The 116,641-nt window shown below is 43.5% G+C and overlaps 9 protein-coding genes across 23 annotated transcripts; 5 read left to right on the forward strand and 4 right to left on the reverse strand.

The window, feature by feature from the left end:
* Positions 1–1,778: 1,778 nt before the first annotated feature.
* Positions 1,779–8,299, reverse strand: LOC124010576 (EGF-containing fibulin-like extracellular matrix protein 2). Its single transcript, XM_046323182.1, has 10 exons — positions 8,163–8,299; positions 7,797–7,845; positions 7,456–7,668; positions 6,246–6,368; positions 5,341–5,457; positions 5,101–5,220; positions 4,695–4,814; positions 4,369–4,495; positions 3,019–3,214; positions 1,779–2,764 (listed from the first exon to the last, which is right to left on the reverse strand). Exons 1-10 carry the CDS (start codon positions 8,250–8,252, stop codon positions 2,603–2,605), a joined length of 1,317 nt encoding a protein of 438 aa, XP_046179138.1. The 5' UTR covers positions 8,253–8,299; the 3' UTR covers positions 1,779–2,602.
* Positions 8,261–30,914, reverse strand: LOC124010577 (acidic fibroblast growth factor intracellular-binding protein B-like). 5 transcript variants are annotated; one of them, XR_006834471.1, is made up of 12 exons: positions 30,597–30,913; positions 23,676–23,760; positions 23,354–23,552; positions 23,007–23,133; positions 20,688–20,788; positions 20,452–20,585; positions 20,194–20,302; positions 19,948–20,011; positions 19,578–19,664; positions 19,312–19,409; positions 14,808–14,979; positions 8,261–8,400 (listed from the first exon to the last, which is right to left on the reverse strand). XR_006834471.1 is itself a non-coding variant. In XM_046323184.1 (11 exons), exons 2-11 carry the CDS (start codon positions 23,758–23,760, stop codon positions 8,346–8,348), a joined length of 1,059 nt encoding a protein of 352 aa, XP_046179140.1. In that variant the 5' UTR covers positions 30,597–30,914; the 3' UTR covers positions 8,266–8,345. The 5 variants fall into 5 exon arrangements, 3 of the variants coding, with proteins under 3 accessions (XP_046179140.1, XP_046179139.1, XP_046179141.1); XR_006834472.1 differs by lacking the exon at positions 30,597–30,913 and adding an exon at positions 24,046–24,750; XM_046323184.1 differs by lacking the exon at positions 14,808–14,979 and having other exon boundaries at positions 8,266–8,400; positions 30,597–30,914.
* A 2,023-nt stretch (positions 30,915–32,937) lies between these two features.
* Positions 32,938–36,059, forward strand: LOC124010953 (coiled-coil domain-containing protein 85B-like). The gene has a single exon (XM_046323787.1). It carries the CDS (start codon positions 34,168–34,170, stop codon positions 34,768–34,770), a length of 603 nt encoding a protein of 200 aa, XP_046179743.1. The 5' UTR covers positions 32,938–34,167; the 3' UTR covers positions 34,771–36,059.
* Positions 36,060–36,935: 876 nt separating this feature from the next.
* Positions 36,936–41,160, reverse strand: LOC124011381 (fos-related antigen 1-like). Of its 2 annotated transcripts, none has more exons than XM_046324698.1 (4): positions 40,719–41,160; positions 39,969–40,223; positions 38,623–38,730; positions 36,936–38,510 (listed from the first exon to the last, which is right to left on the reverse strand). In XM_046324698.1, exons 1-4 carry the CDS (start codon positions 40,830–40,832, stop codon positions 37,944–37,946), a joined length of 1,044 nt encoding a protein of 347 aa, XP_046180654.1. In that variant the 5' UTR covers positions 40,833–41,160; the 3' UTR covers positions 36,936–37,943. The 2 variants fall into 2 exon arrangements, with proteins under 2 accessions (XP_046180654.1, XP_046180653.1); XM_046324697.1 differs by having other exon boundaries at positions 39,969–40,226.
* Positions 41,161–44,706: 3,546 nt separating this feature from the next.
* LOC124011259 (protein YIF1A-like) lies at positions 44,707–52,254 on the forward strand. Of its 4 annotated transcripts, none has more exons than XM_046324455.1 (9): positions 44,707–44,836; positions 45,263–45,305; positions 47,778–48,022; positions 49,115–49,219; positions 49,710–49,788; positions 49,886–49,943; positions 50,119–50,274; positions 51,212–51,305; positions 51,456–52,254. In XM_046324455.1, the coding sequence occupies exons 2-9, from the start codon at positions 45,272–45,274 to the stop codon at positions 51,612–51,614; spliced, it is 930 nt and encodes a 309-aa protein (XP_046180411.1). In that variant the 5' UTR covers positions 44,707–44,836; positions 45,263–45,271; the 3' UTR covers positions 51,615–52,254. The 4 variants fall into 4 exon arrangements, with proteins under 4 accessions (XP_046180411.1, XP_046180408.1, XP_046180409.1 ...); XM_046324452.1 differs by having other exon boundaries at positions 44,832–44,883; XM_046324453.1 differs by having other exon boundaries at positions 44,832–44,879.
* Positions 52,255–52,462: 208 nt separating this feature from the next.
* Positions 52,463–55,970, forward strand: LOC124011199 (forkhead box protein N3-like). 4 transcript variants are annotated; one of them, XM_046324314.1, is made up of 5 exons: positions 52,463–52,602; positions 53,205–53,883; positions 53,994–54,115; positions 54,323–54,378; positions 54,967–55,970. In XM_046324314.1, the coding sequence occupies exons 2-5, from the start codon at positions 53,248–53,250 to the stop codon at positions 55,314–55,316; spliced, it is 1,164 nt and encodes a 387-aa protein (XP_046180270.1). In that variant the 5' UTR covers positions 52,463–52,602; positions 53,205–53,247; the 3' UTR covers positions 55,317–55,970. The 4 variants fall into 4 exon arrangements, with proteins under 4 accessions (XP_046180270.1, XP_046180271.1, XP_046180273.1 ...); XM_046324315.1 differs by having other exon boundaries at positions 55,012–55,970; XM_046324317.1 differs by having other exon boundaries at positions 53,468–53,883.
* A 2,123-nt stretch (positions 55,971–58,093) lies between these two features.
* Positions 58,094–70,416, forward strand: LOC124011216 (atlastin-3-like). Of its 3 annotated transcripts, XM_046324351.1 has the most exons (15): positions 58,118–58,230; positions 59,539–59,613; positions 63,969–64,178; positions 64,984–65,121; positions 65,279–65,383; positions 65,469–65,519; positions 66,807–66,863; positions 67,051–67,143; positions 67,275–67,413; positions 67,495–67,622; positions 67,707–67,763; positions 67,927–67,998; positions 68,116–68,307; positions 68,454–68,693; positions 68,900–70,416. In XM_046324351.1, the coding sequence occupies exons 3-15, from the start codon at positions 63,975–63,977 to the stop codon at positions 68,957–68,959; spliced, it is 1,536 nt and encodes a 511-aa protein (XP_046180307.1). In that variant the 5' UTR covers positions 58,118–58,230; positions 59,539–59,613; positions 63,969–63,974; the 3' UTR covers positions 68,960–70,416. The 3 variants fall into 3 exon arrangements, with proteins under 3 accessions (XP_046180306.1, XP_046180308.1, XP_046180307.1); XM_046324350.1 differs by lacking the exon at positions 59,539–59,613 and having other exon boundaries at positions 58,094–58,230; XM_046324352.1 differs by lacking the exon at positions 59,539–59,613 and having other exon boundaries at positions 58,094–58,230; positions 64,987–65,121.
* Positions 70,417–71,355: 939 nt separating this feature from the next.
* Positions 71,356–78,457, forward strand: LOC124011260 (cofilin-2-like). Its single transcript, XM_046324457.1, has 4 exons — positions 71,356–71,511; positions 75,308–75,618; positions 75,753–75,829; positions 77,541–78,457. The coding sequence occupies exons 1-4, from the start codon at positions 71,509–71,511 to the stop codon at positions 77,651–77,653; spliced, it is 504 nt and encodes a 167-aa protein (XP_046180413.1). The 5' UTR covers positions 71,356–71,508; the 3' UTR covers positions 77,654–78,457.
* Positions 78,458–80,303: 1,846 nt separating this feature from the next.
* LOC124010931 (serine protease 23-like) lies at positions 80,304–86,418 on the reverse strand. Of its 2 annotated transcripts, none has more exons than XM_046323755.1 (2): positions 85,556–86,418; positions 80,304–82,781 (listed from the first exon to the last, which is right to left on the reverse strand). In XM_046323755.1, exon 2 carries the CDS (start codon positions 82,762–82,764, stop codon positions 81,592–81,594), a length of 1,173 nt encoding a protein of 390 aa, XP_046179711.1. In that variant the 5' UTR covers positions 82,765–82,781; positions 85,556–86,418; the 3' UTR covers positions 80,304–81,591. The 2 variants fall into 2 exon arrangements, with proteins under 2 accessions (XP_046179711.1, XP_046179710.1); XM_046323754.1 differs by having other exon boundaries at positions 80,306–82,781; positions 85,583–86,276.
* Between the last annotated feature and the right edge of the window lie 30,223 nt (positions 86,419–116,641).

A 116,641-nucleotide genomic window follows, 5' to 3' on the forward strand; every position in this document is an offset into this window, starting at 1 on the left:
CCTTGCTGATGACAAACATACACATGACATGATGTTACCCAGTGATGTGTTGGATTTTCCCCAAACATAACACTTTGTATTCAGGACAAAAAGTAAATTCCTTTGCCACATTTTTTTTGTTGCAGTATTACTTTAATTCCTTGTTGCAAACATGATGCATGTTTAGGAAAATGATGTATTCGCTAAGGTCTTCTTTCCTTTGCTCAATCCTCAGTTCTCTCTTATTACAACCATTAAACTCTGTAACTGTGCACCATTGGCCTTACGGTGAAATCCCTGAGGGGTTTTCTTTCCTCTTAGGCAAATGAGTTAGGAAGGACACCTGTCTTTGTAGTGACGAGGTGTATTGATACACCATTCAAACCCTAATTAATAACTTCCCCATGCTCAAAGGGATATTCAGTGTCAGATGTGATCTTTTTTTTTTTTTGCCAATCTGTGCCCTTCTTTGTGAGATATTAGAAAACCTCGCTGGACTTTGTGGTCGAGTCTGTGCTTGAAATTCACTAGTCGACTGAGGGACCTGACAGATAATTGTACGTGTGGGGTACAGAGATGGGGTGAAGTCATTCAAAAATCATGTTAACCACTATTATTGCACACAGAGTGAGTCCATGCAACTTATTATGTGATTTGTTAACCACGTTTCTACTCCATTCGATAACAAAGAGGTTGAATATTTTTTAACTCAACGTTTCCTCTTATAATTTTTCATTAATTTGTAAAAATGTCTAAAAACACAATTCCACTTTGACATTATGGGATATTATGTGTAGATCAGTGGCACAAACTCTCAAATGAATCGATTTTATATTCAGGCGGTCACACGACAAAATGTGGAAAAAGTCAAGGGGTGTGAGTACTTCAGGCGCTGCATGTTACACTCCAGCTGTGGTTATTATTTGTTGTACGTGTTAGTTTGTGTATCCATAGTGCCTCTGCATCGCTCAAGTCTATGAGTTCATTGATAGGGAGAGGGAAGGCAGGTTCAGTAGTCAGGAAGAGAAAAAACCCAGCAGATTCCATCACCTCGGGTTGATGCTATTCCTGTCTCAGCCTGGGAGAAAGATCTGTGTGTCACAACGCCACCTTGTGGCTGTACTGGCTACAGACTCCACTCTGGGCTGATTGCGTAAGACTGCGCGGCGTATGAGTCATCACCCTTGAGTGAGGATAGATTGAAGGTGTGTGTGTGTGCGTGCGCAGTGTGTGGTGTGCATGCATTGTAAGAAGGAGGCTGCCTGGGCGGAGCTAGCAGCAGCGGATGAGATACACAATGAAATTAGGGCTTTCCCCTGTTTTTTTGTGGGACTGTAGAGGAATCACTACACAAGGAATATGGCTTTAGTCATCCAGGGGAGAGGGAGAACACAGTGGCTGTGTTAGATCAGTATGCCACTGGTTGTCTTATGCCTCACATATTAAGGCTAATGAGTCTTAAGTGCTGATATATCTAGCGATACCTTCTGCCCTCTCTCTTTGTTCAAGTGATTTTTCCATTCTCTCAGTGGTTGTCACACGAGAAGCCCAGGCATCTGTTCTGCAGCTGTGGAAAGACACAGAGCGCCACTGGCACTGGAGCATACTGGACCTGGGGGGGGTATTTCCATTCGGAAAGGTCAACTAGCTATGACCATACCACACTGGGAAATGAGGAAATACTGTTTGGAGGAAAAGGAGAAACAGGAGTTGAAGAAGTAGGACAGAAATTGGACTATATTAAGAAAGAGGGTGACATGGCTAAACAATATGAACAAAAGGCAATGGTTAACACGTGATTAAAATGTATATCGTTTTATTTTGTATCAGCTTCCTGGACCAAAATTACAACAAAATCATTAATGTGACAAATCTACAAATGATGAGTGAGTGAGTGTGTGAGAGCTTCAGCACTAATACTAGCTATGATTTAGGCGAGAGATGGATGCAGGAGAGACAGGGTGGATGAGGAGGTTGGATCTGAGTGGTTATTGAGTCGTGTCCACGGACGATAAGGATAGAAAGGCTGAGGAATGAGAGTAGCATGAAAACACAGGCGTGAGAATGGGCCTGCTCAAAGCAAGAGAATGACAGAGACGGGATGAGAATGATGAAATAACGTGTTGTTGTTCTTTATCTTCAAATGCAGGGTGTTTCTGAAACGTGACAGGGGTTCGTACTAAAGGTTACTAGGGCAATTGTCCCCATTCGGCTCAAAGGACCAAGACAAACGAGCAGCGTGGAGCAGTCGGAAAATATACTTCAGGAGACTTCAGCTAAGAGGCAGGGAACAAAAATGGACGGTGTGTGGGCTGGGGGAAAATTCACGTCGTCGTATTGATGTTTATCAGTCACACGTTATCCATAAAGTATTCATTTTTCGAAATGTCTCTTTACCTCACTCTATCTCAGCTTCCCCAGAGGGTTGTGATTTGAGTTGTGTGTTTCCTTTGCAGGTCATGTAGTAGGAGAAGCTAACAAACGTCTGACATCATGTCACAATATCTGACTGTTCTGTTTATGACCCCTTTCAATTCTAGATTGTTCTGTGTGTCCTATTTCTCCTCTCTTGTATCTCGACTGTATGTCTCCCCCTCTCTGTCTCTGACTCTCTGTCCTCCCTCTAGAATGCATAAGGCCCTACGTAGATTGAAAGTCGCAGAGCCGAGCTGGTCTGGTAGCTCAGGAGGGGGTTGACTGACACCATCTCCAGGTCCAGTGTGTACTCCTGGGGCCCCGTCACGGCCCGGGCTAAAACCAGCATGGCGCTGATGTTGTTGATTTGCTGAGAGAGACACAGAGATGATGGTGAGGTTAGTCAGGGTCCGTTCGTACAATCCTAGTCTAAAAGTCGAGCAAACGTGTCTTACTAAGTCCTGTTATGATGCAATGTCTCAAAACTCAATGCAATATAATATGTTTCTTGGCCTCCTCTGTCATCCTAAATTCACAAGTCTATCGTCATGTATTGACAAGGTGGATGGGAGGGTGACCCAGGCTGGTGCTGTACAGGGGCTGTTACACTATGGCTGTGCTCACTCTGATGTAGAAGTCTCCGTCGTGGTCTCCAGAGCGGATACGGAACGTGTTGTAGGCTCCGGGGTAGACGCTGGTGGCCTGTATCTGGAAGATGTCTGACGGGACGGAGCGCTCCGACGTGATGCTCATGTAGCGCTGGACGATAGAGAAGGGTAGGTCTCGACAGGCCGGCTTGGTCACAGGACAAACACAGCGACTAGGGGGAAAATCGCAGGTTTCAGTCCTCTGGAGAGATATATGAGTTGTGCCATAGTGGCAGTCACGTTGCATAAATCATCATTTCCTGAAATTTGACCTCATAAACTAGATGACTTGATGTGGTACTTTTGATTCTGTTTCATTTGATATTAAAACATAATATTTGATATTCATCACTAAATATTAAATATAGATTACGTCCTGTGATATGATCATGCTTGTCTGCAACCTGGACCCATGGGTAGATGTAACATAGTAAACTAAAATGCGGGACGCTCAAATTAGTATATGTTACGTTTGGTATGTTATGTATTAATTTGTGGATGTCCATCATTCATTTCATATATGATACGAATTACAATTAGTATGATATGTTATGAATTACAATTAGTTGTGGCTAACGTTAGACTTGGTGTTAGGTTCAGGGTGTAGCTAACATGCTAAGTAGTTGCAAAGTAGCTAAAAAAGTAGTTAAGTAGTTGCAAAATGGATAATTAGCATAAAATGCTGAAGTAGTCCTTGATGAGATTCGAACACAGAACCTTTGGGTTGCTAGACATTCGCGTCCTTTAGTTTTTGCCTTAGGTAACCTTCTATGTTATGTAACCATACCATACCAAACATAATACTAATTTGAGTGTCCCCTATTTTTGTTTACTATGTTACGTCTAGTCTATGAGACCAGCCTGCATGTGTAGATAAAATATTAAAAAGTGTAGTTGATAAACTCAACCACTAGAGGGCTATATTGCAATATGAAGGAGCATGGTGAACTATCCTCAAACCAAGATGGATTACATTCAACTGTATTTGAACAGTGGCCATTTCCCCAAGAGATTTTCTGAAGCAGTTTTCATACAGCCAAAAAATGCTGGGGGAAATGAACTACTGTCCACACCTGTTATCAATGTAAGACTGGTTTCAATCTTCTAACAGCATTCTAATTGTACTGGAACATGTTCAACTGAAAAGATCACAGAATTGGACAGAAATATGGAAAAAGCAATTGGCGCAATCTTCAAAATAATGTAAGCTATGCTCCATACAGAAGTTGATGATATGTTGAGATTTGTGACCAGGGCATAGTTTGATAATGGGAAAAAGGTGTGTGTGTGTGTGTGTGTACCCAAGTTTTAATAAATGTTCACTCACTTGTCAGTTACTTGGACGTAAGGGCTCTGGCAACGGTTGGTGTCCACACACTGACTGGCACCGTGGATATTCACACATGTCTGTCCTTCAGTACATTGGTGCTCTCCGGTCTCACACTCGTTTATATCTGGGGAGGAGAGGGATCGAATGAGGGCCGGAGAAAGAGAGAATTGAAATGAATCGAATCAATTAGAATACTTTATCGTCCACTAACAACGAGGACAAAGAAAGAACACACAGGCACAGTTAGCTGACAGTGAAGTGAAGGATGGGGAAAGGTGTTCAGAAAAACATTGAGAAGGAGAACAGATGGAGAGGGTGCTTACCCTGGCATAGTCGAGTGCCCAGCAGCTGGTAGCCTTCTGGGCACTGACAGGAGAACTTCCCGGGCTCATTGACACACTGGAACTGACACAGGTAACTAGAGTAGCTGCACTCGTCTATGTCTGCAGAGCGATGGAGGGAGAGGGAGGGGAACAACGTTTAAGATCATAGCACAGCTGTTTTAACCAAGAAACAGAAGGGCAGCTTTTAATAAATGCAAGAAAGAAAGAGTAGCTTTTCTTTTCAGATCAAAGCACTGCTACCAGACAGACAGACAGACAGACAGACAGACAGACAGACAGACAGACAGACAGACAGACAGACAGACAGACAGACAGACAGACAGACAGACAGACAGACAGACAGACAGACAGACAGACAGACAGACAGACAGACAGACCCTCTCACCATTGCAGGCAAAGCCATCAGGCCCAAGTTCGTAGCCCTGGTCACAGCGACAGAGGAAGGTACCATAGGTGTTATAACACCGCTGCTGACAGGGGGCGCCCATGTCACACTCATTCACATCTGGAAGGAGGAGGAGAGGGAGAAGTCTATCCGTATATCAGTCAATATATTTTCTAACATCAGTCTGGATAGCCTGGGACTCTCTGTATGTAGGTGTGTGTATATCTGACCACGCATTACCAATACAGGAGCGGTTGTTGCCAGCCAGCTGGAAGCCTGGTTCACACTGACAGGAGAAGGAGCCGGGGACGTTGACACAGCGATGCTGACAGTACCTGTATCTGCACTCGTCAATGTCTGACAACCCAGATGGAAGGAGAGCATTCAGAAACAGTTCCAGAGAGAAGGTGGAGATTGAGTTGACCAACCAGGTCGTTATGGTGAAGGAGACTTTGACTCAAGTGGCTTTCCTGGTTAAATAGAGGTCAAATAACATGCTACAATGACTAAGGAGAAGTTGACCTATACGGTGTATGTGACAAAACATATTAACATATTAATTGTGAATAAACTAAATGACCTTCCTGGTTAAATAGAGGTCAAATAACATGCTACAATGGCTAAGCTTAACCAAAACCATGAGGTGAGACCGCAAACAGCGAGTTGGTGTGACTAAGGTCAGTGGTTAGGCTGGTTAATGGGTGTCCTATTGGTTGTCTCTCAGGCCAGTGGTTAGGCTGCTTAATGGGCGTCCTATTGGTTGTCTCTCAGGCCAGTGGTTAGGCTGGTTAATGGGCGTCCTATTGGTTGTCTCTCAGGCCAGTGGTTAGGCTGGTTAGTGGGCGTCCTATTGGTTGTCTCTCAGGCCAGTGGTTAGGCTGGTTAATGGGCGTCCTATTGGTTGTCTCTCAGGCCAGTGGTTAGGCTGGTTAGTGGGCGTCCTATTGGTTGTCTCTCAGGCCAGTGGTTAGGCTGGTTAGTGGGCGTCCTATTGGTTGTCTCTCAGGCCAGTGGTTAGGCTGGTTAATGGGCGTCCTATTGGTTGTCTCTCAGGCCAGTGGTTAGGCTGGTTAGTGGGCGTCCTATTGGTTGTCTCTCAGGCCAGTGGTTAGGCTGGTTAGTGGAAGTCCTATTGGCTGTCTTACCAATGCACTCGGTGCCAACCTTACGGTAACCCTCAGGACACTGGCAGGTAAAGGCTCCCGGCGTGTTGATGCACTGCTGGCTGGGCTGGCAGTCGTGTTCATCTCTCTCACACTCATTCACATCTGTGTGTGAGATATGGTAAAACAACACAATGTATTTAGTCATATGGATGTTAATACGGTTGAGGCACCAACAGCTGCCCCATTTTGTTCAATCATTATTCCTGCCTCATGCATTCCCCATCAACAACCCCTATCACCCCGACTCCAAGAACAACAGGACAAGCAGCTCTTTCAACCAGTGGTGGAAAAAGTACTCAATTGTCATACTTGAGTAAAAGTAAAGATACCTTAATAGAAAAGGACTCAAGTAAAAGTCAATCAATCAAATGTATTTATAAAGCCCTTTTTATAAAGTGAAAGTCACCCAGTAAAATACTACTTGAGTAAAATTCTAAAAGTATTTGGTTTTAAATATACTTAAGTATCAAAAGTAAATGGAATTGCTAAAATGTACTTAAGTATCAAAAGTAAAAGTATAAATAATTTCAAATTCCTTATATTAAGCAAACCAAACAGTACAATTTTCTTTCATGTTTTTTTATTGATGGATAGCCAGGGGCACACTACAAGACATAATTTACAAACGAAGCATTTGTGTTTAGTGAGTCCGCCAGGGCAGAGGCAGTAGGGATGACCAGGGATGTTCTCTTGATAAGTGTGTGAATTGAACCATTTTCCTGTCAAAATGTAACGAGTACTTTCGGGTGTCCGGGAAAATGTATGGAGTAAAAAGTACATAATTGTCTTTAGGAATGTAGTGAAGTAAAAGTTCCCAAAAATATAAATAATAAAGTAAAGTACAGATACCCCCAAAAAGTACTTTAGTAGTACTTCAAAGTATTTTGACTAAAGTACTTTACACCACTCCTCTCAACACTCTCCGTCCTATAAAACTAAGAGCAGCTGTCCTCATGTGAAATCTCCACATTCCAGTACCAGCTATCCACCCCCCACCGACAAATACTCACACACACCCACACAAACTCCACAAACTCCCCAAACACATGCTTGATACAACCACCTGTCCCACACTAGTCTGCACTCATTCAGACTACATGCTTATTGCCCAATCACAAACAAGGCACACACACCTTATCCAGTCCCTTGCAGCCACCTGTCTACCCCCCCTCCCTCCCTACTCTCTCACCCACACAGCTGTCTCCCTGGGGCTCATAGCCCAGAGGACAGGGGTTGAAGGGCTCTCTGGCGGTGCTCTCCAGGTTGGTCCCAGGCTGGCTGGGGGGGTCTGGAGCTGGGATGACTGAGGCAGAACGGGGGAGGCACAGGTAGCCCCCGTAGTGGTTGAAGCACTTCATCTCCCCCTTACAGGCCTCCGGAATGGTCTCACACTCGTTTATGTCTGTCGGGGGAGAAGGAAAAGGACTGGAAGACAGGACTGGTTGCAAGTTGTAATGCTCTCACTCGTTGCTTACAACTGATGGAGGGAAGAGAGGAGATGGGGACATGAGGATAATCGAGAGCCATTACCTTTGCAGTGCTGAGTCTGAGGATCCCATTGATAGCCATCTGTGCATTCCTACAGATGGCATGAGACAGAGAGCGAGAGAGTCACATGCACTGAACAATCCAAATGACCTTTCATTTGAAGCTATTAGGTACATTTTAGATAATGGCTGTGTCACATTAACAGGAGGGTACCTAGTCATAGGCACAGAGGGGGAAAGACACAGCGGGACTCCAGAGTACAGCGGAGGTCAACAGGAAAGAGAGGAGCAGCTGCAGTACAAAAGGGGTCAAATTATCAGTCTGGTGTATGGTGGGCGGGGAAGACAAGATAGAAGGAGAGGAGGGAGGGAGAGAGAGAAAAAGAGTCCTGGAATACCCCCTCCTTACCGTGTAGGTGTCACTTTCTGTAGGTGGCTGTGAAATAGCACTGCGGAGGAACACAGACACACACAGGATCGCCGCACACACGCCCTGCATGCTCACGGACTGACTGGCAGATAGGACCGGATCACACACGTAAACACACACCCTGGCACAGCCGGCGGGTCACACAGGTAGCGGTGCCTCCGGTCAGGACGAGAGAAGCTGCCGGCTTGTCGTGGTGCTCAGAGCAGCGCAGCGGTATCTGGGGGGAGAGGGAGGGGAGAGAGAAAGAGAGTTACTTAGGAGACTCATTAACCTGGGTTGAGAAGAGAGTTAATAAACAACCTAGGTTGGAACAGCTTTCAATTCATCCACTTAATTAGATAAACAGAACACCGTGGCTGTGTGTTGACATCTAACACTTTTCTGAAGCCAGGCTCAGAACAGAAGTCAACACACACAACTCCCTTATGACTCAGACGTCGGTCATTATTTGTTAATCGAACACATTCCCCCCAAATCCCCGCCAGTATGACGGAGAGGAAGCCCGTCTCCCCCTGCTGGCGAAAGGTCAATATAACGACACATTCCATCCATCAGCTGAAAATAATCAAGTCAACCGTGTGGAAATCCTTTCATGTTAGCTCTCCATAGACAGCCCTCTGTTTCCCCAGACAGGCCCACTGTAACTGCACACACACACGCTCACACAACAAACCTACAGTATACCAAAGTGAGCCATTAAACACAGCGCCTACATCTCAGGGTATTGTCTATCAATTTCAAGACATTACTTTCCGTTTCCCCAGACGCCGCAAGCTCCGACACAGATTTCTGCTCTGGTCATCCATCTAAATCACCGTCGCTGTCTAGTACCGCAGAATCCATTATTGTCTGCCTCTGAGTCTGACATCGTTCATCATCATGCCTAGTGTGTTATTCTTCGAAGTGCTGCATATGGTGTCGGAGAAGCATGCAGACAGGACCACGCTGCTTTTCTTGACCAACCATCCTCCATTTAATGTTCTTGGAGAGTGGAAGCACAACTGTTAAAGTAGACCCTGTACCTAGACAAATAAATCCTCTATTCCAGCTCCCTCAGACAACAAAAAAAACAAACCAAGAGAAAGCAATAAAACATCTCTTGAGTAACCGTTGTTCGTGCAAAAACCGTCAGTTAGAATTTGCTCCAGGCAAAATAATATATGAAGAGGAAAGTTATAATCATTGCTTTCCTTACACGCACGCACACACAATGGTGAGACTTTTGTATGCTGTAATACTCAACCACTTGTCGCGCCCCCACACACACACACACACACACACACACACACACACACACACACACACACACACACACACACACACACACACACACACACACACACACACACACACACACACACACACACACACACACACACACACACACTAACCTCAGGGAGGCCAAGCAAGAAGCCACAGAGCAACGTGTGTACCCAGACAAACATGCTAACTGTCTTACATCACACTTCAAATGTAGCCTACCCTTCCTTCTCAAGCACCAAAACAAATGTTCAACTGAGTTCCCAGGACAACTATATACACAGTCAGTGCACCTGTCACAATTTCACAATCTTTCAAACACAAAAGTGAGGTATTTTAGTGGACCTTGCATCATATCGTCTTCAATAGGTCTGCATCGTATGCATGAGTATACACACACTGTACCCCTGAACACACACTGTACCCCTGGACACACACTGTACTGCTGAACACACACTGTACTGCTGGACACACACTGTACCGCTGGACACACACTGTACCACTGGACACACACTGTACTGCTGAACACACACTGTACTGCTGAACACACACTGTACTGCTGAACACACACTGTACCCCTGGACACACACTGTACCCCTGAACACACACTGTACTGCTGGACACACACTGTACTGCTGGACACACACTGTACTGCTGGACACACACTGTACCCCCGGACACACACTGTACCCCCAGACACACACTGTACCCCCAGACACACACTATACCCCTGGAGACACACTGTCCCCCTGGACACACACTGTACCCCTGGACACACACTGTACCCCTGGACACACACTGTACCCCTGGACACACACTGTACCGCTGAACACACACTGTACCGCTGAACACACACTGTACCCCTGGACACACACTGTACCCCTGGACACACACTGTACCCCTGGACACACACTGTACCCCTGGACACACACTGTACCCCTGGACACACACTGTACCCCTGGACACACACTGTACCCCTGGACACACACTGTACCCCTGAACACACACTGTACCCCTGAACACACACTGTACTGCTGAAAACACACTGTACCCCCGAATATGAGGACACGTCAAAATCCGCTTTGGCACTGTGGTTCTCTTATAGCGCAGGATAAATCTGACCTAAAACCACCAAAGAAACAAACTGTCCGCCAGTTGAGAGTCCGGTAACTCAGTCACCCAGACTTGTGAGCAGCAGGCAGACGTGGGTAGGTGCTGCGCTTCCGCCGCTGACCAGTGAGCACCAAGTGGTGGACCTCTGGAATGCCCGTGGCAAGGATGTGGGCTGCAGTTCCCAGTAGGGATACCCTGCCATCACGGTGTTTCTCAGAGTATCAGGTTTTGGGAAAGCCCCCACATGGTTCATGTAGGACAGCTGCTGCCAATCCTACAGCCTCTGGTCTCTGAGTGAGAGGATGGTCCATCACTCTGACAGTCCTCCACACGCCAACCACTGGTCTTTCCATTGTTTGTGATTCTGGTTACAACAGGTGTTGGTGAACAACACTACACTTGACATTTACCAGTGTAGCATTGTCTACCATGTACAGCAGTACACATTGTTCACAGAAATACAGTAATTACATGGCCCTGTATTTACTTGGATTGAAGGGGAAATTCTGCAACTCTTGGAGGACAGAGGATGTTGATACAGATGCTGTCTTTACTTGGTCCAGGTGCATTCCTTATATTACTGGCATCCAGTGGAGGCTGCTGAGGGGAGGACTGCTCATAATAATGGCTGGAATGGAGCGAATGGAATGGCATCGAACACATGGAAACCATATTCCGTTCCAACCATTACAACGAGCCCGTCCTCCCCAATTAAGGTGCCACCAACCTCCTGTGCTGGCATCAGTAGTAGTAACTTGAATCCACACTGTCAGCAGAATGACCAGGCAAAATAACAGCAGGGTCATAAAGAAATGACTTCATGGGGACTAGACAGAACACACAGCGAGACCACACACACAGAGCAACATACACAAACACACATAGACTATACACACGCATCTACACACGATAGACGGTCGGGTCTTGTGATGTGTATATATAGCCGGCTTTGATCCGTTCTGCTCCGTTGTGCGTGGAGCTGCTCTCTCTCTAGCACGGTGGCCCGGTGGGCTCATGCTGTGCTCCGTTCCCCTCGCTGCACTGAACCTGCCACCTTGCGGGCCAGAACCTCTTATATGTTATACCAGTAAACTCCTGTGGTGTGAGATTTCTCTCATATTGCCGGACAGTAGAACTACAGAAGAAAACATCAAACATAACAGTTCCCAATGGGCACAGGGCTGTAGTCTGATGGAGAGGGAAGCTAGTGGGAGCCAGGCATGGAGAGCTGGCTGGGCCAAAGTGATACAGTGGGCATCATGGGTTTACCCCTCTTGGATTTTTTTCACATTGGTCTACACAAAAATACTCTGTAATGTCAAAGTGAAAGAAAAAGTCTATACAGCTTAGAAACACCTTTGGTTGTGATTACAGCTGTTAAGTCTCCTTAAGTAAGTCTCTAAGAGCTTTGCACACCTGGATTGTGCAATAGTTTTTATTTCACCTTTATTTAACCAGGTAGGCTAGTTGAGAACAAGTTCTCATTTGAAACTGCGACCTGGCCAAGATGAAGCATAGCAGTTTGATATATACAACAACACAGAGTTACACATGAAATAAACAAAACATACAGTCAATAATACAATAGGAAAAAAAGGGGGGAAAAGTCTATATACAGTGAGTGCAAATGAGGTAAGATAAGGGAGTAAATAGGCCATGGTGGCGAAGTAATTACAATAAAGCAATTAAACACTGGAATGGTAGATGTGCAGAAGATGAATGTGCAAGTAGAGATACTGGGGTGCAAAGGAGCAAGATAAATAAATACAGTATGGGGATGAGGTAGTTGGATGGGCTGTTTACAGATTGGCTATGTACAGGTGCAGTGATCTGTGAGCTGCTCTGACAGCTGGCGCTTAAAGCTAGTGAGGGAGATATGAGTCTCCAGCTTCAGTGATTTTTGCAGTTCGTTCCAGTCAATGGCAGCAGAGAACTGGAAGCAAAGGTGACCAAAGAATGAATTGGCGTTGGGGGTGACCAGTGAGATATACCTGCTGGAGCGCATGCTACGAGTGGGTGCTGCCCATTTGCCCATTAATGTTTTCAAAATGTGTCAAGATGTTGGGGATCGTGGCTAGACAGCAATTTTCAAGTCTTGCCATAGATGTTCATGCAAGTTGTAAGTTGGCCACTCAGGAACATTCATTGTCTTCTTGGTAAGCAATTTTGCCTTGTGTTTTAGGTTATTGTCCTGCTGGATGGTGAATTCATCTTCCAGCGTCTGGTGGAAAGCAGACTGAAGCAGGTTTTCCACTAGGATTTTGCCTGTGCTTAGCTCCATCCTGTTTCTTTTCATCGTGAAAAACTCCCCAGTCTTTGCCAATGTAAAGCATACCCATACCATGATGCAGCCACCACCAAGCTTGAAAATAAGGAGGCAGTTACTCAGTGATGTGTTGTGCTGGATGTACCCCAAACATAAGGCTTTGCATTTAGGCCAAAAAGTGTATTTCTTTTCCGTGTTTTTGTTGTTGTTGCAGTATTACTTTAGTGCCTTGTTCCATACAAGATGCATGTTTTGGAATATTTAGTATATTTGTACACTTCTTTTCACCTCTGTCATTTAGGTCATTATTGTGGAGTCTCTACAATGCTGTTGATCCATCCTCAGTTTCCTCCCATCACAGCCATTGAACTCTGTAGCTGTTTTAAAATCCCCAATGGCCTCATGGTAACATCCCTGAGCAGTTTCATTCCTGTACTGCAGCTCAGTTCAGAAGGACGACTGTATCTTTGAGGTGTCTGGGTGGTTTAATACATCATCCACAGCATAATTATTAACCACATCATGCTTAAAGAGATATTCAATGTCTGATTTGTTATTGTGGTCCTTCTGTAGCTCAGTTGGTAGAGCATCTACCAATCACTGCACACATGACTGTAAGTCTTAAAAAGCGATAAATGGCATATATATAAATGGCATATATATTATTATATATATATTGTTACCCATCTACCAATCACTGGATCTTTGTACTTGAATCTGTGCTCGAAATTCAATACTTGACTGAGGGACCTTAAAGATGTTGTATGTATGGGGGGCAGAGGCATGCTTAATCATTTAAAAATCATGTCAACCCCTATTATTGCACACAGAGTGAGTCCATGTAACTTATGTGATTTGTTACTCCAAATTTTACTGAATACTTTTTCAACAACTACATTTTAGTTATTCCTTTTTTCTTTTACATTTGTAGTTTTCTTTTCACTTTGACATTATGGAGTATTTTGTGTAGATGGGAAAAAAATCCCAACTAAATCCATTTCAATCCCACTTTGTCACACAACAAAATGTGGAAAAATCCAAGGGATGTGAATACTGATGATATGCTGTAGTAACTAGATGAGATGACGTGTGCCAAGGGGGAGTTTGGTATTTTAATAGTTGACCCTCCTCGCCGTGCCTCTGTGCTCTCTCCTGAATCACTCTAGTCAGACCAGCCTTACTACTAATTTTGGCCTATGAACGCAGAATTCTTTCTGTCAAATGTTAGTAATTAAGAGTACATAAACACAGTGATAAAATGGCGCCCTGCTCTGCACAGAAGTGGTCTGTAAAGGAATAAGAAGGCCGTGTCCTGCCCTGTGATGTAATGTGTGTGTGTATGGGAGGGAGGGTGTGTACAGAGTGTTTAATGCCATTGGGTGGCACCTGTCTCTCTAGTTTGTGGTTGTCCCTTGGTGTGTCCATATGGTAACGTAGGCCTGTCTGCTCCTCCTCACACTAAAATAAGTCTTTCCAGCAAACAAATCCTGTACTTAGGATTTCATCCAAGCTGACCATGTCTGGCAGGCATTTCATGAATCAAGTTCGCAGGAGATATTAGTAGACTTTGCGATTGTGACATTACATAGTTGTGAAATAGTAGTTGGATCTGTACAAGAGTTTTGCAATACATTTCCATTTACAAATACAACTACTCTCTTACACATGCTCTCTGTCCCTTCCTCTCCCTCTCTCTCTCTCTCCCTCACACTCACGTACACACAGGGCCTTGCCACCTCAGCTCTTGTAAGGATCCAACTGTAGCCGTGGAGGTTGAGTGGAGAGCAATGGTGTAGCTGTGACGTGTCCTCCCCCTCCAGGAGCAGAGGGTAAGAGGCACGTTTTTCTTTGTGATGTAATACACTCACACGCACTTGGTTAATCTCTCTCCCACAATCACAAAGGCTCTCATAGACACACCCGCTCCCTCTCTCTCTTTCAAACCCGCACACACACAAAGTCATTGTGAAACATGGTGAACTCACAGGCAAGTCTTCTTCCTTTGTGTGAATTCGTCTTCTTCCTGTGATCTTCAGGTCCCTGGTTTGAGTCCGTGTAGTGCTGTTCTAGTCCCCTGGCGGTGGTGGTCCCTGATGTGGTGTGAGTGTGGAGAGCAGAAGTGGTCCCTCTATCTGTCCTGCTCCTGCCTCTATGGCCCTGAGAGAGTGAGTGGGCAGATCGACAGCTGGAGCAGCTGAATGCATGCAGGGGAGGGCGAGAAAGAGAGAGAAGGAAAGAGGCAGAGAGGAAAGAGGGACAGCCCATTCCTACCCCCCCTCTGGCCCCCTGCACTGCCATCCTCCACCCTCCCACTGACCCCCCTCCCTGACCCCCCAGGATGCAAATTCCTGGTCTGCGGCCCAAATTCCAAATCTGTCCAAATCGCAGGCGGAACAACAACTTGCATAGATTCACACACACACTCCCCCTCCCCCTGTGCCCCCACTCACAGGTCACACAACGCTCCTGGTTTCATTTAAAATCACCCCCCACAGCTCGCTCCCCCAATCTATCTATCCTTACTTCCCCCATCTTTTTCTCTTTCTGTACAGCCACTAAGTTTTCCCTCGCTCCGGTCCAATCTGACACAGGCAGATATTTATAGCTTGGGAGAGAAGTTGGTGGAATGTGGACAAAAACTAGAGCGAAGGAGAGAGACACAAGCCTTCTTGGAAAAGTAGTTAGCTTTTCTAACTACCAGTAAATATTTAAACTGGAGGTCTTCCAGACAGACATGTTTATATGTAGAAGCAAGAAAAGTTTGACCCTGAAGTAATCATCATCCATTTCTTCAAGAGGTTTTGTTATAACTATTGTACTACTAATACTTTTCCAACACATTTCCTTTGACAATTACATGAAAGCTGTGTACTCCGGGACAGCTCTACTACTGTATACAAACAGTGAAATATGTTCTTCCTTTTTACAATATTAATATCTTAGTGTCCATGTTAGTTATAATTTATAGATATTACATTTTTGCTGAAGTGCAAATCCATAATTGACATGGATATGAGCAGTACCATTATACCTACCTAATCAACGTTTCAAATCAAATCAAAATCAAATTTTATTCGTCACATGCACCGAATACAACAGGTGTCGACCTTACAGTGAAATGCTTACTTATGAACCCCTACCCAACAGTGCAGTTTCAAGAAATACAGATAACAATAAGAGATATTGATGTGTGTGGGGGGGTGTGACAGCTGCTCTTACCCAACCCCCAGTGGCCACACATAGACACACAGCTTACTACTGGCTTCTCATATTATAATCCACTCAGGTTTAATTTACTATGCAGATGTATTCCAAAATAGTCTGTCTTCACCCATATTCATCCATGCTGGGATGAGATTCTCGCCACTTTCTTGGCATGTTCAAGCTGTGAAATATCTAATAAATAAATAATAAAATAAATAAGGGCACAAATAAGGGCACTGCGTTCATCCACCTCTGGCCTGCTCGCCTCCCTACCACTGAGGAAGTACAGTTCCCGCTCAGCCCAGTCAAAACTGTTCGCTGCTCTGGCTCCCCAATGGTGGAACAAACTCCCTCACGACGCCAGGACAGCGGAGTCAATCACCACCTTCCGGAGACACCTGAAACCCCACCTCTTTAAGGAATACCTAGGATAGGATAAAGTAATCCTTCTCACCCCCCCCCTTAAAATATGTAGATGCACTATTGTAAAGTGGCTGTTCCACTGGATGTCATAAGGTGAATGCACCAATTTGTAAGTCGCTCTGGATAAGAGCGTCTGCTAAATGACTTAAATGTAATGTAAATGTAATCTAAGTGTTATATTGGACCAAACAGGTCTCTACCCCTACAGCTGCAGTCAGTTTTTAAAATCAGAGTAATTTGCATCTGACATTCTAACAAACAAGCACTCACAGCATACGCACAAACACACACCCTCAATATCTGCAATACAATCAGGGCCAAGAGACCGTCGGTATAAAATGAGTTGACTTTATTTATACCTAACAAAAATATAAATGCAACAATTTCAAAGATTTGACTAAGTATTAGTTTATAGAAGGAAATCAGTCAATTGAATTCAATTCATTAGGCCCCAATCTACGGATTTCACATGACTTTGCAGGGGCACAGCCATGAGTGGGCATAGGCCCACCCACTTGGGAGCTAGGTCCACCCACTCGGGAGCCAGGCCAAGCCAATCAGAATGAGTTTTCCCCCACAAAAGGGCTTTATTAAAGACAGAAATAATCCTCAGCACCACCCTACCCTTCCTCAGACGATGCCGCAGGTGAAGAAGCCGGATGTTGAGGTCCTGGGCTGGCGTGGTTACACGTGGTCTGCAGTTGTGAGGCCGGTTAGAGGCGGCTTATGGTAGAGAAATTAACATCTAATTCTCTGGGAATAGCTCTGTTGGACATTCCTACAGTCAGCATGCCAATTGCACACTCCCTCAAAACTTAACATCTGTGGCATTGTGTTGTGTGACAAATGGCACCTTTTATTGTCCCCAGCAAAAGGTGCACCTGTGTAATGATCATACCGTTTAATCAGCTTCTTGATTAATTATCTGGCAAAGGAGAAAAGCTCACTAACAGGGATGTAAACAAATTTGTGCACAAAATTTGAGACAAACACTTTACATGTTGCGTTTATATTGTTGTTCAGTACACAACACAGATGATATGATATGCAAGACGACATTGCAGAGTAGGGTGTCAGAACAGACCGAGGAGTGAGAGGGAAAAGAGGAAGGAAAGTAAACAAAGCAGCAGAAAGACAAAGAAATGAGAAATGTGGGCACTAGGATTGGAGGAAAACATCTGACAGAGGGAGCGGAGGATTTATATGACGACTTCAGAGGAGAAAAAAAAACAACATGACTCGGATATAAAGAGGACAGGAAGTTGAGCGAGGCAACATCTCAGTCATGGTACATTTTGAGGATGCAGCTTTTGATCACTCCCATGTACCTGTCCCACACTACCTGGTGTCTGAGAGAGAAAGAGAGAGAGAGAGAGAGAGAGAGAGAGAGAGAGAAAGAGAGATATGTGGAACGTGTAAAACTCAAGACAAATTCTCATTATGAGAGCTAGCCAAGTTCCATAATATGGAGCGATCTTTGCTTATTCAGTTTAATGAGAGGCCTATTATAATATAGTTGTCTGATAAATATGTATTTATTGAGTGTGTCGTGGTGCAGAGTTGTGTAAACTTAACCACATTCCAGAGTGGCTGTGCGAGAAACAAGGTAACTATAGTTTAAGACACATGGAGAGAGATGCAGTGACACCCACTGGTGACAACTGGGATATGAAATACATATAATATGCAAGCACACACTAAAAACAGTCAGGCCCTTAATGCATGCCAGGCAGCATAATACACTACATGACCAAAAGTCTGTGGACACCTGCTCGTCGAACATCTCATTCCAAAATCATGGGCTTTAATATGGAGTTGGTCCCACTTTTCTGCCACAACAGCCGCTACTTTTCTGGGAAGGCTTTCCACTAGATGTTGGAACATTGCTGCAGGGATTTGCCTCCATTCAGCCACAAGATCATTCGTGAGGTCGGGCACTGACGTCAGCGTTCCAATTTATCCCAAAGGTGATCGATGGAGTTAAGGTCATGGGTTCTCTGCAGGCCAGTCAAGTTCTTCCACACCGATCTCGAACCTATTTCTGTATGGACCACACTTTGTGCACGGGGGCATTGTCATGCTGAAACAGGAAAGGGCCTGCCCAAACCTGTTGCCACAAAGTTGGAAGCACAAAGTCGTCTAGAATGTCATTGTATGCTGTAGTGTCTAACGGGCTGCACCTGAACCATGAAAAACAGCACCAGACCATTATTCCTCCTCCTCTAAAATTTACAGCACTATGCATTCAGGCAGGTAGCGTTCTCCTGGCATCCGCAAAACCCAGATTCATCTGTCGGACTGCCAGATGGTGAAGCGTGATTCATCACTCCAGAGAACACATTTTCACTGCTCCAGAGTCCAATGGCAGCAAGCTTTACGCCACTCCAGCCGACGCTTGGCATTGCACATGGTGATCTTAGGGTTGTGTGCGGCTGCTCGGCCATGGAAATCCATTTAATTAAGCTCCAGATGAACAGTTCTTGTGCTGATGTTGCTTCCAGAGGCAGTTTGGAACTACTCGCTTCAGCACTCGGTGGCCCTGTTCTGTGAGCTTGTGTGGCCTACCACTTCGCGGCTGAGCCGTTGTTGCTCCTAGACGTTTCCACTTTACAATAACAGCACTTACAGTTGACCGGGGAAGCTCTCTAGCAGGGCATACAACTGACAAACTGACTTGGAGGCATTCTATGACAGTGCCACGTTGAAAGTCACTGAGCTCTTCAGAGACTGCATGGCTGTGTGCTCGATTTTATACACCTGTCAGCAACAGGTGTGGCTGAAAAAGCCGAATGCACTAATTTGAAGGGACGTCCACATACTGTTATACATACATTGCATATACAAAGGTAATATGTTACTCACTTGAATGTGTCAAGAATGTGTGCAGAGTTAGTGTAGTGAGTGAGGAAGAGCCTCATGTCTCCTGCTGTCCATTTGTCTGACCGACACGGCTCAATAAACTGTGTGAGAGTGAGAGAGAGAGAGAGAGAGAGAAAGAAAGAGAGGGATTACACCAGTCTCAGCACAAAAGTCTATAGACCTTATTGGCCTGATAAGCCAGAGCCAGAGTTGAATATTCCGACTAAAAACATTCACTAATGTATATTACTAATGATTTACTTACATACCTTTTCCACCAGATCAATAAAGAAGTCTCTGACATCTTTCGTGTTGGTTAATTTGGCAGCAATGTTGACAAGGCCTCTGGAGAGATTCTATGGATGAAGAGAGAGTAGAGTTTGTTTCAAATAATTATCAAATAATTTGAAAAGGTTTTTGATACGGCAGTTTAGAAATAATTCAACTCAAGTGAACTGTTTGAATTAGACAATTGATGTGCACATTTGACTCCATATAACCATGGTTACCACACTTTCTATGGGCTGATTTACAGATTTTTGTAGTAGGCGGGACTGGACATCACCTTCTATGAAACTGTGTGGTCTGTTGAAGCGTTAGCAGTCCTGTTGGTTAACACAAGCATGTGTTGTCCCTCACCTTGAAGTTGGCTTCCATCTCATTAAATGCTTTGGTCTTCCCCCGGAGAGCCGTGCACACCAAACTGAGTGGGGCGGAGGGAATGACAGAAACAGGAGCAAGGGCATGAGTGATACTACTGAATATTGTCATTCATAATATTAGAACGCAAGCAATATACACAAAAAAATACGGAGAGAAAAAAAAAGTGAATTATTGACAGGAAACTACATCAGGCAATCAATAACTAATGGACCACACTCATGCCTCTTGTGCTGGTCCAGCAGATCCTTGTCAGTAATTAAAATCTTCAGTTCCTTTAGATCTTGTAAGAACTCCTTCTCAAGATCCACATCCATGTCTTCCACCATGTTATCTGAGAAGACAAACTACTTCAGACATCTGATATTGCCGTATTAGGTAACAGTGCTGTGACAGTAAAAAAAAAAAAACATAACTCCAATTAATGCAGGCCTCAGGAATGATTGCAGTGCACAACTGCAGGTCAATTGATTAGGGACTCACCCAATGCTCCCACGGTCCAGTTGCTGATGAGCTGCCCTGCACAGAAGGCAAAGTCCTGGAATGTAAGATAATGCAGCTTCTTCTTCCCCGTCTCAAAGCGATTGTTGGCAAAGAAAACAATGGCAGCGTAATCCCTGAGAAGAGGAGATGCAGGGGAGTTTTTTTTTTAAAGAGGTCAAAGTGTACAAAATAAATGACAAAATTATATCAAATTGAATAGTAAATTCTACTTTTACCTGGCCAGCTTGTCAGAGAGAAGGAAGTGCTGACGAATGTTTTCCACCAGGGGTCCCTTCAGTTCCTCCACAACTTTGAATACACGCTTGAAGTTATCAAACTGGGAGAAAAGGGGATCATTCAGAAAAGGTTTAGTGTGCATGTGAAAAACAGTGACACTTGCATTTACATTTACATTTAAGTCATTTAGCAGACGCTCTTATCCAGAGCGACTTACAGGTCTTAGAACTACAGTGTCTCGTGCTCTGTAGCTCATATAATCTGTACAGGCAGGACGGTCTCACTAATGTTGAGCTGAGCTGTGTTAGCATATTCCCTTATTCTGTGAGTGGCGTACAGTACCAGTCAAAAGTTGACACCTACTCATTCAAGGGCTTTTCTTTATCATTAATATTTTCTACATTGTAGAATAATAGTGACAACATCAAAACTATGAAATAAACCTCCCCCCCCCACAAAAAAGACAAACAAAAAGTGTTAAACAAATCTAAATAGATTTTATTTTTGAGTTTCTTCAATGCAGCCACCCTTTGCCTTGAAGACAGCTTTGCACACTTTTGGCATTCTCTCAACCAGATTCATGAGGGAGTCACCAGAAATGCATTTCAATTAACAGGTGTGCCTTGTTAAAAGTTCATTTGTGGAATTGTTTTCCTTCTAAATGCATTTGAGCCAATCGTGTTGTGACAAGGTAGGGGTGGTATACAGAAGACAGGCCTATTTGGTTAAAGTCAATATTATGGCAAGAATAGCTGAAATAAGCAAAGACAAACGACAGTCCATCATTACATGAAGGTCAGTCAATTCGGAATAGGAAAGGAAGACCCAGAGATACCTCTGCTGCAGAGGATAAGTTCATTAGAGTTACCAGCCTCAGAAATTGCAGCCCAAATAAATGCTTCAGAGTGCAAAGAAACCCCTACTAAAGGAAACCAATAAGAAGAAGAGACTTGGGCCTCCCCAGTGGTCTATGGCTAGCTATGCCACTAGAGATTCTGAGTTAAAGTCCAGGGTCTGTCGCAGCCGGCCGCAACCAGAAGACCCACGGGGCGGCGCATAATTGGCCCAGTGTCGTACGGGTTAGGGGATGATTTGGCAGGGATGTCCTTGTCCCATCACGCACTAGTGACTCCTGTGACGGGGCGGGCACAGTACACGCTGACCCGGTCGCCAGGTGTATGGTATTTCCTCTGACACATTAGTGTGGCTGGCTTCCGAGTTAAGTGGGCATTGTGTCAAGAAGCAGTGCGGCTTGGTTGGGTTGTTTCGGAGGACGCACGGCTCCCGACCTTCGTTTCTCCCGAGTCCATAGGGAAGTTGCAGCAGTGAAACAAGACTGTAATGACCAATTGGACATCATGAAATTGGAGAGAGAAAAAAAAGAAGAAGAGACTTGTTTGGGCCAAGAAACACGAGCAATGGACATTAGACCTGTGTAAATCTGTCCTTTGGTCTGATGAGTCCAAATTTGAGATTTTTGGTTTCAACCGCCTTGTGAGACGCAGAGTAGGTTAACGGGTGATCTCTGCATGTGTAGTTCCCACTGTGAAGCATGGAGGAGGTCTGATGGTGTGGGTGTGCTTTGCTGGTGAAACTTCTGTGATTTATTTAGAATTCAAGGAACACTTAACCAGCATGGCTACCACAGCATTCTGCAGCAAAATACCATCCCATCTGGTTTGTGCTTAGTAGGACTATCATTTGTTTTTCAACAAGACAATGACCTAACACACCTCCAGGCTGTGTAAGGGATATTGACCAAGAAGGAGTGATGGAGTGCTGCATCAGATGACCTGGCCTCCACAATCACCAGAATTGAGATGGTTTAGGATGAGTTGGACCGCAGAGTGAAGGAAAAGCAGCCAACAAATGCTCAGCATATGTGGGAACTCCTTCAAGACTGTTGGAAAAGCATTTCAGTTGAAGTTGGTTGAGAGAATGCCAAGAGTGTGCAAAGCTGTCATCAAGGCAAAGGGTGGCTACTTTGAAGAATCTCAAATATATTTTGATTTGTTTAACACTGTTTTTGGTTACTACATTATTCCATATGTGCTATTTCAGTAGCACATACAGTTCTGATGTCTTCACTATTATTCCACAATGTAGAAAATAGTAAATATAAAGAAAAACCCTTGAATGAGTAGGTGTGTCCAAACTTTTGACTGGGACTGTATGTGGCTAAACAAGAAGTAATTGATGTACAGTGTATTTTGTATACAGCAGTACTGTGTGTCTAAGACAATTTCCCCCTTGGGACATGTTACAGGTCCGTGATGTAGTCATTATTAATGGAGATGTCTCGCTGAGGTTTCTGCTACCTGCCGCCTGCAGCTCTTCAGTGTGACACCAGTCTTTGCACTGACATCATCCAGGTCCTTCTTGGTCCCCTTTGAGAGTTTCTTCCCAAGGACCTCTCGTACAAACACGCCATCGAACGTATAGTACCTTTACAGAAAGATGGGCGAGAGGGAGGAGAGGGGCGAGAGGGAGGAGAGGGGCGAGAGGGAGGAGAGGGGCGAGAGGGAGGAGAGGGAGGAGAGGGGCGAGAGGGAGGAGAGGGGCGAGAGGGAGGAGAGGGGCAAGAGGGAGGAGAGAGAGACAGATTAGGTGACGTTTAAGGCAGAGGAAGATAAGACGTTAAAAAGTGTTTCAGGAGATGGAGCACCTCTCTATGAGCATGGTTTGGCGATGAGGTGGGATCTGGAACAGCAGCTGATTGGCCAGTTTGGCGGGGCTGTGCAGGAGGCGCTCACACATCTGGAAGGTTCTGTACTGGTCCATGGTGTCACTGCGCAAAACCTCAGCACTGGCCTCACACTCCTCCAATACCCCTCCCTCCATACGTACCTTCACTGCATCATTCACTGAGGATGGGGCAGAAAGGAAACAGAATTCAAGGTTTATGTTAGAGATATTGATTAAGTATTTTTTTATGGATGACTGTGTCTAGTATATGTGTGTGAGTTGGTGAATGTTGTGGCCAATACCTGTGTAACCATCCAGCCAGAACTGATAGACTTCCTCATCCATAATGGTGGTGTTACCCACAAACACATCGAGTTCCACTGACATCTAAGTGGAAACAAGACAAATATGGTTTTAATAAGCGTCAATGTTTTCATTTCACTTGTCACAATACCTGTGGTATATTATTCACCACTTAAGAGTGCATTCAGGAAAGTATATAGACTCTTAGACTTTTTCCACATTTTGTTACATTACAGCCTTTTCCAATCTAAACACAATATCCCATAATGACAAAGGGGAGAAAAAAAAACGTAGCAGCAACATTATGTACAAAATACCATCTCTTATGACTGAAAAGAGCTTCTGGACATAAGAACAGCGATTACTCACCTCGAATTGGATAAATAATTTTTATTTCATGAGTCGGATGGGAAGGATATACTCCAAACACCCGAACAGGCCCTCATCCTCATCATACGCTGGAGAAAGAAACTGAGATTTTTGCAGAAAGAGATCGGTGTGCCTTGTGAGGATCAGACAAAGAGTGGCTAATCTGCCTTTTGCCATCAGTACTGTTAGCTAACGTTCAATCACTGGAAAATAAATGCAATAAACTGAAAGCACATATCCTACCAACGGGACATTAAAAACTGTACTATCTTATGTTTCACCAAATCGTAGCTTAACGACGACATTAATAACATACAGCTGGCGGGTTATACACTCCATCGGCAGGATAGAACAGCAGCCTCTGGTAAGACACAAGGCGGGGGCCTATGCATATTTGTAAACAACAGCTGGTGCACGATATCTAAGGAAGTCTTGAAGTTTTGCTCGCATGAGGTAGATTATCTCATGATAAGCTGTAGACCACACTATCACCCTAGAGAGTTGTCATCTGTATTTTTGTAGCTGTCTACAAACCACCCCAGACCGATGACGGCACTAAAACCGCACTCAATGAGCTGTATACCGCCATAAGCAAACAGGAAAACGCTCATCCAGAGGCAGCACTCCTAGTGGCTGAGGACTTTGATGCAGGGAAACTAAATCAGTTTTACCAAATTTCTCTCAGCATGTTAAATATGTAACCAGGGAGGGGGGGGGGACCTTTACTCCACACACAGAGACACGTACAAAGCTCATCCTCCATTTGGCAAATCTAACCATAATTCTATCCTCCTGATACCTGTTTACAAGCAAAAATTAAAGCAGGAAGCACCAGTGACTGGGTCTGTAAAGTGGTCAGATGACACAGATGCTAAAGTACAGAACTGTTTTGCTAGCACAGACTGGTACATGTTCCAGGATTCTTCCGGTGGCATTGAGGAGTACATCACATTAGTCACTGGCTTCATCAATAAGTGCATCGATGTCATCGTCCCAACAGTGACTGTACATACATACCCCAACCAGAAACCATGGATTACAGGCAACATTCGCACTGAGCTAAAGGGTAGAGCTGCCGCTTTCAAGGAGTGGGACTAACCTGTAAGCTTATAAGATATCTCGCTATGCCCACCGACGAACCATCAAACAGGCAAAGCATCAAAACAGGACTAAAATCAAATTGTACTACACCGGCTCCGACGCTCGTCGGATGTGGCAGGGCTTGCAAACTATTACAGACTACAAAGAGAATCACAGCCAGGAGCTGCCCAGTGACACAACCCTACCAGATGAGCTAAATCACTTCTATGCTCGCTTGGAGGCAAATAACACTGAAACATGCATGAGAGTATCAGTTGTTCCGGACAACTGTGTGATTACGCTCTCCACAGCCGATGTGAGTAATACCTTTAAACAGGTCAACATTCACAAGGCCACAGGGTCAGACGGATTGCCAGGACGTGTACTCCGAGCATACACTGACCAACTGGCAAGTGTCTTCACTGACATCTTCAACCTCTCCCTGTCTGTAATACCAAGATGTTTCAAGCAGCCCACCATAGTCCCTGTGCCCAAGAACACGAAGGTAATCTGCCCAAATGACTACCGACCCATAGCACTCACGTCTATAGCCATGAAATGCTTTGAAAGGCTGGTCATGGCTCACATCAATACCATTATCCCAGAAAACCTAGACCCACCCAATTTGCATATTGCCCCAACCACCCCAACCGATCCACAGATGATGCAATCTCTATTGCAACCACAATGCCCCTTTCACACCTGGACAACAGGAACACCTATGTGAGAATGCACCATCGAGAACATCCTGACGGGTTGCATCACTGCCTGGTATGGCAACTGCTCCAACCACTTCCAACCGCAAGGCACTACAGAGGGTAGTGCGTACGGCCCAGTACTACACCAGGGACAAACCTCCTGCCATCCAGGACCTCTATACCAGGTGGTGTCAGAGGAAGGCCCTAAAACTTGTAAAAGACTCCAGCCACCCTAGTCATAAACTGTTATCTCTGCTACCGCACGGCAAGCAGTACCGGAGCACCAAGCCTAGGTCCAAAAGTCTTCTAAACTGCTTCTACCCCCAAGCCATAAGACTCCTGAACATCTAATCAAATGGCTACCCAGACTATGCCCCCGCCCCCCCACGCTGCTGCTACTACTCTGTTATTATGTATGCATAGTCACTTAAATAACTTTACCTACATGTAGATATTACCTCAATTACCTCAACACCGGTACCCGCACATTGACTCTGTACCAGTACCTCCTGTATATAGCCGTGCTATTGTTATTTACTTTTGCTCTTTAATTATTTGTTATTCTTATCTATTATCTATTATATCTACGATATTTTCTTAACTACATTGTTGGTTTAGGGCTTGTAAGTTAGCATTTCACTGTAAGGTGAATCTGTTGTATTCAGCACATGTGACAAATATAATTTGATTTGATTCATTTGAATTGACCACAGGTGGACTACAATCAAGTTGTAGCAATATCTCAAGGCTGATCAATGGAAACAGGATGCACCTGAGCTCAATTTCGAGTCTCATAGCAAAAGGTCTGAATACTATGTTTTTCATTTTCAATAATTTCACAAAAAAATCATAAAAACCTGTTTTCGCTTTATCTTCATGGGTTAGTGTGTAGATTTATGAAATATATACACTGGTCAAAAAAATAAAGGGAACACTTAAACAACAATGTAACTCCAAGTCAATCACACTTCTGTGAAATCAAACTGTCCACTTAGGAAGCAACATTTGACTGACAATAAATGTCACATGCTTTTGTGCAAATGGAATAGACAACAGGTGGAGATTTTAGGCAATTAGCAAGACACCCCCATTAAAGGAGTGGTTCTGCAGGTGGTGACCACAGACCACTTCTCAGTTCCTATGCTTCCTGGCTGATGTTTTGGTCACTTTTGAATGCTGGTGGTGCCTTCACTCTAGTGGTAGCATGAGACGGAGTCTTACAACCCACACAAGTGGCTCAGGTAGTGCAGCTCATCCAGGATGGAACATCAATGCGAGCTGTGGCAAGAGGGTTTGCTGTGTCTGTCAGTGTAGTGTCCAGAGCATGGAGACAGGCCAGTACAGGAGACAGGCCAGTACATCAGGAGACGTGGAGGAGGCCGTAGGAGGGCAACAACCCAGCAGCAGAACCGCTACCTCCGCCTTTGTGCAAGGAGGAGCACTGCCAGAGCCCTGCAAAATGACCTCCAGCAGGCCACAAATGTGCATGTTTCTGCTCAAACGGTCAGAAACAGTCTCCATGAGTGTGGTATGAGGGCCCGACATCCACAGGTGGGGGTTGTGCTTACAGCCCAACACCGTGCAGGATGTTTGGCTTTGCCAGAGAACACCAAGATTGGCAAATTCGCCACTGGCGCCCTGTGCTCTTCACAGATGAAAGCAGGTTCACACTGAGCACATGTGACAGACGTGACAGAGTCTGGAGACGCAGTGGAGAACGTTCTGCTGCCTGCAACATCCTCCAGCATGACCGGTTTGGCGGTGGGTCAGTCATGGTGTGGGGTGGCATTTCTTTGGGGGGCCATAAAGATCATCAAGGACATCAACCACCCGAACCACTGCGCACAGTCCTCCATGTGCTCGGCAGAGGTAGCCTGACTGCCATTAGGTACCGAGATGAGATCCTCAGACCCCTTGTGAGACCCATATGCTGGTGCGGTTGGCCCTGGGTTCCTCCTAATGCAAGACAATGCTAGACCTCATGTGGCTGGAGTGTGTCAGCAGTTCCTGCAAGAGGAAGGCATTGATGCTATGGACTGGCCCGCACGTTCCCCAGACCTGAATCCAATTGAGCACATCTGGGACATCATGTCTCGCTCCATCCACCAACGCCACGTTGCACCACAGACTGTCCAGGAGTTGGAGGATGCTTTAGTCCAGGTCTGGGAGGAGATCCCTCAGGAGACCATCCGCCACCTCATCAGGAGCATGCCCAGGTGTTGTAGGGAGGTCATACAGGCACGTGGAGGCCACACACACTACTGAGCCTCATTTTGACTTGTTTTAAGGACATGACATCAAAGTTGAATCAGCCTGTAGTGTGGTTTTCCACTTTAATTTTGAGTGAGACTCCAAATCCAGACCTCCATGGGTTGATAAATTTGATTTCCATTGATCATTTTTGTGTGATTTTGTTGTCAGCACATTCAACTATGTAAAGAAAAAAGTATTTAATAAGAATTCATTCATTCAGATCTAGGACGTGTTATTTTAGTGTTCCCTTTATTTAATCCATTTTAGAATAATGTTTTAAAGTAACAAAATGTGGGGTGAAAAAATCAAGGGGTCTGAATACTTTCCGAATGCACTGTACATAGCTACTCTGCAACTGAACCAAAATCTGGGTTTACAGGAGAGGTTGAATATGGAGATTCTCCTTTGGCCCAAGAAGCAGCCATTCAACTTGCCATTAAACAAGCTTTTCAAGCTTAATAAATGTCAAAATACAGACAACTATCGTCATTACTGCCATTCCGGTCGGTATGTACTCCCAAAAAACATCTAAATAGAAAAAGTTACATGCAACCAAGAAAAATGCCTTGTCTGGAAATAATCTAAATATTGTTTTTGAGCAAGTGGGCACCTCTCGCCTGATCCAGCAGTAGGAAAGGTCATTGATTTGATCACCTACAGCAGTATGAACGTTATATCAATCTGTTGTTTCACCCGCGCTACATGGATGCAATAATATTTAATGTAAGTAGATTAAGTAACAATATAGGGTACGTTTTTACAGTGATTGTATATTTCTAGATAGGCTTTATTTAGTGTATTTTAATTCCAATAATATTGCAACAGGTGCAGAATAGGTGGATTTGACGCAATTGCACTTACTCAAAAAAATAGATTTGTTCCAGACATGGCATGTTGTCGGTTGCATGCAACTTTTTATTTAGACCTTTTTGGGAGTACATACAGACCGGAACGGCACAATTGACGACAGTTTCTCAGCAAAACTCCATTCTTTGGTAAGTATTGAACGTATTTTGATATGATTAAGCTTGAAAAGCTGGTTAATGGCAAGTTGAATGGCTGCTTCTTGAATTTAAAGGAATATTGCCATATTCAACGACTTTGTAAGCCTAGATTTTGTCTGGAAACCCGACATTGATTTGCATTAAATTCAATGTCAGGTAGAAATGAGCATTTAAATCAGGAAAGTTCTCTCTCACAACCTCTACAAGCCAGAATGTTGAATAAAATTACATTTTAACGTTCTTTGGCATTTGCCCGTACCGGGTCGGGCCCCCTTTGCCTCCAGAACAGCCTGAATTCTTTGGAGCATGGATTCTACAAGGTATGGCATTCAAACAATGCTCAATTGGTATCAAGGGACCTAACGTGTGCCAGGAAAACATTTCCCACACCACCACGGTTGACACCAGGAAGGATGGAGCCATGGACTCACACTGCTTACGCCAAATCCTGACTGCCACCAGCATGGTGCAACAGGAACCAGGATTCATCGTTCCCACTCTAGCCGCTTCTTCTGTTTTTTTTAGCTGATAGGAGTGGAAACCGGTGTGGTCGTCTGCTGCAATAGCCCATCCGTGACAAGGACCAACGAGTTGTGCATTCCGAGATGTCGTTCTGCGCCGTTATTTGCCTGTTTGTGTTACGCCTGTTAGCTTGCACGATTCTTGCCATTCTCCTTCGACCTCTCTCATCAACAACCCGTTTCACCCACAGGACTGTTGCACCATTCTCAGTAAACCATAGACACTGTCATGCAAACAGCCCAGGAGGCTGGTCTGCCTGCTTTATATAGTGCTCTTGAGTGGCGCAGCGGTCTAAGGCACCTCATCTCAATGTCCCTACAGATCCTGGTTCGATCCCAGGCTGTATCACAGCTGGCTGTGATTGGGAGTCCCATAGGGCAGCGCACAAATTGGCCCTGCTTTTCCTAGTTAAATAAAAGGTTCAATATATATAGTGCCAGGTGACTCACTGTCTGTGGGAGATATTTTCATGAAGGGGGTGATGTACCCAATAAACTGGCCAATGAGTGTATATCCATGGGGAAAGTATAATCACAAACTTTCCAAAATCCTGCTAGTGCCTTCAGATTTCTATCACCTTGCCTTCAGATTTCTATCACCTGAAGCATGTGCACAAGATACAAATACATGCAGGTGACTCGTAAACACGAGCTCAGCAAGTATGCACATGGTTCTGCACATGCTTCAGGTGATAGAAATCGGAATGCAATAAATTACCAGCGCTTTGAAAAGTTTGTAATTATACATTCCTACACGCTAAAAAGACCAACCGTATGGACAACCGGTAAAGTACTTTTAAATATATTTTTATTCAACATTCTGGTTTGTAGAGGTTGTGAGGGGAAACTTTCCTGATTAAAATGCTAATTTCTCCACGACGTAGAATGCAACGTCAGGTTTCCTGCACTGTACTAAAAAGTCAATGTTTTACTAACGTTAGTTACTTGTAATTACATTAACTGTATAAATTATGACTAAACAAGATGATACTTACCTTTTTAAATTAAGGTTCCAATATTCTAGACTGTTATAATATAGCTACGCGTTTTAACTAGGATGAGTAATAATCCCGCCTGTCCAGAACTGGTATACTACCGTTAGCTAACGTTGCTAGCTAGATAATTCATTATTATCTAAAAACATAACGAATAATAAACTCCTATAAGCTATGGAGACATTGTCATCCGTTGTTAATTCTGTAACGAAACCTTTTTTCGAAAAAATAAACGGAAGAAAATACCTGTGAACAACACTTTATTGTGCCTTTACAGGAAGTATCTTTATATAGCCAGATAAGTATGTCTGGTATAGCCCATAGAGAATGATAGAAGCGTCTAGTAGCCCAAATGGCCCATTTCGCATGGGCAGCGCCATTGAGGGCTTCCACCATTTTAATTTAGTCAGCTGGGCGGGTCTTCCAACTTCATTGGCTGGGTCATCAGAAGGGACCGGCCAATCGTGAAGAAGAAAATTAACTACTTCAAAATGGAGATTGCCTCAATGGATCTGCTCATGCTGTCACAAATGATACAATGGCACACATACTAAGATGAGTCCTCTATCTATCTCTATGAGAATAACCAAAGATGGTTGGCTGTTTACCATAACATGTTTTTATCAGTTCCGGTCAATTTAACGGGGTGGGTCTACCATAGACACCAATGAGCTCGCTAGCTTTTAGTCCTAAAAAACGGAAATTAGTTACATCTGGTTCCTTCAGCCATTCCAGTGGGGAAAATAGGGTTTTGGGATAATTGCCGAAAATAAGGTCTGAGGTTAACACAGGCTAAGGATATCTAATAGCCTACGTTTTATTATATAAGATAATATCAATCAGTGAACATGACCTTTATACAACATGAAGCATTAATGTGCATTTTTTTTACATAAACGCTTCAAAATCCACAAAAAAAGTGACGTTAGCTGATGAAGATTATCTCATAGAACAAAACGTATAAGATCTCCTAAACCTGTGTTTACCACATACTTTATTTTCGGCGTTTATCCAAAAACGCCATTCATTTCCCAATAGGCTTTTTCCAGCGAACTATGGCAGAGTTAGTGCCTACAAAAAGACGCCATTACTATGTCTCTAAAGCAGCTAGGTCTGTTCTACTTAGTTCATTGGCTTTCATTCAATCAACAAACAACAAAAACAGTGAGTAGAGTGTCTCGCTTGCTCTTTCGTATCTGGTATAGCGGCCATATTTAAACCTTTTCAGTAGCACACTTTGAACTACTTATTTTCAACAACAAAAAATGTGGAATACTACAATCTATGAAAAATATGATGTAACCTACATGAGAACATGTTGCACAAGTTTATATAGTAAAATTATATTTTGATATACAAAACATACGCAATTATATTATGTAAAACAGAATATCAGAAGGGTTATTTTACCATAATAAACACAAATAAAATGTTAAAAAGTAGATAGCTACTATGATGAATTATGGTGTATGTGTGTTTTTGCGCATGCTTTCCCTGCAGAGATTTATCTGAATAAATCCCACCAAATCCCTCTCCTCGCCCCTCCCATCCTCCTGTTGCTGTATCTGTCTGTGCACTTCAAAATTACAAAAGAGAAAAAGTACACAGTCAACTGTCTTTTTGTTTTACACCTCACTGCAAACCAACCAACCAACCAACCCTCTCACAGTTCCAGCCCTTCTGTTAGCTAACCTCACCCTGATTCCATTCCCTGCTTCCCCCAGTCCCTGTATAACACCCTATATTGCTATGGCCTCACTGAAACAATAGAGCTGGAATGAAGGGAGGAAGGATGTGGACAAAATACCTCATGCTTAAACCTTTTGTCACACTTTCCATCTGTGTATTTGAAATTGTGTAGACTACACTGTAACTCTGATTCACTTATTGTTCTGTGTCAAAGTGTGTGTGTGTGTGTGTGTGTGTGTGTGTGTGTGTGTGTGTGTGTGTGTGTGTGTGTGTGTGTGTGTGTGTGTGTGTGTGTGTGTGTGTGTGTGTGTGGGGGCCTATGGTTGGAGGGGGTGGAGAATGGGGTCCTGTGGGGAGGTATTTAACAAATATATATGGAATAAAAATATACAATGGTATGTGATATGATTGCTATATATTCCGAATAAATTATTGTAGTTCTGCCCGTAGATTTGAACACAAATGTGATACAGCCTAAACAAAATTAATAGTATTAACACATGCATTCAAATTTTGATCGACGGGATACAATATGTAGTATTAGCTATTCCATCGAAAGAAATGACATCACATAAAATGAAATAAAAGTAGTGTAAGCTATTATTTTACCGTAAAGGAAGACCAAACGGAAAGAGAGAGGGGAGGGATTCAGAAGAGGGGCATTCCTACGGCCGCCTCCTTCACAACCACCATCCGACAACCATACTTGAATGCTCAAGAATGTAATCGTTTTTTTAATCATTTTGTAGGATAATATCAAGAAACGGTGTTTTTAAAACATCAGTGAATATTTTGACCTTCACTGTTAAACCGAGCATCTCTTCTACAAACGTGGTCTGTATCGATTTCGTCCTACATTTGTATTGCGTTTGTTCATTTCGTTTTTAAAAGACTACATGGATGATTACTACTCATTTCTATAGTTTTTTATGTGAAGGGAGAGGATAGAAGAAAATCCCATTCTTTTTAAATGGGCGTCATTTTCTGAAATTCACTGAGTGGAGACAAAAACCGAGTCTGAGAGGAGACATCCGCTTTATAATGACAGTGGAAGAAGGCCGACATTGTAATCCTCCACACACCAATGCAATAGGATGAGCAGGAATCTGGATGTATTTCTCTTTTTTGAAACTTCAAAGGCTTGTTTGTTTTCATCGGTGAATTTCAAATTACTGCCTCGTTCGGGGTTATAATCAAAAGGAATGTTTTGCCATGAACAAATTCTCCAAACAGAGGGAATACAACATTTACTCGGACAGAACGAAAGCATATGCTCTTCAGCACGTCACTTCTGATATGAAGATCTGAGTAAAATAACGTTATCGTACTTTATCCAAGGTTTTCCGATATTGGATGACGAGTCAACTGCACAATAAAAACGAAATAACGGATTGCAAAATCACGAAAACCCCTCACCCTGCTGAAGGTAACCAAGGAAAAGCAAAGGGAAAACTGGACAATTAATGCAAACTCTTTTTTTACAAAGCCTATAATCGTAGATTATCATCTGAGATATGAGAGTGATGGATTGACATTTTATATTGAAAATATATACATTCTTTGCTTTGTTTATTATATCAAGAGCGAATTTGTTCAGGGAATTTTATAGCTCATAGAAAAACGTTGATGTGAAGCATGCACTGTACCCCATTATCCATAGGTAAAACCAATCATAACTGTTGGCCTATATTTTGCTTCCATGGTTGGATAGAGTAAATTGATAGTCATACAATTCAGGGCTGCCTGCAAAAAGCTTACTGTAGCCTCCATGCACATTGCAGAGAATCCCAGGAATTGTAGACTAAAGTTAATTTGCCTCTACTGCCTGTAATTGGGAAAGGCTATTTCTCAGGTTATTGAATTACAGATCAGTCCAAAAAATATGGGGAGTGACAGTGAGCTCTACAACAGAGACTTGTCAAAGATGTCTGACGAGGATTTACTCTCCTGCTCTAAAGAAGAGCTGGTGAGTCGGCTGCGTAAAGAGGAGTCAGAGAAGATCTCTGCTCTTATCCAGCGTGGACGGCTGATAAAAGAAGTTAACAAACAATTACAGGGCCACCTGCTTGAGATCAGGGAGCTGAAAACCGTCAATCAGCGTCTCCAGGAAGAAAACACAGAATTGCGTGACTTGTGCTGTTTCCTTGATGATGACCGACTAAAGGTGAAGAAGCTGGCCCGGGAATGGCAGCTGTTCGGTCACCACGCAGCCAAAGTGATGCGTGAGGATCTGGGCGGCTACTTGAAAAAACTGGCCGACCTAGAGTGCATGCAGGATGGATTGGTAAAGGAGAATCTGGACCTCAAAGAACTCTGTCTGGTCCTGGAGGAGGAATGTGTCAGCAGGAATGACTCCAGTCCCGGTGGTTCCACTGAGCTCAACCTGCCGTGTATGGTGTCCCGAGACCTGGGAGATGGAAGTTCAAGCACTGGGAGTGTCGGTAGTCCGGACCAGCTCCACCTGGTGTGCTCACCTGATGACTGAGGATGGGACAGAACCGGATACTTTCACTGAGTAGTGAAAGAGCACGATAAAGAGAAATATGGGTTGAGGAAATATGTTTAGTTGTTTACAGCATTCATTGGTAGAACACAAACTTGATTGGGATACTTTTTAGAAGATGGCCTATAACACACAGTAACACAGCATCATCTCCAGAATAGCAGTCAATTCTGTTCCTTCTGCACATGCTGCTGTCCTAAAGAAGAGTTGAAAAAGGATCCTCAAGAGAAAAGAAAAAGGCTTTTTTCCTGGAAAGAGGGATGACAGGCCCACATAAACATTTGAGACTAAAGGTCAAGCTTTATCGAATGATAATTTCACAATTTTATGCTTTTTTTAAACAATATTTTGGGAGGTTTTCCTCTGTTCTGTGATTGAGACTATATATGGTTAACAGTAGCAGGTGTTGGAAGGAGGTTAGGTTAGGATGTTATCTCATGCACTGGACTGTACTGATAGTGGACTACTTCGTACTGCATTGCACTGGACAAAGCTATTATATGAGTCCTTGTAGACACATATCTCGATCCAGATTTGAGCCATACTAGTCTACTGTACATGACATCCAAAAGCACTGAAATATTTGAAGGATGAGTGATGATTTTTGTGAAAGACCTTTAAATAACATTTAAATCATGTAGATTATGCATTCAGTCCCTCAGGTCAGGATTGGAGTGCTGTGTGAATGAAATCACAAACTAACAATGAAATAGTATATTATGAACACTGTCTTGGCTGCCCATGGGTTTTACACTGAAAGACATAGCTAGTGTGCCACAGTAATTTAGGCTGTACAATGCACTAAAACTTGTGATGGCACCGCTGGTTTGTGTCTTGCACCTGCACCTATATGATGGTGTACTTAGACCTTCTTCAGAACTGAACGGCCCAGGCTGTTCTCAACCAGCCACTTTTGTGTCAAACTGGAAGCTCGAGACTGGATTTGACATGATGCTGGGAACTAGACAAGACACTTTTACTTTGTTCTTTACTACATTATTATTGTTATGATTATTATCATTATTACTACTGCTTCATATTTTCTGTCTAAATTGCCAATAGTCAGGATCCTAATATAATGTTTTGTGGTAATTCTCTCATTGTCATTAACTTGACATATCAGTTTTACATCATTAACAAATACATATTTCTGTTTTAAGCATATAGACCATGCTCATGGATTGGATAAGATTTGCTTTGTTGTTGGCTGTGATTGGTGGGCTGCTTGTAGTGCATTGAAGAGCTTTAAATACACTGGCTGAGACACTCAATCATGTTGTGACCTTTCTTTGTGTGTGTGACTCTGCAGAAAGACATTCATTTTACATGGTGCAACATGAGTGATTGATTGATCTCTCTACCTGTTTGTTATGACCCGTTTGTCCCAGACTGCAGGCGATTGATGTTCCTGTCCATGTCATACAGCCTGGCATTGTGGAAATGTATCAGTTTTATTTTTGGACCTGTTTGCGCAGTGGAAGGTAATGCTTTAACAGAGAGCTCATTTTACAGAGAGGAGCACACAGGCTCTCTCCTAAATCTCCTTTTTATTATCACTGCTATCATATGCACTCTGGGCCTCCTGTAAGTGAGTGAGTCACTTAATTTGCGAGAAGTACAGTAACATCAGAACTCTGTGTTCAGGAATCAGGGTCATGGACAATAGATCTCCATTTACCAGACTCTCATTTTGATCTATGTTTTGTCCTCTGCCAGGCCAAAAAAATTCTAAACATGACCTCCCATTCAATCAAAAACCCAGATGTCCCGCTGTGACCTCCTTTTCTTCTTGCTTATCTTTCTTATTCAGCCCATCTGAAACATTGTGTTATTTGTATCTGTTTGTATTGAAGTCAGTTATACAATTATTTCCAGAGAGGAAGCAGAGAGGTAATGGCCAGCTTTCCCCTCCCTTTCCTCCCCAGCATCCATTACCTCCTTACATAATGTTGCTATGCAGCAACATCAAGCAGGAAACAGGACGTATTCAAAATGGACTGACTAACGGGTTTAACACTAAGGATGCGTTTAATCTTCTTTTTACCCCTTTCATACTGATATTTTAAAATGTAGAATTTGATTGAACTTTTTGACATAGTTGCAAATACCATCGCATGAACATAATCAAACATACTTAACGTCACCAGATACACATAATGTTGTCTTTAAAAAAATGTATTTATTATACCGTTGTCTATGAACACATTTAAGTGAAGGCACTGCCCACTGCACTGACCCACACATCAGTCAAAAGAGACACATTATAAAAAAATATACTACACCCTCAATAAATACATGTCTATATATTCTATATTTACTATCACGGTCCTGCCTTAGTTGTCTTTCAAATTTTCCCCAAATAATGCAGTTTTTCATAAATTAAATACATTATATTGTACTAAACGTACAATATGAGAAGTAGATGTATGCATCTTTTATATAAAAGATAGCTAGCTCACATGAAAGTCTACCTGGCATGCACATATATTTACTCTCAAACAAACCCAGTGTTTATTACCATGCACTACCATGATGTGGTTCCTACATTACAAACTGGGTGGTTCGAGCCCTGTATGCTGAAAACCATGGTATATCAGACCATATACCACAGGTATGACAAACATTTATTTTTACTGCTCTAATTAAATTGATAACCAGTTTATAATAGAATTAAGGCACCTCAGGTATTTGTGGTATATTACCAATATGCCACAGCCCTTAGCTGTGGTATATTGGCCATATACCACACCCCCTCACCCTCTTAAATATATCACCATTATTGCCAAAGTCCACCGAGTTAATACATTTTTGTTTGCACATTTGCACAGTTCTACATCTTGTTTTGAGCATAACAAATATAGGTTGTCAAAAGTTATATGCATCGGTGAAAACAAAAAAAGTGTAACAATACAACCCTTTAAATATGAGTCATTCGCATCACCATAATGCTTTTTGTGAGAATCAGTATTTTAGCTTTTGTGTGCATTTAGTGTGTAGGGGCTATTTGGAAAGTGTAGGCAGAGGAAATGAAGTAGACCAGCTGCATTTAGCGTATAATTACTGTAGTTATTAAAGTCACCTATGTCATAATTTTCTTCATCTTCATAACCGTCAGTGTTGTCACTCAGTCTTTCCCACCAAGGAAGCCAGTTAAATCACAGTGTGATGATGGTAGGGGAGTTTAGGGAGTGATCTGATTGGTCCCCACTGCTGCTGCTACGGCGATGGGCAATACTACAGGGCTGGGGGTTTCGAGACTGCTGGGCCACACCATATTGAGAGGAAGATAGAGTCGGTAGAGCCTGGGATGAAATAGTGGAACTGGAGTCTAGAGAGCCAGAGGGATAACTGAAGACCAGACTAGCCGTGAAAGGAGTAAGAGATGGAGTAGAAATAAGAATTGGGGTGTGAAGAGCCTCAGATTCCATGGGGACAGCAGAGGCAGTCACAGGACGGACAGGGATAGTAATTTTTGGTTTGGGCTTCTCTATCCTTGATTGGCTCTTTGCTGAGCTCCCTGGTAGGTCAGGAAGCTCAGGCTCAATTTTGATACCTCCCAATGAGGGAAGCTCTGAACTCTGGTCAGAATCTGAGTCAGAGTCTTGGATTTTGCAAATGGGGCGGTGGGCCTCCAGAACCAACTCTAGCTTTTCTTTCTCCTTCTCTAGTTCAGCAATTTCTTTCTGCAGACAAGACTTTTTATCTTCCAACTCATCTGTCTCCTAAGAGAGGGGAAATTAAAGATAAACGGTTAGGGTTGTATTGTCAATCTATTATTTTTTTCAATTGGTCGAGAAATCCAGTAGTTGATGATTTACAAACTTTAAAACTTACGATTTGCAGCGTGTCTGTCAGCTCCCGTCGACGGTTACGACACTTGGCAGCTGCCTGTTTGTTTCGCTCCCTCCTTATTCTGCGTCTCTCCAAATCCTCTGAGGACAACTAAAGCAAGAGAAAGACATTTGATGAGGCAGAGTTATGACTGAAAAAAGTTATAATACGTTTTACAACTCAATTGAATAAAGGGGACTGGACTTAATAGCAGTAAAATGTGTTGTGGTGAAATACTACCACCTTGTGTATGAACTGAGTCACTATATTCAAACTTTCAAGATGGCCCTTAATTTCGTAACATCAGAGGCTTTTGTCATTTTATTACACCCTTTCTCCAATTTCACTTAACATTATTCATCCAATTTATCCCGCCTTGTATTGTGATGAGTCACTCAGACCCCAATTGTGACTCAGGTATGAGTCATATGACTTGCCCCAGTGAATCACGATAGCCCATTTCCTGTCTCATCAAATTTCAGCTCACTCAACCACACATTCTGAAAGTGTAACAAAGCCAACAGGTATGAAAATAATTACTCTCAAGGAAAACGAAACCTACTAGTAGTTTAACTACTTGATGTCTTGCCATCTTACATTTTGTGAACCTGCTCGTGTCAGATATATTTTGGTTCAAACAGGTTGATAAAAGCTCTCATCCTTTCTGGCACTTAGCCAACGCCACACTAACATCAAACGAGTGGCGTATCTTAAACAATGATGAAACAGGTCATTGTACATAGCTGTTCCAAAGTACATAGTTGTCAACCAAAACAAATGCTTGGTCAACCTCTGCATCATCTGAAATGTCCACATCGTCGCAGAAATCTATCCCGTTCAAAAGATAGCTCTCAGGAATATTTGTTTCTGTCATTTTGTTTTCAACCTATCAGACAAGAGGAGTGTGTGGTGAAGTCTCACTGCCATGTCAGACGTATAAAACAGTCACACACACTACAGGATATTACACATGACCGACGCACTGACTCAACAGTCTGTCTCCACACCTCTGTGAAGTCTCTAGTTGCCCTATTCCCTGGCCCTCTCAGTCCCACCCGAGGTCTCTAATTCTAAGCCTTGCAGTAGTATCTTTATACAGTGTAGCCCTATTAATAAGACAACAACTACATGGAAAAGGGACTACTAAAGACGGTTCCTCTTCAAAGACAACCACTTCTTCAAAATCAAAATGTAGGTCTATGTAGTGTTAAGTGACCTTACGTTTCATGTGCATTTTGGTCAGATATCCACCCACATTCTGGCACAATGCCTGTCTACATTTTGATTGATGCTGAAAGTCAATTATATAGTATTACACCCTGCTGGCTAAAGACCACACATATTCTTACATGTTCATCGTTCCTGCGTCTGGTTGTGCTCCCGGATCTTGCCACTGCCCTTATGACCCCTGGTCTGTAGAGGTGTGGTTGGGAAGGTGAAGGGTTGAAGGGCCTCATTCCTGCTGCAGGTGAGTAAAGAGGACGTGGAGGCCGCGAGGGGCCAGCTGGACCAATGAAGGAGGGCTGGACCAACCACTGGAGGTCTTGGTTGGAAGTGATGGCATTGAGACTGGGGACAAACTGGCTGCCACCTGCCACAGTGAACTTCTTAAGGGAAAGCGAGAGAGAGAAAGAGAGGAGGAGGTTAGAGTAAGGACATGATGGGTAAACTAACAAACAGAAAGTGATTTACAGCAATGTAATTATTTTGAACCAGATATGTGCCATGGGCAATGGACATGCCTAGTTAAATAAAATAAATAAAACATGCTATCCATGCTTTTGACATGGACATAGGTGTGCATCCGGATGTAAAGGCAACAATCTTGACAAAGACGGTGAGCATTGAAAATATAATTTAAAATCCATAATGTGTATCAATTCATCAGACAAGGGTAATCAAACTGCACAATGGCTATAATACAATTATGAGCCTACTACATTTATGTAAATATTATGCCATAAATAACCTATTATTACTACATTCTGCAATTAATATGATTAAGCAATATCATAATTATTGAGGGGAGAAACTTTACACAAATTATGATTTATTACTTTTACTAATGTTTATCAACATAGACCAATATGTGTGCCTACCTGATCTTGTTGAGTAGTTGAGGTGCTGGTGCCCTGGGATACAGCACTCGATCCGGTATTGGTGGACGCAGAGGCGCTGCCTCCTCGGCCCAAGTTCCCAAAGTTTCGGTACATCTTTGATTGTAAACTGCTATCCCGATTCACGATGAGTGCAAAGTAATCCTGAGGAGTTTTAGGAAGAACAAGCGATTAAATGTTCAGGGAAAGTGTCAGGTTCACTAATTCAAGCGTGGGGCAAACCCTCCTTATTGCGGGATGTTGGTAGGATCCAAAAAGAAAGGGAAATAAGAAAACTGCGAATTAAAATATTGTTCTTGTGTATGACTAAATTCTCCCAAATTCATTTGAATTACTTCTTACGTATTGATCATTCCAGTTGGACTGAACAGTATAGAGTGTTCGTGAAATTATAAACGCCCAAACCGATTCTATAGTTATTTAACGCCCCTCCCAATTTACTGGAAGTGGTGGTGTCTTGGTTTTTGACTTGTAACTGACCACGTGCGGATGACGTATATAACCATATATGGTGAGTTTCCTCCAGAGAGTGTTCCCGGGATTCCTCCATTGACAGGAGCGGAAAGCACGCTCTCTTTGAATTCTACAAGTTTATGTCCCATGCTCGCATTCACATTCATTTTTACCATACAACTTTTTATAGAATCTAGCCAATCGTGTTTTATGGAAATTAATCATGTCACAGAAACATAGCCTTCTGTCTATAAAAATGCAGTATTGTCATTCATTATGGTGTTCGTTGTATCCTATTATTTATTTAATAATATAATAATTGTAAGAAATGTGGCTATTTGATAAGCTAAGTACGCTATTTAAATAATTAGACTGTGTGTTAACAATTAGTGACATAACAGAACGTATTGAGGTTTGGCGCTTAGTTTGGGTACAGTTTCTTCTCTAGGCCACATCAATCAAGGGAACTCTGACTGTAGGACGTGAGTCAGCCGAATGACACTATGTTGCTGAATTATTTCACCATTTCAACTTTGCCAGTAGCCGGCGGTTTTTATGTAGTCTACCATCAAAAGCTTCAATAAAAATGCAAATATCCTAAATGTACCCCGGTTCCTACAGTAGTGGCTGAGATGCCGCTAAACAGCTGCAGTCCCTGCTCTCCCTTATGGATCTATTGGGCTTGAGTTCCCGACATGGTTGACTCATCTGTTGTGAATAAACGAATAGGCACCGTATACCAGATTGTCTCTTGGGATATAAAGTCAAATTTGATTTAATTGTGTTCAAAATAAGGCTAAAACTATTAGTAACATTAATTATGATAAATTAATACGTATTGAAGATAAAGTGAATCACGACTGTTGTCTCAGCATCTTTATCATTTGAAGCATTTTGCTCGTAGTGTTGTTTTATCACTCACCGCCACCATCATAATGAGATTATAGACATGAGTGAAATTGAAAGATGTTCCCTTCAGCATGGCATTTGTGATTTATGCGTCACAGTGACCGAATTACTACTGCCACCTGCTTCTTTAAAAGTGTACTTTGCCTGTATTATTTCTCTATTTCAATGGGGAGACATGTGCTCCTCTCTCTCTGTGGTGTAACCATAAGGATGTGACACCTTATCACGTGGTTGAGTGTTGAAGGAGAGTATAGGGGGAGGTGAAGATGACTTCATGCCTCTGGAATGCCGTTGATGACACACCCTTTCTGTCTCTCTATGACATGCCGCAACATGCTGGCAGGCCAGGCTGTATCTATTTTTTTTCACAACAATTGGCTCAGAGAGGCATCATTAATGCATCACAGGCGTAGACTACATGTACATGCAGGTACAGTACGCATAGTACAACCATGCACACCCACCACTTACCCACCCATTCTCATACTCTTTATATTTATTATATGACTTATTATCTAGGTTAAATCTATGCTCCCTTATCAATGTCACCTGTTAAATCCACTTCAATCTGGTTAAAGAAGGCTTTTTAAGCCTTAAGACAATTTATTTTATTTATCCGTTATTTTACCAGGTAAGTTGACTGAGAACAACCTGGGGAATAGTTACAAGGGAGAGGAGGGGGATGAATGAGCCAATTGTAAACTGGGGATTATTAGGTGACCGTAATGGTTTTTGAGGGCCAGATTGGGAATTTAGCCAGGACACCGGGGTTAACACCCCTACTCTTATGATAAGTGCCATGGGATCTTTAATGACCTCAGAGAGTCAGGACACCCGTTTAACGTCCCATCCAGACAGCACCCTACACAGGGCAGTGTCCCCAATCACTGTCCTGTCCAATCACTGTCCTGGGGTATTGGGATATTGTTTTAGACTAGAGGAAAGGGTGCCTCCTACTGGCCCTCCAACACCACTTCCAGCAGTATCTGGTCTTAGCTTCAGAAGCAAGCCAGCAGTGGTATGCAGGGTAGTATCCTGCTGGCACATGGATTGTGTATGTGCGCCATTCAAAGGGTGAACAGGCAAGACAAAATATTTAAGTGCCTTTGAATGGGGTATGGTAGTCGGTGTCAGGGACAGTGATTTGTTTCAGGAACTGCAATGTTGCTGGGTTTTTCACCACCACCCAATGGACATCCAGCCAACTTGACACAACTGTGGGAAGCATTTACAGTCAACATGGGCCAGCTTCGGGGGTACACATATTTTGAAGATGTTATTGCAGGTGCAGCGAAATGATTATGTTTGTAGCTCCAGCAGTGAAGTAATACCTAACAATATAAAACCATACACACAAATTCAAAAAATACAAATAAAGGAATTAAGAAATATCAGAAAGAGCAAAGTCAGAGTTTGGAATATAAATATATAACAGGAGACAGCTGAGAGGAGGACGGCTCATAGTATTGTCTGGAACTGAGTGAATGGAATGGCATTAAACACATGGAAACCACGTGTTTGATGTATTTGGTACCATTCCTCTAATTATGATCCTGCAATTACCACGAGCATGTCCTCCCCAATTAAGGTGTCACCAACCTCCTTTGACATATATAAATATATGTATATGGTGGTGTGTATGGACAGTATATGAATAGAAAAGTTGTGTACAGCAATAGCTATATAGGATGAGCCTTGACTAGAACATGAAGTGGGTAAAACCGTATTTAAACTTTATTAAAATGACCCGTGTTCAATGACCATGTACATAGGGCAGCAGTCTCTAAGCTGCAGGGTAGAGTACCAGGTGGTAGCAGGCTAGTAACAGTGACAAAGTTCAAGGCAGGGTACTGGGCGGAGGCTGGCTAGTGGTGGTGACAATTTAACAGTTTGATGGCCTGGAGATATAAGTTGTTTTTCAGTCTCTATGTCCCAGCTTTGATGCACCTGTACTGTCTCTGCCTTCTGGTAGCAGTGTGAACAGGCCATGGCTCCGATGGAGGCTTAAGAATTTTGTCTTGGCCTCTGAGGTTGAAGAAGACTGTTGCGCCTTCTTCACCACAGTGTTGGTATGGTGAGACTATTTCAGGTCCTCAGTGATGTCAGTCATCGTGAATCATGAAATGTTCATTACATATTCATCAGTTCCTTCAACCTAGGCTGAAAGTGTATTCATTACACTGAATCTGTTGATAAACGTTTTGTCTGTTGCAAAATCTGCTGCTAAAACGTTTTGCAACAGAAACCGTTTACTCCAAAGATAAATCTTTGCTGTTTTTTAAACAAGTTATAACTTTCTCTTTTGTCACTTTTTACATTTACAAGTTTACAATTAGTCACCATGAGTCACTGTTTCAGAAGACATCATGGCCTACCTTCTATAAAACTATAGCTAGCCATAACTCGATGCCAATCCATCTCTTTATCCAAAGAACAACAAGGATTTCCGTTTGAAGTAAACGGTTTCTGTTGCAAAACGTTTTTCAACAGATTTTGCAACAGACAGAACGTTTTGCAACAGAATCGGCGTAATGAATACACCCCATGCCTAGGTTGAAATAGCTGATGAATATGTTATTGAGTTTCCTACTGTGCTCTCTTTGGTTTAATGAATAGCGAAGACTGATATCCCGGAAAACCAATCCGTGCACAGGCTGAATCTTTATTTTGGACCAATAGAAGTATTTTGCTTATCCACGCTGCCACGCAGGCACAGAAGACGACCATTAATAGCTAAGGTAAAGTAAAAGAGGCGGGTTCTAAGGAAGCACCATAGGACACGTAGGTAGATGTAACGTTTTGCTTTTTAAATAGTGAATATTGTATTCCATGAGTATGTCAGTTATTGATATGTTTTTTTATAAACACTCTTGTACATTGAAATATGTTATTCTGCTTTAATTAACTGCCAATTGTGTTTACACAAATGGTGGCAAACCCTAACCAGCTTTTCAGTTAGCATTCGGTAGCTAGCCCCAGACGAGCAGCCAAGAGTAACGTTAACGACGAAAAAACTGCTAATTAACGTTAGCTGGCTACGTACTACTTGCCAACATTGAAACATAACTTGCAAACTAACTTCTGGATGCGAAGATCCTGCGACGTATAAAATTGCGTTGCAACACGTTAACAAACCCAAACATTGTGTTTCTATTTTTAAACAGGTGTTTACAATGGACCTTCCACATCATGGCTACCGAGCAAGTGGTAAGTAGCTAGCTACATGTTATCTATGTGATACAGCTAACTAATAATGTAGCTTGCTAGAGTTAGGTAACGCTTCGGGTACACCGGATGTACATTCATTTCCAATGGAACGCTGGGATTGCTTTGCAGTGCGTTGCATACGTTACATTTTTCGAACGTATGCGTCAAACTACATGCTTAGACTGCTTGACAGAAATGGTAGTAGAAGGTGAATGTTGAACTTTGTTGCATACATATCCAGATGGTGCTGTATACTATTTTGCGCAATAACTCTTAGATTACACCAAAAGAGTGATCGAAAGTATGAGTCAGGCTTTAAACTTTGACGGGTTGACATAAATTGTAGCAGAAAGGAAATGTTGAACTTTTGTTGCGCACATAACCAGATGATGTTGTTTAGTATTTTGTACATCAACACTGTCGGTGTGATCAAGGCATTGAGCTTTTGTTGGACACATATCCAGATTAGGACTCCCGAGTGGCACAGTTGTCTAAGACACTGCATCTCATTGCTAGAGGCGTCACTAAAGACCCAGGTTTGATCTGGGGCTGTATCACAACCAGCCATAATCTGGAGTCCCATAGGGCAGCGCGCAATTGACCCGGAGTCGTCTGGGTGAGGGGAGGGTTTGGCCGGTGTAGGCCATCATTGTAAAATAATAATTTGTTCTTAACGGACTAAATTAAGTTTAAATAAATATAATGCTGCATACTATTTTGCGCAATGAAGCTATCGATGTGATCAAAGCCTGAGGCTATCATTGCATCCCGCATGGGATGACTATTGTTTGTAGTTACAGGTTTGATACTCATTTTGTCACTCATAATTGCCTTAACTGTTATGTAATTGTCATACTTCACCCTAGCCCATTCATAGACTAACTGAACCAGAATCTGTGCTTTACATGCTGACTAGACTCGGCGCGCGCGCGCATGTTGATTTTGTCCATCCACAACAGATGTGACCAGGACACACAGGTTGAAATATCAAAAAGATCTCTGAACCAACTATATTAATTTGGGGACAGGTTGAAATGCATGAAACATTCGTGGCAATTTAGCTAGCTTACTTGTCGTTGCTAGCTAATTTGTCTTTGGATATAAACATTAGGTTGTTATTTTACCTGAAATGCACAAGGTCCTCTACTCTGACAATTAGTCCACAGATAAAAAGGTAAACCTAGATGGTTTCTAGTAATCTCTCCTCCTTCAGTCTTCTTCTTTGGACTTTATATGGCGGTTGACAAACAACTTTAAGATGCATTACCGCCACCGACTGGAGTGTGGACCTCAAGTTTATCTTTCAACCACCCACGTTGGTATATGATCCTAAAAATAACTGAGGAGATGGGGGAGGTGGGACTTGCAGCGCCTGGTTACGCAAACACTCACAAACAGTTTGGATGAAATGATTGAATAACATGTATGTGTACATTTATTTTGCAATGCTCGTGCATGTAATGCAAGCGGTGTCGTCAGCATGTTAGACCTCTAACGCACAGAAAGCTCAGACTCAAACTCTCAATTCTGCAAGCACTGTAATGTCAAAATGTCAAAATACTTGATAACCAAATGTGGAGTTTTGCTAAGTAACTTACTTCTGCTACGGTTGGTATGTATTTCCAAAAAAGTTCTAAATTATAATGTACATTATAACGCTTGCAGAGCTGGTGAATGGCAGTTTGAATCTGAACTTTCTCATTGTTCGAGAGGTCTTTAATGCACAAATACTGTTTTCTGTTAAGAGCCCCGATGCATGGTCCAAACACTAAAGCACATTGCTTGCGTTATGTTTTTGGAAACATATCTTTCATGTCAGCGCATAATAAAAAAGGTTAAATTACTACATTATTATATTTTTACCCCTTTTTTTCTCCTGAATTTCGTGCTATCCAATTGTTTTAGTAGCTACTATCTTATCTCATCGCTACAACTCCGGTACCGGCTCGGGAGAGACGGAAGGTTGAAAGTCATGCGTCCTCTGATACACAACCCAACCAAGCCGCACTGCTTCTTAACACAGCGCGCATCCAACCCGGAAGCCAGCCGCACCAATGTGTCGGAGGAAACACCATGCACCTGGCAACCTTGGTTAGCGCGCACTGCGCCCGGCCCGCCACAGGAGTCACGATGAGACAAGAACATCCCTACCGGCCAAGCCCTCGCTAACCCAGACGACGCTAGGCCAATTGTGCGTCGCCCCACGGACCTCCTGGTCGCGGCCCGTTACGACAGAGCCTGGGCGCGAACCCAGAGTCTCTGATGGCACAGCTGGCGCCGCAGTACAGCGTGTATAATTTGTTAAATTATTTTGATGCTTTATGTTTCTAGAACCGTACCTCAATTAAGAATCGATTCATGTTTAGATGGAGTATTTGGCTGTTTTGGCCAAATCTTACACACTACCCTACTCTCTCCCACTTCTGTATCTTACACACTACCCTATCCTCATTCCCATTTGTCCCTCTGTAGCAAAGCCAAGAGCCCGTGCAGCTCCCCCCGCTGGGGACCCTCTCCTCTTTGACGATACCAGTTCGGCAGCACCACCAATGAACAGTCAGGGTTTCTACACCCCTGGGTACAACATGGGAGGGGCTCCAGCTGGAGGGCCAGGAGGTGCTGGGGTCAACAACCTGTTTGCTGACCCAATGGCCAGTGCAGCCATGATATATGGCTCTTCCCTGGCCAACCAGGGAAAGGATATTGTCAACAAGGAGGTGAGAGAATCACACTACAGACTGGTCTCATTCTCATTAGGGTGATTGCCACGTTCCAGCAAATTAACAGTTAAATAGACTAGAGTTGCTGCTGGTGTGTTGCATTCACCTGTGGGTCCTTTCCGATCCACAGCTGAGGTTTTATTAATGGACTTCAGCCAGATAGGATGGTTAGGGTAAAGCTGTGCATGAGGTAGCCACATGAGCTATAGAGCTGGTCTGCGTCTATTACTTGACTCAGTTTGTGCCTGAGGGAGCCTACTGTTCACCTCTTCCATAATTACTTCCTTAGAAGCCTGGATGAGACTTAGACCATTTCCTAGACTACAGTCAAATCCTTGTCTAGCTTGGCTCCCGAGTGGTGCAGCGGTCTAAGGCACTGCATCTCAGTGCTAGAGGCATCACTACAGACCCTGGTTTGATTCCAGGCTGTATCACAACCGGCTGTGATTGGGAGTTCCATAGGGCCCACAATTGGCCCAAAGTCATCCGGTTTAGGGTTTGGCCGGGGTAGTTCCGTCATTGTAAATAAGAATATGTTCTTAACTGACTTGCCTAGTTAAATAATAAATAAATAGCTGTATAACATTTACCCACTTAATAAGGTATTTGCCGACTTGTGCTTATTTGTGACGCTTTTCCAATATCTGAGCCTTTATCCGTAATTGGTAGACTATTCTGATTAGGAAATCGTTGTTTGCATCGCTGAGCAGTGCCCAATAAATAATTAAATCTAATTGTTGAATGCTACCACCCCCTCCAAATCGCTTTGTGCGGACTACTGTCTGTTTCACACCTGTTTGCACTAGCTAATCAGCGTCACAGGCGAATTAGAATGGCGCATGTATGGGCAAACATTGGCATCCATGTTTTGATTTGGAAGTGGCTGGTGCATCTACCAATTGGATTTACATTTTCTACGCAAACAACGATTTCCCAATCAACCGTCTGCTGATTAAGGCTCCAATGTCGGAAAAGTATAGCCTCAAACAAGCATAGGCACTGGTCGGCAAATAATGAGACTGTGCCAACCATCTTTGATTCCACTTATCATGACAGTTAGAGAAATTAACCTGTGCAATCTCTCTTCAGATCAGCAGGTACGTGTCTGTGAACAAGCTGAAGTATTTCTTTGCCGTCGACAGCAAATATGTAATGAAGAAACTTCTGCTCCTCATGTTCCCATACACACACCAGGTAATCAAGTCATTTTATTACACCAAACGCACCATGTCACGTTCTTGCACATGATGTTCTACAGAGTATGATCCTCAACAGCATTGTAGCACACACTGGTGTGTCAAGGTCATGGAGACAGTCTTGGCATTCCTCCTTCGTCTCATGTTCTTGTACATATCAGATAGTTGGGCCTCCAAACAAGATAATCACTCTTTAATCACCCTGCTAGCAGTTTGTGTTGATGTGTGTGTGTTGGTGTGTATGTGTTGTGGTCACAGAAAATGAGAATTTTCTCTGTTGCAGGTGTAAAAAGGACCGACGCAATTGTGCTTCATCAATCTTTATATTAACAAGCATGATATGTTTGCACAAATTACCCTTCTCAGATTAGGAGACATTGTTAGACATTCTGTGCCCTGCTAAATGTTAGATCCAGTAAGAACTATATGTCTGTGCTTCTCTGTGATGTTGTGTAAATACATTTCACATTTTGTCGTAATGTCAATAGGACTGGGAAGTTCGTTACCACAGAGACACTCCTCTCACACCCAGGCATGACGTGAATGCACCCGACCTTTACATACCTTGTAAGTATGTTCTATTGATAGGGTATATCAGTAAGATGTTTAATATTGAAGTGACAGACTATGAATTGATTTGATTTATTACTGTATTATTTTTCAGCAATGGCTTTCATCACCTACATTTTGCTTGCTGGGATGGCCCTTGGCATTCAGAACAGGTTTCATCAGCTACTATTTCTTTTCAACTGTTCAAACATAGCCAAGCAAATGTATGGTTTCTGGAGTGTTAGATACAATGTATTAATTTAAGTGACACTTTGTCTCATTTTGTTTATGAATCAACCAACTAATGTTCTCCCCCCCTCATCATTATTTTCTCTTCTTCAATGGCAGGTTCAGTCCAGAAGTCCTTGGTTTGTGTGCCAGCACTGCTTTGGTGTGGGTCGTTATAGAGGTCTTGGTCATGTTGTTGAGTCTCTACCTTCTCACGGTTCACTCTGACCTATCCACGTTTGACCTCATTGCCTACAGTGGATACAAATATGTGGGGTAAGGGCTCCATTAGATTTATAGCTAGGTTTCCATCCAGTTGGTGATTGATTTTCATGTGAATATTCCAAAATCTGCATGAAGAAAAATTGTGAATTCTCCCACCAGTGGTGTGTTTACACCAAACAAACTTGTTGCGAATTAAAATCAGTGCGCGATGACATTGCACACAAAATGTACTTTTTCACTCAAGCGTTCATGTACCGAATAAAAATGTAAAGTTCAATGTGTTTCCATCACATTTTTCAACTCTACTGATGGTTTTGTCTCACACGTGGTTCCGTTAAATAGAAAACGTTGTCTACTCTGGTCTTACGTGCTCTCTAGCCAACAGCTGGCAGATACATAGCAGGTAGGTTAGTCTATTATGAGATTATTATGGATAAGAGCAAGATATTTGTTATGGGGGGGTCAAACAGCAGTCAAGCATTGATCATCATGTCAACAGAATAAGACTCAATATTTTATTGGAAATGAGCATCAAGATTACTGTACACTTTCACCACCCTGTGAAGTTCATCATAAGTGGTTTCATCTGTTGCCTAAAACTGCATGGTTTCCCGAGTCATATTGGGAGGACCACCCACCATATCGTATGAATCCAAGTTTATGTGACGGTTATATCAATATTTGCGTATAAAGGTGTTTCCACTGCCATTTCTCACGTAATTAATTTTACAGACTCAAAAAGATCCCACCATGTCGAATGAACATTCTTTCTGCATTTATAAAATTCTACCAAAACTTCCTGTTTCTATCACAGCTGTCGTGATTTTTATTTTTCATATATACGGTATGACTTCACTCGGATTTAAACGTGGTTTATGTTATCTACACTCTATAAGAGATACTTTTCTCTTTTTTTTTACCTCAAATTGTTACATTTTGCAGACTTTACTGTGATACCCCTGAGTTTAAGGATGCTTCTTTGTTTTAGGATGATTTTCACAGTGCTGGGTGGTCTGCTGTTTGGCAGTGATGGTTACTTCGTGGCTCTCGCCTGGTCATCGTGTGCTCTTATGTTTTTCATTGTAAGTACTTTAGAACTCTGTGGAAATGTGTGTTAAGAGTTATTCTGAATTTGTTATGCATTATAGTAGCCAAGTTGACATAGTTTAATACGTTTTTGTGTCTTTAAACTTCATGTCCAAGAGTTAACAGCATTTTGATCATATCACCAGGTCCGTTCTCTCAAAATGAAGATTCTGTCATCTCTCTCCCATGACTCCATGGGGGCTGGGGCGAGTGCCAAACCAAGACTCCGCTTGTACATCACCGTGGCCACCGCCGCCTTTCAGCCAATCATCATCTACTGGCTCACCTCACATCTGGTCAGGTGACCTGATATGGTGTCTGATGCGGAGGTCCTTTGGTATCGAACTTAAAAAACAAAAACAAAAAAACTTTAAAAACACTGATGCTTTCTACAATTTTGGTTCTTCTGAGTGTCACTGTTACCTGCCTTTCAGCTCATCTGCCAGAGAAAAGGGGATAATAGATATCGAGCTGTATCTTGTGTTCAGCTTGTGGGTTCGTTTTAAACAAACATTTATTTTTGACTCCTCTACAGTGTGAGACTTTTGTATGCAAGATGCATCGCTTGTCAAAATGGAAGGCTTTTATGTTTTCTCACCATGAGTGTTTTACTGAGTCCTTTTTGGCCCTCTTATTTATAGAGAAAGAAGGGTTTTGTATTCATGAAATTGGAATATAATTATGAGAAACATTTCACACCACACTCCAGTTTTCCTCTAAAGTTTCATGTGTATATTGTCCATTTGGGCTTACCAGAAATGTTGCAGTATGGTTAAATGTAAAATGATGGAGCTACTCTGAGGATGTGCTACCAGTGCACTCTTCCCCATTTATCCTTCCCTGTTAAACCCTCCTTTGTTATGTATCTAAACTTTATAGAGCATGAACAACAATCAGTGTTATGTTTTTTGTAGAAAAATAAACATATTTAGCTTTGAATTTTAACCATGCCTCTGTCTTTTTAACAATGTAAGGTTTCAATTGAAAAATGTCTGTTGCTCAGTTTTATCATCTTTGACCTTGAATTTGGGAATGCTGTGACAGTCATCTGGAAAGTGGTTTGTCCTCTCCATTTGTTGGGAAAATAAATACTGAACTGTATCTTTAAGGCGGGAACGCGCAACCTGCAAAGCGTCCTTTTGGTTTCCAAGGGAACACTGGAACGGATAGAAGGCAGACGGGCAGGAATTCGATTCTTCGTATGGATATCAGACAATATTTTTAACTTGAATAATATATTTTGCATAATTCGAGTCTTACCGATATACCCTGAACTAATACGTTGCTTTATTGGTAAGCAATGCATTGTTTTTTTATACTCTGTTTTAAGTGTTTGTCAGCACCTGAGGGGGAGTTTAACAAAAGACTGCTTGACTGATTGTGCTAAATGTAACTTTATCTTCTACCGCCATTTTCCGAAGAATCAGCACATTGAGCAGCATTGTTGAGCACCATGTGGCTTCATGAGCAGTCTGCTTTATTTACCCTTTAGAAATAAAAGTCGTTTTCTATTCAGGAAGATTTTATGTATCCACCTGTGCAATGCCTTTTTGCTGCTGTAGCTGTTTGAATCTGCTAGTATAGCTAGCGAAATCATTCATGCAAAACCAGAAGAAAAAGGGGGAGGACTTTGTTCAGACTTCTTAATCTTTAACTTGATGTAATGTTTTTATATTCTTACCAACTGAATGACCCTGGTGCAAGGCAGAGAGTAGACTGACTCACAACATTTAGCCACTAATTAATTCAGTAAGACCACCTGATCTGGTCTACCAACGCTGTTATAAATTGGGTTTACTTACGTTTTTCAAATTATGGAACTACATTGCTGTTAACTTGGGCTACATGTTTCGCTATGCCTTTGAAATGTTTGACTGCTCTGCTTTGCCCAACAGATCATCTATTGAATGAGTGTTTAAGAAGTCTGCTGGGAGAGAGATGGAGAGTGACACTCACACACTGCCACCCCTTCCTACATCTCTTTATCCCACCACTCTCTACCAGTCCCCGCCTTTCTCCTCTCTTCTGCAGACTTCTTCCACTGTCCATGTTTCACTCCCTCTGTCTCCTCTGTCGATTCCACCATGCCCTACTTGGCTTTCCCCCACAGCCCCAGTTTCCATTCACCTCAAGACTGAATCTCTCTCCCCTCTTTTAGACTCCCTGTCCCCCCCTCAGTTCCTTGACGGACAAAACTTACACTGCCTCAACTCTCCAACCACATCTGACCAAGATGACTTGACCTGCCTCAACTGGTTACATCAAAGAGGCAATTTGCTTCCCCTGCAGCCCTTGCCCAAAACGACACCACTGCCCCAGCTGGAAACCCAGGATCCCATACCTACCCAACACCACCTTTCCTCCCCATCCAAGCCCCCTTACTCCTTCAGCAGTCTAATCTTCATGGCGATAGAATACTCGCCAGACAAGAGGCTCCCAGTGAAGGGTATCTATGACTGGATATTGAACAGCTTCCCCTACTACAGAGCAGCACCTGGGGGGTGGAGAAACTCTGTTCGGCACAACCTGTCTCTGAGTAAGAGCTTCTGTCGGATTCACAGGGACAAGAACCAGGTGAGATGTGTTCACTCGTCTTCAATGTGCCAATTGCATTAAGTTTCGCTGTTTGTTTGAAATAATGGTGTTTTGTGATATCGAAGATTGCGTATGATGTGTTTTTTCAGTCTGTGGGGAAGGGCTCACTGTGGTGCGTGTGTCCAGAATATCGATCCTCTCTTCTGGAGGTGCTTAGGAAGACCCAGTATTACCATAGCACTAACAGCAACTTACTAAACAACCCTGCATTGTGAGTATGAACAAACGGTTAACTGCGGTTTAGTTTACAGTGCCAAATCTCACATATCCTTCTGTGACTATCACATATTTTTGCCCAAATTCTTGTTGTTTAACGCATGTGGGTTAATGATTTGTCTTACAATAGCAGGCTTATCACAGCCCAGTCAACACCTTAGTCCGACTAACTGTATTTGTCTTCCCACTCTGTCCTGTGCAGATTGGAGGGAGCTGATTATGGAGTATCTATGGTGTGTGACACTGTGGCGATCTCAGGTTAGCCCAGGCTATCACTAAGCATGTCAGCCTCCTAGATCTTGATACCCACACTAAAGTTTGTGGGCAAACTATAAAGTCCCAGACAGTATTGTAGTGCCTCTCACAAATGTATTTTTGAAGATGTCGGTTCCCTCGTAATGTTTAGTCATAGTTTAATTGAGGAACGACTGATCTATCTTTTACACCTTAATTCACCTGCTGAATTTTTTTTCTACCTCTTTACTCTGCATGTTGCATGGTTGGTGGGTTTGTGTGCTGTTGTCTTGGCAACAACCTTCTATTACCTTGACAACCTATAGACACAGCTACACGATGGCTCCGCCATTTGTCACTCTCTTTTAGTGCAGTAACTCCCTACATTCCACTCAGAGAGGGATCGTTTACATGGTATGCACTGTAATGCATGGCTTTTCTATCTCTTTTAAAGCTTTTACATAAATTGCTCTACTCTACTGTATAGGACACTATTATGAAACATTTGCACATTGCACATCAACAATGTATGCTGATACCTATAATGGATTTTGAAATGCCACATTTTTCAATGTACAGTACAAAAACAAATGATGGTCTCTTGTCACACAGATTCCCTTTTTCAAACCCTTCTCCTCTCCTCCCCCTCTCCCCCAGCCTTGACCTCAGACAACCCACCTCTCTCCTCAAATCCACCTTGCCCTCTGACCCCTGACCACGAGGAGCTTGTCAATATGGAGGCAGTGGAATATGAGGAAGAGGTTGGTGAGGAGATGGAGAAAGACCCCCTGTCAGACAGCGGCTACATAGAGTTCCATTACTACCAGTATCATCAGTACCAGTATCTGGTCCTACCCGGGGACACGGAACTAGATTTGGAGACTGTAGAGATCCTGCAGCTGGATGCTGAGGCCCAAGAGGCTGCTGGGTCACTTCTGGACCTGGCAGGGGGTGGACATTAGACTGATCTACAGATAATGACATGCAGTGGGGTCTAAACAAATTGACCAATAGACTGGCCTACACTGTGATGCAAGGAGATTATGTGCAACCTGAGTGATAGAAATTGACAATTCGCTGCTGTGTGTTGACACTGCCTGAGATTTGATTTGCTGTCATGAAGTGATATAGCTACTATGATTGCAAATCCAAGCCACCCTACCTGATGCACTGAAACACATTAAGCCACTCACCACATGAATTGACATAAACCAAATCTTGGCATATGCTTTTGGTACAAATGAGGGAGAAAAAAGATTGATGCTGTACCGATATGATGATACGAAGAATCAAGACCTCTGTATTTTGATGGAATACTTCCAATGAATGATAACATGAGAAATCTACTGCCAGTTAATACACTCTCAGATTCAGAGGACAAAGAAATGTATGTTCAATCCTCCTGAATCTTTGTCTGTTCATGATTAACATATTTTTTTAATGTTTTAGATTTTATAATCTCTTTACCAGGGGCAGCATTTATTAAACACGTGTTCTTGCAGAGAATATATTTTATAGGCTGTCTGATTTATTTGTTTAGAAAGAAACCTTAGACTTCTCAATCCATCTATTTTTCACTTCTCAACTTAACAATAAAGCACAAAACTCTTTTAAAATATAGGACTGGTAATTTTTTATGTGTCCCAAACCATTTTATCATGTAAACCTTTTTCAAATACTCAGACAATGACAGGATTCAATGGGCAGACGCCATCTAGTGGGGGGAATTGACTGGCTATAACAAAGTATTAACATTTGTATTTGGTTAACCATCTAGGGATTATGTCAACACAAACTGTCCTTGATGAAATCAATAATCCAGGTCATCTGTAGATTATGGCGGTGTATTAAGTATTTTTTTTAGGATCCCCATTAGCTCCAAAGACTGACTATACTACAATAACAATTCACATTGTTGACAAATGTTTTGCCCTATGTAAAAATATATATATATATATATATATATTTACACTACCGGTCAAAAGTTAACAGCTACTCATTCCAGGGTTTTTCTTTCTTTTTACTGTTTTCTACATTGTAGACTAATAGTGAAAACAACAAAACTATGAAATAACACATATGGAATCATGTAGTAACCAATTTTCTTTAACAAATCAAAATCAATTTTATATTTGAGATTCTTCAATCAGCTATCCTTTGCATTGATGATAGCTTTGCACACTTGGCATTCTCTCAACCAGCTCCACCTGGAATGTTTTTCCAACAGTCTTGAAGGAATTCCCACATACGCTGAGCACTTGTTGGCTGCTTTTCCTTCACTCTGCAGTCCAACTCATTCCAAACCATCTCAATTTGTTTGAGGTTGGGGGATTGTGGAGGCCAGGTTATCTGATGCAGCACTCCATCACCCTCCTTGGTTAAATAACCCGTACACTGCCTGGAGGTGTGTTGGGTCATTTCCCCAATGAAAAACAAATGATAGTCCCACTCAACAGAAATAAGATGGGATGGCGTATTGCTGCAGAATGCTGTGGTAGCCATGCTGGTTAAGTGTGCCTTGAATCACAAATCACAGATAGTGTCACCAGCAAAGCACCCCCATACCATAATACCTCCTCCTCCATGCTTTACGGTAGGAAATACACATGTGGAGATCATCCTTTTACCCACACCGCATTTCACAAAGACACAGGTTGGAACCAAAAATCTCCAATTTGGACTCCAGACGAAAGGACAAATTTCCACCAGTCAAATGTCCATTGCTCGTGTTCCTTGGCCCAAGCAAGTCTTCTTATTGGTGTCCTTCAGTAGTGGTTTATTTGCAGCAATTTGACCATGAAGGCCTGATTCACACAGTCTCCTATGAACAGTTGATGTTGAGATGTGTCTTACTTGAACTCTGTGAAGCATTTATTTGGGCCGCAATTTCTGATGCTGGTAACTCTGGGTCTTCCATTCCTGTGGCGGTCCTCATGAGAGCTAGTTTCATCATAGCGCTTGATGTTTTTTTTGACTGGACTTGAAGAAACTTTCAAAGTTCTTGACATTTTCTGTATTGACTGACCTTCATGTCTTAAAGTAATGATGGACTGTCGTTTATCTTTGCTTATTTGAGCTTTTCTTGTCATAATATGGACTTGGTCTTTTACCAAACAGGGCTATCTTCTGTATACCACATCTACCTTGTCACAACACAACTGATTGGCTCAAACGCATTAAGAAGGAAAGAAATCCCACAAATGAACTTTTAACAAGGCACACCTGTTAATTGAAATGCATTCCAGGTGACTATCTCATGAAGCTGGTTGAGAGAATGACAAGAGTGTGCAAAGCTGTCATCAAGGCAAAGAGTGGCTATTTCAGAGTCAAATATAAAATATATTTTTTATTTGTTTTGCACTTTTTTTTGGTTACTACATGATTCCATATGTGTTATGTCATAGATTTGATGTCTTAACTATTATTCTACAATGTAGAAAATATAAAAAAAATTAAGAAAAACCCTGGAATGAATAGGTGTTCTAAAACTTTTGACCGGTAGTGTATATTTTGATTTGTCTGTCAGTAAGTTTAGAGAGCAAGTGCACAAAATGAAATTATAATGTGCTAAACCCATTCATGTCCGTTATGGACATAAATGCGTTTAGCACATACTGTAGATTCCGCATTAGTAACACTCCATTAAAATCTACCTTAGCCATCAGCACAAGGGTAAGCATGACCGCCTGAAGGATCTTTGTAAATGTAGTTCTATTACTTCATGGCATTGACAAAACCACAAGCCCAACAGGTCAATTCGACTGCGGACGCGGAAGTGAATGAATTCGTAGTTTGAAAAAGTTTTCATGACAGCAGTATTGTTAATTTTCTGACTCATTGCTTGTGCCTGTGAATTCCTCATTCGGGATACCAAAGGTAAAACAGTGCTTTATCTAATAATTTACGACTATTTGGTGAACAGTAAACCGTCGTTTAAAATGGTTAGAAAATCATTTCTGTAAGCTTAGAAAGCTTGGCTAGCTAACAAGCGTACTTTAACGTTAGCTAGTTAAGTTCAGCGTGCGGTACATTACATTTCTTTATACTAACAGCTATCTGAAATATTGTAGTGTGCCCTGTGTACTAGATATAAAACATATTGCTATTATAATTATAACTAATGCTCCAACTTGCTATGGTATGATAGCGCTACACGGTTGCCTGTAAAAATAGTGAATTCTGTTGCTGGGCCTTTTATTTCTAGGTAACGTTAACTAGTTACACAGTTGAAAACCTGTTTTCAGTCATGCATTCCTTGTGTTAGTTAGTCTGTGACTCTGCCTGTCTGACTGTCATGGTAGAGAAAATCATGGCATGTCACTTAATTTGCTTTTTGGCAACACCTCTTCAGAGCACCTGTCATTGCTGTTGGCTATGTTGCCTGTAACACTTTTAAACGGTGTTTTGAGGACAGTAATTTTATTCTGATTTGAACATGTATAGCAAGGTGTACGATTGATATAGTCTCTAGTTAGAGTAGGTTTAATGTTAGGTGATATTGGCCTGGTTGACTTTTCCCCCTTTAGGTAATTTTAACTTTTTATTTCACCTTTATTTAACCAGGTAGGCTAGTTGAGAACAAGTTCTCATTTACAACAGCGACCTGGCCAAGATGAAGCAAAGAGGTTCAACACATACAACAACACAGAGTTACGCATGGAATAAAACATACAGTAGGAAAAAAAGTCTATATACAGTGTAGAGGTCGACCGATTATGATTTTTTAAAACAGATTATTGGAGGACCAAGAAAAGACGATACCGATTAATCGGCCCATGTATTTTTTTTGTATTTTTGTTGTTGTTGTAATAATGACAATTAAAACAATACTGAATGAACACTTATTTTAACTTAATATAATACATCAATCAAATAAATTTAGCCTCAAATAAATAATGAAACATGTTCAATTTGGAGACGAAAGTAAAAGTGCAATACGTGCCATGTAAGAAAGCTAACGTTTAAGTTCCTTGCTCAGAACATGAGAACATATAAAATCTGGTGGTTCCTTTTAACTTGAGTCTTCAATATTCCCAGGTAAGAAGTTTTTATAGGAATTATTACAAGATTATTTCTCTCTATACCATTTGTATTTCATATACCTTTGACTATTGGATGTTCTTATAGGCACTTTATTGCCAGTGTAACAGTATAGCTTCCGTCCCTCTCCTCGCCCCGAACCAGGAACACATCGACAACAGCCACCCACGAAGCAGCGTTACCCATGCAGAGCAAGGGGAATAACGACTCCAAGTCTCAGTGAGTGACGTTTGAAACGCCAATAGTGTGCACCCCGCTAACCATTTCAAATCGGTTACACCAGCCTAATCTCGGGAGTTGATGGGCTCAAATTTTTTTTTTAAACTAGGCTAGTAATTTAAGAACAAATTCTTATTTTCAATGACGGCCTAGGAACAGTGGGTTAACTGCCTGTTCAGGGGCAGAACAACAGATTTGTATCTTGTCAGCTCGGGGATTTGAACTTGCAACCTTTCGGTTACTAGTCCAATGCTCTAACCACTAGGCTACCCTAGTTAACTAGTGATTATGATTGATTGTTTTTTATATTAGAGAGAGGCATGACTGGCCGAGTGATCTTAGGGGTCCGGTGAGTAGTGAGACTGGCTGGAGACACTAGCAAGCTAGCAGAAGGGCCTAAGAGGGATGTTGCGATGGAGGAAGTCTGTTATAGCCTCCTCATGCGGAGCCTCCTCGTCAGTTGTGATGGATTGACAAAATAGGTTTTGTGGCCCAATAAATTCAGCTAAAAGTCTGATATACTCTAGACAGCTAGCGGGCCACGGCTAGCAGATCGACATTCAGGGGATGTCGCAACGGAGGGGCCAGTTGAATAACCCCCTCGGGCAGATTAAGTCTGTAGTCCAGTTGTGGAGGATCGGCGGGGCTTCGTACCGGCAGTAAAAGGTGTCCAGGTATAGGTATTGTAGCCCAAGAGTGGCTGATGGACCTCTTCAGCTAGCTGGGAGATGGGCCTACCATTGGCTAGCTCCAGGCTAGTTGGTGCTTGCTTCGGGACAGAGACATTAGCCAGGAGTAGACACTTGGATTGCAGCTAGCTAGCTGCGATGATCCATGTGAAAAGGTTCAGACCTTGCGGTGGGAATCCGGGGATATGGAGAGAAAATAGGTCCGGTACGCTCTGGTTGGAATCGCGTTGTGCAAACTGGCGAGAGTTTTCCGAGCTAAAGTTTAGCTGATGACCGCTAGCAGTGGTTAGCTGACTACTAGCTAGTAGTTGGGGATTCCGATTCAGAAGTAAAGAAAAATACTTTAGAAAAAATCAGAACCACACCACATTGGGTGAGGCGAGTTGCAGGAGATTATTTTGAAGTTGAGGTTCAGAAAAATATCTTTTTAAAGATATGCGAAGGAAAAAATATATAAAATAAATTTTCATGGGGACACGACAAAGACGTCTGACTGCTACGCCATCTTAGTTATACAATAATGGTTCCCATCTTGCCGTGGGCATGGGCGACTACTAGCAATGCAACAAAGAGCCTCATTGAGAGGGTTAAAGGAATCTGCAGGGATGTGGAGCATGCACTAGCCGGCAGCTGGGTTGATGCATCACACATTACCTTAGACACAGTCCTGCACAGAGCCCAACATTGTCTAATCATGAAAGCTTATCTGTGTATAAACTATGAATCATTTCTCACTGGGCACTGGGTTCTCCTCAGAAAAAACAAAACATTTCAACGTTACTGTGCATTTTATAGGCCTCAGTTTGAGCTTGAATTGTTTATACAGGGATTATGTAATGAGTAGCCTGACGACACACTCAATTCTTCAGATGCTCTGTCGTTTGCTACATACTTTAGTCTGAGACAGCCGTCATTGAAGTCGTTTATGGTGAGGGGTGTTGTGGGAAAGTCATCAGTGATTGGATCGTCTCTAACCAGTGATTGGATCGTCTCTAACCAGTGATTGGATCGTCTCTAACCAGTGATTGGATCGTCTCTAACCAGTGATTGGATCGTCTCTAACCAGTGATTGGATCGTCTCTAACCAGTGTATCAAAGCCAATGACAAGCCCATCGGTTTCTGGACCCATCAGACAGCCCTGAAAATGTGTTTGCGTTCTCTGAAGGGTCGGTGATGTACTCGGATCAAGAATTGGCAGATTCGAATATGCTGAGCCGAGGGGCATCGGTCTATGGTCCGTGCGGGAACGGGCAAAAGCGATGAGGGAGGAGCAGCAATCTCCACCGCTTAGTCATGTTGTCAACAAGGCAGCATGGTCCAGAAACATCTCTTTTCCATAAAATATGTTTGAATTTTCAATCGCTTTCGCATGTGAAACACAGAATCCTACTTCTTACTCCACGTGCTTAATTACGTCACTTTCGTTTTGAGCCGACTTCGCTGTGGGCTTTGAACAGGGCACCTGGCTCACGCCCAGGAGGTAGCCCAGTTCCAAAACTAATGCAATTAATTTCAACCTGGTGCAAAACACACCTACCTGGGCGCCCGGACCAGTTTAATAGAATCCCTTCACTCATTCCTGGGAAGAAACAAATGTCTGTGGTAGAGGTCGACCGATTATGATTTTTTTTTTTCAACGCCGATGCCGATTATTGGCGGGTCCCAAAAAAAGCCGATGCCGATTAATCGGACGATTTAAATTATTATTTTTTAATGTATTTGTAATAATGACAATTACAACAATACTGAATTAACACTTATTTTAACTAAATATAATACATCAATAAAATCAATTTAGCCTCAAGTAGATAATTAAACATGTTTAATTTGGTTTAAATAATGCAAAACAGTGTTGAAGAAGAATGTAAAAGTGCAATATATGCTATGTAAGAAAGCTAACGTTTCAGTTCCTTGCTCAGAACATGAGAACATATGAAAGCTGGTGGTTCCTTTTAACATGAGTCTTCAATATTCCCAGGTAAGAAGTTTTAGGTTGTAGTTATTATAGGACTATTTCCCTCTACACCATTTGTATTTCATGAACCTTTGACTATTGGATGTTCTTATAGGCACTTTAATATTGCCAGTGTAACAGTAAAACCTCCGTCCCTCTCCTCGCTCGAACCAGCAACACAACGACAACAGCCACCGCATCGAAGCAGCGTTACCCATGCAGAGCAAGGGGAACATCCACTCCAAGACTCAGAGCGAGTGAAGTTCGCACGCGATTAGCGCAAGTGATTAGCGCAAGTGATTAGCGCACGCTAAGTAGCCAGCCATTTCACTTTGGTCACACCAGCCTCATCTCGGGAGTTGATAGGTTTGAAGTCATAAACAGCGCAATGCTTGACGCACAATAAAGAGCTGCTGGCAAAACGCACGAAAGTGCTGTTTGAATGAATGTTTACGCGCCTGCTTCTGCCTACCACCGCTCATTCAGATACTTAGATAGTTGTATGCTTGTATGCTCAGTCAGATTATATGCAACACAGGACACGCTAGATAATATCTAGTAATATCATCAACCATGTGTCGTTAACTAGTGATTATGATTGATTGTGATTGATTGTTTTTTATAAGATAAGTTTAATGCTAGCAAGCAACTTACCTTGGCTTACTGCATTTGCATAACAGGCTCCTTGTGGAGTCCAACGAGAGAGGCAGGTTGTTATTGCGTTGGACTAGTTAACTGTAAGGTTGCAAGATTGGATCCCCTGAGCTGACAGGTGAAAATCTGTCTTTCTGCCCCTGAACAAGGCAGTTAACCCACTGTTTCTAGGCCGTCATTGAAAATAAGAATGTGTTCTTAACTGACTTGGCTAGTTAAATAAAGATTAAATAAAGGTGTAAAAAAAAAAATAGGCAAATCTGCGCCCAAATATACCGATTTAAGATTGTTATGAACTTGAAATCGGCCCTAATGAATCAGCCATTCCGATTAATCGGTCGACCTCTAGTCTGTAGGCGTAGCGTTTAGTCAGAGCAAGGAGTATGGGTAGCCAGGCAATGTAATGGGAAGGAAGTCGCCAAAGTTGTAACACCGATTAGTTATACAGTATTATCAGTTTTGATAATAGCTTGATGTGAGGCCGGCCTAAATCTAACCTACTCTAACATGAAACATTTCACGCCTCAGATTTGCACCATTATTAATGTCAAAATCTTGTGTGTCGGCCTTCCGGGTGGCGCAGTGGTCTAGGGCACTGCATCGCAGTGCTAGCTGTGCCACCAGAGACTCTGTGTTTGAGCCCAGGCTCTGTCGCAGCCGGCCGCGACCAGGAGGTCCATGTGGCGACGCACAATTGGCTTAGCGTCGTCCGGGTTAGGGAGGGTTTATCCGGTAGGGATATCCTTGTCTCATCGCGGGCCAGGCGCAGTGCACGCTAACCAGGTCGCCAGGTGCACAGTGTTTCCTCCGACACATTGGTGCGGCTGGCTTCCGGGTTGGATGCGCGCTGTGTTAAGAAGCAGTGCAGCTTGGTTGGGTTGTGTTTCGGATGGACATGGCTTTTGACCTTCGTCTCTCCCAAGCCTGTACGGGAGTTGTAGAGATGAGACAAGATAGTAACTGCTATCAATTGGATACCACAAAAAATAATTGGATACCATGAAAAGGGGTCAAATTTAAAAAATTTAAAACATCTTCTGTGTCTCTTCACCCACAGGGAACGATGGGGAGTGAGCCAGGCCCGGTCCAGATTGTGACAGTTTGCAAGGAGGATCACTCCTTTGCCTTGGACACAGAGGCTCTGGGACGGGTTCTGCTGGCACCGGAGGTCCGGGACAAACATGTGGTGGTGCTCTCAGTGGCTGGGGCCTTCCGGAAAGGCAAGAGCTTCATTCTGGACTTCATGCTCCGCTACATGTACAGGAAGGTCAGTGTTTCTGAAATTAGAACATAAACACCCATGGTCCTAAGCTTCATTCAAAGTTCAATATTTCATACATCCAGGTAACTGTATGTATGTGAGATGTGTGTTATACCTGTGCTCCTTGTACCCTCCATGCCTGTTAGACTGTCTGTTACTATCTGATGGCTCTATATTCCTGCAGACATACAGTTAATGCCAAAATAAAGGAAACACTGGAGTAAATGAGGAATACAAAGTATATTAAAAGCAGGTGGTTCCTGAGTTAATTAAGCAATTAATATCCCATCATGCTTCGGGTAATGTCTAAAAAGGCTTTGCAGGCCATTATTTTGGCTACCATGGCTATGTCCCCATAGGCTGACAATGCCCCCATACATAGGGCACGAGTGTTCATTAAATGGTTTGATGAGCATGAAAATGATGTAAACCATATGCCCTAGGCCGTCTCGGTCACCAGATCTCAACCCAATTGAACACTTATGGGAGATTCTGGAGCGGCACCTGAGACCGGGTTTTCCACCACCAACAAAACACCAAATTATGGAATTGTCTTGTGGAAGATTAGTGTTGCATTGTCCCTCCAATAGAGTTCCAGACACTTGTAGAATCTATGTCAAGCTGCATTGACTCAGTTCTGGCTCGTTGTGGCCCAATGCTCTTTTAAGACACTTTATGTTGGTGTTTCCTTTATTTACAGTTACCTGTATCTCTCCTTGTGACCTGAATTGTTTCATGATGTCAGACTTATTCCCAGGGCTGCTGCCAAGTCAGACCAGTCAGTAATGTGTAGTGGCGTCTGTTCCTCCAGAAGCATGGTGAGGAATGGCTGGGCCAGGACGATGAGCCCCTAACTGGGTTCAAATGGAGGGGGGGCTCTGAGCCAGAGACCACCGGCATCCAGCTGTGGAGTGAGGTCTTCCTGGTGGAGAAGAGTGATGGAACAGAGGTACTGACTCCATCATTCTAAACAATGCGCTTAGGAATGATTCTGCCATTGTGCTAGAAAGTTGTTTGGGCACTGGAACTGAAAAGTGTGCAAAGTGTAATGTTTATGTTGGTGTTATGTATTTGATTGATGGTTGGATTGATTTCTGCCCTCTAAGGTGGCAGTATTACTGATGGACACCCAGGGTGCATTTGATAACCAGTCAACTGTGAAGGATTGTGCCACAATCTTTGCCCTCAGCACCATGACCAGCTCAATACAGGTGATCTGCTGTGCACTCATGTTATTTGTTATAATTGATGTCAATGTTTGTAATATGGTTGTGATTGTTTGTGTCTCTCTTCCAGATCTACAACCTCTCACAGAACATTCAGGAAGATGATCTGCAGCAGTTGCAGGTCAGTCTTCCTCAGCAGCAGCATGTGTGCCTGGCTAAAGCGACACTCTGGCTGACTCCAGTCTGTGGAGGCGCTTTGATGTTGTTGGCATGATGCGTTGATTATGAAGGGGTCTACTTTTACAGTGGTTGATTCTTTGTCTCTCTCGCTGAAACCCACACACTGGGCGCTAAAACTACTTTTAACATTGGACAACAGGGAATCCAGACCAACAGTGTGTGCCTTGTTATCAAATTATATTTGTCACATACACATGTTTAGCAGATGCTATTGCAGGTGTAGCGAAATAATTGTGAGTATTTAGGAGCTCGAAGCAGAGCTGCCCTATCTGTCGCCGACATCTTGCTGCGTGGTCTGGTGTTGGCCAGGCTAGCAACATGTTCCACAGCTGGATCTTATAAAGAAGCTATCCTTTTTCCTTTCTGTGCCCCCAAATCTTTAGATGTACTGGTAAAGTCAACCGGTTGTTTGCTAGTTAATGAGGTAACATGACTGAACAAGATGTACTGGTAAAGTAACCATATTGTTAGCTAGCTTGCTAATTAGTTAACATGACTAAACCAGGTGTAAACAAATGCCTGTGACATGGTTTATGAACATGGTCTAAAAACAAAAGTTTTGGTCCACCAGCCACGTTGGCAAGTAAATGTCCACAACAATGCTTAAATCACATCAAGATAACACTTTTGGTGTTTGGAGGGTATAGTTGCCCTTTTTAATTTCAATTGTGCACCTCAAGAGACTGGTGTTTGGCTGGCAGTGTTCCTGTACATCTGAAAAAGCAGAGTTTGTATACCAAAAGACCACCTAACTGATACAAATCATCACGATATCGTATAATTTTGCCAGATAAGCCTACTTTGCAGTTAACATTTAATTTATAAAGTTTTATGGGAAAGCATTTAGAAACGACTGTTTCGACATCACTAACTGGCTACACAAAGTGTATGCACAGGCATTCTCACTTCAGAAAGTTGCAAGAAGTACAAATCACTGCATTTTCTTCACTGTAGTAAAATAATATATCATTTCAACAATTATTAAATGGGTGATTTATATATTTTTTCATGGTCGTACTGGTGCTCCCAAAATAAAATGTCAGGTCGCACAGCAAAATACCGACCAAAATGGTCGCACTTTAGAGCCCTTCATGAAGGCCACATTATTTACAGTATCTGTTTCTAATAGCAATTGCAGTACCTCAAGTTAATTTAGCCATTTTTATATATACATTATTATTTTTTTGTGCATAATTAATTACACCCTTTGTGTTCTGTCTTCCTCCAGCTATTCACAGAGTATGGTCGCCTTGCCATGGATGAAATCTATCTGAAGCCCTTTCAGGCATGTGAACCAAAAGTCTTGTAAATATCAAGAAAATGTTCATTGATCATTTAGGATCTAGACCAATTAACTTGAAGTGCATTTTGACCTTACTCGCAGGCACTTTTTATGGTATAATGTTTTCTAACTTAAAGTGCCTTGTTTTTACCATACCGTGGTCTCTTTCTATTCTCCCTTTTTCCCACAGTCTCTGATGTTCCTAATCAGGGATTGGAGCTTTCCCTATGAGTATAAATATGGGCTCAACGGAGGCAGAGAGTTCCTGGAAAAACGTCTACAGGTACTAGTCCCTTTTCAGGGTACAAATTTAAGTGGTTTTTGTTGCTTTGCACTGTGTAAGATACAATAGTAAATTCAACCAGGTTCAGTTATGCATTGGTGATGGTAACCAGTATGTGTGATGTTGTGCAGGTGAAGGAGACCCAGCATGAGGAACTACAGACAGTGAGGGAACATATTCATTCCTGCTTTACCTCCATCAACTGTTTCCTGCTACCACATCCTGGGTTGAAGGTGGCCACCAGCCCCGCTTTCAAAGGCCAGCTTAGTGGTATGGCTGCCCCCTTGTTCATCTTGTTAATCCACCTAATGATAACCAATTAACTTGATCTGATTCAACTCTGTGTCTCAGATGTGGCTCCCGAGTTTAAAAAGGAGCTTCGCAACCTCATCGCCACACTGCTACACCCTAACTGCCTGGCTGAGAAAGAGATCAACGGCAACAAAGTCACCTGCAGGGGCCTGCTGGAGTTCTTCAAGGTGAGACTGCGTTCAGCCCTCTGAGGTTCTTGCCGGGTTCGTATCATTATGTCATGTTTGACAGTGTAATGTTTGTGATTACAGGCATACATCAAGATCTACCAAGGTGAAGACTTGCCACACCCGAAGTCTATGCTGCAGGTACACACCCATTAACCACTTAGGTTTTCCACTTTGAGAGTAAAGTAATATTCCACTGTATTGCTCAACAGAGGAATATAATGCTAATATTGAGGATGTTCATAAGTCTTGAGGTGTTCTTGAATGTCACTAGTCCACTGCCACTAAATGTCTCTCTCACAAGGCCACAGCAGAGGCCAACAACTTGGCAGCCGTGGCAGGAGCCAAAGACCAGTATTACAAGAACATGGAGAAGGTGGGTTTCTAATGTTGACAAAGAAAGTGTATTTTTTTCTGATAGAACAATTCCTCTTAACACTCATACGATCTCGCCTTCCATTCTCTTTTCCTCTCTCCCGCTTTTGTCCTGAAGGTTTGTGGGGGAGACCTTCCCTATGTGGCTCCTGCCTCTCTGGAGGAGAAGCACCACTTCTTCCTCCAGGAGTCCCTCCATGTCTTCTCCTCCACCAAGAAGATGGGAGGGCAGGAGTTCTGCGACCGCTACCGAGACCAGCTTGAGGCCGAGCTGGTAGAACTGTGGCAGTCTTTCAGCAAGCACAATGAGGTAAGAGTCACACCAGATACATTTTTGTCAGTAAAAACATTGTATTTTCCATTTTAAATTCACTGATGATAAATTCAAGGTAGAATTATTTAAATCAACAGATCAACATTATAATTAATAGGATGTTCTTTTATTTCTCTTTAAAGTCAAAGAATGTCTTCAGTGCTTTCCGGACGCCCGCAGTGCTTTTTGTCCTTGTGTGCTTCCTGTATGTGCTGTCAGGGCTGTTGCTCTTCATCGGCCTGGCTACAATTGCTTTGATATGTGACTGTGTCTTGGGCCTGGCCATGGTCGCCATGCTCACCTGGAGCTTCATACGCTATTCGGGAAAATACCGGGGGCTGGGGGGAGCCATCGACCAGACAGCAGATGTCATTCTGCAGCAGGTGAACGCATCTCTATCTTCTGAATTGTGTGTGTGGGCCGATCACATTTGGTGTACAGAGTTTGCAGTTGGATTGTAAAAAAACTAAGCATAGTTATTGTTTGTAAACTTTTGTAAGAATCAACATTTTCCCCCTTAGAAGTAGTTCAAGTACCCCTGTTTACAGTTTTTATTTAATGCAATTTAATCATGTCCTTTTTCTTTCAGGCCACTGTGGTATTGAACAAGTCGAGGCCAGCGTTGGCTGAGATGAGGAAATCCAGCTAGATGGCCTTGACCCTATTTATCTTAATGCAATACAACATGCACACAACACAAGCACACATCCCAGCACTAAAGCCTTACCATGCTACCCAATGGAACCAACATATGATTATAATGGCAGTGGGAGGTCAACATGATGCACATTCACCAGCATCTTTTCAATCGCACAATTTTACTCTACATACAAAGGTTATATCAGTGTCTATCTACATAAAGATTAGACTACAGTCTTACAGAGTATCTGGGGCAAGGTGCATTCTCAGACCCATGGGGTTGTTTATTCCCCTGGACCTGTTTTTAACATTGACTGACACTGCCATTCTCACACATTCTCCCCTCATTTATATAGACAACCCAGTGATGTTTACGTAGAAACACTAGACCCAAGTATTGTATTATTGGACATGCCATGGATTTGAATGCATCATAATCTACGTATCCTTTGTGACCAATGCTTAGTAATAGGAGGCTGGCCAGGGTGGTTTTAAGTCACGTTAGACTTAGGCAGTGTATCCTCCTGATGCAATTTACCTATGCTATGCTGTGCTGTAATGGGGTATACCAGTTATACATGTAGCCAGATCTTTTTGACTTAATGTTGGTCTCTTTATACCGCTCTGTGGCCTTGTGCACATATCTTCCCATTCCCAGTTTTGCATTATGCACCTTATTTGCATCCCCTTTATCCATGTCAGAGATTCCTTGTACTGCTTTCTCTTCTTTCTTGATACCACAATTGGTGACTCTAAAACACAAGCCCACTTTAGAGGCAGTGCAAGTGCTGATGCATTCCACTTATCTTTTAATTTTTAGACTGCTTCACTGCTTGTAACATGACCAAAATGTCGTACAGTTCTGAACTTGGAAGGTTGGTTAAGAGATGTTAGTTGCACTTACTCGAGAAATAAATGCTCCAAAGATGTTATATGTAAGATTTTTCAATACAAGAGGATTTCTTGAAAGGAGATTGTGATCATTTCGAATTTCTGGGAACCGTTTTCTTAACTGTTTTGTGTGTAAGCAGGTGATGGGTATTGTGAGGCGGTTCAGTGACCTGTCAGCCAAAGAACTACTTATAAACATAGGGGTACAATAAAAGGCAAGAGACCTCTTCCTCAGAATCCAGATAAATCAACATAGTTCTAGAAGTTCCATTGGCTCTGACATTCCTTTTGCACATTCCATATCTATGTTCCATTCCATTGTTGAGGAGGCTACTATTGGAGGGATTTTTCCGCAATTACTATTGCACTCGCCCTCTCTGTAAAAGTACATTTGAACTCATTCCACAAATAAAAAATATGTTACAGTAGATGCATGAAATTGATTTTTTTTTAAATTAATTTCTTCCTTTTTGTTTTAATCTTTTGCAATGGTATTTTGTTGGGCCTTGGTTACTGAAATGTTTTAATTTTTTAATATAAAGTCATGCTTAAGCCAAATAAAATGCATAAGACCTGTGTAAGCCTGGTTGAGTTCTTGATTGGTTAATCACATATACCGATTTAACTTTGTCATGCCAAAAATGTTGTTTTTTAAAAATTGATTCTGGTCTTTTGTGGAGAGGGTGTCAATATTGAATGGATAAAGGGAAGGACAACATTAACAATAGCAATAGATTGCGATCTTTATAATTTCTATTAAAAAAAATACCGTTAATCATGCTAGTCTTCACATAACTGGAATAGGAAAAATACGTTTGGTGTTCAGTCTTGAAATGGTAATGATGATGAATTAATCACCCATTAATGTTAGTTGGTATCAAGCAGGATTATTTAAATTATTCATAATTTCGTACAGGTTTTAGGGTTGTACACTGCTTAGTTGGCTCGTCATCCATTCATATTCCAGCGTCAGAACAGTTCCCTCGTTTTATTTTGACCTTGTTCTTCCTACTTTCCCCTCCTTGCTGTCATTCTCCTTTCTGTACTGCCCAATGCTGCTCCCACTAACAGTGCGTATAATGCGTAGTGAAATGTGCTAAAGCGAAAATCATGTCCTTGTTTCCTTATATGGTGATCGGCGTCGCGGGCCGCCTTGTTGAACCGAGGCGCGTGCACTGGTGTCGCCACCATTCGCTTCCATATTTGGAAGTGAGTTCAACAAACCTTATACAGGGGGCGAGGCGAGACCGAATACTTTGCTATTATGGATTCTACACTATGAAATATTATTCTCGTGTCTGAATAGCATAGGTGTCCGTAGTACTATATTATTCACACATAATCTCTGTGTTGCAGGGAGCATGTTTTCCAAAAGTTTTTTTCTGATGTCAGTGCCTTAGCTCGGGCATAAAAGTAACCAAATGTTATGTTTTATTTTGACAAACATGAAACGTTATACAGAAGGGTTTAGAACTTCTATTCCCACCATGCTCTACGTTAAATCTCATGACCATTTTTTCATGGAGATGCTCGCGCTCCCCACCCCATCATCAAGCACGCGCAGTTTAGCGCGTCCACGTGGTGTATCAAGTGTGTGCGAGACATTACAGACGCTGCAACACAGCTCATTCAATTTCTATCCAGACGCCGACCAATTCAGAGACAGCTATGGTACGTTTCCATTTAACAACTAGCTACCTCTGTGGCATATCATTTAACATATATTGTCATTGGGGTGTGTCTCGTCTTAAAGAAATGTATTTTAGCTCATGAACAGCGAGTTAATTTTGAGATGAACTCTACAGTATCAGATTGTCCCAGTCGGGTCAGCTGTGAGTGACTTCAATCCTGCGGTGTTCAGGAACGTTTGCTAGCTGGATGTTAAATCTTGGATGGTATTAAATTGTTAAAATGCTTTAAATCATACAGGTGACTAGCCTTTCCTCGAAAGTTTGTTTTATCCAGGTGTATGCTCGTCTCCTCTTGCCGTTTTAATCGCCTAGTGTAGAAAGAAAACGACCCCAAAACAACTGGCGCCATTTCCTTCCTCCCAATGCTTCACTAAGGCCTAATGCCTAGTATAGCACTTCGAGTTTCAAGTAGCAGCCTATTCCATCCGCATATGTATATGCTATCAAGTTAGCTAGTTAGTACTGCCGGGTGCTATTCCTCCCCGCGAATTTACCAGCTGGCTAAGTAACTGTATCTGGCTTTGTATTCGCCGGTGCTAACAGCTAAGTTAGCATGGCTAACGGTGTGCATTTTCTGTGCATGCGCATACCGTAGCTACGTTAGCCATTTAGGAAGCTAGGTAATTTGATTTACACATCCTTTGTCTTGGTCCGCATGAGCCCCATGATTTTTAACTATCGTGCGCAGGTGCCATGCCAATTGACAAACGTTAGCTTGAATTATAGCACTTAGCGTTAGCTAAATTTGCAGCGTGAAAATAATCGAGTTTGCCTGGTATTTAAGTCATCGTTTTGCCTGTATATAGTGCACATGTGCGACCACTGCATTCATGGCCCCACCCTGGTTTTTGGTGCAAAGAGCATTTTTGCACCAGTAGCCAACTAGCCATTAAATGTGTGCCCAGAGTAGTTTAATTTAGTGATGGTATAACAAAATCAGACCAAGGTTCCTTGAGCAATTTTTCACAACGGTGACACCCCTATCAATAGCTAAAGGTTTTGCATGTGGGCCTTTAGTCGCTGGCAAGTGTTGCGCACGACGTCCTTCCTGGTTTCTACGCATTAAGTTTTGACAAGTGGTGCGTCAGAAAGAAACGCACGAGATGTTTGTGAACGACCAAATATAGCTACTGTAGCCTACTACTCAAACAATTCGTCGTAAATGTTCGTGTAAAACAGCTAGGTTAGCTTAAACCTGATAACATTTGCCGAATTATCAATATCGTGCTTGGACGGAAGTGCGCATTCCAGTTTCTATTGTCATTGCGTTACACATTAGATTCAATTGAATGAAAGGTTATAAAAAATCTAAATGTTTTTTTTGGGGGGGGGGTCTCGATTTACATTCAATTTACTCGACTGCTTAGAGCTATCCTATTTTCCCACTAGCTATTCATTTATGAGGCCTTTATCATGTACCATTCTTGATCATATGAATAATGTATTACAACATGACATCAATGTGTTGGTTGTAATTGTATATAATGAATGAATGGTTACTGTTGAACACGATGGGCATCTGATTCCTGCTGGGTGCAAGGGCTTGGCTGAGGGAAGTGCTGGTTCAGTCATGAAAAGGCCCAGCCACAGTAGTCTTCAGTGCCCTATGGGTGCAGTTGGACCGATTGGACAGCTGCAGGGAATAACAAACTAAAATTATTTGTTCATTACAGCTACTTGAAGTATTTTGTTTTCATTTCATTTTAAGTGAATTGGAATAAGAACATATTGAGATTTTTTGCAACAGAATCTTGTTCTGACTTGGGGCCCAATGTCGGGCCACTGATACTTTTCAGCTGGCATTTTCATAAGTCTTACTATGAATTAAACACCTCGCAAAGCAGAGGTTGTTGATTCTGTTCGCCACACGTCTTTAGTGTCACACCTGATGTGAACACAATTACGCTAGCGCTTCATTAACATCAAAACTGGAGACAGAATGGTGTGGGTTAGGTGGAAGTGCAGCAGAAGTGAAGATTAGTCTCCAGAGCTACCTATGGGTTTGCAGTCAGGAACCTGACATGGCTGTGTCTTTTATCCTGTGCCGTTACTTGAACCATTTGGTGAGATTTCTGGGTATTTTATGGTAGGAAGAAAGGGATCTCTGTTGCTCAGAGAATGTTTTCTGCATGGAGGAACTAAAAGGGTATAATCTTCACTGGCTCGTGGTATTGGTCTTTTCAAACAGGCATCCCCAGTCACCGCTCTAGTCTGTGTCGTGACTTGCTGCAGTGTGAAGAAACATGCATTGTCTGAAGAGCTCTCAGAATGGGAACAGGAGTTCTCACTGTTTTTGGAAGATGGCAGGATTTAGTGAAGATGAATGGCGATTGGCTGCTGTTTGCAAACACTGGCCTCTTCACCCTCTGTATGAGGCCCCTGCCCTTCCTAGAGTAAATGAATGCCCTGGCAACTCTTTATAATTCTTTGGCAGTCATTTCCCTCCTGTTCGGACGTCACTAATCCAAACGTGTCCAAACTCTCTGGGCTCATCACTAGATGATTACATCCTGAGCCCAATGTTGTTTCTCTCACACAGGCCCTTGCCATCCACACATCCAGAGAAAACATGCCCACACCCTTCACACACACACTCCTTCAAACTGGGTCACTACACAGTGGCAGGGCTCTGGACAATATGAAGCAACTCTCAGACCAGGAGTGCCATTTTTAATGAAGGCTTACTCTGGCTGTATGGATCTGGCTTTACTTGAGGAAAGGAATACCTAGTCTACGTGATTTAGCAGAAGGTGGGGTGACAGGATTGGCCAAAACCTGCCAGACGGGGCGGATGGTACAGCAAGCCTTTTGACAGTTGGTCACATCCTCTGCCCGGTTCCTACATGGGTTGTGATTCCTGTTGGGTAAAATGTCCTAATGGAAATCAGAAGACCGGCAAGGTTTATAGGGCTGTTGTGACTCAGGGATGTGGCCTGTTATTATGTTATTTTCCCACAGAGGATCCATTGTCTGAGACCGACCCATACATTCTAAGGCTTGATTCCTTTCCCAGTATTCACTCGCATGGTTACTTTACAGCAGTTTCTTACCTGGCATGGTTATCTTGAGTGCTGTAAACTTTTAGTTTTATAGGAGGGGGAACCCCCCCCTTGAGATGCTTCAAAGCCACACCTGTCACTGGCCCTTATCAGGCAGTGGCGAACTACCAATACACACCTATTACTCATCAGGAATTTTGGTGTGGGGAAAGGTTCAAAAAGCCCTCTGCCTTTTCTAAATCCCACTCCTGAGTCACGCTGTACATCATGCTGTTATGGCCAATGCTATGGATGGTGACTCGCAAAGTCCCCATTATCTTGAATGATCATGTGGGCAGCGGTCATAGAAACAAGATTGCCGTCTTGCTCATGGTGTCCCCCACCCATTGGACTAATTAATGGCCATTCGTTCATCACTGCAAGTCATTGTGCTGCTACCTCCCTCTTGATTGCCTTTATCAGCTTTCCTTGAAGGGCCGATTCCTGCAGTATGGCAAGTCTCAGGCCCCCTTCCAATTTCTTCTGTGTTTTCTGTCCTGTCACTCTTCTGTGCTGGTCATTAGGACTGGATAACCTCCATTGCTGCATAAATAAGACACCTCCTTAGAAATGGAGCTGGAGTTTTAGTTTTGTAATCAGTCGGTACTGATTGAATTGAATAGTTCATGAAGCCTGGGTTGCTGTAGACCACTCAGCGTTTTTTAAATTAATTTTTTAAATTTTTGTCCCTCATCCCTCGGAAGCATATGATCGTAATCTCTGTCTGTCTCTGCGCAGGCTTCCGGGGTGACAGTGACAGATGACGTTATCACAGTCTTCAACGAGATGAAAGTGCGCAAGTTGCAGGCAAACGAGGATGAGAAGAAGAAGAGAAAGAAGGCGGTGCTGTTCTGCCTTAGTGAGGACAAGAAGCACATCATCCTGGAGGAGGGTCAGGAGATCCTGACAGGAGATGTGGGTGTCACCGTCCAGGACCCCTACCTGCACTTCGTCAAGATGCTGCCCCCAGATGACTGCCGTTACGCCCTCTATGACGCCACCTATGAGACCAAGGAGACCAAGAAAGAGGACCTGGTCTTCATCTTCTGGTAAGGGAAGCTTGGCTCGTCTGGGGGGGGCGCATCACTCTACATTTTCTAGTATGGTGTCACTTGTTGAATGCTAAAATCACTTGGCTTCTACACTCGGGATACAAGTTAAACCATTTCCCCCACCTCGACAGGGCCCCAGATGGTGCTCCCCTGAAGAGCAAGATGATCTACGCCAGCTCAAAAGATGCCATCAAGAAGAAGTTCACAGGTGAGGCGCAGATAAGAGACCTATTGGGCTCTGGGCTCTCTTCAAATTAAATGCCATCTCCTTGCTTAAGCTTCCAGCTTTGTGATTGGAATGCATACATTTTTTTAGGGTTTTATATGCAGCGGTTCATTTAGAAGGGATGTAAATACAGCGATTTTGCTTTTATTAAAAAAGGTAAAGATGCCACCCAGTGCTCACTATCACCCTCTATCTTTGATAAACACTGATCTTAAACTATTTTCTAAAATTGTAGTCAACTCGCTTAACCAAATTGGTGCATCCCGACCAAGGCAGGTTTGTTAAACATTTATCCTCAGATAACCGCCGTCTTTTGCGTGCATGCTTCATCAGAAACCAAAGCTCCTTGGGCAGTTATTTTTCTCGACGCAGTAACAGTTTTGATAGCCTGGTCAGATTTTTGGTCAGTTTTGGTACATATGGGAATTGGCTCCAATATGATTAAGACTATATGCCTATCCATTAGCCATAATAACAGGCAATACCTTCTCTGTTTCCATTCAGAATAACTAGAAGTAGCAGGCACGGTCGATCCCATCTCACCTCTGCTATTTTTGTCTGTGAAGCCCCTGGCCCAGGCAATTTGACAATCAAAAGAAATTACACCAACATCTCGCAATTCTACGGATCACGTCATCTCATTATACGCTGACGATATCTTACTCCATCTGGACAATGTATCTCAATCCCTCCCAAAAGCTTTGAAGATCATAGACAAATTCGGTGTCATCTGAAGTTGCAGTACAAAGTTAATCTAACCAAATAAGCCCTACTGCCTCGACCCCAATGGAGTTCTCCATGATTTATGGAATCCCAATTGTCTCCCATTTTCAATATGTGGGAGTATTTCCATTGTCAGACTTTAACGGAAAGCTCAAACAATTCAGTCCAACCTCCAATGGAGCAATATCCCTGTTGCTTTGACAATCCGAATATCTATTGTTAGAATTAATATTGCCATGGCTGCATTTCTATAGTTCAATGTGTCCCATCTCTCCCCCTTTTGGCTATTTGTATAAAATCCATAGTGCAATCTCAATGTATATGGCAAGGTAAGCGAGGCCAGATAAAATATAAAATTAACATGGTTGCACAGGGAAAGACGTAGAACTATCCGTACCAAACTTTAAATTGTATTTCCAGGCACCAACATTTCATCCCATCCTAAATTGGTTTAGACATGATTCTGTCGCGCTCTGGCTTGAGTATAGAGATACATATGGTGTCTCCTATTGCCCTGGAAGAGGTGGTCTTCACTGATATGTCCCTTGAATAATTGAAACTATGCTTTGATCCTATTATTGCGCACCCAATTTTCTATTTGGCGTCAACATCGAAATACAATAACTGGGAATCAACATGTCATGGCCGTACTCTAATATTTCACGATACCCTGTAATACCCCCACCCCAATGGTCCACATGTGGAATCTGTACCCTTACTGATATCATTGTCGGAAATGTTTTGATAACATTACCAGGCAACTCCATTTTTCTATGTTTATGACTTTGGTCAGCTATGGTGTGTGCAAGTCCATATTAGGAAGGTATTCCTAATTGTTCTTATACTCAATGTGTGTTGACTGTATGATCTGAACCCTTTACGGGGGGGGATTTCTTTACTCATAAAATGTTTGTCAGAAACTATGCTGTGTCCGATGTGATGCTACATTTCCACTCTGATTTTATTTTAGGTATCAAACACGAGTGGCAAGTGAACGGTTTGGAAGACATCAAGGATCGACGCACCCTTGCAGACAAGCTCGGCGGCTCATCGGTAGTCACCCTGGAAGGAAGCCCTATATAAATCTAGCCCCGGGCTTCAACTGAAGCCAAATACATCTTAGGGGTTTGGCTGTTCATTCCAATATGGTTGGGAGGAGGGGTGACGCAGGACCAGGATCATTTGTGGGACTGTTGGGGGGGGGGGGGGTGGGGGGACAGTTTTCAAATTCCATAACTGCAGGCTTTCATTCCACTTCACACAACACAATGAAAATGAACAAAATACAAACAAAAAGGGGAAAAAAGCTATAAAATTCAATATAAAAAAAACATACAAAATTCAAGGATTATGAAGACTAAATACACAATGTAAATGTTTGAGGACAGGGTTTTGTTCTCTCTGGATTCCATTAGAATGACGATCGCAGAGAAAGGGACCGGCAACAACTCCACAATTCCAACTATTGAATCCTCCAAGATATTATACTACTACCTTTTTGCCTAACCTCTAGTTAAGTTTTCTAAGTATGTGTAGCTGAGACTAGGTGTAGTACAAAACCATTTATTCTTGATTGCACAAGATTCATCAACCTATTCCAGGGGAACACATTTGCTTTAATTTTATTTATTTTTTTACGTGCAAATTCCAAAAATGTTGACGTGATTAGTTATTTCCAGTTCTGAGTAAAAACAACATGGCATTGATGTAATAATTTAACACATTCCTCAAACAGGATCTGGTAGGGTTAGAATTCTGAATTGGGTCATGTGACGGTAACATGGTGGCGATTTGTTTGAAGATCCTGTGTTCAGAACTTGGACTGGTATTGAATTGGTGGATGTTTTGTATGGTCTCCTTGTCTCTAATAAAAAGGCACTAAATGAGTAACCTTTTACTGCATTTTTTTTGTCTAGTGATTAAATAGTGGCAAGCTAATACTGTTGATAATTTTAGCCTGTTCAAATGAATGTGGCTGTTTTTGCTTGATTCCTATTGAGTGTCACAGTGGCCTGGGTAATACATCTGGAGTACTGTTTATCTATTAAATGGTTGGTTGGTGCTGCTATCCTGCTTACATGGGGCTGCTGTGGTGTTTCTTATATCTAACTGGGGAACTCTTATTTTAATTTTATTTTTTGTATACTGTGCAACAACTTTCCACTTGATTGAATTTTTGCTGTTAGAAATTATATTGAAACATAAGCCAATTAATTGTAGACTAAGTGATATGACAAAGATACAGAGTAAAGTCTGCATAGTGAGTCAATTTCCACACAATGTAAAGTTGAAGCGTGAGGCTCACCTCCACTTGGAAGCTACTGGAAGAGGCTACCACGGTGTGAACTGAACCCATGTACTGTGTGAGAGCGAGTTCTTGCATCTGCTCATTTCTATCTGCAGTGCTGCTCATGGCAACATTTTGTTGATGCTGCTGTAAAAATGATGAAAAAATATCAAGATTTTAGGTTTTATATAAGGAAACCAGTCAATTGATATAAATTAGGCCCTATTCTATGGATTTCAATTGACCGGGAATACAGATGCATCTGTTGGCCACATACCTTAACGGTAGGGGTGTGGATCAGAAAACCAGTCACTATCTGGTGACCACCATTTGCCTCATGCTGCACAAGTTTCTGCATAATGTTGATCAGGCTGGTTATTGTGCCCTGTGAAATGTTGTCCCACTCCACTACAATGGCTATGTGAAGTTGCTGGACATTGGCAGGACCTGGAACATGCTGTCATACACGTTACTCCTGAGCACCTCAAACATGCTCAATGGGTGACATGTCTGGTAAGTATGCAGGTCATGGAAGAACCAAGACATTTTCAGCTTCCAGGAATTTTTAACAGATCCTTACATGGGGCCTAGCATTAAAATGCTGAAACATGAGGTGATGGCGGCAGATGAATGGCATGACAATGGGCCTCAAGATCGTCACGGATTAAAATGGCTAGCGATAAAACACAATTGTGTAGCTAATGCCTGCCCATACCATAACCCGACCACCACCATGGGTCACTCTGAACATTGACGTCTGTAAACGGCTCGCCCACACAACCCAAAACATTGTCTGCCATCTGCCCGGTACAGTTGAAACCGGGATTAATTCCTGAAGAGCCCACTTCTCCAGCATGTCAGTGAGCGTTTGCCTGCTGAAGTCAGGTGAGGACAAAGCACGTAAATGAGCTTCCCGCAGACGGTTTCTGATAGTTTGTTCAGAGATTTTTTGGTTGTGTAAACTCAGTTTGATCAACTGTCCGGGTGGCAGACGATCCCTCAGCTGAAGAAGTCGGATGTGGTGGTCCTGGGCTGGCGTGGTTACACGTGGTCTGCGGTTGTGAGGCTGGTTGGACGTACTGCCAAATTCTCTAAAACAACTTTGGAGGCAGCTTATAGTAGAGTAATGAACATTTGATTTTCTGGCAACTTTGGTAGACCTTCCTGCAGTCAGCATGCTAATTGCATGCTTCCTCAAATCTTGAGACATCTGTGGGATTGTGTTGTTTGACAACTGCACATTTTAGTGGCCTCTTATTGTCCCGAGCACAAGGTGGACCTGTGTAATGTTCATGTTTAAATCAGCTGTAAGGTGGATGGCTAATCTTGGCAAAGGAGAAATGCTAACAGGGATGTAAAGAAATTTGTGCACAAAAATGAACATTTCTGCGATCTTTTATTTCAGCTCATGAAACTTGGGATCAACACTTTACATTTTGGGTTTATATTTTTGTTCAGTATATATATAAAGAGACACTGGCATCATGCATCCTAAATATATTTGTATACTTACCACAAGAGGGAACTCTAACTCCACTTCTGAAAAGTGGATTCCATTTTACAGAAGCAAGCCATTCTTTGTATACCTGCTGGTTTCCATAACACAATAACTCGGACAAGCAATCATGATAGAAATCTCAGTTTATTAAAATAGATAGGCATTTTCAAAAAATAAAATTATTACCAACATTGATTTTCCTGCCCCCCCCATATGCTCAAAAGCAAGTTGAATATGCTGCAGGCATTCAGAGTAAGAAACCCCCTCCTAGGTTTTTAAGAATGTATTTGATTGATTTCACCATCTATACCTTTGAGCCTTTTTGACATGTTTGGTGTATTGAGGCTCAATATGTTTTCAGTGTGGCTAGGTACGTCTCTGGATCATTGGGGGAAAGTATGCCTTTTAACAAGCGTCTTTCTAAACAATGACAAGTTCCTGTACTCTCCAAAACCGTTCACATCCTTCAAGACATTACCTAAACAAATAAACCGTCCCGTCACCACATCTATGTAAATTCAACTACCCACACACACATTTAATCCTAAGTGTTGAAAAGCATGCGGTCGCGGTATTATAGAGTACAATGGGAGAGCATGATATATATAAAGAAAATCAGTCCAGTATTTCCCTCCATTGGCTAAAGCGAGTCAGTACATTGTAGAAAATGAACGGCTGCTACCACAGTTATAAAACAGGAGAGAAGGGGAGCACGCAAGGAAAGGATCAGTGTTATTCTTTTCCCTCTAATAAAAGTGGTTCTGTTTAATACAGTGGAAATATCGACTCAGTGTTGTGAAGCTGACCATAAGGAAAAGTGCATTAAAAGCTGCTGTGATGATAGCAGATGTGTTAGAAAGGAGGCATAGACCCCGAAAAAAGGAGCTAGTTAAGTCTGAGACAGAAAACATTTACATTCACTGAGGGAACTGAGTTTGATCCAAAGGGACATTCCTGCACTTTCCAGAGTAAGGGACAGTCACAGTGGTTCACGACTTTCCAAGGAAAACATGTTATGGCGCATGAAGGTTTAGCAGTCCTGTTTTCTTAGATAGTATTGAAGACTTTAAATATTTATTAGGTTTAAATCCAGTTTCACTCTTGCCCGTTATAGAATGAGTTGAGGAGTAATTTCCTCTACATCTCCTTTAAGGGATTTTGTGCTTACTTTAATCACTTTTCAGTCATGAGCTTCATAGCCTCCATCTTCTCTTAGTTCATCACCCCTCCCCTCCCTCAGTCCTGGATACAGTCCACTCGGTTCCCATGCACCCAGTAACAGATCTGGGCAAACTTCAGCGGGGTGAATCTCACAGCCACGTTGTAGTCTCGGTTCTCCCCGTCAATCTCCAGCCACTGGTGTCCAGAGAAGATGCCAATGACTTTCCTCTCCCACCGTTCCAGAGCCGTGTCCCACACGCGGCCGTACACCCCCGAGCCGCTGGCCCCCGGCCGGGCATCACAATGCTGGTAGATCAGGTCATTAGACTCATCCTCCACAGGACAGAAGCGGTAGACCAGCTCCCCAGGCCTGTCACTGTCAAACCCAGAGAAGTGGATGCGTTTCCCTGCCAGGTCGTCAGAGGAAGGAGCCACAGACAGACGCATGAAGGGCCTGCGGTGGGGCCAGCGCAGTTCCAGGAGGGCGTAGTCAAAGTCCATGCTGACCTCCTGGGGGCCCTGGATCCAGCCTTTGGGGACACGAGTGCTTTTGACCCGGACCCAGCGCACCAGGGGTATCTTGGTGGGGGTCTGACTGGGCTTGGTGCCGTTGATGTACGGAGGAGTTAGGAAGCCCACCCTCAGTTTACGGGCTCCCTTGACGTAATCCTTCCCATCATGCACGCAGTGGGCAGCGGTCAGAACGTGGCGTTGAGACACCAGGACCCCGGTGCAGCCGGTGGAGATCCTCACGGCTGTGGAGAACGGGTAGTCCAACAGGAAGTGGTCACCGCGGATGTTGAAGCGCCCATCAGCCCCGTAAATCTGTCGTTTCTGACGCCTGTGCCGACTGGTAACTCTCCATCCTCTCGTTGGTGGTGGTTGAAGGGCAGGACTGATGGTTCCCTCATAATCATCCTCGTCCTCCACATCCATAGTGGTGAGGGTACGAGAACCATCCGCATAGAGCGTCTCGAAGGCCAGCTGCTCAGTCAGGTGCTCTCGCCTTCGCTCTTGCTCTCCCTTGTGGTAGCAGCTGGCGTTACAGTGAGTGGTGAAGTCCAATTGAGTCTGAGCACTGAAGAGAGAGCGGGAGAGGGGCAGGGGTACATGGGGCACCAGTGAAGGGAGGTGGACGGGATCTTGGTGAGGGAGGGCTCGGGATGACAGAGAGAGGGGGAGGAGGAGCGAGAGGAGCAGCATTGAGGTGGAGGGATGAGCCAGGCCAGAGTTTGGATGTGGAGACATGGTCGTTGATCAAAACACTGAAACGAAAAAACAGATACATTTTAGGTACATTGAACCACAATACACAAATACAATAAATAATGAATTCACTTATCCTTGAGGAATGGAATGGTAAAGATTAACGAGGGACGTCATGGACTTTGCGGAAACCCTGTTTGATTAATGTTTGATTAATTACCTTAAAAACAGGTAATCACTAATTAAACAAAACGGTGTGGAGATTAGAACACTGGCTTGTCTCCCTGATTTTAGTGAATCATTCACAAACACTCAAATTCCGAAATCCCCCATAAAATCAATCCACTCTCTCTGACAGGTGGATTCCAAATCCCCTCGCTCAGAGACTGTACACGTAGGATAAGTTAATGCAGGTTCATGTTGCAATGCAGGTCTAAATTTTCAATTATTTTAAGAGGTAACAACGCAGCTCTTGTTCCAGCCTATACTGTGGGCTATTCATAAAATGTGATTTTAAACCATGCTGCAAGGAATTAAAATGTCAGTTCTGCTGGAGGTTTGATATATTAGCCTTAGGAGAGGAACATCTGATTATGTACACAAGATAAGTATAGATGGAAAGTAGGTGTTGGGGCACACATTGGATATCAGTCGTGGTGGAAAATATGACACATGCATATGTTTATTTTTTATCCCCAATTGGTAGTTACAGTCTTGTCTCATCGCTGCAACTCTGGTACGGACTCAGGAGAGGCAAAGACCGAGAGCAGTGTGTCCTCCGAAACACAACCAAAACAATCTGCACTGCTTCTTGACACAATGCCCACTTAACCCAGAAGCACCAATGTGCCAGAAGAAACGCCGTACACCTGGTGACCGTGTCAGCATGCACTGCACCCAGTCCGCCACAGGAGTCACTAGTGCACAATGGGACAAGGACATCCCTGCCGGCAAAACCCTCCCATAACCCAGACAACGCTGGGCCAACTGTGCGCCGCACCATGGTTCTCCTGGTCGCGGCCGGCTGCGACAGAGCCTGGACTCGAACCCAGAACCTCTAGTGGCATAGCTAGTGCCTTAGACCACTGCACCACTCGGGAGGCACACCTTGTATCATTAAGTTTTTAATCTTGGTCACTGTGCTGTGTATGTGTGGGAAGGACTGAAGGGGACTTTATCACGGCTTTTTCAGCAGAAAGAAAAGTGTCTCAAATCATATTTATGATAAGGCTCTGGGGCAAAGTGGTGTCTGCCATCAAACATGAACTAACTTTCTATGTATGAGCGTGCTTGGCAGGCTCAGAGGGACTAGGGGAACTCGATAGGTCTGAAAATGATGGACCCTTGGGCTCTAGTGGCCTAGAAGAGAGCAGGTGTCTAAAAGTGAAACAAGACAAGTTGAGGCATAGACGTACGGACCGGATTTGCCACACAAAGAGAGATTCCCGCCACACAACTGGATTCTATATCATAGTGTAGCCAGAGAAGATTAAGTTACTCAAAGGTGCTCATGTTTAAACTACACTGCTATGCATTCAGAAACAACTACACCCGTCTCTATCAGCAGTCATTACATCCTGGCCTCTGATCCCATCCACATGAAACATCTACATTTCGCCATCTTTAATTGGGTTCCATTCAATTTGCACTGACATTATTACAAACACATTGTCAGAGTACTTAACATGTGTCCACATCTAAATGTATTTTAAGAAGGCTTGGGGTAGCAGGGCTCTTAATGTCTGTATAGACTGGGCCATTTATAATGTCCATGGTCTGAGACAGACTAGCTTTAATTGGGGAAAGGGGATAGTGTGTTGAGACGAACCACACATATAACCACACTAACCTAAAATAAAGAAGCATTTGATGAAGGACACAAAATAATCAACAACATAGTTCAAGAAAATTGTCCAAAAGTTGTGGAGGGGTGAGTTTGGTTTGGGTGACCCTCCATTTTATGTCCCAAAGTGCACAGCAGTAAATTGATCCCCACATTAGAAAGATCCTCCAGCTCTAACATATTGTAGAGCCAATCAGTGCCTAACAGCCTTTTGGAATCCTCTCTTAAACAAGACACTGGACCTCAACTCATTTTGTCAACACTTTCCATCAGATTAATGTCAAATGCACTTCAATTGCAGTCAATTTCATTTGGAAAGGCAATATAAATTGAAAAATCACTCCCATTTCCACATGGATCCCATTTCTGACAACTGAAGGTTATAGCCCACTGATAGATGCTGAGGGGGTTTTAACAAGCACCAATACACCGACTGTATATAAGCTACAAAGGCACACAAACATTCCAGTAATGGACCTCTGTACACCTGAAACCTGTCAGCATTCTACAGCTCACCTTTGACCCTTAAGTGAAGACTCTGAAAACAGCCTGCTACCCAGGGCCCGAGATTTGTCCTGAAAACCCCCCCACTGGGTCTTTTGTCTTTCACCAAAACCATGAGTGAAGGTAGTATTGTCCCATGTCCACTCCGTGGGTTGTTGTCAGACCCCAAAGAGAACAGATGATGTGTACCTTGCTCTGTCACTATTGAGACGCACCAGTACAGAGGAATAGTGCTGGGAGGCAGTATACTCAACTTACTGAAAAAGTCAGTGGGGCTGGGGGAAAAGGTAGGCTTTGGCTTAAGTTAATGTTTAGCAATGCAACATTCACTTAGAGTAAGTAGTAGGTCTATCCAGTGGAGCAACATGAGTTACTTTGTAACAGATTTCCCAGGCAAAAAAAGTAACCTTACAATGTGGCCTCTTGGTAACAAACCAGGTATAATTATATTCAAAATAATGATTAACAAATTATTAGGCTACTTACAATGGGTAAGACAAATGCACAATGTACCTTTTTGTTAAACAGAGTCGGTGTTTAAATCCTATTCCCGTTTTCGCCCCCTTCAAAACTACCGGGCATCTCGATTCTCCTGATTTCTCCCATCTCTTCCGTGTGACAGGTATCCCTCTCTCTTCACAGTCCCGCAGAGAGATAGTCGCCACTTTAATAACGTCTCCAAATCAATTCGGTCCAAGCCAAGTTGATCGATGAGAGTCAACTACAGGCTTGTGTTCCTACTCAATGTGACTATCCGTCCCTGGGAGTCGCTTAAACGGCTGCTCGGTTCAAAGGCGCTTACAAATAACTGAAAATGTTACTGACAAGACATTTAGAGGCGCTCTCCCTCACGGTCCTAGCGCCCCTGTTGTATACAAAAGCCGTAGCATGTCTCAGCTGGATAAGAATGTGCTTTTAGGATGGGGACTAGGGGAGCACATATCTGAAACATTTTGAAGCCCTCAGTTCAAGATCAGTGTGTCCTTCAGCTGCAAAAAAACTCCCAAGTGACACAGTAACTTTTCTCCTCTCCGGAGTAGACTTTGGCACAGGGGTTGGGAGTGAATCAAATGTGAAAAGCCTAAAGCTATATCAAATGTCACCTGCCAATTAGAGTCGAATAGATGCTGAAAAACACAAATTGCCACAGGCTCTTAGAATAATGTGTCCCTGCAGACACGTGCACTACCTTTGCCGATCACATGCACCTTTGCCATTCCAAAGTGCCCGGTATAAATCGCCCCAAAATTGTCTTATTTGCTACATTTCTTTGTCATTGTTGTTAAAAACCTATGGCCACAAATCGTCAAGTTCTCCACCCCACCCGGACGGTTGGTTGCGCCTATTAAGCTGCTTGTACGGAGCTCGGTACCCAAACATGAGAGATGCTGCCACCGGTCGAGTGTGTGTAGCTAGCAACCTAGTTTAAATATAAACCACTGCCACAATAGCATAATAACATTTGTTTAATACTTGATGACAGTTGATTTAGCCTACATCATAATAATCATCAATATTTGGTCTGGTTGGCTGATATGCGCAGCAGAGAGGCGGAAAGAGAGCTAGGTAAATAAATCACAATCATTCAAATAAATCAAACTAGCTAACTAGTATATTTAAATCAATCATCAACGACCAGCTGATAGTCCATCCTCTTTTCCGATGTCTTTTCGAGGGACTGAAACTAGCTTGCTTACAATTTGTGATGATGAGTGTGTGTGTTGTTGTGTTGTGTTGTGTGGCGAGGACGCGCAAGGCAAGTCTCTCCACGTATGCGCACTGACCCCAGCCAATTCGTGCGCAATCATGGTTTCATTGTGTCAATTGTTTGTAAATGTTCATCAATTCCCGATATATAGCCAATCACATATATACACTACATGACCAAAAGTATGTGGACACCTGCTCCTTGAACATCTCATTCCAAAATCATGGGCATTAATATGGATTTGGTCCCCCCTTTGCTGCTAAAACAGCCTCCACTCTTCTGGGAAGGCTTTCCACTAGATGTTGGAACATTGCTGTGGGGACTTGCTTCCATTCATCGAGAACAGCATTAGTGAGGTCGGGTACTGATGTTGGGTGATTAGGCCTGGCTTGCAGGCGGCATTACAATTCATCCCATTCACTGTCTTCTTTGTAAGCAACTCCAGTGTAGATATGTTTTAGGTTATTGTCCTGCTGAAAGGTGAATTCATCTCCCAGTGTCTGGTGGAAAGCAGACTGAACTAGGTTTTCCTCTAGGATTTTGCTTTTGCTTAGCTCCATCCTGGTTCTTTTCATCGTGAAAAACTCCCCAGTCTTTTTTTATCCTGAAAAACTCCCTTGTCCTTAACAATTACAAACATACCCATAACATGATGCAGCCACCACTATGCTTGAAAATATGGAGAGTGGTACTCAGTAATTGTAATAGTAAATCATTGAAAATAAGATTTCTTTCATAACTGACTTGCCTAGTTAAATAAAGTTTAAATTAAAAAAATCTAATGTATTGGATTTTCCCCAAACATAACACTTTGTTTTCAGGACAAAAACTGAATTGCTTTGCCACATTGTTTTAAGTGTTACTTTAGTGCCTTGTTGCAAACAATAATATTTTGGAATATTTTTATTCTGTACAGGCTACCTTCTTTTCACTCTGTCATTCAGGTTAGTATTGTGGAGTAAGTACAATGTTGTTGAGCCATCCTCAGTTTTCTCCTATCACATCCACTGAAATAATGATGATTTGAATGAACTGAGAAACTTATCCTTATTTTAGATTTGTGTTTTCTCTTTAAAAACGAAACATAGTATGGCAAAAACATATGCCATACTATGTTTCGCCATTTTGTAACTGTTTTAAAGTCACCATTGGCCTCATGGTAAAATCCCTGAGCGGTTCCTTCCTCTCCAGCAACTGAGTTAGCGTGGACGCCTGTATCTTTGTAGTGACTGGGTGTATTGATACACCATCCAAAGTGTAATTGTCATGCAGGTGAAAGAGGACCCAAAAGCGACTTAACAGAAACAGAGTTTATTTAAGTCCAAACAGGGAATAACAGAAATCCTCTAGTCTGTAGAGGGGAATAACTGGAGAAGCGGCCACAGACTGCAGGTCGCTTCGGGTAGGCGCAGGCCGTAGTTGACAGAGACACCTGCTCACACGCAGCATCTGATGAAGGCAAAAAACACGACAGGACAGGGCGAAACACAATCACAGCACGGTGAATACTAAACAAGGAACCGACGGGACAGGAACGGAACACAAAGGAATAAATAGGGACTCTAATCAGGGGAAAGGATCGGGAACAGGTGTGGGAAGACTAAATGATGATTAGGGGAATAGGAACAGCTGGGAGCAGGAACGGAACGATAGAGAGAAGAGAGAGCGAGAGAGTGAGAGAGGGAGGGGGAGAGAGGGGATAGAAGGAGGGAAAGAACCAAATAAGACCAGCAGAGGGAAACGAATAGAATGGGGAGCACAGGGACAAGACATGATAATAAATGACAAACATGACAGTACCCCCACTCACCGAGCGCCTCCTGGCGCACTCGAGGAGGAATCCTGGCGGCAACGGAGGAAATCATCGATGAGTGAACGGTCCAGCACGTCCCGAGACGGAACCCAACTCCTCTCCTCAGGACCGTAACCCTCCCAATCCACTAAGTATTGGAGACCCCGTCCCCGAGAACGCATGTCCATGATCTTATGTACCTTGTAAATAGGTGCACTCTCGACAAGGACGGGAGGGGGGGAGGGAAGACGAACGGGGGTGCGAAGAAAGGGCTTAACACAGGAGACATGGAAGACAGGATGGACGCGACGAAGATGTCGCGGAAGAAGCAGTCGCACAGCGACAGGATTGACGACCTGGGAGACACGGAACGGACCAATGAACCGCGGAGTCAACTTACGAGAAGCTGTCGTAAGAGGAAGGTTGCGAGTGGAAAGCCACACTCTCTGGCCGCAACAATACCTTGGACTCTTAATCCTGCGTTTATTGGCGGCTCTCACAGTCTTCCCCGCAGACAAAGGCAGACCGGTAATGAAGTCTAAGGCGATGTGAGACCATGGTCGAGAAGGAATGGGGGGCGGTCTGAGACGACCGGCAGGAGGAGAGTTACCCGACTTAGTCTGCGCGCAGTCCGAACAAGCAGCCACGAAACGGCGCGTGTCACGCTCCTGAGTCGGCCACCAAAAGCGCTGGCGAATAGACGCAAGAGTGCCTCGAACACCGGGATGACCAGCTAACTTGGCAGAGTGAGCCCACTGAAGAACAGCCAGACGAGTGGAAACAGGAACGAAAAGGAGGTTACTAGGACAAGCGCGCGGCGACGCAGTGTGCGTGAGTGCTTGCTTAACCTGTCTTTCAATTCCCCAGACTGTTAACCCGACAACACGCCCATAAGGAAGAATCCCCTCGGGATCAGTAGAAGCCACCGAAGAACTAAACAGACGGGATAAGGCATCAGGCTTGGTGTTCTTGCTACCCGGACGGTAAGAAATCACAAACTCGAAACGAGCGAAAAACAACGCCCAACGAGCTTGACGGGCATTAAGTCGTTTGGCAGAACGGATGTACTCAAGGTTCTTATGGTCTGTCCAAACGACAAAAGGAACGGTCGCCCCCTCCAACCACTGTCGCCATTCGCCTAGGGCTAAGCGGATGGCGAGCAGTTCACGGTTACCCACATCATAGTTGCGCTCAGATGGCGACAGGCGATGAGAAAAATAAGCGCAAGGATGAACCTTATCGTCAGACTGGAAGCGCTGGGATAGAATGGCTCCCACGCCTACCTCTGAAGCGTCAACCTCGACAATGAATTGTCTAGTGACGTCAGGAGTAACGAGGATAGGAGCGGACGTAAAACGTTCTTTTAGAAGATCAAAAGCTCCCTGGGCGGAACCGGACCACTTAAAACACGTCTTGACAGAAGTAAGAGCTGTGAGAGGGGCAGCAACTTGACCGAAATTACGAATGAAACGCCGATAGAAATTAGCGAAACCTAAAAAGCGCTGCAACTCGACACGTGACCTTGGAACGGGCCAATCACTGACAGCTTGGACCTTAGCGGAATCCATCTGAATGCCTTCAGCGGAAATAACGGAACCGAGAAAAGTAACGGAGGAGACATGAAAAGAGCACTTCTCAGCCTTTACGTAGAGACAATTCTCTAAAAGGCGCTGTAGAACACGTCGAACGTGCTGAACATGAATCTCGAGTGACGGAGAAAAAATCAGGATATCGTCAAGATAGACAAAAACAAAGATGTTCAGCATGTCTCTCAGAACATCATTAACTAATGCCTGAAAAACAGCTGGCGCATTGGCGAGACCGAACGGCAGAACCCGGTACTCAAAATGCCCTAACGGAGTGTTAAACGCCGTTTTCCACTCGTCCCCCTCTCTGATGCGCACGAGATGGTAAGCGTTACGAAGGTCCAACTTAGTAAAGCACCTGGCTCCCTGCAGAATCTCGAAGGCTGATGACATAAGGGGAAGCGGATAACGATTCTTAACCGTTATGTCATTCAGCCCTCGATAATCCACGCAGGGGCGCAGAGTACCGTCCTTCTTCTTAACAAAAAGAACCCCGCCCCGGCCGGAGAGGAAGAAGGCACTATGGTACCGGCGTCAAGAGACACAGATAAATAATCCTCGAGAGCCTTACGTTCGGGAGCCGACAGAGAGTATAGTCTACCTCGAGGAGGAGTGGTCCCCGGAAGGAGATCAATACTACAATCATACGACCGGTGAGGAGGAAGGGAGTTGGCTCGGGACCGACTGAAGACCGTGCGCAGATCATGATATTCCTCCGGCACTCCTGTCAAATCGCCAGGTTCCTCCTGAGAAGTAGGGACAGAAGAAACGGGAGGGATGGCAGACATTAAACACTTCACATGACAAGAAACGTTCCAGGATAGGATAGAATTACTAGACCAATTAATAGAAGGATTATGACATACTAGCCAGGGATGACCCAAAACAACAGGTGTAAACGGTGAACGGAAAATCAAAAAAGAAATAGTCTCACTGTGGTTACCAGATACTGTGAGAGTTAAAGGTAGTGTCTCAAATTTGATACTGGGAAGATGACTACCATCTAAGGCAAACATGGGCGTAGGCTTGTCTAACGGTCTGAAAGGAATGTTATGTTTCCGAACCCATGCTTCGTCCATGAAACAACCCTCAGCCCCAGAGTCAATCAAGGCACTGCATGTAGCACCCGAACCGGTCCAGCGTAGATGGACCGACATAGTAGTACAAGATCTAGATGAAGAGACCTGAGTAGTAGCGCTCACCAGTAGCCCTCCGCTTACTGATGGGCTCTGGCCTCTTACTGGACATGAATTAACAAAATGTCCAGCAACTCCGCAATAGAGGCACAGGCGGTTGGTGATCCTCCGTTCCCTCTCCTTAGTCGAGATGCGAATCCCTCCCAGCTGCATGGGCTCAGACTCTGAGCCAGAGGAGGGAGATGGTTGCGATGCGGAGCAGGGAAACACCGTTGATGCGAGCTCTCTTCCACGAGCCCGGTGACGAAGATCTACCCGTCGTTCTATGCGGATGGCGAGAGCAATCAAAGAGTCCACATCTGAAGGAACCTCCCGGGAGAGAATCTCATCCTTAACCACTGCGTGGAGTCCCTCCAGAAAACGAGCGAGCAGCGCCGGCTCGTTCCACTCACTAGAGGCAGCAAGAGTGCGAAACTCAATAGAATAATCCGTTATGGACCGTTCACCTTGGCATAAGGAAGCCAGGGCCCTAGAAGCCTCCCTACCAAAAACTGAACGGTCAAAAACCCGAATCATCTCCTCTTTAAAGTTCTGGAACTTGTTAGAGCAATCAGCCCTTGCCTCCCAGATAGCTGTGCCCCATTCTCGAGCCCGGCCAGTAAGGAGTGAAATGACGTAAGCAACCCGAGCTCTCTCTCTAGAGTATGTGTTGGGTTGGAGAGAGAACACAATCTCACACTGCGTGAGAAAGGAGCGGCACTCAGTGGGCTGCCCGGAGTAGCAAGGTGGGTTATTAACCCTAGGTTCTGGAGGCTCGGCAGGCCAGGAAGTAACAGGTGGCACGAGACGTAGACTCTGGAACTGTCCAGAGAGGTCGGAAACCTGAGCGGCCAGGTTCTCCACGGCATGGCGAGCAGCAGACAATTCCTGCTCGTGTCTGCCGAGCATGGCTCCTTGGATCTTGACGGCAGTGTAACGAGCGTCTGAAGTCGCTGGGTCCATTCCTTGGTCGGTTCCTTCTGTCATGCAGGTGAAAGAGGACCCAAAAGCGACTTAACAGAAACAGAGTTTATTTAAGTCCAAACAGGGAATAACAGAAATCCTCTAGTCTGTAGAGGGGAATAACTGGAGAAGCGGCCACAGACTGCAGGTCACTTCGGGTAGGCGCAGGCCGTAGTTGACAGAGACACCTGCTCACACGCAGCATCTGATGAAGGCAAAAAACACGACAGGACAGGGCGAAACACAATCACAGCACGGTGAATACTAAACAAGGAACCGACGGGACAGGAACGGAACACAAAGGAATAAATAGGGACTCTAATCAGGGGAAAGGATCGGGAACAGGTGTGGGAAGACTAAATGATGATTAGGGGAATAGGAACAGCTGGGAGCAGGAACGGAACGATAGAGAGAAGAGAGAGCGAGAGAGTGAGAGAGGGAGGGGGAGAGAGAGGGATAGAAGGAGGGAAAGAACCAAATAAGACCAGCAGAGGGAAACGAATAGAATGGGGAGCACAGGGACAAGACATGATAATAAATGACAAACATGACAGTAATTAATAACTTCATCAAGCTCATCAAGCATGTCTGCTTATTTAGTCTTTCCATAAAAAAGGGTTGAAAACTTATTGACTCAAGACATTTCAGTTTTTAATTTTTTATTAATTTGTAAACATTTCAAAAACATATATTTCCACTTGGACATTATGGGGGTGTGTAGACAGTTTGAAGTCTATAACTTTGTAAATATAATTGAATTGTGCATTTATCACCATCATCATCAGCGCTTTGTAAATCAATTCAACCACCATGTACACCTCTACCTTCCTGCTGCCTGCTACTAGGTCCCTATTTGACATGTTGCATAAATAAATAGGCCTGTGATCAAAAATGTTCATTTTTTTGGTGTGAGAGGCGTTTGGTGTGTTATGAATTTCAAGATATGAATTTATGAAAGTAATGTTTATTTTTTTAAGCTGGGGGGTGCCCTTTTTTCATTTTGAGCACACAGAAAAAGGTCTGTGCAAGGCACTGAGCTGCTGACATTTGCCAAAAAAGCAAAAGACATGGACTTACTAAGCAGGCTATAATGTAGGCTACTACAGTATTTAAAATCAAATCAAGCTTTATTTATATAGCACATTTCAAACAAAACAATAAAAACATAACATTTTACTACACACCAAACATCGGAGTATAAAAACCAAAAGAAGAATAAAACCTGAAAGACTAAAAAGCACCCTAAGGAAAAGCACAGCTAAAAAGGGGTATTTGAAGAGCCCTTTTAAATATTTCCACAGTTTTGGCTCCCCTCAGCTTCTCTAGCAGGCTGTTCTAAAGGCTCCCTCTCCATGCCTCTTGGTCCTAGGCTTTGGAATCGTTCAAAGGCCAGTGTCAGAGGACCTGAGGGACCTACTGGGTACATAACTTAAAAGCATGTCTGACATGTATTGGGGTGAACAATCCTAGATTGATTTTAAGGCAAATATATGGGGGGCTGCACTGCATCCCTACAGATCCTGGTTCGATACCGGGCTGTGTCGCATGAGGCGACACAAAATTGTCTAGGGTTTGACTGGCAGTGATGTCCTTGTCCCATCTCGCTCTTGCAACTCCCGTGGCGGGCCGGGCGCATGCACCCTGACACGGTCGCCAGGTGTACAGTGTTTCCTCTGACACATTGGTGTGGCTGGCTTCCGGGTTAAGCTTGCAGTGAGGCATTGCAGGGTTGTGTTTGGGAGGACGCATGGATCTCGACCTTTGCCTCTCCTGAGTCCGTATGGGAGTTCCAGCGATAGGACAAGACTGTAACTACCAATTGGGGAGAAAAAAGGGTGGGAAAAATGAAAAAATAAATTCAAAAAGAAACAACTAATAATAAAAAACAGATGAATATTAAAATGTATTTTTAAACCCACAGGAAGCCAGTGCGGTTTCCAGTGGTCCATGTGGATTATCCCGGACTCAGAACAAAACACACTACTTAAGGTATGGGTGGCAATGGCTGCCATTAAACTTCTCCATCCGCGACATTTTCCATCATATACTGTAGGATTTGATGAAACACCGGAACGAAGACACATCCATCGTTATTACTGGATCGAGTGATTATAGCCCACAGGCAGGCAGAGGAATTCCTGAGATGTCGGAGCATCTTGTGGCGGTGGTCTTCATTGTTCATCCATTCCCTGCCCACATCCCATTCAGATTTACCCACTGACCTTGATCTTTTTGGGGGTATCATCAGGCCCTATGTGAACGTGTGGGAGATTGAACAGTTCACTGGCGCTGAAACACAGGTCTCACTCACAGGCCACGGCACTTTCTGGAATGCTGTGGAATCTACCAGCAAGGACACAAGTCAAGCTCTCTCAACACAATGTGTCTGCTGTTGTCCTCAAGTGGGTGTGCACGCATCCTAACTGTGAATCTCACACATACCTAGCAAAAGTTTACACTTTGACCTCTTATCCCCCTGCCTTAAACTATTTTGGTATGGTTCAGCACTAGGGCCCTGTGTTTTGGTTAATTGTGTTACATGACCTGGATTTGAACCTTTATTTCAAGATTTTTCATCATACTTTCCCTATTTATTTTCATGTCAGATGGTCCAGCACCATCCTCAGACAATTGCTTTCATTTGGTCTAATTTTCATTTCTGGAAAGGCTTAAAATAAAGGTTTAAATCCAGGTCAATCACAGGGACCAACCCCATCACAGCTTGCCTAATGCCTCCAGGAGCTGGAATATGAGATAGATTCATGAGTTTTTCACATTAACAAGCGACCAGCAGTCTGTGTTGGTAATACAGTGGATTCGAAAAGTATTCAGACCCCTTGACTTTTTCCACATTTTGTTACATAAAGCTTTATTCTAAAATGTATTTAATTGTTTACCCCCCTCATAAATCTACAAACAATACCCCATACTGGCAAAGCAAATTTTTTTTTTGACATTTTTGCACATTTTTACATAAAAAAATATACATTATTTATCACATTACAAAAGTAAACTCTTTATTCAGTACTTTGTTGAAGCACTTTTGGCAGCGATTCCAGACTCGAGTCTTCTTGGGTATGATGCTACAAGCTCGGCACACCTGTATTCGGAGAGTTTCTCCCATTCTTCTCTGCAGATCATCTCAAGCTCTGTCAGGTTGGATGGGGAGCGTTGCTGCACAGCTATTTTCAGACCTCTCCAGAGATGTTTGATTGAGTTCAAGTCTGGGCTCTGGCTGGGCCGCTCAAGCACATTCAGAGACTTGTTACAAAGCTACTCCTGCATTTACAAAAATATATATACAAATCTGTTGTCGCTTTGTCATTGTGGGGGTATTATGTGTAGATTGATGAGGAAAGACAAACATTTAATCCATTTTAGAATAAGGCTGTAACGTAACAAAATGTGGGAAAAAAATCAAGGGATCTGAATACTTTCTGAATGCAACCATCTTCTCCTCCATAACTCCAGGGATATGTTGAGATAATGGGACATTGAGTCCAAAGTTATGGTCAATTACAGGAATTTGCCTGGCAATAGAAGCCACATTAAACTGGAGGGGTCTTATATCATGTTGGTAGGAACAGCCCAGAAGGTGTAAATGTGTCAAGCTGCAGCCAAGCCGTCTCCACTGATGGTATCACTCTGACTTTGGGCAAACATGAACTGTGTCACAGCAGGAGAGTTAGCAAGGAGAGAAAGATTTCCTCTGCGTGTGTTTGGCATCAAAACTACTAAGATTCCTAATCTCCTTTTTATAGTTCCTTGTCTAGATTGCCCTCTCACACACTCACGCCTCTCTGGCATTGTCTCTACAATCATACATGTGATACAATATCGAACATCAACAGACCAATTTGAAGCATTCATCACATTTCAATGAGATTTGGGATTTTAGGAGGCCCTAATGAGATGCTGTAAAAACAAAATGATTCCGCAGGAGTCCGGTCTCCGGACTGTCTCCTGCCAGGAGTACAGTAGAACGGTTGTTCCTGGCCCGACCTGGGATTCACGCTTCACCCAGGAGAGAGAGACTCACAGGGAGGAGGGCGCTTTGTTAAAACGTTTCGGTCCAGTAAAATGTTGAAAACGTCTCCTTTTAAAGAGCACCGTCTCCACACACTGGTCCTGAAGGTTTAGTGGCCCCTCTCTCTTCCCCTCTTTCCCAGAACCATAGTAACTATTTCTGAGATGATTCAGTTGAACCAACAAAGCAGGCACCCCCCTTTCCCCCCACGGGACATGGCTGTCTTCATCATTTGTGTATGACCACTCTTCAGGGAGACTGTTATTAGTTTGTCAACCCAAGCCGGGAGAAAGGGGAATGTGAGATAGAAACACAGAGTATGAAAGTGTAACTATTATGTTAAAGCTGACAAGCGGTTACATTTGTGTTTGCCTAACGCCACTGTTTCAAGTTTCTTTAGGGTTTGCTAATATATCTTATTACTTATGGCAGTCAGAGTTTGAGGCAAAGCAGATTCAGCCGGGAGGAAACAGTAAAGATTCCAGATGAGTGAGTTCACGCTGGGTATGTGTGAAAAGGCATATCTCAAATTTCCATTGAAATGGTCTGCCATGCTAGACACAAGTCAAAGCCTGCATTTTCCATACTGTACAAACACCCTGCTCATACCCTATAAGCTATTCCTTACAGTCAAACAGAGATGAGTTCTAAAGGATTTGATGGAGATTACAGTAGCATAAGAGCCTTTTATGGTAAAGGTGATGTTCTCATTCAACGGGCATTGTAATCTATACCTTATGTCTCTCACAGGTAGGTTATAACCTCTGGCATGGTCAGTGTGCAGCTGGACACACACACTCCATTTGCCCATTTAGTTCCACCATGGTGGGCCCGGGGATCAGACCTTGTGTAATCACTTAGCTGACATGCAGGCCGGCCCCACGACAGTTCTCCAAGCAAACAGCGGTTATTAACAAGATCACAGGGGTTGTCTCTGTACTCTTTAATCCGATAATTCTTCCGATTCAAGCCAGTGATCTGGGCCTCACAATAGTAGAATGATCCTTTCATAACAACGGCCGCAAGTCTTGACCCCCTTACCGCCTGAGCCTGCTGTCACTAACAATTCTCAATGTCCTCCTTGGAATTCATAGCCTACAGAGTGTAACTATTTTAGAGTGCTGAGCTATGAACACAAATAACGCCCCCTTTCTGCACTCACTCTCCAGCACTCTAGTATTTTATGGTTCTCTTTAATCGTTCAGTTATATTTATAACTCCCCCTTCCTCCTTTTCTCGTCAAAGTCCTCCCCATGTGTCTGGTAGGCCACATAGTAGTTCTCTCCTTTTGTTTCCCTATCCCTTGTAAAAATCTGCCTCGGTCTGCGTTTCATCCATAATCATGAAGACCACAATGGCATTTTTTTCTAAATGCCTTTTATGTGGATTCTCATGAGTTATTATGTACAGTAGGACTATGTTTTTCACGTACAATTAACCTCTCATGTGATGCTATAATGTATGCCCTCAAATCCCTCTCCTTTTCTACCCACTTTGTTTCTGTCTCTCTCTCTCCCTGTCCTCCCTGGCTCCCTTTCTCTGTGTTGGGGTGGCAGGTAGCCTAGTGGTTAGAGCATTGGGCCAGTAATTGAAAGGTTGCTAGCTCAAATCCCTGAGCCGACAAGGTAAAAATCTGTCGTTCTGCCCCCGAACAAGGCAGCTAACCCACTGTTCCTAGGCTGTCATTGTAAATAAGAATATGTTCTTAACTGACTTGCCTAGTTAATAAAATAAACAATTCACTGTGTTTCCCCTGTACCTTTCCTCCCACTGGTCTCTGGTCCTCCTACAGGGTACATCTTCAGCCCTGCTTCCCCCTCTGTATGGGATATGAGAGTTTGAAAACTGTGTCCTGTCACTCCACACCAACCTCTAGCCCTAACAACCCTCATCTCCATGTTTGGACTGGAGCCATGGAAACTAGAGGGTGATCTAGCGATCTAGTCCAGTGAGATCAACCTGATCAGATCAAAGTCTGAATGGACAGAATCAATCTGGTTTTGCATATAAAGCCAGATGGAAGATTATTATAAATTTGCCTCACGGGGGGCACTACATGAGATCCTGAATTTGTTTTAAGAAGAAAGTGCACAGATAACTTGTTTATGGATCTCTCATCTTCCTAGAACCCTCTTAGAAGGGTTCTACCGAGAACCCTTTTATCTTTTAGGGGTTCCTCCTATAACCCTCTATGAACGGTTCCACCAGCCTTATTAGCATTTAAAATTCAACTCTTTATGACGTATATAACAAAGCCTTTCTTTGAGGGCCTAATTACATTTACATTACATTTACATTACATTACATTTACGTCATTTAGCAGACGCTCTTATCCAGAGCGACTTACAAATTGGTGCATTCACCTTATGACATCCAGTGGGACAGTCACTTAACAATAGTGCATCTAAAACTTAGGGGGGGGGTGGGGTGAGAGGGATTACTTAACCTATCCTAGGTATTCCTTAAAGAGGTGGGGTTTCAGGTGTCTCCGGAAGGTGGTGATTGACTCCGCTGTCCTGGCGTCGTGAGGGAGTTTGTTCCACCATTGGGGGGCCAGGGCAGCGAACAGTTTTGACTGGGCTGAGCGGGAGCTGTACTTCCTCAGTGGTAGGGAGGCGAGCAGGCCAGAGGTGGATGAACGCAGTGCCCTTGTTTGGGTGTAGGGCCTGATCAGAGCCTGGAGGTACTGAGGTGCCGTTCCCCTCACAGCTCCGTAGGCAAGCACCATGGTCTTGTAGCGGATGCGAGCTTCAACTGGAAGCCAGTGGAGAGAACGGAGCAGCGGGGTGACGTGAGAGAACTTGGGAAGGTTGAACACCAGACGGGCTGCGGCGTTCTGGATGAGTTGAAGGGGTTTAATGGCACAGGCAGGGAGCCCAGCCAACAGCGAGTTGCAGTAATCCAGACGGGAGATGACAAGTGCCTGGATTAGGACCTGCGCCGCTTCCTGTGTGAGGCAGGGTCGTACTCTGCGGATGTTGTAGAGCATGAACCTACAGGAACGGGCCACCGCCTTGATGTTAGTTGAGAACGACAGGGTGTTGTCCAGGATCACACCAAGGTTCTTGGCGCTCTGGGAGGAGGACACATTATACCCTTACACAGTGGTGTTAGGAAACTCATGCTTTACAGGCCAGATCAGGCTTGCAAAGGGATGTGTAATTCCAATTGGAATCCAGGCAGAGTGAGGACATCCACCAACTGGAACTTGAATAATGAGACTACCTATATCATCTAAACTGGAACACCCATCTCAGTAATGGGTGAAATACGTCCAACTACTAACAGATTGGAATCATTTTGAAAAATGTATGTTATCTTTGTGCAACATAAGATTATTCAACCAGTCAATGTACATGCAAAAACACAGATATTGAAACAAGCAATTCTGAAAATCAACCTGCAATAGAGCATACTGGAAAATATGATAATGATGGGCGTGGTTTTGAGTGTTTTACTCTACACAGAGTTAAAATGACACAATCACACAGAATTCTGGTTATTAACACCAACACTGGGATTATTTTACACCACTGAGTGTTAAATTAATTTAACTTCTGATTCAACACTAGAAATATTACACTGATGAAAAAAACATTGCCAATTTGCTGTGTACCACACAATACACTGCTGGTTCACTCATATTCCCTTTAATTATACTATTCTCTGCTCAATAAAATCACAGAAAATACTCATTTGAAAGACAGAAATCATGGCAAAGATGTCAACTATGTCTGTACTGTATATGTAAAATGATTACGGGAATAGCAGATAAATGCACAAATATTCACATATAGGAACATATTCTCACATATCTTTTTAGAGTTATCACTGATGTTAAAGTTTAAACACTGAGGTAAACACTAATACTCAGGTACTATTTAAAAGAAGAAAAACATTTACAATAAAAAAAGTTTATTCATACTCAAAAGGATTCTATGTAGAACCCTTCTTGTCTTTCAAAGAATCCTTCTTCCTTCACAAAGAATCATCAAAGAACCCTTCCTTCTAAACATGGTTCTTAGGATGTGAAAGGTTCTAAGTAGAACCCTTTGCCTCGTTACAACTTTGACTTCCAAAAAGGGTTCTTCAGATAAATGGTTCTTGGTAGAACCCTATACCTCCATAGACTAGGCAGCCGATAGTGGGTGCTAGATCTGCACTATCGTCTAGGATTGATATGCCCAGCCGGTAATACGCTCGTGTCCCCCGCGGACCGGATCGCACATAAAGCATCCTCCATTCAGGCTGCAAAGGCATAATTCTCCTCCTTAACTAGCATTAATGGTGGGCCGTCTGAAAAAAAACTGGAAAAATGTGTACTGTCTTAGTAATAAATAAAAAAATTACTACCATTTTTGGATTTTCAGACAACATAGGATGTTGCACACTGCGTTCAGCAAAATATGTGTAACATCATACTGTAAGTTGTCAGAAAATGGTGGTGGAACATTGTGTTATATTAAGACAGTACACATTTTTTTCCGAAGGCCCAACATTAAAGGGAAAAGGGGATAACCAAGTCAGTTGCACAACTGGATGCATTAAACTGAAGTGTGTCTTCAGCATTTAATCCAACCCCTCTGAGTTAAGGAGGAAAATGATGCCTTTGCAGCCTCTATGGAGGAAGCTTTAGTGTAGATCTAGCACCCACTATCAGCTGCCTAAGCTAATCCCTCCACAAAGAACCCTTTTGGAACCCTTTTTTCCTAGAAAGGTATGGTACTCACCTTTCTGGTAAAAGTAGTTATACGTTGCTGAGGTGTAGTCAATTTTGAGGACACAAGCTCAAGTACATAGTACAAATATTTACGAAAATATTGAAATATAATACATGATATAGTATTTTTCTTTAAATTACTGAAATGCCTTCTAAATATAGTAACAATCAAATTATAAATGACTTACTATAAGAGTTCATCTTTTATAACTGTAAAATAAATATGATCATATTTTGGCTCCATTTTGGCCCCATTTCATATAACTGACGACAGAGCATTGTCTGTCAAGTGTCTTCTGAGTGACTCAGAGACACAACTCGAATGTCTGCATACTCATTACAACTTCAGCTTTATAGATGGGGCTTTCTGCGACATTCACAGAGCTCTGTACAGTCCTGGCCAAAAGTTTGGAAAATGACACAAATATACATTTTTACAAAATCTGCTGCCTCAGTTTGTAGGATGGCAATTTGCATATACTCCAGAATTTTATAAAGAGTGGTCAGAGGAATTGCAATTAATTTCAAAGTCCCTCTTTGCCATGTAAATGAACTGAATCCCCAAAAACATTTCCACTGCATTTCAGCCATGCCACAAAAGGACCAGCTGACATCATGTCAGTGATTCTCTCGTTAACACAGGTGTGAGTGTTGACCAGGACAAGGCTGGAGATGACTCTGTCATGCTGATTGAGTTTGAATAACAGACTGGAAGCTTCAAAAGGAGGGTGGTGCTTGGAATCATTGTTCTTCCTCTGTCAATCATGGTTACCTGCAAGGAAACATGTGCCGTCATCATTGCTTTGCACAAAAAGGGCTTCACAGGCAAGGCTATTGCTGCCAGTAAGATTGCACCTAAATCAACCATTTATCGGATCATCAAGAACTTCAAGGAGAGCGGTTCAATTGTTGTGAAGAAGGCTTCAGGGCACCCAAGAAAGTCCAGCAAGCACCCGGACCGTCTCCTAAAGTTGATTCAGCTGGGGATTGGGGCACCACCAGTACAGAGCTTGCTCAGGATTGGCAGCAGGCAGGTGTGAGTGCATCTGCACGCACAGTGAGGCGAAGACTTTTGGAGGATGGCCTGGTGTCAAGAAGGGCAGCAAAGAAGCCAGACTGATATTCTGTAAAAGGTACAGGGATTGGACTCCTGAGGATTGGGGTAAAGTCATTTTCTCTGATGAATCCCCTTTCAGATTGTTTGGGGCATCCAGAAAAAAGCTTGTCCGGAGAAGACAAGGTGAGCGCTACCATCAGTCCTGTGTCATGCCAACAGTAAAGCATCCTGAGACCATTCGTGTGTGGGGTTGCTTCTCAGCCAAGGGAGTGGGCTCACTCACAATTTTGCCTAAGAACGCAGCCATGAATAAAGAATGGTACCAGCACATCCTCCGAGAGCAACTTCTTCCAACCATCCAGGAACAGTTTGGTGAGGAACAATGCCTTTTCCAGCATGATGGAGCACCTTGCCATAAAGCTAAAGTGATAACTAAGTGGCTCGGGGAACAAAGCATCGATTTTTTTGGGGTCCATGGTCAGAAAACTCCCCAGACCTTAATCCCATTGAGAACTTGTGGTCAACCCTCAAGAGGCGAGAGGACAAACAAAAACCCACAAATTCTGACAAACTCCAAGCATTGATTATGCAAGAATGTGCTGCCATCAGTCAGGATGTGTCCCAGAAGTTAATTGACAGCATGCCAGGGCGGATTGCAGAGGTCTTGAAAAAGAAGGGTCAACACTGCAAATATTGACTCTTTGCATCAACTTCATGTAATGGTCAATAAAAGCTTTTCACACTTATGAAATGCTTGTAATTATACTTCAGTATTCCATAGTAACATCTGACAAAAATATCTAAAGTCACTGAAGCAGCAAACTTTGTGAAAATTAATATTTGTGTCATTCTCAAAACTTTTGGCCACGACTGTACACCAAAATATCAGTGGGAACTGGTTCAGAACCACTCAAAGTCCCCTAAATAGGGCACATAACATCTGAGGTTTTAAAATCTGCAGCTTTAACGCCAATTAAACTAAATGAAGCTAAACTATGACAACATCTGCCATAGCTTGGCAATAAAATATGCTATGTTCCACAGCGCTAGCAGCTGTGTGCATAACACAGCACATTCCCCAATATAAACATTATTTTTCGTGTCACAGTAGCATCATTAAAAAAAAAACTACTACAGTTTTGCATAGCTCAGTGACACAAGAGTTTTGCTTCCTAAAAACAGGCTTTAAGCATGAGCTGCACTTATAGATGGACAATGTATAAAAACATAATCTGGTCTTTGAATCTTTCTGATTCATAGAATGATTTAGAAGGATGCTGGTATTTCATTTTCATGTGTGGGACTTCTGTCCCTTCCTAGGATGCCATGCCATTTGAATAACACAATTCCTCCTTTGTTTCCATGAACTGAATTAAAAATGAAATAGATAATTCTGGGGTATGTCTTCAAGGAATTCTGCCAAAGCATTCAACAAGCAGAGATTCAAGAAGTGGAGGCTCCTCCTCAGACGAAGAGGAGGACCATCCTACTGTAACAGAATAACTTTACATCCGTACCCTCGCCCATACCCGGGCGCGAACCAGGGACCTTCTGCACACATCGACAACAGTCACCCACGAAGCATCGTTACCCATCGCTCCACAAAAGCCACAGCCCTTGCAGAGCAAGGGGAACTACTACTTCAAGGTCTCAGAGCAAGTGACGTAACCAATTGAAACGCTATTTAGCGCGCACCGCTAACTAAGCTAGCCGTTTTACATCCGTTACACTACTCAATGAATCTCATAAAAATAAAAATAGTAAAACGTTATCCTTTTTAGATAAAACTATACAAAATATAGTCACACCACCAAATAACTGATTAAAACACACGGTTTTGCAATGGTCTACAGTAGCCTCAACAGCACTCTCTGGGGTAGCACCATGGTGTAGCCGGAAGACAGCTATTTTCCATCCTCCTCTGGGTACATTGACTTCAATACAAAACCTAGAAGGCTCATGGTTTTCACCCCCTTCCGTAGACTTAAACAGTAATTATGATGATTTCCGGAGGATGTCCTCCAACCTATCAGAGCTCTTGCAGCATGAACTGGGATGTTGCTCACCCAATCAAAGGATCAGAGAATGAATCTAGTCCTGAATGCATAAGCTAGCAAGCACTGCAGTGCATAACATGTGGTGAGTAGTTGACTAAAAAAGAGAGAGACAAACAATAGTTGAACAGTTTTGAACAAATTAATTTCTTCAAAAATCAAGGAGAGGCAGCAGAGAGAGAGAGCTACATTTCATTGTATTTTTTTCACTAAATTAGCTAGCTAATGCAGATAGCTAATTTAGCCCAGCGCAAACAGAGAGGGATGCTATTTAAAGCTCATTCAGAAAGAATTCAGACCCCTTGACTTTTTCCACATTTTGTTAGGTTGTTAGGCCTTCTACTAAAATGGATTAAATAGATTTTTTCCCCTCATCAATCTACACACAATATCCCACAATAACAAACCAAAAGGAGGCTGTTAATTTTTTTGCTCATTTGTTACAAATAAAAAACTAAAATATCACATTTACTTAAGTATTCAGACCCTTTACTCAGTATTTTGTTGAAGAACTTTGGCAGCGATTGCAGCCTCGAATCTTCTTGAGTATGACGCTACAAGTGTGGCATACCTGCATTTGGAGAGTTTCTCCCATTCTTCTCTGTAAATCCTCTCAAGCTCTGTCAGGTTGAATGGGGAGCGTCGCTGCACAGCAATTTAGGTCAGGTCTCTCCAGAGAAGTTTGGTTGGGTTCAAGTCCGGTCTCTGGCTGGGACAGAGACCGGACTTGAACATTCAGAGACTTGTCCCAAAGTCACTCATGTGTTGTCTTAGCTGTGTGCTTAGGGTCATTGTCCCTTTGGAACGTGAACCTTCGCCCCAGTCTGAGGTCCTGAGCGTTCTGGAGTAGGTTTTCAACAAGGATCTGTCTGGACTTTGCTCTGTTCATCTTTCCCTCAATCCTGACTAGTCTCCCAGTCCTGCCGCTGAAAAACGTCCCCACAGCATGATGCTGCCACCACCATGCTTCACCGTAGAGATTGTGCGAGGTTTCCTCCGCACGTGGCCAAAGAGTTTCATCTGGCTTTCAAACTAAAGAATCTTAATAATAATAATATAATATATGCCATTTAGCAGACGCTTTTATCCAAAGCGACTTACAGTCATGTGTGCATACATTCTACGTATGGATGGTCTGAGAGTCCTTTAGGAGCCTTTGGCAAACTCCAAGCGGGTTGTCATGTGTCTTTTACTGAGGAGTGGCTTCCGTCTGGCCATGATTGGTGGAGTGCTGCAGAGATGGTTGTCCTTCTGGAAGGTTCTCCCATCTTCACAGAGGAACCTCCCTGACCAAGGTCCTTCTCCCCCGATTGCTCAGTTTGGCTGGGAGGCCAACTCTAGGAAGAGTCTTGGTGGTTCCAAACTTCTTCTATTTAAGAAGGATGGAGGCCACTGAGTTCTTGGGGACCTTCAATCATGCAGACAATTTTTGGTACCCTTCCCCAGATCTGTGCCGCAACACAATCCTGTTTCGGAGCTCTACGGACATTTCCTTCAAACTCATGGCTTGGTTTTTGCTCTGACATGAACGGTCAACTGTGGGACCTTATACGTGCCTTTCCAAATCATGTCCAATCAATTGAATTTACCACAGGTGGACGCAAACTAGTTTTTTTTATACATTTTACATTTTTTATATAAACCTGATTTTCACTTTGACATTATGGTGTATTGCGTGTAGATTGATGAGAAAAAACACATCTTATCAATTTTTGAATAAGGCTGTAACATAGCAAAATGTGGAAAAAGGGAAGGGGTATTAATAATTTCCGAATGCACTGTATGTTAGGTAGCTGTGTCATGCAGGTGAAAGAGGACCCAAAAGCGACTTGGCGAAAACAGAGTCTTTAATCCAGTAAAGTAAATACAAACAAAAAACACAACTTTCACTCGAAATGACGAGGACAAACTGGAGACTCGATCTTGAACAGCAGGTGAACAGCAGGTTGCCTCGGGAAGGCACTTGAACCAGACAGACTCAGACACCTGCTCACCACGCAGCATCTGAGGAAAACACGACACGACAGGGCGATACACAAACACAGCACGGTGAATTCTAGACAAGGAACCGACAGGACAGGAACGGAACACAAAGGAAGAAATAGGGACTCTAATCAGGGGAAAGGATCGGGAACAGGTGTGGGAAGACTAAATGATTGATTAGGGAATAGGAACAGCTGGGAGCAGGAACGGAACGATAGAGAGAAGAGAGAGCGAGAGAGTGAGAGAGGGAGGGGAGAGAGAGGGATAGAAAGAGGGAAAGAACCTAATAAGACCAGCAGAGGGAAACGAATAGAATGGGAAGCACAGGGACAAGACAAGATAATAAATGACAAAACATGACAGTACCCCCCACTCACCGAGCGCCTCCTGGCGCACTCGAGGAGGAATCCTGGCGGCAACGGAGGAAATCATCAATGAGTGAACGGTCCAGCACGTCCCGAGACGGAACCCAACTCCTCTCCTCAGGACCGTAACCCTCCCAATCCACTAAGTATTGGTGACCCCGTCCCCGAGAACGCATGTCCATGATCTTATGTACCTTGTAAATAGGTGCGCTCTCGACAAGGACGGGAGGGGGAGGGAAGACGAACGGGGTGCGAAGAAAGGGCTTGACACAGGAGACATGGAAGACAGGATGGACGCGACGAAGATGTCGCGGAAGAAGCAGTCGCACAGCGACAGGATTGACGACCTGGGAGACACGGAACGGACCAATGAACCGCGGAGTCAACTTACGAGAAGCTGTCGTAAGAGGAAGGTTGCGAGTGGAAAGCCACACTCTCTGGCCGCAACAATACCTTGGACTCTTAATCCTGCGTTTATTGGCGGCTCTCACAGTCTGTGCCCTGTAACGGCAAAGTGCAGACCTCACCCTCCTCCAGGTGCGCTCACAACGTTGGACAAACGCTTGAGCGGAGGGAACGCTGGACTCGGCAAGCTGGGATGAGAACAGAGGAGGCTGGTAACCCAGACTACTCTGAAACGGAGATAACCCGGTAGCAGACGAAGGAAGCGAATTGTGAGCGTATTCTGCCCAGGGGAGCTGTTCTGCCCAAGACGCAGGGTTTCTGAAAGAAAGGCTGCGTAGTATGCGACCAATCGTCTGATTGGCCCTCTCTGCTTGACCGTTAGACTGGGGATGAAACCCGGAAGAGAGACTGACGGACGCACCAATCAAACGACAGAACTCCCTCCAAAACTGTGACGTGAATTGCGGGCCTCTGTCTGAAACGGCGTCTAACGGGAGGCCATGAATTCTGAATACATTCTCGATAATGATTTGTGCCGTCTCCTTAGCGGAAGGAAGTTTAGCGAGGGGAATGAAATGTGCCGCCTTAGAGAACCTATCGACAACCGTAAGAATCACAGTCTTCCCCGCAGACAAAGGCAGACCGGTAATGAAGTCTAGGGCGATGTGAGACCATGGTCGAGAAGGAATGGGGAGCGGTCTGAGACGACCGGCAGGAGGAGAGTTACCCGACTTAGTCTGCGCGCAGTCCGAACAAGCAGCCACGAAACGGCGCGTGTCACGCTCCTGAGTCGGCCACCAAAAGCGCTGGCGAATAGACGCAAGAGTGCCTCGAACACCGGGATGACCAGCTAACTTGGCAGAGTGAGCCCACTGAAGAACAGCCAGACGAGTGGAAACAGGAACGAAAAGGAGGTTACTAGGACAAGCGCGCGGCGACGCAGTGTGCGTGAGTGCTTGCTTAACCTGTCTTTCAATTCCCCAGACTGTTAACCCGACAACACGCCCATAAGGAAGAATCCCCTCGGGATCAGTAGAAGCCACAGAAGAACTAAACAGACGGGATAAGGCATCAGGCTTGGTGTTCTTGCTACCCGGACGGTAAGAAATCACAAACTCGAAACGAGCGAAAAACAACGCCCAACGAGCTTGACGGGCATTAAGTCGTTTGGCAGAACGGATGTACTCAAGGTTCTTATGGTCTGTCCAAACGACAAAAGGAACGGTCGCCCCCTCCAACCACTGTCGCCATTCGCCTAGGGCTAAGCGGATGGCGAGCAGTTCACGGTTACCCACATCATAGTTGCGCTCAGATGGCGACAGGCGATGAGAAAAATAAGCGCAAGGATGAACCTTATCGTCAGACTGGAAGCGCTGGGATAGAATGGCTCCCACGCCTACCTCTGAAGCGTCAACCTCGACAATGAATTGTCTAGTGACGTCAGGAGTAACGAGGATAGGAGCGGACGTAAAACGTTCTTTTAGAAGATCAAAAGCTCCCTGGGCGGAACCGGACCACTTAAAACACGTCTTGACAGAAGTAAGAGCTGTGAGAGGGGCAGCAACTTGACCGAAATTACGAATGAAACGCCGATAGAAATGAGCGAAACCTAAAAAGCGCTGCAACTCGACACGTGACCTTGGAACGGGCCAATCACTGACAGCTTGGACCTTAGCGGAATCCATCTGAATGCCTTCAGCGGAAATAACGGAACCGAGAAAAGTAACGGAGGAGACATGAAAAGAGCACTTCTCAGACTTTACGTAGAGACAATTCTCTAAAAGGCGCTGTAGAACACGTCGAACGTGCTGAACATGAATCTCGAGTGACGGAGAAAAAATCAGGATATCGTCAAGATAGACAAAAACAAAGATGTTCAGCATGTCTCTCAGAACATCATTAACTAATGCCTGAAAAACAGCTGGCGCATTGGCGAGACCAAACGGCAGAACCCGGTACTCAAAATGCCCTAACGGAGTGTTAAACGCCGTTTTCCACTCGTCCCCCTCTCTGATGCGCACGAGATGGTAAGCGTTACGAAGGTCCAACTTAGTAAAGCACCTGGCTCCCTGCAGAATCTCGAAGGCTGATGACATAAGGGGAAGCGGATAACGATTCTTAACCGTTATGTCATTCAGCCCTCGATAATCCACGCAGGGGCGCAGAGTACCGTCCTTCTTCTTAACAAAAAGAACCCCGCCCCGGCCGGAGAGGAAGAAGGCACTATGGTACCGGCGTCAAGAGACACAGACAAATAATCCTCGAGAGCCTTACGTTCGGGAGCCGACAGAGAGTATAGTCTACCCCGAGGAGGAGTGGTCCCCGGAAGGAGATCAATACTACAATCATACGACCGGTGAGGAGGAAGGGAGTTGGCTCGGGACCGACTGAAGACCGTGCGCAGATCATGATATTCCTCCGGCACTCCTGTCAAATCGCCAGGTTCCTCCTGAGAAGTAGGGACAGAAGAAACGGGAGGGATGGCAGACATTAAACACTTCACATGACAAGAAACGTTCCAGGATAGGATAGAATTACTAGACCAATTAATAGAAGGATTATGACATACTAGCCAGGGATGACCCAAAACAACAGGTGTAAACGGTGAACGAAAAATCAAAAAGAAATAGTCTCACTGTGGTTACCAGATACTGTGAGGGTTAAAGGTAGTGTCTCAAATCTGATACTGGGAAGATGACTACCATCTAAGGCGAACATGGGCGTAGGCTTCTCTAACTCTCTGAAAGGAATGTCATGTTTCCGAACCCATGCTTCGTCCATGAAACAACCCTCAGCCCCAGAGTCTATCAAGGCACTACATGTAGCACCCGAACCGGTCCAGCGTAGATGGACCGACAAAGTAGTACAGGATTTTGATGGAGAGACTTGAGTAGTTGCGCTCACCTGTAGCCCTCCGCTTACAGATGAGCTCTGGCTTTTACTGGACATGAATTAACAAAATGTCCAGCAACTCCGCAATAGAGGCACAGGCGGTTGGTGATCCTCCGTTCCCTCTCCTTAGTCGAGATGCGAATCCCTCCCAGCTGCATGGGCTCAGACTCTGAGCCAGAGGAGGGAGATGGTTGCGATGCGGAGCAGGGAAACACCGTTGATGCGAGCTCTCTTCCACGAGCCCGGTGACGAAGATCTACCCGTCGTTCTATGCGGATGGCGAGAGCAATCAAAGAGTCCACATCTGAAGGAACCTCCCGGGAGAGAATCTCATCCTTAACCACTGCGTGGAGTCCCTCCAGAAAACGAGCGAGCAGCGCCGGCTCGTTCCACTCACTAGAGGCAGCAAGAGTGCGAAACTCAATAGAATAATCCGTTATGGACCGTTCACCTTGGCATAAGGAAGCCAGGGCCCTAGAAGCCTCCCTACCAAAAACTGAACGGTCAAAAACCCGAATCATCTCCTCTTTAAAGTTCTGGAACTTGTTAGAGCAATCAGCCCTTGCCTCCCAGATAGCTGTGCCCCATTCTCGAGCCCGGCCAGTAAGGAGTGAAATGACGTAAGCAACCCGAGCTCTCTCTCTAGAGTATGTGTTGGGTTGGAGAGAGAACACAATCTCACACTGCGTGAGAAAGGAGCGGCACTCAGTGGGCTGCCCGGAGTAGCAAGGTGGGTTATTAACCCTAGGTTCTGGAGGCTCGGCAGGCCAGGAAGTAACAGGTGGCACGAGACGTAGACTCTGGAACTGTCCAGAGAGGTCGGAAACCTGAGCGGCCAGGTTCTCCACGGCATGGCGAGCAGCAGACAATTCCTGCTCGTGTCTGCCGAGCATGGCTCCTTGGATCTCGACGGCAGTGTAACGAGCGTCTGAAGTCGCTGGGTCCATTCCTTGGTCGGTTCCTTCTGTCATGCAGGTGAAAGAGGACCCAAAAGCGACTTGGCGAAAACAGAGTCTTTAATCCAGTAAAGTAAATACAAACAAAAAACACAACTTTCACTCGAAATGACGAGGACAAACTGGAGACTCGATCTTGAACAGCAGGTGAACAGCAGGTTGCCTCGGGAAGGCACTTGAACCAGACAGACTCAGACACCTGCTCACCACGCAGCATCTGAGGAAAACACGACACGACAGGGCGATACACAAACACAGCACGGTGAATTCTAGACAAGGAACCGACAGGACAGGAACGGAACACAAAGGAAGAAATAGGGACTCTAATCAGGGGAAAGGATCGGGAACAGGTGTGGGAAGACTAAATGATTGATTAGGGGAATAGGAACAGCTGGGAGCAGGAACGGAACGATAGAGAGAAGAGAGAGCGAGAGAGTGAGAGAGGGAGGGGGAGAGAGAGGGATAGAAAGAGGGAAAGAACCTAATAAGACCAGCAGAGGGAAACGAATAGAATGGGAAGCACAGGGACAAGACAAGATAATAAATGACAAAACATGACAAGCTGGCTACAACATTGGAACTCTTCCAAGTCCAAGTAAGCATTCAGTTTGATTCATTAATTGCCACCAGGACCCGCTGGTGTAATTGCTAAACTGCTTGCTGTACACTGTACTACATGATTGTAGTGGGTTTACTAATGTGTTAGTTCAATTAGCTACTGTATGTTGACTATGACGTTAGTTAATATGGTGACAACGATGTAGTCTGTGTAGTGGTTAGCGGTTATGGTATGAAGGTTGGCTTAGAATTTTTTTTTTGCTTGGTCACAGACAGTTATTGAATGGTGCACTGTCCACAAGCTGAGAGAAACGGTGAGAGGAGGAGAGCGCGTAGATGCGAGAAGGAATTATACAACGATGAAAGTGATGATGCTGTTTATATGTGGCTTCTATGAAAGTGAACTGTTGCGCGGGTGATCAGGGGTGTATTCATTCTGACGATTCTGTTAAAAAGCGTTTCTGAAAAGGAAGTAAACAGAATGAAACAGGGATAAACCTACCTGAATTTGTCCAATAGAAAATATATATTTTTTGGGACTAATGATTATATCCTAGATGAGCTAGATGCAGGCAAGGTGGTATTGAATGTGTCACTGTCTGTCACCTTGATTAAGGCAATTTGTCTTTCGACCTGTGCACCTACGTTATAAAATTTCATGATGGATATTGTTTAAAGTCAAATATCACGTAGTAGCCTAAAGCTATCATTTTTACATGGAGCTGGGTGGATGGAATATGAATGAGAGTATAAAAAAAATGTCCTCCCTAATCGTAAACAGCACCGACCGCCAGTGGATTCAAGCATGTCTAGAATCCTACCATGGAGGGTAACAGGGAAGCAAGGACAAGGAACAAAGATCATCCAGAAGTGCCTTTTATACATGAACTGCTCCTCTAAAGAGCACAAGGAGCCATGCAGATTTAGATTCAGATATTTGGGGGCATCTGCAGGCACTTGAACCCACTGCTTCATGACTAGGTAGACAGCGATATTTCCTGTGCTAACCCTTTTATCCTATCTCCTCTTCCCTCCCCCAAATATGTCATGGCGCATATTGAAAAATCATCAAACAGGTTGTTATTGAATCACAACATGTATTGCTGCAACTGATCCAAAGACATGGGAGAGATCATACTTCCAAAACCTGTATCCACAAGAGGGAGAGAGAGAGAGAAAAAACACTCAAGTAATTGAGCCGAAAGGAGCAAATCTACCACGAAACGTTCGGTAAACAGGTTTGAATATTTACTGCAGACCTCGAGGTGAACTTTCCAGGTTCATTTTCAGCCCTCTCTTCACGCATTGCCCTGTCCTCCCCTCTGCACACAGATTCCATACTGACAGGTGATGTATATTGCAGAGTGTTATTGAGAAGATTAATTGCCTTGTCTCCTTCGTCAAGTCCTTCCTTAAACCTGCACATGTCCATATTTGGCCCTAAATATCCACATTGACATAATGTCTCTATGAGTAAGAAGTTGAATCAGACGGGCTTTAGTGGGTGTGGTTGCGTGGTTTTTCCCTTCAAGGCTCAGAGAGCACAGCGCACCAGCACACCTGTCCTTCAGCACATACACGCTACAGAGCTATGAGCCTGGCCGAGGGAGGCACCTGAGTCCTCAATGGAATGTCCTGGAATGTTATCAGCCCCCACCCACTCTCTGGAGGCACTCCCACCGGAACAATGGATGTTGCCAGGTAACCGAGCAGACTCGATGACAGGCAGATATTTTAGTGGCCACACACTGGAACTCATGGGGGGTGAGGGGAAATATGTGTGTGTACTTCAACTCACCTCTCACTCCCAATTAGTTCCACAAAACAGTGAGGGAGAACTTTAGAAAGAAATCCATGCAGTGAAGCTGCTGAAGTATGAAGTGATTTAATCAACATAAAGTTACATAGAAGGACAGTGCAGAACCCCCCTAACCCACCCCTCTCTCTCCCTGTATGCTCAATGGAGACAGTCCAAACCCAGTTCTGACAAACAGAGCAAGGACGTTTGCTACCAGATCATTCAGTCATATCGGCAGCTGTAGAGCTACCCATCTCTGCTCCCCAGCCCCCAACCAGGGTTAATCAACTGACAATCACATGAGGAAACCAAACAGCCATCTGCGTAACATCTCTGAAGCTCCATAACAAGACATTTCCTCTGCAATACTCTACTGCCAGGCTGGGGAATAAAGAGAAACAGCTAGGCTAATACACAGGCCCTGTTTCAGTCAATCACTCGACGCACCCTATCCTATTTACCCTCTAACACTTCTCGTAGAGGGTCAGTAAGACAAATTAAACTTTCCAACAATGGATAAACTATCAGTGGATGAGCGCATATGTTTAACTATTACTGAGATCTCAAATGCAAATGGAACTATTTTTTTTTCAACATCTCTCTCTCTGCCAGAGATCTGGACTGGACTTGAGGGATTTCATGGTTCTCCTAGACTCTGCCAGAACTGTGCAAGTGAATGAGGAGTTGAGTGAGGAAGAGGAGCGAGCAAGGGGGGGGGGGGCACAGGGAAGGATTTGTGTTTATCAAAAAAGGGAAGGAGTGAGGGGGAAATGAGAAGGAACGGTAACGTGGCTTATTTTCCTGCTGCATTCTTTCCCTCATCAGGAATTCACTGAGGTTTTGGCAGGCATACTTTTTTTTATTGGGTTTCTTCCTCTTCACTTCACAAGGCGGCCTGTTCTGGTCCCCGGCCATGAGTGCTGGAACAGTGGAGCCGTAGACGGGACTTTAAAGCAATCAGAGAGCTCAAAGAAAGGCGAGGCTGTCCGAATCCCCGTTTAAGCCTATAAACACCACGGAAACCAAGAATACCCTCACTCTCAGTGTCAGAAGCAGGCCTCCACTCTAAGACACTTTCCATGTGACATGAAACTAATTTAAGTGGAGGATAATACTGTCACTACTGCTTCTCCATGGGCCTGACCTGTGTTTTTGTGGAGCATTGGTCTCCTTTGAATCAGTGACAGGGAGATGAGGCAACACTAGGTCTAATAGAATTCCAACAGGCCTCATCCCTGACCCATTACGTTATTGAAGCTATTGTTTAGACCAGATTTGAATCCATCGCTGATTGAGGCCTATAGATAAATCCATCCGACGGGAGGTGGCTCGGTGCTCCAAAGGCCCCGACACACAAATCATCCCTGTGACAAAACACTGCAACAACAATTGTTTAATTGCAAACTTATCTTGGTGGTATTAATAGCCAACTGACAAACAACAGCCTCGTCTCTGACAGCAGGAATCTTTTTGGGAGAAGCTTAAAAAAAACATTATCAAAGGGGGGGGGGGGGTTAGTAATAGCGAATCTGTACCAGGAACAAAAGCAGAAAACCCTATACATGTCTCAATCTGTGCAACTATGAAACAAGTGCTGTGTGTGTGTGTGTGTGTGTGTGTGTGTGTGTGTGTGTGTGTGTGTGTGTGTGTGTGTGTGTGTGTGTGTGTGTGTGTGTGTGTGTGTGTGTGTGTGTGTGTGTGTGTGTGTGTGTGTGTGTGTGTGTGTGTGTGTGTGTGTGTGTGTGTGTGTGGTTCTGGTGTCTATGCATGTGTGTGCACTTAAAAGTGATGGATTTAAAAGACAGCTAATCCTCCAAATTCATTTCCACCTCACATCCACAGGCTGCTGCCTTCCAAATAGTCACACCAAGGAGAGAAGACAGGAGAGAGGAAGAGAGAGAGAAATAGAGAGGGAGAGAGGTTAGACAGTGTGGGAATAAGTACTGCAAGTGACTGATTCAGAGCCATATCTGCCATTGTCAACTTTACAGCCAACCCCATCTGCTTTTCTGTCACTTTCTCACTATTGCATCTGAGTGCTTTACGTGGCATGAAATCAATCAAACCATGACTGACCAACAAACCATTACATTTTGAAAACAGAGTAAAACTGGCATCACTGTAAACATAGATCTGGATAATCAACACACTTTCACATCTTATTGTGAAATAGACACAAATGACTTATTTGACATTTGCGACAGGCACACAAACAAATGGACTTTTTTGTGTGTATTAGACGATTTTCATCACAATACATTTTGTGCTTATTACATTATTTTCTTTCTTCATAATGCATTCATGTACATTAAAAAAAATTCCAATGTGTTATTGCTAACATTAGCTAGGCTAGCTAGGTGGCTAACATTAGCTTGGCTATGGATTAAGGTTAGGGTTAGGGGTTAAGGTTAGTTAACATGCTAGCTAAGAAGTGAAAGGGTTAGGTTTAGGAGTTAGGTTAAATGGTTAAGGTTAGGGGAAGGGTTAGCTAACATGCTAAGTAGTTGCAAAGTAGCTAAAAAGTAGTTGCAAAGTAGCTAATTAGTGACGATGCTAAAGTTATTTGTGATGAGCTTAGAACACAAAACCCTTAGGTTGCTAGAGGGTTGCTTTATACGCCCACCCATCCTCCCTGACCAACCTCCATCCTATCGTTTCTGTCATAATTAACCTACTGTCTTTATCTGTGATTGAAAGGCACTGTATACAAAATCATGCACTACACACAAAAAAATGTACTTTTCGTTTGCCTGTCACAAAAAAAACAAGCAGTGTTTACAATAAATGTCTCCTATCCACTCTTTCTTCCTGCTCTAGTGTAGTAAAATTCCTGTAACTTTGCTGCACATACTGCTAGCAGGGCTGTAGACGGCTTGCAGACTCCCTGTCGCTGACACTTGTCTGTGAATACTACCATTTGAGGCACGGGCTGACAGAACTGCAGGCACTAGGCCAGGCCAAGGACCAAGACAGAGAGGCTGGGCTGCAGCTGTGTCTCTGTGTTTAAGTTCAACCTCCATTCACCCCTCCAATCACTTGGCTCTTCCACATCAAATACGCTCTTATTCAACAGAGACTATACATACTTACAAATGGGCCAATTTAAGCATACTTTCTTTCTCTTTATCCCTCCATCTCTCCCTCTCTCTCATTCACGCAATGTTAATTGTTAGGTATTTGTGAGTTTGAATCGCATTTGGGAGACCAAATGGGTCCGTTCGGCACCTTGGGGACAGACGGAGAGGATAAACCGTGTGTATAAGGGGACTGTGAATCAATCACCTTGGCCTGCAGGGTCTCAGGCAGCATGACAGAGGTCTGCAGACTGCAGCCATTGACCTCCTCCAGGACCCAGTCTGCTTAACCTGTAGGGAGAAGCCAAATCAGAACCAGCTGTCATATAATATGCAACATTTCTTATTAGCGACCCATGACAATCATTTCAGTGTCAGGCTGCCACGGTTCACTTCTTCACCTTTCCTTGAAAACCACTGACCATCATTGCTAAAAGGGTGCTTAGACCTTCTAGAAAA

Source organism: Oncorhynchus gorbuscha, linkage group LG23 (assembly GCF_021184085.1).
Source record: "Oncorhynchus gorbuscha isolate QuinsamMale2020 ecotype Even-year linkage group LG23, OgorEven_v1.0, whole genome shotgun sequence".
In the NCBI taxonomy this organism is placed as follows: Eukaryota; Metazoa; Chordata; class Actinopteri; order Salmoniformes; family Salmonidae; genus Oncorhynchus; species Oncorhynchus gorbuscha.

Bases quoted from the DNA above. Each gene is read 5' to 3' on its own strand.
- LOC124010577 (XM_046323183.1), bottom strand. From the start codon at position 23,760: ATGTCAGTGGAACTCGATGTGTTTGTGGGTAACACCACCATTATGGAT. The intron at 20,789-23,006 runs GTAGCAGAAACC...CTTTTCTCCCAG, and splicing joins TGAAGAGCTGCAGGCGGCAG to TTTGATAACTTCAAGCGTGT. The intron at 20,303-20,451 runs GTGAGTCCCTAA...TTGTCTTCTCAG, and splicing joins CTGGACCGTGGGAGCATTGG to ATAACATGGTGGAAGACATG.
- LOC124011216 (XM_046324350.1), top strand. From the start codon at position 63,975: ATGGGGAGTGAGCCAGGCCCGGTCCAGATTGTGACAGTTTGCAAGGAG. The intron at 65,122-65,278 runs GTACTGACTCCA...CTGCCCTCTAAG, and splicing joins AGAAGAGTGATGGAACAGAG to GTGGCAGTATTACTGATGGA. The intron at 67,414-67,494 runs GTATGGCTGCCC...TCTGTGTCTCAG, and splicing joins TTTCAAAGGCCAGCTTAGTG to ATGTGGCTCCCGAGTTTAAA.
- LOC124010931 (XM_046323755.1), bottom strand. From the start codon at position 82,764: ATGTCTCCACATCCAAACTCTGGCCTGGCTCATCCCTCCACCTCAATG.
- LOC124011260 (XM_046324457.1), top strand. The intron at 75,619-75,752 runs GTAAGGGAAGCT...CCACCTCGACAG, and splicing joins GACCTGGTCTTCATCTTCTG to GGCCCCAGATGGTGCTCCCC. The intron at 75,830-77,540 runs GTGAGGCGCAGA...ATTTTATTTTAG, and splicing joins CATCAAGAAGAAGTTCACAG to GTATCAAACACGAGTGGCAA.
- LOC124011381 (XM_046324697.1), bottom strand. From the start codon at position 40,832: ATGTACCGAAACTTTGGGAACTTGGGCCGAGGAGGCAGCGCCTCTGCG. The intron at 38,731-39,968 runs GTAAGAATATGT...CTCTTGCTTTAG, and splicing joins GACGCAGGAACGATGAACAT to TTGTCCTCAGAGGATTTGGA. The intron at 38,511-38,622 runs GTAAGTTTTAAA...CCCCTCTCTTAG, and splicing joins TGACAGACACGCTGCAAATC to GAGACAGATGAGTTGGAAGA.
- LOC124010953 (XM_046323787.1), top strand. From the start codon at position 34,168: ATGGGGAGTGACAGTGAGCTCTACAACAGAGACTTGTCAAAGATGTCT.
- LOC124011199 (XM_046324314.1), top strand. From the start codon at position 53,248: ATGGAGAGTGACACTCACACACTGCCACCCCTTCCTACATCTCTTTAT. The intron at 53,884-53,993 runs GTGAGATGTGTT...GTGTTTTTTCAG, and splicing joins TTCACAGGGACAAGAACCAG to TCTGTGGGGAAGGGCTCACT. The intron at 54,379-54,966 runs GTTAGCCCAGGC...CTTGTCACACAG, and splicing joins TGACACTGTGGCGATCTCAG to ATTCCCTTTTTCAAACCCTT.
- LOC124011259 (XM_046324455.1), top strand. From the start codon at position 45,272: ATGGACCTTCCACATCATGGCTACCGAGCAAGTG. The intron at 49,789-49,885 runs GTAAGTATGTTC...ATTATTTTTCAG, and splicing joins ACCCGACCTTTACATACCTT to CAATGGCTTTCATCACCTAC. The intron at 50,275-51,211 runs GTAAGGGCTCCA...TCTTTGTTTTAG, and splicing joins AGTGGATACAAATATGTGGG to GATGATTTTCACAGTGCTGG.
- LOC124010576 (XM_046323182.1), bottom strand. From the start codon at position 8,252: ATGCAGGGCGTGTGTGCGGCGATCCTGTGTGTGTCTGTGTTCCTCCGC. The intron at 6,369-7,455 runs GTGAGAGAGTAG...TCTCACACACAG, and splicing joins CCAGGGAGACAGCTGTGTGG to ATGTGAATGAGTGTGAGAGA. The intron at 4,496-4,694 runs GTAAGCACCCTC...TCTCCTCCCCAG, and splicing joins GGGCACTCGACTATGCCAGG to ATATAAACGAGTGTGAGACC.